This window comes from Mesoplodon bidens (assembly GCF_964165515.1).
Source record: "Mesoplodon bidens genome assembly, chromosome: Y".
NCBI classification, from domain to species: Eukaryota; Metazoa; Chordata; class Mammalia; order Artiodactyla; family Ziphiidae; genus Mesoplodon; species Mesoplodon bidens.
The window spans coordinates 16,742,670-16,860,256 of record NC_138180.1 but is presented as its reverse complement, the minus strand read 5'-3'; the positions used below and the strand labels follow the sequence as shown (position 1 = coordinate 16,860,256).

The following is a 117,587-nucleotide window of genomic DNA, read 5'->3' as shown; positions in this document are numbered from 1 at the left end:
AAATAAATAAATAAATGAAAGTACACTTAATTCAAAAATATATTTTTAAAAGATATTTCACACCAGGGTCAAAAACAAAAACAAACAACAAAACACAGACAACAAAAACAAAAAAAGATAAAGGGAGATCTCTCCCAGCAGCCTCAGGAGCAGCGGACTAATTCTCCACAATCAACTTCATGTACCCTGCATCAGTGGAATACCTGAATAGACAATGGTTCATCCCATATTGACGGGTGGACTTTGTGAGCAAGATATATTATTTATTCCTCTTTTCCTCTTTTTGTGAGTGTGTATGTGTATGCTTCTGTGTGAGATTTTGTTTGTATAGCTTTGCTTTCACAATTTGTCCTATGGTTCGGTCTGTCAATTTTTTTTTTTACTTATAAAATATTTCTTTCCTTAATAATTATTTTCTATTTTTGTTTAATAACTTTTTAAATTTTATCTATCTTTTCTTTTTTCTTGCTTTCTTTCCTTCCTTCCTTCTTTCTTTCCTTCTTTCTACTTTTTCTCCCTTTTATTCTGAGCCATGTGGATGAAAGGCTCTTGGTGCTCCAGCCAGGAGTCAGTGCTGTGCCTCTGAGGTGGGGAAGCCAAATTCAGGACACTGGCCCACAAGAGACCTCCCAGCTGCACATAATATCAAATGGTGAAAATCTCCCAGAGATCTCCGTCTCAATGTCAAGACCCAGCTTCACTCAACAACCAACAAGCTATGGAGTTGGACACCATATGCCAAACAACTAGCAAGACAGGAACACAACACCACCCATTAGCAGAGAGGCTGCCTGAAATCATAATAAGGCCACAGACACCCTAGAACACAACACTAGACCTGGAAGTTTTCACCAGAAAGACAAGATCCAACTGCATCCACCAGAACACAGGCACCAGAGTCCCCTCCACCAGGAAGCCTACACAACCCATTGAATGAACTTTAGCCACTGGAGACAGACACCAAAAACAATGGGAACTACGGACCTGCAGCCTGCAAAAAGGAGACCCCAAACACAGAAAGATGAGCAAAATGAGAAGACAGAAAAACACACAGCAGATGACGGAGCAAGGTAAAAACCCACCAGACCTAATAAATGAAGAGCAAATAGGCAGTCTACCTGAAAAAGAATTCAGAATAATGATAGTGAAGATGATCCAAAATCTGTGAAATAGAATAGAGAAAATGCAAGAAACATTTCACAAGACCTAGAACAAGTAAAGAAGAAACAAGTAATGATGAACAGCACAATAAATGAAACTAAAAATACTGTAGAATGGATCAGTAGCAGAATAACTGAGGCAGAAAAAATGGATAAGTGACCTGGAAGTAAAATAATGGAAATAAAACTGCAGAGCAGAATAAGGAGAAAAGAATGAAAAGAACTGCAGACAGTCTCACAGACCTCTTGGACAATATTAAATGAACCACATTCGAATCATATGTGTCCCAGAAGAAGAAGAGAAAACGAAAGGGACTGAGAAAATATTTGAAGAGATTATAGTTCAAAATATCCGTAATATGGGAAAGGAAAAATTTAATCAAATCCAGGAAGCACAGAGTCCCATGCAGGATAAATCCAAGGAGAAACACGCCAAGACACATATTAATCAAACTATCAAAAATTAAATACAAAGAAAACATATTAAAAGCAGCAGGGGAAAACAAACAAACAAACAAACAACACAAAAGAGATTCCCCATAAGGTTAACAGTGGATCTTTCAGCAGAAACCCTGCAAGCCAGAAGGGAGTGGCAGGACATATTTAAAGTGATGAAGGAGAAAAATCTACAACCCAGATTACACTACCCAACAAGGATCTCATTCACATTTGATGGGGAAATTAAAAACTTTAACGACAAGCAAAAGCTGAGAGACTTCAGCACCACCAAACTAACTTTACAGCAAATGCTAAAGGAACTTTTCTAGGCAAGAAACACAAGAGAAGAAAAAGATCTACAAAAACAAATACAAAATAATTAAGAAGTGGGAAGGGGAACATACATATTGATAATTACTTTAAAGGTAAATGGGTTAAATGCTCCGACCAAAAGACACAGACGAGCTGAATGGATACAAATCCAAGACCCATATATATGCTGTGTACAAGAGACCCACTTCAGACCGAGGGACACATACAGAATGAAAGTGAGGGGATGGAAAATGGTATTCCATGCAAATGGAATTCAAAAGAAAGCTGGGGTAGAAATTCTCATATCAGAAAAAAATAGAATTTAAAATAAAGACTATTACAAGAGACAAAGAAGGACACTACATAATGATCAAGGGATCGATCCAAGAGGAAGATATGACAATTGTAAATATTTATGCACCCAACATAGGGGCACCTCAGTACATAAAACAAATACTAACAGCCATAAAAGGGGAAATCGACAATAACATATTCATAGTAGGGGACTTTAACACCCCACTTTCACCAATGGACAGATCATCCAAAATGAAAATAAATAAGGAAACACAAGCTTTATGTGATACATTAAAAAAGGTGGACCTAATTGATATTTATAGGGCATTCCATCCAAAAACAACAGAATACACATTTTTCTCAAATGCACATGGAACGTTCTCCAAGATAGATCATATCTTGGGTCACAAATCAAGCCTTGGTAAATTTAAGAAAATTGAAACTCTATCAAGTATCTTTTCCGACCACAATGCTATGAGACTAGATAGCAATTTCAGGAAAAGATCTGTAAAAAAATACAAACGCATGGAGGCTAAACACTACACTACTTAATAACGAAGTGATCACTGAAGAAATCAAAGAGGAAATCAAAAAATACCTAGCAACACATGACAATGGAGACATGACGACCAAAAACCTATGGGATGTAGCAAAAGCAGTTCTAAGAGGGAAGTTTATAGCAATACAATCCTACCTTAAGGAACAGGAAACATCTCAAATAAACAACCTAACCTTGCACCTAAAGCAATAAGAGAAAGAAGAACAAAAAACCCCCAAGGTTCGCAGAAGGAAAGAAATCAAAAACATCAGATGAGTAATAAATGAAAAAGAAATGAAGGAAACAACAGCAAATATCAAGAAAACCAAAAGCTGGTTCTTTGGGAAGATAAACAAAATTGATAAACCATTAGCCAGATTCATCAAGAAAAAAAGGGAGAAGACTCAAATCAATAGAATTAGAAATGAAAAAGGAGAAGTAACAAATGACACTGCAGAAATACAAAAGATCATGAGAGATTGCTACAAGCAACTCTATGCCAATAAATTGGACAATCTGGAAGAAATGGAAAACTTCTTAGAAATGCACAACCTGCCAAGACTGAATCAGGAAGAAATAGAAAATATGAACAGACCAATCACAAGCACTGAAATCGAAACTGTGATTAAACGTCTTCCAACAAACAAAGCCCAAGACGAGACGGCTTCACAGGCGAACTCTATCAAACAACTAGTGAAGAGCTAACACCTATTCTTTTCAAAGTCTTCCAAAATATAGCAGAGGGAGGAACACTCCCAAACACATTTTAGGAGGCCAACATCACCGTGATACCAAAACCAGACAAGGATGTCACAAAGAAAGAAAACTACAGGCCAATGTCACTGATGAACATAGATGCAAAAATCCTCCACAAAATACTAGCAAAGAGAATGCAACAGCACATTAAAAGGATTCATTTAACCATTGATAAACAATGACATAGTTAATGACTATGCCTTGCATATTTTAGGTAAATATTAATACAGTGAACAAGGGAGTGCAAATATCTCAGTAAAGTAACTAATTTCATTTCCTTCAAATATGTATATTCAGAAATGGAATTGCTAGGTTATATGGTGGTACTGTTTTTACTATTTTGAGGAACATCCAAATTATTTTCCATAGTGGTTGTACTAAGTTACATTCCCACCAACAGTCTGTAAGTGTTCTCTTTTTTTCTACATGCTTGACTACACTTTTATGTCTTGTCTTTTTCATAATGACCACTATAAAATGTGTGAGTCGATATCTTTTGGTGGTTTTATGTTGCATTTCTCTTACTAGTACAGAACTTGAGCAAATTTTCATGTGTCTGTTGGTCATTCATAGGTCTCCTATGAGAGGAATATATCTGCTAAAGTGTTCAGCCAACTTTTTAATTAGATTATTCAGCTTTTGTTTTAATTGTGTCCTTTTATGTTTGGACATTAGTCCCTTAGCTGTCATGTAGTTGGCAAATCTTTTCTCCCATTCCATAGAATTCCTATGCTTCCTGTTCCATTGCCTCTTTACTCTGTTCAAATATACGCACACACACACACATATATACACGTATACAGAAAAAAAAAAACTATAACCCCCACCTAACCATAACATTGTGGACAGTTCCCAGCTACCGGGATCTATTTACATCTGGCGCTGAAACTCTGCCCCAGAGAGGTGGGTGTAATTCCAACATCGCTAGGACCACAGGATGTGTCTCTAGACCCCTAACTACCTTAGATTGCTAGGTAAGGAATACTCCAATCAAGGCACTTATGTTACTAAGAATGGAACCCACAAAGTCTGGCACCTGTGACCAAGGGGTTTACTGGTGGGATAAGGGGATTATGATGCAAAGGGCGGGGCTCCAATCAGTCCCCATCTGGCATGCAGTCCTCCTGGCTTGCTTCCTGGGGAAGGGAGCATCTGACCGTGCTGCTGTCTGGAGCTCTGATGTCACAGCCTCAAGCCCAGAAACATCCACGTCTGGGTGCTCTGGAGTGCCTTCCTGTCCTGTGTCCCTACGTGACAAAGGTCTGAGCACTGCCTGGGAAAACTCTTCTACGTGGGTACCAGAGGAATGTGACAGGAAAAGCAGTAACAACCCCAAAGTCCATCAGAGTAGAACGGGCTAACTGGGGTGTGTTCCTAAAATGGAATACTACCCTCCACCCAAAAAGAGTGGATAACGGCTAGTCATCTCAGAAATATAAGGATGAGGGGGAGAAAAGTCAGCTCCAGAATACCCATTGTATATAACACATAAACTTCAAAATTAAGTAAATATAATTTGGGGGTGTGCAGTGAAACTTTATACAAACTACAGAATTCAGAATTCGGGTTACAACTAGGTGGAAGGGGGTGGTGGGGCGGAGTGTCTGGAAGAAACATGGAGTGACCTTTCCAGGTGTCAGCAGTGCCGTTACTTACGATGGGGTGTGGGGTACACGAGTGTCTATTTTATTATGTCTTTCCTTTTACATCACTTATATACACTCTGATGTGTATGATTTATTTCACAAAAGTTTTAAGAGCCAGGTCTGTGCCAATCAGTGGTCTGAGAATCACTGTGGACATACACCATTCCCAGGTCACATATTTGTTTTTTAACTTGCTTGGGATGCCAACCTTAATTCACGCAGGAAGATAAAAACTTCCCTTAGTGGCTGCTTTCTAACGTTGTAAAGACTGAAAATTAAATCTGAGATGATGTAGTAAATTAAAACGATAGTGATGTTTTTAGATCAAATTGTATGTGTTAAAGTGTATTTGATGGCTCGTTTTTAACATTGAAGAGAATTTGGCATATTCATCTCAGATTAGTTTTGTTATTTCAATTAGAAACCTACTAAATAACTCAGTTTAGGATTAAATGGAAAATTTAAGAACATTGTATTAAATGATATTTATTTGTTTTATTATTATTATTTTTTGATGTGAGGAAAAGAAACCTCAGGTTTTCTGGTTTCTTTTTTTATATTGTGAATTTTATTTTACTTTTTTATACAGCAGGTTCTTATTAGTTATCCATTTTATACATATTAGTGTACGTATGTAAATGGTATTTTTAAAAGAACTAGAGATTCACCGTGTTTATGAGTTTATTAGATTCACTAGATCAGGTTAAATACTAGAAGAGGTGGCAATTAAAGGGCTTAAAAAGAAAATTAGGGAACAGTTCTCAGAGCTTTCTGAGATGCTCTTCCTGGGTTAGAATCCTCAAATTCGGCTCAAATAAAATTTTCCAATTTTTTCTTTAAAAAAGTTTAATTTAAAAAAATAAAAGATTTAATTTATAAATGCACTTAAAAAAAAACAGTGATGCCCTTATGCCTTTTTATGGCAGTAGACTATAAAGAAAAGATCAGAATTAACTATTTCAGATACTTGCAATGACCAGGGTGGGTATTTGGTAAAGGAAGCAGCAGCAATGTTTTGTAGTTTTCTGGAGGACCAGGAAAAGAGGCCCGTGTGAGCGGGGACTGTGGGAAAATCCTCATAGAAAACCCATCCCTCTGACCAGAGGAACCCAAATAAGATGTCCCTGTGACCTGAATGGTGGCAGTGTGGTTTTTGTTTTGTGTTTTTTTAAATAATTTTTATGGGAGTATAGTTGATTTTAAATGTTGTGTTAGTTTTTGCTGTACAGCAAAACAAATCAGTTATACATCCACATATATCCATTCTTTTTTAGATTCTTTTCCCATAGAGGCCGTTACAGACTAACAAGAAGCGTTCCCTGTGCTATACAGTAGGTCCTTACTAGTTACCTATTTTATACATGTGTGTACATGTCAATCACAATCTCCCAATTTATCCCTCCTCCTCCCCTTCCCACCGGTAACCATGTTTGTTTTCTACATCTATGACTCTATTTCTGTTTTGTAAATAAGTTCATTGGTACCATTTTTTTAGATTCCACATATAAGTGACATCATATGATATTTGTCTCTGACTTACTTCACTCAGTATGACCATCTCTAGGTCCACGCATGTTGCTGCAAATGGCATTATTTTGTTCTTTTTTATGGCCGAGTAATATCCCATTGTATATATGTACCACATCTTCTTTATCCATTCCTCTGGGGATGGACATTTACGTTGCTTGGCTATCGTAAATAGTGCTGCAATAAACATCAGGGTGCACGTATCTTTTCAAATTATGGTTTTCTCTGGATACATTCCCCGACCTCCTTCCCCAGCCCCACTCTGCAGCCCTTGGGAATCTCCTTCTGAACAAAAGCAGAGATGGCCAGATGGTTTTTGGTGGCGGGCCTCGCCCCACTCAGGGCCCGTGGGGGGACCATTACTGAGGAAGGCACACGTGACCCCGATGGGCCCCAAGGCTGCTCCCCCTCCCTCCTGAACCCTTAGGAGCCAGGCCGCAAGGCTGGCCACTCGACGGAAACACCTGAGAGTGAGTTTAAGCTTAAGTTTAAAAAAGGAAAAGGCGACAAGTACTTGCCCCCAGACCCATGAAATCAGGAATTCTACAGTAGGGCCCGGGAGTGGGAATTTTTCTGAAGTTCCCCCAGGTGACTCCAAAGTGCACCTCCCAGGCTGAAAACTACTAACAATTTGATTTGCAGCAATACTCCTTAGACCAAAGGCAACAGTGTCCACCAGCACGGCTGGGCCCAAGCTCTAACGAAGAGAGCACAAAGGCAGCTCCTGTGGTTCCGAGCACCTTCCAACTGCAGACACCATTTATGCCATTTGACTTGGCAAATGCCTTCTGTACAGCAGGACAGGGTGATGATAACTCAGGTCCTTTCAGAGTTATGGAGGGACCCCCTGTGTACAGAACCAGCCTTCACGGTGCTGCAGAACATTGGGAATTCTATTTAAGCTGAAGCTAAATTTTAGTTTCCTCCCTGAATTATTTATTCCTCAAAAAATAAATGGTGAACCCCAGGAGATGGTGGTGACAGTGCGTGTTGCTCAGGAGGGACTTTAAAAATCACTGCTCCAGCTGCTGCAGTAACAAATTCCACAAATAAAATGGCCATCGCAGAGCGCTCACCTCCCATCAGGTCACTTGGCAAGCTGACCTCGCCCCAGAACACGTATGTCACTTTACGCTCGTGGGTGGTTGGTGCCTCCATCCGGAATGAGTGGGAGGCACAGCGAAGCTGATGGTGCCCATGTCCTGGCGGAGCACAGCACATCTGACTGCACCCCCTGAAGCCACTGCTTTTATAAAACGAGTTGTACTTTTGTAACCAGCAGTGGTGACCCCCAACTTGGCCATCTATTCCCTGCGCCCCCATTGGCGCCCCGGGAGCTCCTTTCGTGGGTCACTGTTCATCCATCCCTCCTCTCTCACCCGCTCCCCAATCTTAGCCTGGAGGTGAGCGTGCGTTTCTGGACCAAACGTCAACGTGTAACTGACACCACAACTAGCCACAGTGCACCCTGCAACCTTACGGGTAAGATTCCAAGAACAGCTGAGAAGCAAGGAGAGCTGGGGTTGTGGACTGGATGAGAAACCTGAATAAAACAAATCCCCACCAGATAACTGTGGCATAAAATAAATCTAATGGCAGACTAAATGGAGTATCTGGGAAGTACCTTGAACCTTCATTCAAAAACACATAACTCCTAAACCACGTCAGTTTTCTTGTTTCCACTTTTAATTCTGCCATTTTCCCTTAATGTTCAGGTTTTAACAAAGACAACAGGGCTATTGCTTGCCAAATCCCAGCTAGGAATTCAGAGCATAGAACAAATCAAAACTACAGCAAAAAAATTATCAATCTGTACAACTAACTTTAGAAAATAGTTTAGTACAATTTTGTTGTAAAACTCATTTGCAGGAGGTTAATCACATGTACTTATCAAATTTCCTCCTGATAATACATGAAAACAAAAATTCAATAAACTATGCATAGTAAATCCAAAGCAAATTATATACAAAGAAGCAAAACAAATTTTTAAGTACAATATATGCATGTTCAAAGAACTAAGACTGAAAGAAGGCCACTTTCTTTAACGCCAGGGCAAGGACGAAACTAACAGCTGCATTTTTCACCTGCAGTAAGGTTAACCACCAATCAACAACACTGCTATGACAGCCACATCAGGAAAGGCCACACTGTACATATGAAATGCTTCATGCAAATACATACATCAACAGGAACCACCAATCGATTCCAATGCAATGTCAGGTATGACTGTTTCCTGCTGGGAGAGGCTGTCAGGACACAGGCTTGCTCATTACCAGAGATGATGCACTAATTCTCACGTTGCCAGACCAGGTGGAAGGTGGACCAAAAGTGAACACAACGTGTGAGAACAGGCACCAAACTTAACTGGAAATAACATCGTTTGGGTGGGGCAGCAAAGTACGTACGGTGGGGAGCACTTACTTCACGTGTTGTGTGAGCGGAGTGGGAGAAGTTCCTGACCCCAGCTCTTTCCAGCATGCCTCTTCTCTAAGCTTACAGGTTTTAGATTCTCTACATTGTCACTGCAAGTGTCTGCTAAATGAAGCATTTTACCAAGATAGCAGGAAAGTAAACTTAAAGAAACAATGAGCTTTCTTGCCAAAGGCCAGGCAGGAAGCTTACGAAGCCCCTACCCAGAGTGGGGCTCAGCCCGCCTCTGTCAACAGGGAGCAGGGGCTAACTGTGGGGACAGAGCACGTGCTCCCCGAGTGACAGGAGTGTTCAATCCCATCAGCAGAGGTCTGGAAACCAGAGGGAGGGACAAGGGTAACAAAGAAGTAGCATGCTTAAACCTTTGGCAACCAAATGTTTTTTTTTGAAAGCTCTTAATAACCTGCTTCAGTAGAATTCCTGATGAACACAAAGCCCTTTTTGCTTAAAAAGCAGATGACTGAAAAAGTTTCAAATGGTGCACATTCGTCTTCAGGAATGCATGCTTTCTCCCCCAAATTAACTAGGGCTGCAAAGCATTCACTACAAACCGCTAGTTCAAACAATGGTCAACTGTTACTAACACAGATTCTCAGTCTGTGATACCTCAACATCAGTGTGTGTGCGCTTGGAAAACTGGACTTTGACATTAGGCAGCCCTGCCCTCCATCAAGTCTCTCAAATCACCACCCACCATGGCCACCTCCTTTCACAGAAGCACAACCCCTCTAACCAGATCTTCCACCACAGCGGTGTATTTGCGTCACTTACGATGGTTTCCAAGGATGACAGGCAATCTGTCAACTCTCTCCCTGTTCTCAACTCCCAAGCATTTGCACTCCTCTCCCATCCTTCGCTTTTTAGAGGATGTTTCTCTCCTGCCTAAAATATTGTATCTGGTCTGCCCTAACTGGTTCTCAAGCTGCCTGGTGACCAGTATCCCTTGGGAAGATGTTAAACATCCAGATTTTCATGAGTTGGATTCTCTTGGTGATCCCCAGGCTTCCACAAGCCACCCCAGCACTGCTCCAATACTTGGCAACCACTGGATTTGTAACCCACCAGTTGCAGGAAATTCACAATATGCTGGGGGGATCTGAATGACATTTCAAGAATTATTCTTTCATTTCACATTCTTCTATCTCACGAAGAATGAGAATTTTAGCTAGAGAACTACGTGCTGACTACAATGGGCAGACAAACTCATCACAGAAATGTAACATCCTGTGCCAAGGTGCCTCGTCTAAAAAGGTGCAGGAGTGGAACTTCACCTAACAGAGCTCTGCTTCCCAGGGTCTTGCCCAGGACACTCCAGTTGGTTTAACAGGACTCTGACCCAACGCATTGACTCACTTCTCTCAGGCCACCTGGGCTGTTAAAAACGTCTGTTTGCTACAACAATCTCTGAAAGGAACTGCCCTGCTCCCATCTTTTTTTTTTTTAAATATAAGGTTGGTTCCGTTGAAAATGATTAACATTTTAAGCAGGGGAAAGAAAAGCTGTCTACCAGATTAAATTTTAAGAGGATTCTGTTATTTGCTATACAAATATACATTCCAACTTTTACAGCATCCTCTTAAAATCCTCCAGTCTGACCTTTCCTACAGAAGAACAAGAGATCAACATTTTAAGTCTTCGACTTCAAGGACATTATTACTGATACACAAATGCCTTCTGAAAGCTTTTGCAACTGACAAAATGTACTGAAGATGACCAAGAGGCCCATGTGTTAGGATACATTTTCTGTTTTCCAACAGCACACAAACTCCTTTAAGGAAAAAAAAATAATCTTATCTGGACAGTCCTACTAGCTGGTCATCTGAAATGTGCAGTAATGCTTGTGGCTGACAGTCTCATTTGGCTCCACTACAAAAGCTTCCTCTTCTTCAAGCTACTGTCCTCCTCCTCCAGTCCCCTCTCGTCCCAGCCTGAGTTCCTCTTTGTGTGGTGGCTCAGAGAGCCACGCCTCTCCTGATCCCCCTTGGTGAAGGCCCTGGTCTCCCTCCTGTGGCTGAGTGCCTCCCCTTCCTGGGCACATCTTCTCTCACTCGTGGAAGTATTGGTACTAGCAGCTGGAGGATCACACTGCATATGAGGTCTGTGGTTGTTCACAGCAGCTCCCTTGGCGGGGGCCTGCTGCCTGATACTGGTCACATCCTGGTGACTTCCGGGGGAGCCTGGCTCTCCAGAGGGAGGCGTTGCTCCAGGATACCGGGGGCTCGAGGGCTGCAGCTCACAGAGGCACTTCCCTTTGGCTTCACAGCCCAAGCCCATCCTCCTAAGCAGTCGTGGGTCCCGAAGCCAGTCCTGAAGGGGTGGCCTTTCAGGGTCCTTTGCAGTAACAGTGACAGTGGCTTCTTTGGACTCAGAGGGTGAGGGGTACAGGGAAGAAGCAAGAGACATCTTGGCAAATTCACTGTCTAGCTTGTTGCTGGGCACTCTGCCCTGGGGTCTGGACACCTCTGGGGTGATAGCAGGAGGGTGAGTCAGACTTCTCTGCAGTACGGGCCTGCGTTTCAGAATCTTCATTGCATCGTGTCTATAGTTTTTGTTGCAAGTCTTAATAATGGCACCACGCTTCTGCGCATCCTGAATCAGGTGGTTCCAATGCTGGTTTTCCTTGAAACAAAGAGAAGGAAGAAAATTAAATCCCAAAGAAACACTCATATGCTTGGGAAGCAGAGGTTCCAGCTTTCACTTCTGAACAAATAGTAAGTATACTTTCGTGAACAGATTCTCAAGAATCCATTACTTTTCAGACAAGGCTGAAAGGAAAAATAAGGTCGAATACAAAACTATAAAGCCATGCTGCTAGAACAGAACACTGGGAACCACTTCTAAGAAAGTACTTCCATCATTTTACCACTGATACTCAGGCCACGTGGTGAATTAGCTGTCATGCAAATCTGTACCAACTGCCAGTAGCCTCATGTAGCTCTTTAATCTTCAATTAAATAAAATTAAAAATTCATTTCCTCAGTTGCACCAGCCACATTTCAAGTGCTCAGCAGACACATGTGACTAGGGTTAGTATCCTGGACAACACAGACACAGAAGGGCTCCGTCATCCCACCAAGTTCCCTTTGACACTGCTGACCCTAGAGTCTTGCCTGTCTCCGGCCAAGGCTAACATTCTGGAAGAGGAAGGCTTGGTTTCAGAAAGCTCTAACTCTTGAGTGCATGCTGACTGTTCTAGAAAGAGGACCACAGCTTGCATCAAATTCCCAAAGGCTTCCCAAACTCCCAAGGGCTAAACCATCTTAATCTGCTGAGATAACTATTCCAAAGATGTCGTCTCACTTGTGTCTCTTTTCTAGAAGAGCTTAAATTATGAAAAGCACATCTAAACGGAAAAACAAAACAAAAACCCAACTCACGCATCTCTCCTCTCTTCCTTTTAGAGTTTCCTCAGCAATAAATTGCTTCTTTACAACCATCAGAACTTGGGCCTCTTTAGACAGAAGAAAGAGAGAGTATGAGGGAGGAAAAAAAGACAGAGACTGAAGGAAAGAGAAGGAAAGGATAGCTCCCCTCATGGGGGCTCCTGCACTATTCATGAAGGTGGGTAAGGGTATAGCAGTGAAGCTGCATACATAGTACTGACCTGCTGTGTGACCTTGGTCAAATCACTTGACCTCTCTGAGCCTGTTTCCTCACTGTAAGGTATGAATAGTATTTTATTTAAATGACTCTAAAATGTGCGTTGAAATAAAATAAAATAAATAAAATGCACTTTATTTTCACATTTTACCATTTCTGACTTTAGGGTGCCTCTAGGCCAGACAGCAGTTTCCATGTATGTAATCCTGGAGGAATTCATGGCTGGGCGACTACAACCGCTTGACTTTTAGTCAACAAACCACTTCTACAAAGAATGAGTCCTGGCTCTTGCCTGAAAAATCTTTCCACAGACATCCTCTGATAAGACAAGAAAGTACCAGCACTACAACTTGGAGAATGGAGATCAGAAGTTGGAAAAAACCCCGGGACCACAGTGGGGCCCTCTCATGACATGCCTCTGACTGCACAGGGAATGGTTCGAGCATCAGCAAGGGTACATGGGATGGTGAATGGGGACGACCAGAGTGTTAGTCTGAGAGTGAGATGCTTTCAGGGGTATCTTAGTCTACCTATTTTGCTGTTTTTCCTAGGTATGAACAAGAGTGATATGACACTGGGTTGGCCAAAAAGTTCATTCAGATGCTACAGAAAAGAAACAAATGAACCTTCTGGCCAACCCAATAAAAATCTGTCTAAAGTCTAAAAGAGTTCTTTCAGTCACTATAAGACAAAAATTCTAAGTGAAAATAAAGTGTCACAGTTCAATAGTGGAGCATAAAATAATGACGCACATTATATAACTATTGGCTTCTTGGATTTGATAAACTATGGTGGCAATGCAGACCTCACAGGGCCTTTTAAAGTAAGTCACGTAAATCAAGTGCACGGTACGGTGACCGCATGCATCAGGAAGGTGCATGTAAGCACCAGGCTCAGATCTCCCTGACTCAGGAGAGCTCTTGAGAGTCCTACCCTGTGGCTGGAAAGCAGATGTAAAGCAGATGGCCTTGCTGCTATTTCTGCCAATTCTACTGCACCTAAACTTGCTGTTTAATCCAATCCCTAGATCACAAAAACAGTTCTGAGAAGGGGCTATTAGTCTTGATTTCTCAGAGGAAACCGAGTGCCTTAATCACTGATTCTATCTCCATAAGGGAAACTTGGCTGAAAAACCAAAAAAAAAAAAAAAAGAGGCTAGGGAAGGGGGAAGCCCAAGGACAAATACGCAAGTTGGATTGCGAAGTCCAAATGATAAACTGGAAGTTTTTCTACTCTGTTCTGTCGGTCTCTTTTTGCCACACTGGCTTCCCAGAGTGAAGATAATAACGTCTATACTGCAGCTAGACGTCAGTGGTCTTCAAATCTGCGTGACGGTGACTCTGGGGCTCACAGAGACTTACTCGGGGGGATGTGAGCACGTTTTCTGGGAATCAATTTCCAAACCTCAGCTTCCAAACCCCAGTTCCCTATGTCCTCCTGGGGCTTTTCTGCCCTTCCACTCCATCCTTCACAACCACAAGTCTCACCTGTCCCAAATCTGACCACAGGGCACACAGCTAGGGGAGGTAAACATGCCTGGGTGTCAAATAGAGGGGGTGGTAAACAGAGGGGTGCCCATGAAGGCTCCTGCAATCAGGGCATCTAAGAGACACAACTCTATAAACATTTTACTTTTCGGGTTTGAACATTATCAAAATTCAACTGTGTGAAAAGAGTAATTGTTAATATGTTACTCAACTGACAAGATATCATTTGTTAATACTCAGATCCTTATGGTCACAGGAAAATATATTTTTTTAAAAAAACTCTTCGAGGTAACTATACATTCATAGGAAGTTACCAAAACAGTCCAGAGGTTCCACACACCCTTCACACAGTTTCCCCAAATCGTTATGAAAACCAATTCTTTAAATTTTCAAATTTACATGTAAAGATTTTGTGGCAGAAAAGCCTAATAGTCATATTAACAGAAAGCCTTTTAATTATGAAAATATATAAACTACCCCCACTGAATTTTATCCTAAACAGTATAAATGGCAATTCAATTTTAAAGAGCAGAAAGAATAGCACTGCTCTCTATTCCACTGGATATATTTAAGAGTGGCATAATGGATTTATTTTTAATAGCTTTCTTTTAAAATGTCAAATATTTACAATACATTAGAAACAAAATCTTTATCAACACTTAACGATGAAACACTTTCAATATAAACTTAAAAGCGGAGGATACACAGCTTTTAAACATTCTTTCAAGGGGGTACACAAACAACAAAGGTTGAAGACCACAAATCTAGGTAAGAGCTGAATGAGAAAGACTGTATTTGGGCGCCCTCTGGTGGAACTAACCAAAACAGGGGAAAATCCTACTGAGTTGGCACCTCTCCTGAGATAAAACAATGACTCTGTTAAATACAGAAATTAGAGAAACTGAGTTATTACACCTAATGAGGCAGGCAAATACATGCTTTATCTAGCTGTGGTTCACCAAATTAAGCTGTACTATTACTATTTGTCGACTACACATGTAAACTTGCCCCTCCTTCTACAGGAGTATCTGTACGCATGGATGAGCTCTGATGCCACTCACCCCTCAAGGGAAACAGCAAGCAGTGCTGCTCTAAGTGCCAAGACAGAAATGAAGATCCAAGCACTTTCCTGCAAATTCCCCCTCTCTCTGGCATTAAGCTAGGCTAATAGCCACATTTACTGAGTGTTTACTAAGTGCTAACCAATCTTCTAGCACTTTACATATATGGGTTTACATGTCTTCTTAACAATTCTACAATGTAGATACAATTTTTTTAAAGCTCATCTTGAGAGTACACTACGGATACCTGGGTCTTGGGCTAAGAAAGGGTGAGCGGTTTAGGCATTATAAAAGCTCCCAGGAAGAAGCTGCTGGAGGACAAAACAACCAGTGGGAAGAGGCTCATTATTGTTTGTAGCCTCAAAATCATTTCCACTTTGATGAAAAATAAAAACAAAACCTCAACCCGGTATCAGTCATCATGAGCAAACTCTGGAGTTCCCCGGTCCTCTAGAATGTACCTACCATCAGGGTCCTCAAATGTCCCAGGATGAAGAGGCTGTACTTGGCTCGTGTGATGGTGACATTCAATCTCTGCAAACTTGCCAGAAACCTAAGCAATAGAAGGAAAAAAAAAAGAGTTACTTCTTTCTTCAGAAAGACTCGGCATGTCAGTGTAGGTGAGACACAGGCATTTCAGACAGCTTTTCTTGGGCTCCTGCTTTAAGCTCGTGGTGCAGGATCCGACACAGAAGCAATTCCCATTAAGGACAGCAAACAAACAAGAGGCCCAGTGCTTTCCTTCAAAGTGATGCATCTGTCTGTCGATTTCCTATTTTGACTTGGATGAGATATTGGAAATTTTAATGGTATGATTTTTAAGCCTTCAAAGATCCTAAAAATATGATAGTAGATCAATTATGACACATACCATGGAGAGGAGCATGCCCCTGCAAAATATACTGGATTCAATAATCTGTTTCACTCTTATCAAGTGAAACAACAGATTCACACTGTGACATGGGTTAATACACAAGGTACCAAGAGAAGCAGACCTAACAGTGGATCAACTTCACAACTTAAAAAAGAAACCTTCATGATATTACTCAATTTTTTATATAAGAAAATAGAGCAAATGATGGTATTCTCTAACAGTGATTAAAAAGATCTAACTCTGGATCATAAACAAGCAAAGAATCAATGATGACAGTTACCCACCCAATTGAGCCTTGCATGGCATTTGCTCTGACACATGTAACAATAATACAGTCTTTCTCACGACCCTGGAAGGCATCCACGGTATCTACTTCTGCTGGCCTATTTACGAAGAGAGAAACATATTTGCTGAAAAAAGATAATTATTAAATATACATATTTATACAGTAGTATTTCTTACTTTTGTAGTGCTATCTTTTAAAACTGGAGTAGAATTCACATAACACAGAATTCACCATTTTAAAGCACACCATTTGGTGGTGTTGAGTCCATTCACTACAGTGTGCAGTCATCACCGCTATCTAATTTCATAGCATGTCCATCACCCAGGAGAGAAGCCCTGTGCCTATCAGCCATCAGTCTCTATCTCCCCCTCCCCAGGCCCTGGCAACCACTAATCTACTGTCTGTCTCTATGGACTTTTCTACATGGGAAATTTCATATAAATGGAATCATAAAATATGGGACCTTTTGTGTTGGGCTTCCTTCACCTAGCATAATGTTTTCAAGGTTCATCCGTGTCGTAGACTGGTAACAGTACTTCATTCCTTCCACGACTGACTATTCGCTTGTACAGATACACAATTTACTTCTTACCTATGTACCATTTTGGGACATTTGGGTTGTTTCCACTTTTTGACTATCATGAATAATGCTGCTACGAACATTCATGTACAAGCTTTTGTGTGAACCCTTTCTCAATTCTTTCAGGTATGTACCTAGGAGTGGAATTGCTGGGTCACGTGGTAATTCTATGTTCAACTTTAGGAGGAACTGCCAAACTGTTTTCTGCAGTTTCTCATCAGCAATGTGTAAGTATTCTAATTTCTCCACATCCCTTCCAAAACTTGTTATTGTTTTTTTTTTTTTTTTTGTAATGATAGTCATCTTGGTGGGTGTGAAATGATATCTCCTCACTGTGGTTTTGATCTGCATTTCCCTCATGACAAATGATGTGGAGCAGCTTTTCATGTGCCTGTTGGATTTCTGTTTATCTTCTTTTGAGAAATGCTCTTCACATCCGTTGCCCGCTTAAAAAGTTAGATTATCATTTTATTAAGTTGTATGAGTTCTTTATATATGCTGGATATGACTTGTCAGATAAATATTTTGCAAGTATTTTCTCCCACTCTGTGTGTTGTCTTTTCACTCTTTTGATAGTGTGTCCTTTGAAACACATAAGTTTTTAATTTTTATGAAGGCCAATTTACTTCTCCTTTGGTTACTGGTGCCTGGGTATCATATCTAAGAATCTGTTGCCTAATCTGAGGTCATATAAATTTACCTTTGTTTCCTTGTAAGTTTTATAGTTTTGTCTCTTAGACTCAGAGCACTCATTCATTTTGAGTTAATTACTCTATACAGTGTGAGACAGGGGTCTAAATTCATTCTTTTGCGGGTGGATATCCAGTTATTCCAGCACCATTTGTTGAAAAACTATTATTTCCCCAATGAGTAGGCTTGGCACCCTTGTTGAGTATCAACTGGCCATGAATGTATGGACTGATTTCTGGAATCTCACTTCTATTCTATTGGTCTATATATGTCTACCCTTATGACAGTACCAGTGTTGATAGCTTTGTAGTAAATTTTGAAAGAGGGAAGTGTGAGCCCTCCAACACTGTTCTCTGTCAAGCTATTTAGGGTCTCTTGCACTTCCATGTGAATTTTAGAATAAGCTTGTCCATTTCTGTAAAAGAAGGTAGCTGGAATTTTGACAGAGGTAACAATGAATCTGTAGATCAACCTGGGGAATGGTGCCATCTTAACAATATTAAGTCTTCCGATCCATGGACATGAAATGTCTTTACATTTATCTAGTACTTTAAATTCTTTCAACAACGTTTTGTCCTCCTGTGTATGAGCTCACACTTCTTTGGTTACATTTACTCCGAAGTATTTTGTTCTTTATGATGCTAGTGTAAATGGAATTTTAAGAAATTTTCCTTTTCAGACTTCTCTAGAGTGTAAAGAAATACAACTGATTTTTGTATACTGATCTTGTACCTTACAACTCTGCTGAACTTGTTTATAAGGACCAGTAGTTTGCATAGATTTTTTTAGGTTTTTCTAGATGTAAGAGTATGCCGTTTGTTTTTTGTTGTTGTTGTTGTTAGCTTTTTGCGTGTGTTTTTTTGTTTGTTTGTTTGTTTTTGGATTTTTTGTGGCCACACAGCATGCAGGATCTTAGTTCCCTGACCAGGGATCAAACCCATGCCCCCTGCGGTGGAAGCATGGTGTCTTAACCACTGGACCACCATGCAAGTCCCAGATTATGCCATTTGTAAGGAGACACTTTTACTTCTTCTTTTCCAATATGGATGCCATTTATTTCCTTTTCTTGCTTAATTGCTCTGCATAGAACTTCTAATACAGTGCTGCACAGAAGTAGTGCAAGTAGAGAGAGTAGAGAGTGGCATCCTTCCTCATCATAGGGGGAAAGCTTTCAATCTTAGCATCAAGTATGATGTGTTAGCTGTGGGTTTTTCATAGATGCTCTTTATTAGGTTGAGGAAGTTCCCTTCTCTTCCTAGTTTGTTGAGTATCTTTATCATGAAAGGTTACTGCATTCAGTCACATGTCTTTTCCACATTTATTCAGATGATCACCATCATGTGGGGTTTCCCCCTTTAATACGGTATATCACACTGACTGATTTTCATATGTTGAACCAACCTTGCATTCCTGAGATAAATTCCACTTGGCTGTGGTAAATAATCCTTTTAATATGCTGCTGAGTTCAGCTGCCATTATTTTGTTGAGAACTTCTGCATCCATATTCATAAAGGATATTGGTCCATAGTTTTCTTTTCTGGTGATGTCTCCATGGCTTTGGTATCAGGGTAATAATGGCCCCATAAAATGAGTTAGAAAGTGTTCCCTTCTATTTTTTGGAAGCATTTGCATAGGACAGGTGCTAATTCTTAATGTTGGACAGAATTCACCTGTGAAGCCTGATCCTCTGTTTTTCTCTGTTGGAAAGTGATTACTAACTCACTCTTTTTACATTTAATAGGTCTATCCAAAGTTTCTGGCTTTTCCTAGAGTCAATTTTGGTACTTTGTGTGCTTCTAGGTGCAGAAACTTTTGAGTTAATGGATTTCTAATATTTAATTTTTTTATTTTACTGTTGAGGTATAAAGGAGACAAAAACATGATCTTCACCCTATACATGAAGGCACTAAAAGGGTTAAATAATTTATTGTAAGGGAAAATGTGAATACATGATTCTCAGTAGAGTTAGAATTCAGATAACAAGTCATCCAACTAAAGGTAAAGGCCTGAAGAATTTCTCAGTCACTTCCATTGTCAAGTGTAACGGTGATGACATTTGAACTGGCAGGAGGCACTCCATCTGCAGGGGCGACACGTGTAACCACACTCCCTCCCAGCACAAGTCTATGGAGCCAGGGTCCTAGTCTCCTTGTTCTATACTACCAGGGTCTAAGACCACTCCCTAGAGTTAAGTTTCCTTTGCTTCTTTCCTTCTATCCCCTCTTTCTTCTTTTTAATTCAACAGAAAAACTCAAAATCTCTGTAAAAATAGAGATGCCTCACCCTTTTCTATCAAACTCTTTGTCCAAATCCTTCTGAATCATCGTCTTCTGAGCCTTGTAATGGGTTATTATGCCAATGTTTCGGAAAGTAACATCCCTTCTTCTGTCTTTCATAAGTTTAATTATTTCCATTACCAGTTTTATTTCTTGAACATTTACATATGAGCTAAATAAGATGAAAACAAAAAAATACAACACATCAAAACTAATAGCAGCCCAATTGCTAAGTTAAGTTCCACTTTGTTTTCCACTACAGTAAAGGGTACATAGGTAGGTTTCATCTTTATTCAGTCAGCAGTGATTCAAAGAGGCTGTTATAATGACCATTAATATTGTACATATGAATAAATATAAAAATAACTGCCCAGTGAAACACAAAGTTGTAGGAGAGAAAAGTGGTTCGAGTTACGTGATGTTAAGGCACCAGTTTCTCCACTTATTAAAACAGGGATAGCCACAGTGAGAACGAAAGTATTCATAATAATAATGAAGATATGACTAATGAATAGCTAACATTAAGGATTGACTATCTTCCCCACACTGAGAAAAGTGCTTCAGATGTACTACCTTCCTGCATTCCCCACCACAGGTCATGCAGATCATGCACCACATGACCGAGAGGATGGCAGCCACACGGACTAAATGTGACCCGGCTCCCAGAGATGAACAAACACGGGGCCCTACAGCAGGATCACGTCCTCTGTCCTTGCTGGCCTCATCCTGCACTCCCAACTCATCTCCTGAACTACAATGCGTTCCCTCATCACCATACCAAATGCAACATGTGTGCACACTGGGGGATGCCCTGCACGCGCAACTTTATTCCCGAGGCTACCTTATCTGTCTCACTTTAAAGCCTTAAATATTCACTATTCTAATTTCAAGACTTACTATACGGACAAGCCAGTCAGCTAGCTTTCTTTTCCATACCTGAAAGCTTTATTTGGTCACCTCTCAGGCCAACTCTCTTCCCGTGACCATCCATCTCCATAATACTTATGCGGTAAACTCTCAATCCCCTGCTCCATTCCAACAGACCCCACTACAACTTCCACAGTCCCTCTGGAATAGCAACCCCCCAGCCAACTGCTCCGTATTTCTGACTTCTTCACTGAGGGGCCCCTCCTTCCACCAATATTAACTAATATCTTATTCTCATGGAGGACACCACTTGCTTTGCAGCTCTCTCTTGACACAGAGGTGGAATTTCTATTTCTTCATACGTCATGATGCAGGGGTGGCATTTCTATCTGTGCTAACAAATGCAGCCTCCGGGCTCCTCCTCCTTTATTCTCTCACAAGAAGCCCCGGCTCCTCTGAGGTGCTTGCTAATTAGCAACCACTGCTCCTTTTGTGCTGTCATTCACAAACCACCTGATTCACAATCCAACATGCTGGAAGTATTGTCCACCCTCTGCCTCACACCTTGATTCAACTGTATCTGTACTTATCCGTCACAATACTTAACCCAACTGGAACCATTAATCACCACGGTGATGGCCTGGTTAATGTCTGTCTCGCCTGTTGGACCACAGCAGCCTTGCACTGGGGCCACGTCTGTTTTACTCACAGCTGGGATCTCAGCATGGATCTACTGAAGTGCTGACCGCATTTTAGGTAACATAACCCCCATTACCCAGTTAAGAAAAAAAAAATCAAGACTGAAATATATAAAGACATCAGTAATTTATGATTGAAAAGGTGAAGTTATCAACCCAGCTAAAAGAAAATGATTGTGCACTGGCACTAGGCAGAGAGATTTATATGGAAAGTATTTTGAATTTAAATATGAACAGAAACAATACAAAAATTCTGGGACCATCAGTGGGGACTGAAGAAAAAGGAGAACTTACTCATTATCCCGCTTTTCTGAACCATCTTCAACATCAAACACGAGGTAGGGTTGAAATGGCCAGTCAGATGAACACCGAATGGTCTCTGTCATTCTACAAAAGAGCAGCCACCATTTAGAATGCAAGTCAAATTACAAGAGAAAATGTTTTAGAATTATTATTACTATTTGTTCTTTCTGTGGAAGAGAGCAAGGGAAAGTTAAGAGGACAAGAAGGACCTTCTTTTTAAGTAAAATTAAATACTTGTAAATAACATATTTTAGTGAGAGGTAGCAGGTGAATTTCATTTCTATTCTAGTACTAGGGAGAATGACCCATGTAAATTAAAATATAACAATCATGATTGGAAAGTTACTCATAATACAGTAAGTGAAAAATGCATGCTACAGTATACTATGTAGAGCATGGTGTGCTTTTTTCCTCCAAAAAAAGGAGAAAAAGTAAAAAAAAAAAGATGTGCATAGTACAAGGACTGGAAGTAGATATAACAAAATGTTACCAGTGATTACTTCTGGGTAGTATCAATAGGGGTTGGGTTTATCCCTTTCTTTTCATTTATCTGCATTTGCTACAATCAATAGGACTTTTGTAATTAAAATTATTAAACCTTTGTGTTTTTAATAACAAGACCTAAAAGCACAACAAAAGAGCTATTCTTCCTAAGCAGCCAAACCTACAAATAAAACAGGTGAACATGCAATGAACAGAGCTCACCTATTTGTTTTCAAGTTCCTGTTATAAATGTAATTAGAAGGGAAGAGACATATGTCTGGGTGCATCCTGTACTGAATGGTGAGCTGTAAGACAGGCAGCCTGCCAATCACGTTGTGCTCCACGTTCTCTTCCAGAAGGTTGTAGAAGCGGGCCATCATCGACTGGTCATAGCCATACTCCTGGGCCTTCTGAAAGGAGGAAAACAAAACAATAATCTGCAAGAATTCATGTGTACTTTTCCCACTATTAAAAAAAAAAACAAAACAATCACTGAGCTCTCAAATGTACAAGGTATTACCAACAACCAAAGATTCAGAGAGAGAAGATATTTCCGACTCCAGCCCTAGAAAAGCCATGTAGCTTGACTACAAAAGTTAAGGTATTTTCCCCTTATTTAGAAAACCCACATACTGCTTATGAACGAGATGTGATCTTGTGAATGACCACAACTGTCGCTATTTTATAGGTGCTAACAGGGGTCACCTGAAAGAATCAATGATAAAAGCAGCAAAGAACTGTAACCCAGATTTTAACAATTATTTCTGGGCTATGCTATCACAACTAGAAATAATGAATGCCATTGTAAATAAGCCTCTGAAAGACCACTTTCTTCATCCATCCATCATATACCAAGCAGCTAAAATTTGGGGTGCTGACAGTCTACAGTGAAGATCAAATGTCACAGAGCTTACATTCTAGTGGAGGACACAGGCAACTAAGTTGATTTCATAAATCCAAGAAAGGGTTACAAAACCTGTGATCTGAAACACAGTGACTTAATTGACAAACGAAGAAAACTGTCTTAATGTTATCACGGTCGTGCCTTGGGATATACTTTTCAATGGTAGCATCATATCAAGATTCAAAAAGTATTACGTCTTAAATAATCTAGAAGCAAAAAATGTGCTCTGGAAAACCCACTAGGATGATGCAATCTTTATGAGTGACGTTGACAATATGAGCGTTGAAGATGTATGTGCAAAGTTTTAATAAACCTGTTTCACAAACTATCAGAGTGGAGAAAACAGGCGTTACTTCTTATTTATATTAGTTATATATGTGATTATTTACATATGTGATATTAAATAGGTTTGTATAATTAAAGAGAATATTTTTAGTAGACATTTGGCAATTTCATCTATACCCCCCAAAGTTTATCTATTCAAGTTAGCTAAAAAACCTCATTTATTTCACTCTGTGAAAAAAGAAAGAGGTTTATATGAGGTAACACATCTACTTCCAGAAAAAAAAACTGAGTCCATCCTACAAAATGATGGAGATTTTTATGTTTTGACATGAACATATATCCCTGATCTATTTACTGACTGGAAAAAAAGGTAATTTGGTACAGACTGATTCTTCCACCTTTAAACAAGGTCAAAACCTACATACAGGGCTTCCCTGGTGGCACAGTGGTTGAGAGTCTGCCTGCCAATGCAGGACCCAAGGGTTCGAGCCCTGGTCTGGGAAGATCCCACATGCCACGGAGCAGCTGGCCCCATGAGCCACAATTACTGAGCCTGCGCGTCTGGAGCCTGTGCTCCGCAACAAGAGAGGCCGCGATAGTGAAAGGCCCGCGCACCGTGATGTGGAGTGGCCCACACTTGCCACAACTAGAGAAAGCCCTCACACAGAAACGAAGATCCAACACAGCCATAAATTAAAAAAAAAAAACCTACATACATATACACAAATTTATACATTCCCTATAGCCATCTGACATTCTGAATCTAGTAACTTATTTACTGTCTGTTACCCACTAGAATGTCAGCTTCATGAGGGCGAGGATTTTTTTTCTCTTTGTGGTATGCGGGCCTCTCACTGTTGTGGCCTCTCCCGCTGCGGAGCACAGGCTCCGCACACGCAGCCTCAGCAGTCATGGCTCAGCCGCTCCGTGGCTTGTGGGATCTTCCCGGACTGGGACACGAACCCGTGTCCCCTGCATCGGCAGGCGGACTCTCAACCACTGTGCCACCAGGGAAGCCAGAGGTCAGGGATTTTTGTCAATTTTCGTCACTGTCATGACGCCAGAACTTAAAAACAGTGCTTGAATTAGCCTGGCACTCAATGAACACAGACTGAAAAAAAGTCAACACACACATGCCCACAAACTGTTCAAATACTCACTAAACTGTTCATAGTACTTATCCCTAGGGTTAGAAAGGCATGCTGAGAAAATTAACTTTGTAATTATTTTCTGAATCTTCTCAATAAGCCTCTATTATTTTTGCAACAATAAGAAAAGCCCAAATGGATTTTTCTCATTTCTGCTGTTTTTAATCAATCACCAAAGGAGACAGTGAAGTTGAGGCCTATCGACAACCCTTTTCACTAACCACGTGCTAAGGCCCTTCAGGAAGTTAAATCAGTAGGTTTCTGAAATACTGCAACTATTCAAGGAATGCAGGGCAGAGCTGGCTCCTCCTAGGTCTCCACAAGCAGAACCCCCCACAGCAGCTCTGTCCTATGGACAAGGTTTTCACTCAGGGACATGGGCGCTCCTAGGCTACTCCCTTGAACAGTCACGCACGAGTGTTCAGACGTCAAAGAACTGCACTATCATTTTGATGATTCCAAAGTCAAAAACAATACTAACCAAAAAAACCTGCTTTCTTTCCATAACGTAACAGAAATGCTGTGAAAATGGTCTGTTCTCTGGGACAGTTTATGCAGCCACTACTCTATATTTGTACAAATAATCTATGTATCAGTAAAATGCTCAAATTTCATTAAACTTCAAAACCGTCATCTAGACCTATGAAGATTACCCAAAACATCTGAATCCTGATTCTGCTGTGCATTTCTAGGAGCCATCTTTAGTGAGATTTAAGAAACGAAGTGAAGGGAACCACAACTTTGGTGCTCATCTTCCCACAAGCACAGCCCACAACCTCTTTCCTTTCACCACCTTCCCTTTCAGAGGATGTGAGGGACACCGGCATTTTCCTGTGCTATAGGATACAGAATCCTAAAATTGAAAACGTTACTGTAAGAATAATTTCTCTTTATACTGTTTTCCTCAAATTTGCACATATTGAAAGATAAATCAGGAGGTTGGATTCTATTCCCTGCTTTTAAAGTTTTTCTTTTATTATTGTTTTGGTGTTTATGTTACTAAAATAAATCAGATACAGCCCTTAGAACAGCTGCACACTGCCTTTCCCAAAGGAACAGCCCACTGCACATGGGACATCCTCCTCCTAAACTTCTGGTCTGTGACACTCACACTGCTCCTGTCACACACACATAAGCACATTATGAACAAAGGAACATTTCCGGAGACTTTCACTATGAAGGCTCTCAACAGTGGTTCTCTTTTCTCAGCCATTCCCTATTTATCCTTGCAAATAAGAGATGATGATCCAAGAAAGACCGCCCCGCCGCCCCCAAAAAAAAAAAAAAAAACCCAAACAAGCCCCTACCACTTTAAAGCAACACGAATGTGAAAAAACATACCATAGAAATGACTGTGGGAGGGAGCTGCTTAGGATCTCCTACAAGGATGAGCTTGTTGCAACGATGTATGAGTGGAGTAAGAGTTTCAACTTCACAAGACTGTCCGGCCTTGGTAAGAGAGTACAGAATGGAGACATAATCAGAATTATCTCTATTATTTATTTATCCATATACAGTCTATCCAATTCACAAGTGTCCTAACCATTCAGAAACATACACTTTCTCCTTCTGCACCAAAGATCAAAAATAAGAACTTCCTTTGGTTAGAAAACAAAACAACAAAAACATTCTAAATGCCGAAGCGGGGGAAAAAGACCCACACACGTTTTGAAGTCAGCCACCACTCAGGTGCCACTACCACCTGGGAAGCAGCCCATAAGCAAGAAGGGCCATGTCATGTCCCCAGTTTGTCTTCTTTGTCCCTGCTGGGCACATGCCTGGGGGGACTGTGTGTCTGTGTGCCCCACCCCCTCTCTCTTCCTTGCTCCTCAGTAGGCCGCTTCAGTTGCAAGACTCAAGCTTCTTTTCAATTCAATGGCATTTCCTTCAATTATTTCATCACTTCCACCTTTTCTATTCCTTCGTTTTGGTGAATACTGGATCTTGGATCTCCTGGATGGGTTCTCTGTACCTCATTTTCCATCTCTTTTGTCTTCTGGCTCTACATTCTGGCAAACAGTAGGTACCCAATAAATGTTTGCTCAATGAATGAAGTAGAAATAAAGATGTTAGCTGAAAATACGGTGGCTCAGAGCTGTCCAGAGTTATATTAAAAATGCTTCAAAAGGTCACCAGAGGGCTTCCCTGGTGGCGCAGTGGTTGAGAGTCCGCCTGCCGATGCAGGGGACACGGGCTCGTGCCCCGGTCCGGGAAGATCCCACATGCCGCGGAGCAGCTGGGCCCATGAGCCATGGCCGCTGAGCCTGTGCGTCCAGAGACTGTGCACCACAACGGGAGAGGCCACAACAGTGAGAGGGCCACGTACCGCAAAAAAAAAAAAAAAAAAAGGTAACCAGAGATATCCCAAGCAGGAGCTAGAATAATCCTTGGGAGGGATTTTATGAAGAACAATCAGGAATCTCTAAGACTACAGTCCCGATACTGAAAAAGCAATTTTCATCGTGGTGGGTCATTAGCAGCGTATTTCAACATAAGAGAATACATATGTAATGGCAGGTCAAAATCAGATGCAAAGACCACTTTGTCAACATCTCGGCAGCCACTCTTCATCTAAGACTTACTCCTTACTCCTAGCAAAGCTGTATGGCCGACTGCTTACTGACCTCATCAACAATGACACAACTAAAGGGGACACCCCCTTGCCCACGGAAAGCAGCCTCGAGCAGCAAACCACCACTCGTGCTCAGTGTGCAGCAGATGATGTGGGACTCTAAGATGATGATGTTCTGTGTCTTTTGTGGGCATCCTTGAACCTAAGAGAATAAAAGTTCATCAACATTCAGTTGTATATAAATTCTTAACTACACTTATTATGTGGCAGAATAATGTCTAGTAAATGTTAGGTAGGAACCTCAAGCCTAGAAAAGAGAAGAAACATTCAAGATAATCAGAAGCCACCAGAAAGAACACTTTGCAGTGGAGTCTAATCTCAGAACATGAGTTAATAATAAGCACATTAAGAAAAATTTATTCAGGTTTAATTTGGTCGAAGTGGATTACAATTCTTACAGCCTGACGTATGAGGGAAGGTATCAGAATAAGCAAAGATTAAGTAATTCTACTGAGTTGTGAAGCAATTATCTGAGTAAAACCAGGATCAGAACTAAGCCTGAACATACACTTTGCTGTTAGTTTTTAAGTATGTAATATTGTTCTTTTATAAGGGATAGTACCAACAAAAACGCCTGTGAAACTGACAAGCATTCTAGTTCCACAGTGGAATCCAACAACCTTGGTCCAGACTATAATGGAATAAACTGTGATGGAGACTAACAGTATGAATGACACCTCACAATGCATATCATTCAGTGTTCAAATTAATAAACTAGTACTCTCATCATAGATTCAGGTAGCCTATCTCCCCTCCTGAAAAAGCTGTCGTGAATCATCCCTGAACATGTGATAGATTCAACCATGGAGGCCAAGGCATGTATGTGAAGAGAGGGTGGCAACTGTGGCCTTCTGGTGCTCACATGTTAACTGTCACATACCTCTCCTCTCAGCTATCTAATGAGTAAAACTGCCAAGGACAATTAATTTAATGGCCCACAGAACAATGTGATCAGCGGCAAAAACCATAATACAGGTAAACATGGACTTCATCCTTAAATGTGGGAAGATTAATTTTGGGCTCAGCTTAAAGTTTTAATAAAAAGCTTTCCACATAACTTTTGATTTAAATAAACAAACTGCTAGTGGAAATACACATTAAGTTCAATTATATTTATTTAGCCACACAGAGAAGGTCAATAATACATTCAAGAGGAAAACCACAGCTCAAAAATACAAATACCATTACCGGTTGAGTATTACCCTCTCTTTCCCTGACCGCCAATTCATTTCATTAAGGGCTGCATGCTGGTGATGGGGTACACACCTGGCTCATTCTAGCTTTGACCAATATAAATGTTAGTTGATATTTTTATATCCAAAGAAAACTGGGAAAAGTTATACATGTTATAGAAGGATTTTTTGTGATCAGAAACAAGTAAAAGGAGTGTATGCTTTCAGCCAAAAACTGAGAAAAAAGGTGCTTATATTTCTTGGGCCACATCCCAGCCACTGTCACTCTACCTGAATTCAGATGTGTATTTTTTTTTTCCTGTATCTTCAAATAGTTACTTATTTATTTATTTATTTGGCTACGCTGGGTCTTAGTTGTGGCATGTGGGATCTTCCCGGCAGCGTGTGGGATCTTTTAGTTGCAGCATGAGGGATCTTTTAGTTGTAGCATGCGGGCTCTTAGTTGCAGCACATGGGATCTAGTTCCCTGACCAGGAATCACACCCACACCCCCTGCAATGGAAGCAGAGTCCTAACCACTGGACAGCCAGGGAATTCCCCCAAATTTTTAAATGTAATTGAGAAAAGACCACAGGTTGTCTGAACTATTTCATAATTTTAAAAAAGAAAAAGTAATACCAGTAAAGTGCTACACGTGAACTACTTACCTCTTTAATTTTAGAAGAAAGCTCCTGCCTTTCTTGTGAAACTTTGGCCATTTTTTCATCTAATTCTTGCCTCTGGAAAAAATCAGAATGCCATCATTAAAATTAAATTAAGCATTTTAAAATGCTTTCCAATGGACTGCCTCACATTTCAAAAGGGTGAGCCAGTACTTTACCAATGAAAAACTGATTCACCCAGTGTGTTTTCTCTATACCAGTCTTTCTGTATTGCTGTGTGTCAGAGTTTAGCTAAGCTACTCCATGGTACTGATGCCCTGGCATCCATTTTGTTTGGCCAAGCAGCCTGCAGAGACCCCAAACTAACACTAGGCCCCTTCACACACATGCACGCCCTAGATGGCAGCCCGTGGAGTCACCGGCCCACCAGCCAACATAAGCTCTTGTGATCAACAGTCTCCTCTGCCATCCAGTGCCTTCCCCTTATATGCCCTTTAGATAAGAGACCCTCTAAGCTACTTACCAAAACCCTGCTCTTTCAGTTAAAATTGGCCAATCCAGCCCTAGCCTGGGAACCCCAAAGTACTCCACGCATGGACTCTGATCATGACATGTGCGCCAGGGCCTGCCTCTCTCTGTCTGCACTCTCCCTTGACCTGCCTGTCATGCCCCACGAGACATGCCTTATACCTCCCTCAAGACCTGTGAAAATAAACTTCTCTATTTCGCTTTCTCTTGTGGTCTGTTTTTAAACATCAGCTCATTGTCCAGCAACCCGACAACCAGCACCCCATGCTTCAATCAGTAGGTGCTAATTTGATAAATTCTTTTATTTTTTGTGGCCACCCTGTGCAGCATGAGGGATGCTCATGAGGAACTAGGGTTCCCTGAGCAGGGATCGAACCTGAGCTCCCTTCAGTGTAAGTGCAGATTCTTAACCACTGGACCACCAGGGAAGTCCAATAAATTCTTAATAGTGTGTATGATTCAGTTCTGTTCAGAGTACTGCAGGTACGCTTTCTGCTTAAGCAGGCCAACCCTTGGGGCATCACTTACGTGTTATCTACTCTGCCTTCATGCTATTAACAGTGGCGTTCAGTGGCTAAAACAGACTGCACGTGGCCTGCAAAGTCTGAAATATTTACTATCTTGTTCTTTTAAAAAAAGTTTAACCCCTAATGTAAGGCATACCATCTCTGTGTACATTTTTGTACACAAATTATGCTATTCCACAATGAAAGAATGGCATCAAATACTCACCAACTAGTTTATCTATGAGCTTTTAAAAAACACTGATCAAGACATGTTTAGATACCTGTAGTTCCCTTCCACCTCGGCATAAAGCACGCTGGCGAGAAAGTTCAGCTAGTTGATGATCTAGAAATTCCTTTCTTCTGTGAATCTCATGAATATGAGAAGGTAAGTCTTTTTCTTTAAAAAAAAGATAAAAAGCTGTTGATTCTAACAAATACACACATATGCATACAAATGAGAAGAAAAACTAGCTTTCAAAACTAGACTACTTCTAGGGTCTCCAAATTACCTTTAATGCCCATGCCATTTTCTACCATACAAAAAGAAACAGAAATCAATTTATATATACCTTTATTCAGTACTTACTCATTCTGTGGTTAACTTGGCTCTCCAAACTGAATTTTAGGACCTCAGTATTAATACACTTTTCTGGACCTAGACGTACTAAATTTATATCTCCACAGTTTCCTGTTGATAGAAGTCACACTTAGAGGTTAATAAGAATGCTGTCAATTTCTGTACATAATAATTATTTCTAAGCAAATATATTAACAATCAGAGAAAGGAGCTAACATGAACTATTAATCAACCAAATACCTGGAACTGCGCTAGAGGTTCCACACACATTCTTTTAGATTTGCTTCATAAGAATCCTATAAGGCAAGAATTTATTTCCACCTAATAAAAGCTACTGAGGTTGCACAAGCAGTACACTGCAGAGTTGAGATTCTATTACACTAATGCTTCTCAAACTATGTTCTATACATCACTCCATGGTAAAATGTATTTGGGAAATGGCGAGTGAAAATAAAACAAATTTCTTGACCATAGGATATTTCGAAGATGAAGACTTTTCTCTATTAATGCAGGTCTGAATTCCCCAAACAGAATCTTACAGGACCATCAAATGCTTTTCTGCAGAATACTGAGAACCACGGTTTTGAAACACTGTTCCACATCACAATGCCACTCCAGGATCTAAGGGACACAAGATGCTGGAAATTCTGGAATATGGTAATTCCAAAAACTGTCAGCATCATTTAACTGGTTTATTAACCACATTTTAATTTTAGGTTAGCACATTTCAGATATTATTTAATCTAAAAGTCTCCCACTGCTTCACTGAACTACTAAACTATAGCAATCATGCAGCGTTTATTAGCACTTATCCCAATCTGACACATCACATACTTGTTTGCTATCTCCTTCCACTGAATCCAAGTCCCATAAGAACCAGGTTTTGTTTTGGTCACAGCCTAGAACCGCAGCTGGCACGTAAGTACAATAAACATACACTGAATGAATAAATGAACTCATTATACAGCTGTTCACACATATTTTTGTTCCTAGTTCAGCTCATTCTTCTAAAATTTGAAGCCATCTTCTCTGACCAACATTTACTTGAAGGTGTCAAAATTGCTAACTTGTGTTTCTACCAGAAAGGTGGATGAGATTTATAGCCACTATAAGCATCTAAAAATGCTCCAGAAATTAAAACAGACATCCTTTAAATTGCAGGGTGAGCTCAGAAGGATGTAAGAGAAATTCCTAGGGGCCAAAAACAAAGAGAAAGGTGAAAAACAGAGGTGAAAGCCCCTGAGCTGCTGTGGCTTCCCTGGAGGGAACAGGGTGAGGGCTGGTCACTCTCTAGATGCTTAGGTGTTTGTTTTTTCATTTACATACAATCAAATGCAGAGATTTAAAAATCCTTAGTTCTACAGAGTTTGACAAATATCTACATCAGCAAAACTACCATTCCAATCAACATATAGAAATTGTATAATGGGGGCTTGGATTTTAACGTCCACTAGAAAGCAAGAGGGCATGGAAGAGGTGGAGGGATGAAAACGACATGAATCTATCTTGGCCTGGGCTTAGCTGGGAAAAAAAACTCTCTTCTAGGACTTTCCAACTATAGGCCCATGCCACATGTGGACTTAGAGCCTAAACACATAATACAGAGAATGACAAAGGTGACCCAACCAAAATACAGTTGAGATTTTAAAAATGAGAATACAGTGAACAATGTTATACCAATATATTTGAAAACCTAAGGTGAAGTGGAGATTTTTCTTGAATAATATGAATTAGCAAAACTCACTCAAATGTAGAAAACTTGAATAAACCAACAATTAAAGACATTCAGCACACAGAAACTTACCCATCTGTCAAAAAACAGACAAAAAACAAACAAACAAGAAGCCCCCCAAAAAACAACACTAAAAACAAATTAACCTTCAAGTAACAGGTAATTCCCTGTCATATATGAAACATCCCAAATAAATGTCTGTATAAATTCTTTTTTTTTTTTTTTTTTTTTTTGTGGTTCACGGGCCTCTTACTGCTCTGGCCTCTCCCATTGTGGAGCACAGGCTCCAGACGCACAGGCTCAGCCGCCATGGCTTATGGGCCCAGCCTCTCTGTGGCACGTGGGATCCTCCCGGACCAGGGCACGAACACATGTCCTCTGCATCGGCAGGCAGACTCTCAACCACTACGGCACCAGGGAAGCCCTGTATAACTTCATTTTTAAAGTCTGTATAACTTCAATACTAAAACCAAAGATATGACAAAGAAAAATTATAGGCTGCCGTCAGTTAAAAAAATCAATAGCAATCCAGCAATGTGGTAAAAAAATAATAGTACACAACCAAGCAGACCTTATTCTAGGAATCAAAGGTATTTTCAAATTAGTAAAGCATTGTAGGGAATTCCCTGGCAGTCCAGTGGTTAGGACTCGGCACTTTCACTGCCATGGGCCTGGTTTCAAACCCTGGTCGGGGAACTCAGATCCCTTAAGCCTCGGGGTATGGAAAGAAAGAAGAAAAGAAAGAAAAGAAAAGGGGCTTCCCTGGTTGCGCAGTGGTTGAGAGTCTGCCTGCCGATGCAGGGGACAGAGGTTTGTGCCCCAGTCCGGGAAGATCCCATATGCCGTGGAGCGGCTAGGCCCGGGAGCCATGGCCACTGAGCCTGCGCGTCCAGACCCTGTGCTCCGCAACGGGAGAGGCCACAACAGTGAGAGGCCAGCGTACCACACACAAAAAAAAAAAAAGGAAAGGAAAAGAAAGAAAAGAAAGAATGAAAGAAAGAAAGAAAAGAAAAGCAGAATTCCCTGGTTAGGACTCTGTGCTTGCACTGCCATATGGTGAGGGGGAGGGGTATATGAAGGAAAAAATACTGCATGCAGTAAAATTCAACACCCATTCATTAAAAAACTCTAATTAGGTGGGGACTTTTTTAACCTGATAAAAGCGTATATACCAAACCCCAGGAACAAACATCACACTTAATGGTGAGATGTCCAAGGTATTTCTGTAAAGGACACCCAGGACCACTGGACATAGTGAAAAGAAGCAAAAATGAAAGTACTGAATAAGAAGAAAAAAGCCGTCTTTACTGACAAGAGATGTCATTTTCTCTCTAACAAAAATATTAAAAATCCAACCTAGACACTACACTTGTGCCACCTTCGTCCCAGCCTTCTCGTGTTGTCAGCCCACACCTGAAAAAGGGCTTATTACCCTCCCTCAGGGAAAGGAAAGTGAAAACCACACGGGAACTGTTCTCGGTTGTATAATTTGATACAACTACTTTGGAGCAGAACCGGGCACTATCTAGAATCAGCACAAATCCTTCAACCCAGCATTCTCATTTCTAGGTATATATACACTAGACCAGTGTTTTTATAAACTCTTTTGACCGTGATCTATAGTATGAGGTACACTTCACATTGAAAGCCAGTACACTCATACCTCAACAATAAAACAGGTTTCACAAAACAATACTTTACCCCTCACTACCTACACTCTAATCTTTTCTGTTCTCTTCTGTTCTATCTTATCTTGTGTAAGTATGCTGGTTCTGATCTCCCTAAACTGATTTCACAATCCACTAACTGGTCACAAGCCACAGTGTGAAAGCACTGCCCTAGCAGCCTGTATGAATACTCAGGAGACGTGAGTAAGAACACAGTACTCCAGTGTACTCCCTTCAGCTGCTGTACAGTACAACACAATACAACTCAGTCACGGCAGTAAACGTTTTCATCCTGCACTGGAGAAACAGGCACAAGTACAGGAATTAAGTTTGAAATAACAAAAAAAAAAAAAGGGAAAGAACTTACATTTCTATCAATGGATAACGAATGAACTGTGCACTCATAGATGAGACACCCTATAGCAGTTAACATGAATGACCGTATCCATATACAGCGATACATAAAGTCATAGTTCTCACAAACATAATGGTGAGTAGAAAAGTTGCCGTTCACAATGCATTTTCAGTTTTAAAGGCAAATGACCTCTAGATGTAGCTAATACATGTGCAATAAAAGGGGAAATATGTGTGATCCCTGCGAAGACAGACGACACATCCTGGCTGCTCCTGCAGCTGGTGTGGCCACGGGACTGAGTTCTGGCCAAAAGGAAATAAGCAGAGGTGCTACTGGCAGCGTCTCAGAACTTTCCTTAAAGCACAGCTAGTATATCTGTCCCTTTTTCCTTGCACTTGCTAGATGGGACTACTGGTGCTGGAGCAGCTGTTTCTGACCATGAGGTGCACTAAGGAGTGGGGGGGTCCCACGTAGTGCAGCAACAAGGTAGAAAGACCCTAGGTCTCTGAAGACTCGGAAGTAGAGTCATCACGCCAGTATCATCCCTCAGCTGCCCATCTCTGGGCTTCTGAGTAAGCAGGAAATAAACTTCTATCATAGTTAAGCCACTGTAGTTGGAGTGTCTATTATTTGAAGCCTAATTGAATCTTAACTGATTTAGGTCACTGCCAGGTAACATCAAGGAAAATAAAATTTGCTTAGGGAAGACGAGATACATGTGCTTAGAAGAGCAGCCCGACCCAGAGCCATAACCACGCCACTCAGGATGGCTGGTGTGAGAGGAGGTGTTAAGGTTAAGGGCACAGAAATGACTTTACACATTCGCTCAAGCATTCCGAATCCTCGGTGGCAATGCTCTTCAATCTGTCAACTGTACTGAAAAGACTTGTCCCTGTGGTATACTTTACATCTCAACTCCTCAGCTTCTCCGCCTATAAAATGTAGATAGGTTATTTATTGCATGGCTCAGAGGATTACTCTGAGTACTGACACATAGTGAGCACTCGGTAACCATAAGTGATGACTGCTCTAGCTTTTGTGTCACTAAACATCTACTAAGTCCCAACTGAGTGCCAGGCACTGTTCCAGGCACGGGGGTTACTACAATGAACACATTTTTAAAAGCCCTTGCCTTGGTGGACCTCGTTATATTCTAGCTAGACTGAACCATCCACGGTTCTCTGGCTTCTGGTCCTTTTTATGTACAGTAAGTTCCACCAGAGTCCTCTCCCCACTTCACTTCCTCATTGCTCTTCCAAGTTTCATCTTAGATATCATTTCCTCTAAAAGTCTTCCCTAACCCCTACACAACTGAATCAAGGGCTGCTCTAAGGTGTTTCAAACGGCACAGGGCCTGACACAGAATAAATGCTCCAAAATATTCAGTAAACAAAGCAGTAAGTACACATGGGCCACAGCCTCAAGTAGAAAAAATGACCAGAACTGGCTTGCTCTTTGTCATTCAAAGTTACCACACTAAACACTGAAAACAAAAACAAATGAAAAGCCCACATAAGTATCATACCTAAAGGATTCTTCTTGTCTTTACACTTCTCGTTGAATTCAAGCATAATTTTTTTCGTAAGTTCATCAACAGCTGTATTGGAAGGTGCACACACAAGGACACGGTTTTGTTTGATTTTGGCATTGGAGTTCTCATCTGAATGCCCCCTCTTCTGGTTCGACAATTTGCAACAAATAAACAAACAAACAAAAAAAAACAAACAATACTGATAAGCTCTATTGTGCAGTGTTATAGTTCTTCTCTACTGTCACATATATTTGAAAGTTCCCCTAATAAATAGTTAAAAGTAAATAAAAGCACCTACATCTTACACTGATGTTAAAAAATTACTCTGGCCGGGAATTCCCTGGCCAACGAGTGGTTAGGACGCAGTGCTCTTACTGCCAAGGGCCCAGGTTTGATCCCTGGTCGGGGAACTAAGATCCCACATGCCGCATGGTGTGCCCGAAAAAAAAAAAAAATTACTCTGGCATAAAATCTAACTTCTCTGAGCCTTACCTTACTATCCACTTATTTTATTCAATGTTCAATCCAAAATGTAACCCAGGAATACATTCAAGATTGTCTCCTGGGATTAGCCGTGACCTATAATAAAGCCCGAAGACCACTATTCTAGCCCATAGAATTAGTTTCACACAAGATAACATTTTCTGTTCCTTTTATTTCTTATAACCTTCTCTACCTCTGCTACCGCTTTATCTGATATAGTTCCACACAGTATCAAAAAGATACACAGAAGTGAAGGGAAAAACACACTTTAGTACTTATTTACACGTTAAAGTAAAACAACATACTCAATTAAGGGCACAGATGCCCTCGTGCACACTCTACCTCTGTCAGTAGGCGGTACAGGAGGCCCACAATGGTTTTTGATTTTCCTGTCCCGGGTGGTCCATGAATCAGACAGATCTTGGCAACTGCTGGGGAGTGTTTCACCATGGCATATGCAGTTTCTATCGCTTTCTTTTGGTCTTCATTGAAATCTTTTAGGTAGGCAATCTATACAAAAGACACTAGTGAGAACGAGCGGTTCTTCCTGGGATGGCACAGGAGAGCGAGAGAGTGGAAGACATCTGTTTGAACTGCTGCTGACCTTTGTCAGACAGAAGCTTTGGTGATGATCAGGCAAAACCCCAAAATGACCCTTAATCTAAGAACCACTTTCACTACTGGAAAGAGCTACTGATGAGTCTACAGGCCTCAGTCCACCTACAACCACAACAACTATATTTTTATTTGTGATTCTTATAAAGATGATCACAATAAACTGTTTTGTACTTTTCTTCTCTTTATTCCGTGGTTCTTCCCATTTTAGTCAATCCTCTCTTTAGACAGTAAAAACATTCCAAGACTTCCTTTCCTAACACAAGTGATACAGTCAAAACAACAGGGATTTGGGGTCAGATCTGAGTCTACACCTCAGTTTCACTCAAACGCTAGGTCTCTAAACTCCTAACCTCTCTGGGCTTCAGGCTTTGACAATCATTAAATCTGGGATTCCTTAGAGGGTGGGAACTGACTGAGAAAATGCATATGAAAGTCCTAACACAAGACAGGGGTTCAAATAACATTCCTTTCCTTCCGCCTGTCTCTGTGTTAATTTCCTGGAACTTACACCCAACTCTTACAACAATGAGAAATATGTGTTCACACAAAAATCACAACTTCGTCGTCACACTGACAACAGTACCAGTCAATGCTCCACTGATCATTCAAATGCAAAAGTCATTCCATTAAACCTCCTCTTACTCCTGTATTTAATTACCTAACAAACAGTTAAGTAGGATGTTCACCTCACATTTTAATGCTGCTCTGCAAGCATGTTTTCAATTCCTTTTTGGACTCTACCTTTTTTCCTGAGGTAAGCTGACTAACTTAACACAAAGAACTACTTTGCAATATTAAAGAAAACTAAGCACTAAAAACGTCACTGGGCACACATGGTGACTATGTCTTTGTTGTAGACAACAGGGAATGTGTGACAGATAAAAATAACATGCTTTAACATCTTGACATGAAATGTTCTGACTTTCCCTGTTATCAAATGACTGTCACTCACAATTCTCTCAGATGCTGTAGTTAGTAAATCTTTTGTACAGAAGTCCATGGGGTTTGGATTCAGAACGGCTCTGGCCAGTTGGTTCCGACCACTCAGCAAAGACATGGCTTTCAACTTCCTCTGTGTAGTCACCAGAGAGCTGATTACAAGACATTTCACGAATTCATTTAAATTGACTGGTAAATTATGTTGAGTCTGGATGGAAAGGGAACACTCAGATTTCCCATTACGCACTATTATCAAGAAGGAGAAAAAGCAATTTCAGTTACCAGTGAATAACAGTGTCCAGTTAAAAAGGTTATTCAGAACAAGGTGTTTTGTAACTTTTTTTTTTGTGGTATGCAGCCCTCTCTCAATGTTGTGGCCTCTCCCGTTGCAGAGCACAGGCTCCGGACACGCAGGCTCAGCGGCCATGGCTCACGGGCCTAGCCGCTCTGTGGCACGTGGGGTCTTCTCAGACCGGGGCACGAACCCACGTCCCCTGCATCGGCAGGCGGACTCTCAACTGCTGCGCCACCAGGGAAGCCCTGTAACATGTTTTTTATACATCATTTAAATAATTTTCTCAGTAAGTATCTACTGACTGCCTCCTAAGAACCAGGCAACATTCCTGTCCTCTGGAGGCTTATTTTTTAGAAGAAGGGGGCAGATAAGCAAATAAACATGTCAGGTGATGGTAAGTGCTAGGAAGAAAGCCGAGAAGGGGGATGAGGAAGTGATGAGGGTTGTGAGGGAGTGTTGTTGTAGACAGGAGAGTCAGGGGAGGTTTTCCTGATATGATATTTGAGCAGAGCCATGGCATTAAGTGAGTGAGCCATGCCCGTAACCGGGGAAAGTGGGTTACAGGCAGAGAATCAGCAACTGCAAAGACAATGGGGCAGCAAGGTGCCTGGATTATTTTCACAACAGGGAGAAGGCCAGAATGGCTAGAAGGAAAAGCAGGGAGAAGCGAGCTAGAAGACCAAGATGGTAAATGCAGCTACACTTCAGAGGGCTCTGCAGTTAACCACTCTGAACATGACTCTGAGTCAGGTCAAGAGCACGGGACAGCTCCGCGCAGGTAAGTGACACACGCTAAGTCACACATTAAAAGAATCACTTATCGCGAATGAAGAATAAACTGCAATGGAAAAAGCACAAGAAGACAACTTAAGAGGCTAAAATCTAGGTAAAAGTGAATGGTCACGTGGGCCAGGAGGCAGCAGGAGAGGTGGCACTTGGATGTAGGATATATGGCCAAGGAAGATCCGACAGGACTTCCTGATGCATTAGATGGAGCGTGCGAGGGAAAGCAGGACTCGAGGATGACTCTGAGGTTTTGGGCTGAGCAACTGGAAGAATGGGATGGAGGTCCCACATGCTGAGTGGGGAAAAACCAGAGCAACAGCAGATGTCAGGCAGTAAATCAAGTGCTTCCTTTTGGAGTAGGTTTGAAATGTCTAATAATCTCCAAATGGAGATGTCAGGTAGTTGGATGCATGAGGAGTTCCGGGAAGGAGACAGAAACCATTGCTAAATCTTAGAAACAGAACTTTGGCAAATGTAACCACTTGTAAGAGTTGAAAGCACAGATGAAGCTAGATATCCCTGGTGCTCAACGCATCTTGCACAAAGAACTGAGCTCTGACCACACAATAGTGGACATGGCACACCAGTTATGATGCGGCACGATGTTAAACTCTAAGAGCTTTGTTGCTATTTTTAAGGTATGATACAAAAAGGGGAAGGAATAATGATCACATATTCTCTTCCCGTAACAGAGACTAAGAGAGCAGCAATGTCAAAAAGGCAGCTTGGCATATATCAAGCATGTGGACTTCGTAGTCAAACAAAATTAGGTTTCAATTCTGGACCAAGTGTTTAATAGTAAGGATGCCTTTGGATATGTTACTTAACATCCCTGAACTCTGATTTCCCAATGAGCAGGGAACAAACCATTCTGCTTTGCAGGGCTCTGGGAAAAGATGATAAATGTGTACAGGAAGGACAGGGCACACTGGCTGGCACACAGTCAGTAGTCCTTAAATTCAAGCTAACATTATTTTTGTTATGCTACCTTAGGGAGAGAAGTCCCTACACCACAATGGATGGGAGTGATGAAACAGTAAACCCCTCCAGTTGCCTTACAATTAGTTCTGTGTTTGGTCTGCTCATCAATAATTAGCCCCCAAACCAAGGCTGGAATGTGATTTAACAAACAGATGGTTTGCAAACTGTCTGTTTTATAACAAACACACTGACAGATGAAGGAATTTACTAGAAGGAGAAGACATTACAAAAGAAAGCTTTAAAATCCTAAGTCTAAAGCAATACGTGCTGGGCCTTTTCCAGCTGAGTCTAGAAAAACTAAAAGAGGACTCTGAATGGTAAGTAATCAACCTAGCAAATACAGTCTGGTAAACATAGAGCAAACATACATCTGGTAAATGGACAGCAAATAGAGGGCTGGTAAATGTATAGCAAATACATGGCTAGTAAAGCCTAATTTAGAGGGAGATGAAAAGATGAGCTGCTGACAGATTTCTCTTCCATGTCTCATTAGGTACTTACTGACTGAAGTGCGGCGGAACGTATGAACATAGCCACAGTAATGTTCACGGGGAACTTGCAGGCGATGTCTCTCTATATCCTTCTTCTCTCCATTTACTCTTTCAGGAACCAAAAACACCAAATCATTTTCCTTTGGATGAAGCTGTTTAGCTAGTTCACATTCCTCAAGATAAACTATAACACAAGAAGAAGCCAGCATTTATTCTAACAGAATTATTTTACATGAGATTAAAGGATATTAAACGCTTGTACTAAGTTCAAGCAAGTATACAGCACTAGCGGACTTTGTACATACTTCAAAATGATAGTCTAAGCTAGTCAGCATTGACAAATATTGATCACATAGCATTATAAAAGTCTTCTTAAAAGCTGCTACAAAGCCAAAATAGATGAAGTCATAATATTCAAAAGTAGCTAATACATTTCTTTTCCTTGAAGTTTACCTTAGTTTTTAATCAAGGAATTTTCACTTTTGTGCCCTGCTTTCAAAATCCCGAGAGAAAATCTGGAAACAGATCCATGTACACGTAAGAATTTTGAGCCTACTAGTGGCATTTCAAACAAGGGGGAAAGGACAGTAGTAAAATAAATGGGGCTGGGAAAACAGAGCAAGCTCTAAAATTAAAAAAAGTTCAGTACCAACTGCCAAATCCAGCAGCAACATACTGAACCAAAGCACGAAGTACTAGGATTAAGTAGACTGAACTACTAAGTCAAAAAAGAATTTTAAAAATGCATCATGTAAGAAATGTCTATTTGAAGGCATCAGAGAGCAAATACAACAATGAAGAATCACTCTGTTGAGATCCAGAAGAAGGTGGAGATCCGTAAGGGTCAGCCCAGTATTTTCCCTAGAAACATCTGAACTCTTCAGGGAGTGGCAGCCAGGAATTTGAGCAGTACCTGGGATAGCCTTGTACAAAAAAAAAGAGACAAAAACTGGAGTCCAGGGCCTGCATAGATAAAGTAGGCATCCTGGTAGCCCTCAAGCTTCAGGTAGGGACCATGAAGGACTACACCCAACAATGAAGGCAGCTTCAATTCACCCGAGTACTTCAGGAAAGCTCAATCCTTTAAGCCGGATTAAGATGATCCCACATTGCTAGTACTCCCAGAATCCTGGCAGAAGCAAAGAAAAATCCTCTCTGGAAGAGGACATCCTATCATCCTAGGCCCCTGATTATTTTTTAAATAGCTTTCCAAAGACAATGACCAACATATTAGAAATAAGCAAAGCACCAGGAGAGAATACATGAACTACTAGAATCAACAAACAAACAAAAAAGGGCTGCACAAGGCACTACACAGAGTACAGTCCTTGAATTGGTTCTAGGACTCCCGCAGGCACCAAAATCCTCAGATGCTCATGTCCCTTATGTAAAACGGCATAGTATTTGCATATAACCCACGCACATCCTCCAGTACACTTTAAATCATCTCTAGATTACTTATAATACCTAATCCAATGCAAACGCTATGGACATAGTTGTAAATCCAACATAAGTGGTATGTAAATAGGTGCTGGTGCATAGCAAACATGTTTTTCTGGAATTTTTTTTCCCTGAATATTTTCAATCCACGCTTGAATCCGATGACGCAAATCCCGCAAATACAGAGGACCAACTGTATGTATAACACAGTTTAAAATATAGAGTTAAAATACGTAACAATAATAATATACAAAGTGGAACAGATAAACAGGGTTAAAGTTTTTTAAGATTTTGCCTTATCTATGGAGACACTTAAAGTATCAATGAAATCTGTAAACTTTGAATCATGTACGCTCTAAGTTTTCACCTAAACTACTAAATGGCAAAAGAGGTACAAGTTGACGTATAATTTCCAAACTAAAAGAAAAGAAAAAATGAATGGTTCAAAGGTCTCACATATATGTAAAGAGTACACTCTAGTTCTATCAGTTTTTTCTTTATATATGTTATTAGGTATTCAAAATGGTCCTATCTTCTGTTCACTGAACTTGCTATCATTGTGAAATACTCGCTTTTAATCTCAAATAATGCTCTTCTGCCGTAAAGTCTATTTAGTCTGGTATTAACAGAGCAAAACAAGTTTCTTTTAGTTGGGTTTGCATGAGTAGCTTTCTCCAATCTTCCTCTTCTAACCTTTCTGTATCCTTATGTTTACATGTATTACTTGTAAACAGCATATAACATGCCAATACTGATCTTGAAATAACTTTTTCTACCCAAAGATACTACGGCTACTTAGAAAATTGAAAGCTCACATACAGGATAAAACATATAGATGGTATCGGTTATATCAGGTAGCAAGAAAGCTCTCAAAGACTAGCCTGTCTAAAGGGCTCAGGAGCCAACTTGAAGAAACCAATTACAAAGACTTGAAACAAGTGTATTTAAGTCCATGTGTTCATAACGAGAAAACATTTTTTTAAAGTTCACTGGTCAACCCAGCACTTGCAGAGAATTAAGTCATTAGTTTGAAAACTGGTCAGGAGTCAAGTATCAATACTTATTCTACCCTTCTTTATAAAGTATACTACTGAGTAATCAAATAAAATGGAGCACTTTTTCTTTACAGAACTACAATAGCAAATAAATGAAGAAATGATCAAATAAAAATATCACCATTTTGTATCCTTTAGTAAAATAATTAATCTAGGCATTAAGGATCAACGGTTATAAGTATTACAACAAGAGAAATTAGAGATCAAGCACCTCCTGATAAAGGAACACACCAACCTCAGCTATGAACTAGTTTTGCCAAAAATATTAGGTCAAATGAAACTGATCAAGCCTCTAGATCCAACTATCAATTTACAAAAAGTACAAAGGACTGAAAAACATACTAAACACCACCAGGGGGATGCTATCAGCAAGACACAGACACAGACCCTGTAATTCTACAGGGTCAACAACACAATTTCTTCAAAAAATAAATTACAAAGCGGGAGGGATCCATGAAGGAGACAATTGTAATTGAAGAAGACATATTAACAATGTCAGTGAGTGGACCTAACTTGGATCTTAATTCAAGCAGGCTGAAATAAATTGTTCTTTATGAGGAAACGGAAAACTTGAACACTGCCTAGCTATCTAATATTAAGAAATCATGGTTCATACTTTAGCAACAAAATAATGAATTATCAGCAAAAATACTATGAATTTTTAGGTCCATCTCTATTAGAGATAGTCACTTAAATAATTATGACACCAAAAGAAAAAAAATCTAACCAATGATGATCTGCAAAACCTCTCCCTAGAAAACTGTAAAACATTACTGAAAGTAAACCTAAATAACTGACAGTATGTATCGTATTCAAATCAGTATTAGAAAGATGTCAATTCTTAACAAATGTCCACATCTTTTTTTTCTCTAAAACTTACATGGTAATGCAAAGGGACAAGAATAGCCAACGTACTCTTAAGGCCAAACAAGGTAAGCAGACTTGCTCATTAATGTTTATAATAAAGCTTAATTAAGTAAAATTAAGCAATGTGATATGGGCAGAAAGGTAGGCAAATGATCCAACAAAGAAGAAAGGAGTCCAGAAAAAGGCGAGTGCATTAAATGGACATTAGATTTGTAACAAATATGACACTGCAGACCATGGAGAAAGGATAATCTTTTCAATAAACACTACTGGGGTAATTACATCTCCATTAGGGAAAAAAAAATGAAACATGGCCCCTACATCTTACTCGTGTACAAAATCCATTCCAGGTCGGCAAAACAGCGAAGCCTCTAGAAAAGGGATTGGCAAACTTTCTGTAAAGAGCCAGATTTTTCTTTGCAGGCTACACATGGTGTCTGTTGCATATTCATCATCATCTTTTCTTCAAAAGCTTAAAAAAATGTAAGAACCTTACTCTTGGGCAGTATAAAAACAGGATACAGGGTAGATCTGCAAGCTGTGGTTTGCTGACACCTGTTCTAGATGTTAAGATAATATATTTATGACCTGCAGCAGGGAAAGGTCTCTTAAACCTTTGGCACAGACCATTAACCATAAAAAATACACAGATGCATTTGTTATGTTAAAAAATAAAGTCTAAACAAGAATAAAATAAGAATTTTAAAGACATCACTAAGAGAGACATAATGCAAGCCAAAGTGGGAGGATGGTTTATATCCAGATTGCATAAAGAACTTGCTACAAATCAGTAAGGAAAAGACAACTAACAGAAAATGAACAAGAGTCTTTAATAGGTGCTTCCCTAGAGAGGTTACTTGAGCATCTACTAAATATATGAGAAGGTGCTCAATCTCACTGATAGCCAGGATATTACAAAATAAAACCACAAATGGCCATCAATACACACACACTACAATGGCTAAAATGAACAGCACAATCAACACAAATGTGTTGGCAGAGACATGGAGCAACGTGACTTCCATACGCTGGTGGGGTGTGTCATTCTGCATGACTAGCTTGGCATTATCTACTCATGTTAAGCTCATGCATAATACCCTGAGACTCTGAGACCCACTTCAGGAGACAGACTCCACAAAAATGCCCTCGCATAACACGAAGAGACACATGAATGACCATAGTAGCATTATTCATAAAATGCTGTGTGTAGAAGAAGGCCTGAGGCTGCTCTCATTACAAAGGCCTGCTTACAAGGTTGGCCCCCTTGGAATCTGGGAACTTGGTTTTCCAGACAGCTCTCATCATTTGCTGATGACAATGGCTCACTGTACCTTACCTGTTTGCCAATTTTTTTCTCTACAGCTTATGTCAAACACCCACTTTACTTGTGAAAGTCATGAATGTGGGCTAGGCAGAGGGTGTTTTAGGCACTGGGTCTCTAAGCTTCCCTGGTAGATAATGTGTCACATGGGTTGTCGCAGCCCACTACTGGGAAAATTAAGTGTGTCCTGTGTGACTTCGCTGGGAAATGACTCTTGGAAACTTGCTCCTGGTTTCCTTTTTCCCTTTGCTGATTTTGCTTTGTATCCTTTTGCCATAGTAAGTCACAGCCATGAGCATGAATATAATTCCTGTGAGTCCTCCTAGCGAATCACTGAACTTGGGCATGGACTTGGAGAGCCCTGACACACAGGCCTAAACTGCTGAAAAAATGTCCATTAACGGGAGTTCTCTGGCGATCCAGTGGTTAGGACTCGGCGCTTTCACTGCTGTGGCCCGGGTTCAATCCCTGGTCGGGGAACTAAGATCCCACAAGCTGCATGGCACTGACAAAAAAAACTTCTTTAAAATAATAATCATAAAAATGTCCATCAACAGTAAAATTGTGACACAGTCACATATTGAAATACCACCACAGCAATGAAAAAAATACCAAAGATGCACACAAAATTGATGAATTACGAAGACATGTTACGTGAAAGAAGTCAGACACAAGAGTAAATGCTATGTGATTCTATCATACCATCAAGATAAATGGATGATAAAGCAGTGATTTAAATATTAGAAAGAAATATAAAACTACTACAAGAAAATATGGAAGTATTTATCTGATTTCTAAAACCAACTGAACAGTAAAGAAATAAATACGGTATTTTTGAACATGTGAAGATAAAAATTGTCTGCCTCAAAAAGTGCATGTGAAACTGAACAGCAAATAATGAAATTGAAAAAAAATTAACAATGCATACAAGTAAGAAAATAACCTCCCTAAGAGATAAAAAAAGGACAAAAGGCATGAACAGACAATTATCCGCCCCCCCCCCAAGAATATAAAAGACCAATAAAGATTTGAGGACAAAAACTACAACTTCAAATGAGATACATGTTCCATATAAAACTGAGGGATAAGTTTAAACTAGCAAATGAGAAGAGATACATTCTTACATTCTTATGTCAGAAGTGAAAATGGTATTCTTTTTGGTAGACAGAGGCAATATGAACCGAAAGTCTTAAAATGCACACACTGTTTGATCTAGCAAAGGGATTTATTCAGTGTAACAGTAAAAAATCATAAGTAATGTACATGTCTAACTAGAAATTACTGGTTAAAGAGAACGATGGAATACACTTACAATGGAATAACTACAAACACTGAACATGCTCTTATTATTTACCTCTGAAAAGACATTTATAATAGACTAAATGAAAATAAGTCAAATGTAAGCTTCACGAAGGTGGAATTTTATGTTTTCATCACAGCTACATACCTAGCATCTAGAATCATACACTATCAGGTAGTATAAAGTCAGTAAATATTTGCTGAATAAATACATGAAAAAAGTCACTTAGGTAAAATAACCCTACCCACCCACCCTTCACTCAGATGAATAGGAAGTCTAGCAGTAAGATATACAATACTATGTTCATAAGATGATCTCTGAATGATGGGAACTGTGAGTGATGTTTATTTTACTATTGGCTAATATTATCTGAATAATCTACAGTGAACATATAATACCTTCCCCCCCAAATATATGTACACGCTTTTTTTCTTAAGTGAATCTATGGAGTGGGATGGACTGCAAGGGGGAAGGAGACAGACGGAGAATTTATACTTTTTATTTTAAAGGGTTCTAAATGCTTGGTTTCTTTATAACTAAGACATAACTGTGACACCTGCTCCAGACAACTCATGAAGTGAGAGCAGAGACGGCAGAGAGATTTACTCAGAATCTGTACGCACGATCATGTCAACACCCCCTCCGCCCCCGCCAATCAAACTCCCTCACTCACCTTCTCTCTCCCTTGCCCAGCATCTAGGGACACTTTGGCCTGTGGTATTCTGCTAGCACAATGGTTAAAACCATGAATTTTATAACTGTCCCAGTAATTATCCTCATTAAGTAAAGACTTTAAACATACTCTTTGTAAGAGCTTACAAATTCACCTCAGGAAACCTATATCCCAGAAAATGCAAGCACTTATTATGTTCCCTCAAATAGCAATCTCCAATTATTATATGATAGAGCCCAAGTTACATAAGAAAGAACTCACCCACAAACTCCCAGTATTTTTTATAATCAGCAGGAAATTTTCGTAAATGCAACTGATGGAATTTCTCTTTGTTTGGAGAGCTGTTCCATTCCTGTGCCACCTACGCAAAGCAAAAAAAGCAACTTAAGAAAGCAAAAACATCTGAAAAGCCAATGTTAAACGGCAAAATTTTCCAAAGTAAGCAACCATAAAATCCAGAACCTAGAACTCCTGTGTGACACAAACATTAAAAATTAATTTGGGACTTCTGGTTTCCAGCTTGGCATGTAAGGAACTTAGAAGTCGCCACTCCATCCTAACAAGTAAAAAGAGACAAAAAGGTGGATACAGAAAATCACAACTTGCCAGCGCAGAAAACTCTTAAGTAGAAACCTCCATGCCAGGAGGAAATCCTGAACTGGATGCGACAAACTGTTGGAGGCTCAGCATGACCTCTCTTAAAAACTCTAGGGGGACCCAGTCATAAAAGGGACTCCACACTTTGGTGAGTCTTACCTCTAGGAGCTCGAACAGGCCCTCACAGTGAACACTGGAGAAAATTCCCTGTGTGCTTCCAGCGGGGGTGGGGGGTTGGTGGGGACTGGGGTAAAGGAACCATTGTGTAATACACCAGAGCATTCCTGACCTTCTTAACAAGGCCTGATCTATGAGATGCTATTTTACCGGAGTCAAAGTTGCTGGGATTTTATCAGAGCTTAAACTACTTGAGGGAAGAAAACCAGCTCCAGCCCATTCTAACCATCCTGTCGCACCCAAGGAGGTGGGGGGAAACTAAGAAGCATGTGGTGTAAAGTTCTTAGTCCAGAGGCAAAGGCTCACTAAAAGAGTGACACCTTATCATAGGACTATGGAATGGTCTTCCTTCCCCCATACCTCATTTCTATATCACTAAAGGCCTATTTACTGCTGTTCCTTTTATTTAGTAGATTACGTCTGCCTTGCAACAAAAAATTACAAGGCATACTCAAAGGCAAAAAACACAGTTTGCACAGAATAAAGAAGCACTAAAACCTGTCAGATATGGCAGGAATACTGGAATTATCAGACCAGGATTTTTTTTTTTAAACTATAGTTAATATACTAAGAGTTTAATGAAAAAAGGAGGCCATGAAATAATAGATGGGTAATGTAATGAATGAGATGTAAAGTAGAAAGAATCAAAAGGTAATGCCAGAGATCAAAAACACTGTAACAGAAATGAAGGATGCCTCTGATGGCCTCATTACTACACTGGACATTGCTGAGGAAACAATCTCTGAGCTTGAGGCTACAGCAATAGAAGCTACCAAAGCTGAAAAGCAAGGAGAAAAAAATGGGTAAAAAAAAACACACCCCAGAATATCCAAGACTGTGAGATAATGACAAAAGATGCAGCATACACATAATGGAGATACGAGAAGAAGAGAGAGCGAAAAAGAAGCAGTATTTGAGGTATAATGACCCAGAGTTTTCCAAAATTAACATCAGACACCAAACCACAGATCCAGGAAGCTCCAAGACCAAGCAGAATAAATGCCAGAAACTACACCTAGGCATATCATATTCAACCTTCAGGAATATGAAATATCAAAGATAAAGGAAAAAAAAATCATGAAAGAAGCCTGTGGGAATAAACACCTTATTTATAGAGGAGGAAGGATAAGAATTACATCTAACTTCTCCTCAGAAACCATGCAAGCAAGGAGAGAGTAGTGAAATATTTAGACTGTTGAAAGAAAAAATCCTACCAATCTAGAATTCGGAATGCTGAAAAATTATCCTTTAAAAGTGAAGGAGAAGGGCTTCTCTGGTGGCACAGTGGTTAAGAATCTGCCTGCCAACACAGGGGACACAGGTTCGATCCCTGGTCCAGGAAGATCTCACATGCCACAGAGCAACTAAGCCCGTGAGCCACAACTACTGAGCCCGCATGCCACAACCACTGAAGCCCACATGCCTAGAGCCCGTGCTCCATAACAAGAGAAGCCACTGCAATGAGAAGCCCGCACACCGCAAAGAGTAGCCCCTGCTCGCTGCAACTAGAGGAAGCCTGTGCACAGCAATGAAGACCCAATGCAGCCAAAAATAAATAAACTAAATTTATTTAAAAAAGAAAAAAATAACTCAACAGTAAGAAAACAGACAACCTGATGAAAAAGATGTGCAAAAGGCCTGGACAGACACCTCACAAAAGTAGATATACAGACCGTAAATTAGTATATGAAAAAATGCTCCATATCTTATGTCATCAAAGGAATGCAAATTAAAACAACAAGATACTATTACACACGTATTAGAATGGCCAAAATCTGGAGCACTGACAGGACCAAATGCTGACGGGGATGTGGAACAGTAGGAACTCTCATTTATTGCTCGTGGGAATGTAATGGCACCATCACCTTTTTCTTTTTTTTCTTTTTTTTTGCTGAGCCACGTGGCTTGTGGGATTTAGTTCCCTGACCGGGGATCGAACCTGTGCCCCCTGCAAGTGGAAGTGCAGAGTCCTAACCACTGGACCACCAGGAAATTCCCAAGATGGTACCACCACTTTGGAAGACTGTTCGGTGGTTTCCTATGAAACTAAACATATTCTTACTGTAGGATCCAGCAATAGTGCCCTCACTATTTATCCAAATGAACTGAAAACTTATATTTACGTTAAAAACCTGCACATGGATATTTATAGCAGCTTTATTCATAACTGCCTAAACTTGGAAGCAACCAAGATGCCCTTCAGTGGGTGAACGGATAAACCAACTATGGTACAACCAGACAATGGAATATTATTTAGTGCTAAAAAGAAATGAGCTATGAAGCCATGAAAAGACACAGAAGGACCTGAAATGCACATTACTAAGTGAAAGAAGACAATCTGGAAAGGCTACATACTGTGTGATTCCAACTATTTGACATGCTGGAGAAAGCAAACTATGGAGACAGTAAAAGGATGAGTGATTGCCAGGGTTGAGACTGTGGAGGGGTGAACAGGCAGAGCAGAGAGGATTTTTAGGGCAGTGAAAGTACGCTGATATTAAAGGACTGATACATGTCATTATACGTTTGTCCAAACCCTTAGAATATACAAATCAAGCGTGAACCCTAATGAAAACTATGGACTCTGGGTGGTAATGACGTGTCAATGTAGGTTCATCAGTTGTACAAATGTACTACATTGGTAGGGGATGTTGATAATGGGGGATGCTATGCAGAGGTTCTCTAGCTCGCTGCAACTAGAGAAAGCCTGTGTGCATCAACCAAGACCCAACCCAGCCAAAAATGAATCACATAAATTTCTATATATATTTAAAAAAGATAAGTACTGAGTACTATCTCCAAAATTTACGCCCAATGAATTCACTTCTCTTTATTTCCATAGCTACCACCTAGATCAAGCTACCATCATCTTTCTCCTGGGCTATTATAATAGCCCCCGACAGGTCTACTGCATCTATGCTTACCTTTCTACAGTTATTCTCTAATGAGCAACTAAGAATGTTTTCTTTAAAACAAAAAAGTAAACTATTACATATTGCTACTCCCCCAGCCTAAACACCAACCAGCTAAAAATCCTCCAACATCTTCTCACTGTACTGAGAATGAAACCCCAACCTGCACTTACAGGGTTGTATACCATCCAGCTCTTGACTGATTTCTGCAATCTTACTTCATTTCCCTTTACCTCTAAGTTACCTCACTCCAGTCACATCAGCCTAATCTCTTTGCTCACATATGCTCAGTTAGGCCTACTTCAAAGCATTATAGTCTTGACCCTCCCCCCTCCTCTGCACAAAACCCTCCTCTCCTGGCTCTCAGCCCGATCTCAAAAGCAGCCTCCCAATGTCGCTCATCATATCAACCTGTTTTGTTTCCTTCACAGAACAAATTATAACAGGAAATTAGCTAAAAATGGTGCACTCTCCCTATAAGGGGTGTGGGCACTAAGAATCACAGCTGGTACTCCAGAAGGGCCCCCTTTCTGCCTGCTCCTTGTCTACACAACCTAAAAAGCAGCTGCCAATTACACTCTGCATACACGTGCATGCACACACAGGTAACCGAAGGGGACTGCAGACAGAGCCAGCAAACCAAAACTTTAAGAAAATAGAGTATTTGCCAAAACTGACCAAAACAATTGGTCCCTGTCAAAATAGTGCACATTTATCTAATATTTTTGTGTGTTAAACGTAAGGATTAAAAACTAATATATCCTCTATCAGTCACATCAGTGCACAAAAGACTCATATTTCTTTTTTCCCCCCACACACTGTATTTTATTTTTACAAGAGATAAATAAACTGACACCAAGCATTGCAAATGGATGACCACAACAAAAGCAACAATGATTGCAATTACCAAACACGAAACAGACTCATACTATGTCATAATATTGACATTCAGTCCAGGAATCCTCCACTGTAACAGCTCCTTTACTTTGCTGTGAAAATTGACTTGTATACTTTTTGCCTCTGAGTCCTGTGGGATTTTTTTTTTATTCAAGAGACTCATATTTCTAAAAGTTGAATTTGCTCGTTTGCCCTTTGGGGCAAGGGATAATTCTACGCAATGTCATTGCATTCCACCTGCAATAAGACATAAGAACTGGATAACCAAACACTGCGTTTCATGTCCTAAATAGGATACCAACCACATTTCTGTCAAAGGACTCTAAACACACTTCAGCATTCCATTAACAAACAATATTATGAAGTCAAATTACATCCAAATGAGGATAAGAAGCCTTGGCCCAAGACTGTGGTTGATGCCACAGTCTCTGGCTTATAAGAAAGAATAAACATTAAAAGTAATCAAGGTATCTGAGAATTCTCTGGCAGTTCAGTTGTTAGTGCTTTCACTGCTGAGGGCCCAGGTTCAATCCCTGGTCAGGCAACTAAGATCCCACAAGCCACACGTTACAGTGGGAAAAAAAAAAAGGAATCAAGGTATATTAATAATACCATTAATAAATGTTGGCCTATATAAACTAGAAATGCTAAAACAATGCTGTTTCACTACATGGTTAAAGAAAAAGAACAAGATTGCAAAAATAAGAAAAAAAGAACAAGATAAAACTTCATGGTAAAGATGACAGATTGAACACAGGCATTTCCTTTCATTCCCCTGAAACCCCACTAAAACACCCAAGGGATTTTTCACAACAGGATTAATTCATTAGGATGAAGAGAACAGAAGACGAGGCAAGAGTATCAAAATCTGGGAAGCTGGTAAGCAGATGGATGAATGGTTAACTAACTCAGCAAGTCCAAGAAGCTGAACTCTAAGAAGGAAGTGTCTGACATACACCTCTAGGAGGAGGAGGGCTGAAGGGAGACTGCCCATCCCTGTTCCTAGCAAAAAGCTAGAGTGGTTTCACTTCTATAAAGTGTGACCGTCTCTGCCTGTGGGGCAGCAGATAGAGAGGGGATACTGTACTTAAAAAAAAAAAAAAAAGGTGGGGGGGGGCGTCCCTGGTGGTACAGTGGTTAGGCATCTGCCTGCCAATGCAGGGGCCACGGGTTCTATCCCTGGTCTGGGAAGATCCCACGTGCCGTGGAGCAACTAAGCCCATGCACTACAACTACTGAGCCTGCGCTCTGGAGTCTTTGAGCCACAACTACTGAAGCCCTCGCCACAACTAGGGAAAAGCCCACGTGCAGCAACGAAGACCCAACACAGCCAAAAATAAATAAAATAATTTTAAAAATAAAATAAAATAATTTTTAAACAGGGAATTAAGCAAATATTTAGATACTGAATGCCTGGACCTTTCCCTCTGCCCCCACCCTCACCCCACAGTCAGCTCCCCATCAAGCCTATGCTTTCCAGGCAATCGATCTGAAGATTCTTCTTGGGGAAATCTGACCTCACTAAGAGGGGAAAAGAAAAGACTAAAAACAGTGACATGAGGGTGGCGATGAGGCTTCCCAATAAAATGCCAAATGGTCAACAAGCCTATCCCTTTCACTCAGAGCTTCTAATCGGTTTTAAAATCTTACATGTAACAAAATATAGATTATAACTATACCTAAGCATGTAATCTTAATATAAAGAATGAAACTAATTTGGATTTCACCATGTGATGGTGTCCTTCAGATCACATTTGACTTCCACAGTGCAAATAATAAAGGACCATTTTAGTAAAAGTATCTCTTTTCCTAAGCATCTCTTTTGACCTGTCATTATTTAAATGCATCCTCTTTTCTTATAGCATTAAAAAGTTGAGATATAGTTCACAATATAAAATTCACCACTTTAAAGTGTGCACACTACAGTGTGTTTTTAGTACATTCACTATTTTGTGTAACCATCACCATTATCTAATTCCAGAACATTCCCACCATCCCCAAACAAGCCTTATACCTATTAGCAGTCAGTCCTAATTCCCACACCCCTCCCTCACCCATCCCCTGGCGACTACTAATCCACTTTCTGTCTCTATGGATGTGCCTATTCTGGAAAATTCATATAAATGGAATTACACAATGTGTGGCCTTCTGTACCTGGCTTCTTTCACTTAGCATAATATTTTCCAGGCTCATCAAAGAACAGGTAAAAGTACATAGAACGGGTCATTCCTTTTAATAGTAGACTAATATTCCACTGTAGGCATATACCATGTTTTGTTTACCCATTCATCTCCTGATGGACATCTCGGCTGTTTACAACTTTTGGCTATTATGAACAATGCTCCCATCTGCTTGTTAGTATCCTGTTCTTAAATGTGAGTAAACCAACAAAAATCATTAGACATGTGAAGAAAGGAGTTAACATGAAAGGTCTGTAGACACTAAAATGAATAGGAAAAAAGCAACTGGGAAAACAGGGACAATGAAAAGAGAAGAAAACTTTCAACTAACTTTAAACTTATCATTAATTAACTTCAGGTAGTAAAAAATACTGTGCACATGAAGAAAGCACACAATCCTATAAAAAGGAATAATGAGAGGACAAGAGTACTGTGAAACTAAAAATATGCTCAAAATTTTTTTCAATAGACTTGGACGCTGAGAAAGTCTCCAAGGAAGGAGAATGACGATGACAACAACAAAGACAGAGATGGCAAAATAGAAAGAAATTTTAAGACATGCAAAGTTTCAAAATTTATCTCCTACACATTCTTTTCTCAGGAAGCTTGAAGGATGTGCCTTACTAAAATGAGAGGGTGACAAAAACAGACAACCCTGGGTACAGGAGACAAAGATCCAACACAGGAAAGAAGGAAATGCAAGCCCTAGGATGAGGATGGTGAGCATTTCAGGTTAACCATCCTAAACCAAGAAGATGAAATTTATCAACTATCTGATGTGCCTGATCATACTGAGAGGCCTAAACATCCAAGAGACAGCCTGAAGCTAAATTAGTAATACGTACATAGAAAATTAAGTAAACAATAAATCTAGAGAAAGCAAAGAGTCGGAAACGAAAAGTAGTTACAACTACCACATGACTTAGTCGCGGACACTTTTGTTTTTAATTCAAAGACCTTATTCTCTTTTGTTTAAATTAATTTATTTTTGCTGTGTTGGGTCTTCGTTTCTGTGCGAGGGCTTTCTCTAGTTGCGGCAAGCGGGGGCTACTCTTCATCGCAGTGCGTGGGCCTCTCACTATCACAGCCTCTCTAGTTGGGGAGCACAGGCTCCAGACACGCAGGCTCAGTACTTGTGGCTCACGGGCATAGCTGCTCCACTGCACGTGGGATCCTCCCAGACCAGGGCTCGAACCTGTGACCCCTGCATTAGCAGGCAGATTCTCAACCACTGCGCCACCAGGGAAGCCCAGTGGACACCTTTTATATCGTCAAAATAATAACAAATACTGACCTAAAAATTACAAGACTACTCCATAGTGAGGATGGGAAAACAGGAGAGGTGTGTGTGAACACAGGGCTGGGAAGAGAGGGTACTTCCTGTAGTGGGTAATTACAGAAAATGTCTAGTACTGAAAAATTAACAAGTCAAAATAGTGGCATGTTATTTAGAAATATGGAAGTAAATAACAAAAGGATCCCTCAAGGATCAAAAATAATTACTTGGGGAGGTGAGAGTGGCTGATTTTTTTTTTTTTAATAATGGCCCTTCCACAAGTATTTGACTATCTTAAACTTTGTGTATATACAAATGGAACTTGTGCTCATTCTGTTTTGAAAAGGTTCTGGCTACAGAAATGTCCTGAAGGAAGAAATCTTAAAGATAAACATATAAATACTTCTGAACTAAGGGAAAAATAAAATCACAAATGTGTCCTAAATTTAAGGGCTATGAATGGCCTCTAAGCAATTTAGTGTTTTCTGGAAAGGATAAACGTTCAAGAAAAAAATAAGCTCCAAGATGAAGAAAATCTCTGTATATTCCCCAGCTTATTTAACTGTATACACTGTTCACTGAACTAACGATTTTGTAAGGTAAGAAAATCATTCTTGTAATACTATTTCACATTGTTCTTAAGGAGAGAGACTGAAGAGCCTTTATCAGTTAGTTGTTTCTAATGGTTCTGAAACACTAGTAAAATAATTCTTACGACAATGGCTGAAATTTAGGGCATAAATTGACACCAACTTGCCTCTTTGTGCAGTACATCTCCTTTGCCTTTAACAATTCTAAGCTGGATCTTTGCAGTCTCTCTGCCTGCGATATACTTCCTATGGCCAACTCCTTCTGCTCACTCTGGTCTCGGTGTGAATACCATCGCTCACAGAGGCCGTCTCACCTTTCAGTCTCAAGTGCCTGCTCCCTTTTGTTCTAGATCATTCTAGAGCACTCTAGAGCCTTTTGTCCCGATCTGAAATGATCATTCCCAGAAGGCAGAGGCCTTGTCTGTCGTGTTCACCACTTTACCCCCGCCAGGTCTGTGATAATACTGGGCAAGTATCAGGCACCCGAGGATCTGCTGACTGAATACGTGGGTATTTACCTCAGTGCTCTTGGTTTTGAAGAGTCTTGTTGCACACTCACCTTTTGGGTTTTTGTTTTTTAACCAATTTGAAAAAAAGGAAAAATCGACCTGCTGTGAGAACACCAAAAACATCCTTCAAAGTGCAGGTGGATGTTTACACTAAAGAATTACTGTTTTTCTGAGGTTCAAATTTAACTGGGAATCCTATATTTTTCTTGGCAATCCCAGTCAGGCAGTAAGAAAGAGAGAAGAACCAGAATGGGATGTGTTGGGGTAGGGGGGCAGCTAAAGGCTGCTATGAGGCCTAAGAAGTTGGGAAGACAGATGAGAAATTTGGGATTTACTGCTTTGTGCTGACCAGTGTAACTTGCCCTTTGCTACCTCCTCAAGAAAACTTCAGTAAAGGTTTACACTACTTTTCAAAAAAATAAACGCAGATGAGAGACTATGTCCTCTGAGAAGTCTTCCCTTATTTTACACCGAAAAACGTTTCCTCCTCCTGTGCCACCTCTGGACTTGGTAAACTAGCACTCTGAATTGTGTCTGTAAGCTCCAGAAGGGCAGAGTTTAAGGGTTTCCTCTGTATCACCGGCATCTAGAACAGTGTGGGGCACAATGTCTGTTCAACATGAAATCTACAAGCTACATCTAAATCAAAATGCGATCAGTTATTTTAGCCGTACTCAGCATGGTAAAGAAACGTAATTTCAAAGTCTGAAGGTATACGATTAGAACATATACTTACAGTTTCAAAAGTATTCAGGATCATCAAAGGGAAAAACACATTAAAATAATCTCTACCATCTTGAAATCTCACAGGCACAGGTCTTGTGATGGACTGACAAAGAGTTGAAGGGGGTCCGCACTGATCAAAGTCCACAAACATTGCGTATTTCCATTTTAAGACCTCTTTAACGAAGGTGTCAGAGATGGACTGTGCTGACAAGAAAACGTTTACCGGAGAGGAAGGTGAAAAAGATCTGTTTTCACAAAATGGAACTTTGTAGCCTTGCCTGTTGGAATTATTTGGAGTATGAGACTGGAGAACGTTGCACAAACCCTTCATTTCAGCCACTGGCTTCTGAGACACCACAGAGACTGGCTGTGGTACTTTCAAAGCAGATTGTACCCCACTTGACTTATTTTGCAGAGTTGGTAAGAGCGCTGACGTATTTACCAAAGACTTGTAAAGACCAGCAATTCGTGAAGTACTACTGGAGGTAAATATCTTAGCAGTGGGAGGTCTCGAAGGTTTAGATGAAGAGAGAGGCAAGCCAGGTCTACGAAATGTATCTTCATCTGCTGCTTTAGCTTCAGAGTGTTTGGAACAGTATTCACCCTGGTTTTCCAGTGTTTCCACACAATCTTTGTATTTACATTTTGTGCTACTCCAAGATTCCAACTGAGGCCGACTCACAGAATCTTCTTCTACCTGGACTGTATCTTTTCCATGAACTACTTCAATGAGTTCATCATTCTCTTTCTCCATTTGTGAACATAAATCCATATCTTCTGGATCACATTGTGTTAAAAATATATTATCCTCCTCTATGTCACTGTTGGATTCAGGTTCTCCCTCCTTCAAAGCTGCCTCTGCTGCTTTTTTAATGACCTCTTCAGGTACATAAGCTGGACCATAACCCCAATCATCTGTGATATCCTCTACATGAGTCAAGCACGAATTCTCTTCATTCTCTTGAACTGAATTCTTGTTGTCTGGTCTCTGATCTTGCCGAACTGAAAACACTTCACATGGACTTTCAAACTCAAAAAAATGAGAATCCGATTCCTCAAACCGCAAAAGGGACCTTGTATTTTCTTCCTTTATTACATTCTGTTCCACATTTGTGTTAGCTATTGAAGTATGATGCTCTGGACATCCTTTCTCAATGCATGTCTTACCCTGTTTAATGTGTTTCTTAAAACCCACAATTCTTTCATCATCATCATCATCTTCATCAGATTCTGAAATAATAATGACGTGTCCAGAGCAGGTTTCCCTGACACTATTTTGGTTGGCTGTCAAACATCTTCTATCATCTTTAACTTTTCTTTGTAGCTGGGATAAACTTCTTTGGGTTGAACCTGATGGGAACTTAGTAACACTGGCTTGAGCTATTAAAGATAGTATGTGGAGGTCGCTGTCTATCTGAGAATCTGTTAAAGGGTCAGACTTAGGACTGATGCTAAGGACCTGTTCTCTTAAATCAGAAGAAAACTCAACAGTACTCTTGCTAATTCCCATATCTCTTGATTCAAGTCCAGTCACAGGATCTTTAAAGGGAGGTGTTTTCTCCACAAAAATATTGGTCATTTCTGTGAATGAGACCAAATCTTTATTACCAACATGACATTCTAGTATTTGACAACTGATATCAGGGGTGGAGAAAATGCCCAACTCTTCTTCCTGTACTTGTTTCTTTTTCAGCAGTAAACTGTTTTCAGGTTTTTGTTGTCCATTTTTATCATCCAGAACACCATTAGGGCCTAAAGAGAGATTGTGTATGAAGCCATCTCCTTTCTGAGCTCCTGTATCTTTCTTTGAACAGAAACTTTCAATGCTAGATACAGTCAGGTTTTCCTCTAAAGTGGTACTTTTCCTGTCTTGCTTTTTCATTACATGCAATAACTTAGCACAGATTTCATCTTTATGTGCCTTAGTTTTTGCTTTTGAGGTTTTGCCAAGAGCATCATCCTTTAAAGATAAATCCTCATCTGATGTGGACACTTTTTCCAGAGAGTCATTGCTAGAATCAGTCAACAAACCTGTTGATGTGATTATTCCTCTGTCAAATACCTTTTCTGGACCATTTCTTGAAGTACAATTCTGTGGGGTATATGAGGAATTCTCTTTTACAGACATATGCTTCCCTGTACTTATTTTAACTTGGCCTCGAGCTCTTTCATTCACAAGCCTTTTACTACTCGGCTTCAAGCACAACTCAGCTGAGAGATGGTCTTTGAGTTTCAAATCTTTTAGATAAGTTTGCTCATTATCCTCTTCTATGGCATTATGTGCCTTGCTGAAAATACTCTCTTTCACTTCACATGCATCAGCTTTCATCGGTTCTTTAGAGAATGTTGGGCTGGAGTTTTCCAGACAGTGCCTTTGTTTTTTAGACTTCTTCCCTGTTTGTTCACTTTCTTCTTTATTGTAAGATGCAGGAGGTGTTTTACATGGAGGAGTCAGATCCACAGAAGTGCTACACTGAGGCACTTTGAATTTTATGTTTCTAATAATTTGCTTTAAACAAGTTTGTAACTCATGGGTTTCCTGACTAGTCAACTGCCAACCTAAAGATATATTTCCTCGTAGGTATAAGTTGAGCTTATCCCAGAATCGCTTACAAAGAGTCTGCTGCCCAAGCTGATAGCCTTCTTTAAGGAGACTTCTGATCAGCTGCACACAAGCAAGTTGTACAGAGTTAGATGGCACTGAATGCAGTGACAGAGATATCATTGTTGTGCCTTTGGAGCAGTTTCCAGATGACTTCTCAGAACTCCGAGCAAACGCGGTGGTGGGAAGCTTGGCACATTTTACGATGGCTTCCACCCACTGCTGGGAACTAACCCACAGCAAATGCAAACACTTTTTATTTCTATGCAGTTCAATCACTGACACCAAAATCAGAAGGAAAAACTCAGTGACTGTGTCACACACGGCGTCCGTCTGGTTGAGGACGTCTTTGACTTCAGAATGCAGATGATGAATAACCTCCACTATATAAGCCACACCCAGATCCTTAAGATCCATGAGGGACTGCACAAAGGGGATGAACCACAGAAACGTGCTGTTATGAACACGCATGTCTTGACCGATATCTGACTGAAGCACATTAGCTAATGTTTCCATTTCTTCATACATGTTAGGACAATAATCTGGGCAAATGGCTGATCTCCACCCTGAATCCTAAAATGAAAGAGATACTGACATTCAGATAAACAAGCACCATTCATGACAGGTTTAACACAAAAGTTGCCAACAAGAAAATACACTGCTCAACTTTCCTGTGTTGATGTACATATATGGACCCCCAAGAAATTGAAAACAGTCCAATTTTGAGGTGAAGCTTTCATGAAAAGGTTAAATTTACAAAACCTCCATGTACTCTGGACCTCTTTCCTTCAGTTGGTTTCGATTTCTAGTCACGTGATTTATCTCCCTCATGCCATAAATGTTCTACCCTTCCAAAATGTACTTAAAAATTAATCTCTCAAACTGTGCATGCTCTCATTACAGACCATTTTTCCTCATGAGCTACTGTTCAATCAGAAACTGTTTTATGCAACAGTTGATTCAGAATAGCTACATATCATAAAATCAGCAATGCAACTAACCACGTAAAACACTGACTATACAATATAAAGGCAATACAATATCATCTGAATTCTCAAAATGTTTTATACCTTTTTGGTCTTTTCAGGGTTATAATTGTATACCATCTGGCTGCAAGTCACCATATCATCTAAATATGACTCCGGTTCTGACTTGGTCCTTAAATATTAAGAACAAATAGAAATTACTGAAATGAAGGGTAAAAAGAAGAGAAAAATCCTACTGTTAAAGTCAATTATAGTAGACTTCCTCATACAGATTGTTGGAAATCCTGACACAGGAACTGAACGAACCTCACAGAGCTGTTCCGTATGTTCTGGATCTCTTTCCTGTAGCTCACATTGTTGATAATGGTTTGAAATGCCTCAATAGGATCAATCAGTTGACCCCAGACCTTAGATCCAAGACGATCCAGAATCACCATGAAACAGTGTAACGCTGGCCAGAAAGGATCCACACTATCATCTGAAACACAATGGAGTAATTTGCCAAATTACAACACAATTAGAGAAAGGGACTAAAATATATTGAGAATTAAGCATTCTTTACCTGGGTAGCAACAAAACTGAAAGCAAAGCAGGAAGTAATTTAAAGTAAAGTGTTGTCAACTACAGGTTTTAGAAACCTGGCAAACTTTTAAATAATGTCTGCATTTTTTTTTTTAAAGCAATACACCTCTGTTAAGAAATCTTGTTGTGTGGAACAAACTGAGATAGTCCAGATAAACTCAACTTTCTCACCCTATTTGCCAACCTGAAAGAATCGTTCCTCCTCTGCTTCTTCCAGACCTTTATACACCCATCCTTCAATAAATAACAGAGGTAAAGTAGAAAAAAAAAAAGGGAGAGAAAGAAAAACTTGGTATTTTCAGATCTAAACAAAGTCCATGATATGAGAAATCCTGAATTGTGTGTGTCATTCAGTTGGAATAAAGGACTGAACCCCTCATCCACTGGATAAGCAGAGATACATACTCTTTATCCATCCATTCTCAACAAGGCTTTGTTGTTATCTCCATTCCATCCAACTGGCAGGAATTCCCATTACTCACACACTCTTATGCCCGGTCCTTCCCCTCTTCTCTACATGCAGGGGCAAAACACTGCCCTGCTCAAAGACCTTCACTTGCTCCTTAATGTCTTCTAAGGAAATTAGAAGCCCTCAGTCAAGCATCTGTAAGATCTTACTCTTTCTTTCCAGATTTATTTTTGACACTCACATAAAGATACACCACCTACAGAAAAAAACAGATAGCTGGCTTTTTCCAAGTGAGAACCAGAATGGCTTCACTGTTAGCACCACCTGTCATCTTCCGCAGTATTCTTAGGAGGCAAGTGCTCTAACTCACCCAATTACTGTCAACCTTAGAACTTTCTGCTTTATTTCCCTCAGGGCTCTTAGAGTCTACTTTTTTTTTTTTATCATAGTCGTTCGTGTAGAACTGCTCATATACTTTTTTATCCTCTACTGAAGCTGTCTTATGTCTAGGAAGCTCTCAAATAAGGAAGAAAGTCATTAGTTAGGTGAAGACAATTATGGAATGTTTCTTAAAGAGGGGACTTCCCTGGTGGTGAAGTGGTAAAGAATCCGCCTGCCACAACATAGGCAGAACACTCTATGACATAAAAGACCCTTTTTGACCCACCACCTAGAGACATGGAAATAAAAACAAACAAATGAGACCTAATGAAACTTCAAAGCTTTTGCACAGCAATGGAAAATATAAACAAGATGAAAAGACAACCCTCAGAATGGGAGAAAATATTTGCAAATGAAGCAACAGACAAATGATTAATCTCCAAAATTTACAAGCAGCTCATGCACCTCAATATCAAAAAAATAAACAACCCCATCCAAAAATGGGCAGAAGCCCTAAACAGACATTTCTCCAAAGAAGATATACAGTTTGCCAACAAACACATGAAAGGATGCTCAACACCACTAATCATTAGAGCAGTGCAAATCAAAACTACAATGAGGTGTCACCTCACACCAGTCAGAATGGCCATCACCAAAAAATCTACAAACAACAAATGCTGGCGATGGTGTGGAGAAAAGGGAGCCCTCTTGCACTATTGGTAGGAATGTAAATTGATACAGCCACTATGGAGAGCAGTATGGAGGTTCCTTAAGAAACGAAAAATAGAACTACCATACGACCCAGAAATTCCACTCCTGGGCATATACCCTGAGAAAACCATAATCCAAAAACAGTCATGTACCACAATGTTCACTGCAGCTTTATTTACAAGAGCCAGGACATGGAAGCAACCCAAGTGTCCATCGACAGATGAATAAAGATGTGGCTATACATACAATGGAATATTACTCAGCCATAAAAAAGAAACGAAATCGAGTTATTTGTAGTGAGGTAGGTGGACCTAGAGTCTGTGGTACAGAGTGAAGTAAGTCAGAAAGAGAAAAACAAATACTGTACGCTAACACTTACATATGGAATTTAAAAAAAAAGTTCTGAAGAACCCAGGGGTAGGACAGGAATAAAGATGCAGACATAGAGAATGGACGTGAGGACACGGGGAGAGGGAAGGGTAAGCTGGGACGAAGTGAGAGAGTGGCATGGACTACCACATGTAAAATAGCTAGTGGGAAGAAGCCACAGAGCACAGGGAGATCCGCTTGGTGCTCTGTGACCACCTAGATGGGTGGGATGGGGGTGTGGAAGGGAGACGCAAGAGGGAGGGGACATGGGGATATATGTATATGTGTAGCTGATTCACTTTGTTATACAGCAGAAACTAGCAAACCATTGTAAAGAAATTATACTCCAATAAAGATGTTAAAGAAGGAATCTGTAGACTCCACTCGCTGCAACTAGAGAAAGCCCATGCACAGCAACAAAGACACAACACAGCCAAAAATTAATTAATTATTTTTTTCAAAAGTAAGTTAACTTCCTTGGGCTTCAGTTTCTTCTTTTATGAAAGTAACGTGCTGAGTTAAACTCTAAAGGTCCTTTCCAATTAAAAATTCTGACTCTGTGACCAAAACCATAAAACGGTCATTCTTTCTTTCCTCCACATCATACACCCAAGTTCTTACCGTGACACTAGTATTTTCAAAGTGCACCATCATCACAATAGTCAGCAAATAAAGTTTATTACCATCTGATTGCCTCTCCATGGCGTGAAGTATTGATTGCATAAAATCATTCTGTTTGTTTGAGCCCAACAACAGTGAATCCATGGTTTGCTCCTCAAGAATGGTCAGCAACATGCAGATACCTGTAAGATCACGTATAGTTTTCTTGAATTGATTAAATAAAACTGTTCTAATGTCTTCTCCAGTTTAGTTGGCAAAAAGAATAACAAGACAGTAAGATGAAACCAAACAGTATCCAGTGCCTCAGACATTGAAGTCTGAGATATTCATATACAACTCCTCCTCCTAAGAACAGAACTTTAGACTGAATAAAAAGGGAAAATGGCACGAACCTGGTTAGAAAACCATTTCCAAAATGACTACCACACAATTTGCATCTCATAATATCAAAGACCCCTTAAATTTTAAGATCACTATATTTCAAGTACCAGTCACTGCCAAATATACACATGACTGTAAGACTCTGAATCAATGAAGTAGGACAGAACTACTTTAAGTCAATATACAACTTGATGAAAACCAAAGTTAGTATCGCTTTCTCCCAGGAAATATTTTACAGATGGGAAAAGAGGTATTAAACCTCTGTTTCAAGAGATCAAAACCCTATTAAGTTCAGCTGCTGTGCTAATACGGTAACATCTAATACTGCCTTAAATAAAAGATCTATTTGCCATACTTGAAAATGTACCTCTTACACAGATGATTTCTAGGATAAGAAATGTTTAAAGACAAGATGTTGTAATAGTCAATTTAATGACAGAACAAGAATTGTGAACTATGAAATCCTTTATTTAGCAATTTTGATCAGATTACCAGAAGAGATCCCTTCCCTTGCAGGATAATCGTAAGAAATATTGGAAAATACTAATTATATGTGTGTAGGAACAATACTCACCTAACCAATAGTTTTTGTAGTTGGCAGTATCATACATGTGTGAAGGCAGAAGAATCAGTTTACCCTTCTCAAGGACAGAAGAAGTATCAATGTCTGGACTTTCGAAAAGCCCCAACTCAATAACTTTAAAAAGGCAAGTCAAAACCTCCTGTAAGTCATAATAATCATCTCTGTTCACTTTCCCCAAGTTTCTTGCTGTCAGGATAGCCCAACGTGAAACCTAAAAGTGTAACACATTCATTACTTCATTTAACACACAATTGTCTACAGAAAGAATACAGTTAAAATAAGATTCTCTACAGATTACAGAGGACACAAGATACATCAAATACTTTAAAAAAATCATTGCACCGTATATCTTAAACTTATACAGTGCTGTATGTCAATTATACCTCAATAAAACTGGAAGAAAAAAACTATCATATAGAATAAAGTACTTTAGGAAAAATACATGATTTTCAGACATTTAAAGGAAATAAACCAAAAGGTCCATGATGACAGAAAAAAAAAAAGACGGAAGATACTAATTACAATTGAACTTTGAACAACACACAAGGGTTAGGGGCACCTACCCTCTGCGTAGTTGAATACACTAATATAATTCGAATATAACATAGTTGGCAGCCCTCCATATCCTGGTTCTGCATCATGGATTCAACTAACCTCGAACTGTGTAGTACTATACTACATGCTATTAAAAAGGATCTGTGTATAAGAGGACCCATGCAGTTCAAACCCCTGTTGCTCAAGGGTCAACTGGAATGCGACATGTGAACCTTACTTGATCCTGATTTGATCTAACCCTGATAAAGCATTTTTGAGAGAGTAACTTCCACTCAAATACTGACTAGAAATATATTATTATTATTATTATAAGTGTGTCGATGTAATTGTTCTTTTTAAAGAGCACTTACCTTTTTGATACACGAACTAAAGTATTTTATGGATGAAATGCTCTGATGTCTAAGATTTGCGGTAACTAAACAGGAGTAGAATATTGACCACATATTGATAACAGATGAAGCACAGTGATGGATATATGGGGGTTCACTACACCAATCTATTTTTGTATGTTTGTAATGTTCCATAATAGAAAGTTAAAAAAGGAAAAATGAAAAGAGAAACCTCAGAAGAAATCAAAGGTCACTTCTACATGGCGATATAGCATAGGGAAGTGATTTTAAATTTATTCTGCACTACAAACTGAATTTAGTGATCACAACCAACCTTAAAAACTAAATAAATTTTTTTTAAAAAAATCAGTGGGCTTCCTTCATAGTAACAGTAAGTACTGTTTTGTGAAATGTTTAGGTCACGTATGTCTATATGTGTGTGAACTCGATGAAGAATATTTTTACTTAGGTTATGGGCAGAAAAGTTTGCAAAACATAGAACTAGTGGACAAAAGAATGGGCTCTATGCCAACATAATTAAGTAATGGATTTTAAGCTATCGAAAAAAAATACAAAGGAATCAATGAGTCTATAACTTATGATAAACAGATGAATAAATGAAGAGCAGGGAAAATGGCTCTTGATTATAGTATAATCAATGTCAAGTGCTGACTGGTAAAACGTGTAAAGTGCTGGGGTTGAAACTATTTTGCAATCTTAGAAAAACTGGCTCAGGGAAGAACCATCAGGTAATGCTAAATTTAGGAGAACATTTTGGTGAGGAGTAAGGTATTTATGTGATCTTAGAGTACTTAAGAAATAGACATTGTACAGTGAAGAAACTGGACAACACCTCAACTAGATGATCAAAATTAACATCACCATGAGAGGCCGGATGATATGGCATGCCGTATATCTGACAGCCTGAGAAGGACATAACATCCTTCACTTATGTAGTTTTCCAGTTGGAACGTATAACCGAAGCCTAACCATGCGCAAGCATCAGACAAACCCAAAATGAAAAGCATTCTATTTTTTGTAAATGGGAGGGAGGCAGAAATGACTATTCTTCAGAAATGTAATTGTCATAAAAGACAAAGATAGGCTGCGGAAATGTTACAGATTAAGGGAGACTAATGTAACACAACTACATGTAAATCCTGATCCTGGTCTGGATACTGGAGTACAGGGGGAAAATGCTACAAAGTACACTGGATCACACGACACAACTGGAAAACAGACCTTACTGTGTCAATGTTAAAGTCACTGAAGTTTATAATATTGTGAGAATATACTTATTCTTAGGAAATATACACTGAAGTATTTAGGGGCAAAAGGCTATGATACATGCAACCTACTCTCAAATGGTCAGAAAACAAACAGCTTTGTAGTTAACTGAAAGCAAATGATAGAACAAATGGAGTGAAACATTAGTAATTGGTGAATACAGCTAAAGAATATACAGGTGTTTTCTACTTTTTTTATTTTTGAGAATTTTCTGAAAATTTTAAAGTATTTTCAAATAAAAACTTTAAAAAAAGCATTAGGGCTCTGGATCAGGCTGCCTATATACAAATCCCAGTCACCATACTAGCCTGTGTAACTGTGGTTAAGTCTCCTGACTCAGTTTCCTCACCTACAAAAACACATATATAATGAAGAATACAGTCATTCCTGGCCCTGCAGACCCAGTCACCCAGTCTGCAAGTTCTTGGCCCAGGTCCTGGTTGCTCAGCTGGACCTGCTTCCTCTACTGCTTTGCAGCTTTAAGAAAGCCAGTCCCGGAGAGCAGCTGGCTGTACTTTCTGTCAGTCTTCTTTCACAGGCAGGAAAGCCCCACCCTTATTTTAAGCACAGGCCTCGACTCTGGTTCTACCCTTGCCTGGAGTAGACTTGTAATTCTTATTATCATGCACAAACTCAGTCCCCTGCTACCTACAGCCACCCAGGCCGACATACAGGTTTCCACCATGTATCACTTTGTATTTCTGTTCCATTACTGGTCCAAAGAAACATTTACCCTTTAAAAAGTGGGACTATACCTTTTAGAATTCCACTTTTTGAATTCTTTTCTATCATTGTTTGGGTTTGGCACAAAGGAGACAGAAATTCACCACCATTCTGACTGGAAACCCCATTACCGTGTTCTTTCTTCGCCACTTAAAAATAAAGCCTCTTTACTATCCTTCTATTGGCAGAGCAACCCTTCGTGGCTATTGTCTTAACGTTGTAACTCAGTTCTAGAGGCCAATGTGCACAGGTCCTACTGCACACGCTGCCTCGCCACATGATGTTAAGTCCTCAAACTCGAGCAATCAGCTCAAAGTCAGGTTCCAAGCCTCTGGTGTTGCTCTCTGCTTCTGTCTACCTACTGTTCTGATTCTCATGTTCCTCTTCCTGTTTGGCACCTAAGAACTGAATCTCCTTGTTCTCCCCTCTACCCCATCACCTGTTAAAAATCTCATCTATTAGCAAAATAATTATTTCAAGTGTTTTAACTGGTATTTCCATGTGCTTGGAGCGGGGCAGGCAAGCAAGAAAAGCAAGAGAGAACTCTCCTTCTTCGTTAGTTCAGGTCAACACACTGAAAGTTCAGATTATTCCCTCATTTGTCTTTTAAACTGAAGCATCACCTGTCAGAACTGTTTCCCTACTCTTTTAACCCTCTTCTTTGAGCCCCCCAGCACCCCCTCCTGAACTACAGTAATGTTACAACAACAAGAGAATAACTTTGGCAAATATTTTAAACAAAGTACACATCAAAAACCTCTATTATAGTTATCTGTAATATAGGTGCAAAAATAAAATATCCCCTCTTCCACTGCCTAACACTCACACTCACCATTTCATTGGGATGGACCAAAAACAAATAGATCCCTGGATGTTTGTCAAAAACCTGAAAGGAGCAGTTAGCTTGTTCCATCCGGCAAAGTGCTTCAACGCATAATTCATCTAAATAGAAAAAATAAGGCAGTAAACATAAGACATAAATCTTATCAACGTATCAAGATTCCCTAAATTTGGCTCCTTCAGTTGCTCTGTAAGTAAATGAAAAGTTGCTCCTTTTTTTTTTAAACTGAGGCATAAAATTGCTGTAAATGTAGGAATGATATTTAGCTGCTGAAAGACCGGTAGGTTGATCATAGTGTGTGCCTATGAATTGCTCTGACTTTCCTAGTACAAACATCTTTTTTCACACTGGGCATAATTATCTCCAGAGAGCACCTTCTTAGAAGTATGGCTATAGGTCCAATTCCATTAGCATTTTACATTTTGATCCATGAGGACTTTATCTTGTACCCCAGGGATAAAATCAGCTTTGCCCCACAAATGGCTATTTTGTCCTACTCTCAGTTACTGAGTAATCCATTTTCTCCAGTGGTTTGAAATGCTATCATCAGCAAAGAGTAAATTCCCCAAATATATTCGGTTTACTTCTGGAGTCTCTACACTGCTCCATGAGTCTATCTGTACCAGCACTATCTTAATCCCTGTTGCTTCATGGAAATTTCTTCATCACTCTTTCAAAAGTATACTGAATAGACTCATACGTTTACCATATCAGATGAATCAACTTTATTTTGTCAAGCTTCAAAGAATATTGTAGTGACAGTGGTTAGCTTTGGGAAGGAGGGACAATGACTGGAAAAGTAAGAGGAGAGCTTCTGGTGTGTTGATGATGATTTGTTTCTGACCTGGGTGCCAGCTACACAAGTATGCTTAGTTTATGAAAAATCAAGCTTATATAGTTTTCTGGATATGGTACTCTTTAATAAATGTTTGAAAAATGACTTGTTCGAATTTAAAAATCTAGTTATTTTGAATTTATTTAGAAAGAACTGATTTATCTAATAAATCTTTAGATATACTTTTCAATTTACTGAAAATACAGAGGATAGAGAAACAAGTCAAATAACATGACAAGGAAGAAATCAGAAAAGTCCAGGAAGCACATTATTCTTTAGGGCAACCATCTGGTCTCAGCAAGTCAAAGTTATGACAAAAAAAAAATCTATCTATCTATCTATCCATCTATCTATTTATCTAACTATATCTATACCTGTGCACACATACGTAAAAGTAAACTATTCTGGATTAAAAGAGATGTAAGAAATATGGAACCAAATGGAACCAAATGCACAGTCCCTGATTGGACTCTAATTTAAATAAATCATCCAAAAAACACATTTTGCAACTACTGGGAAAATCTGAATGTGGACTAGATACAGTAGTGGGTGCCTTAAAGGTACTGTTATTTCGTTAGATTTGACAGATCAGGAAAATGTCTTCAAGAGATTCATATTAAGAAATGCAAATATAAATGGCCAAAATCTAGGCAGACATAATATGCTATGCCATTGTGATTACTGAAAACTACTACAGACCAGTGGTTCTCAACCTGGCGATTTTGTCCCCCACTGGCCCTGACCCCCAACTCCCAAGGGACGTTTGGCAATATCTGGAGACAATTTTGCTTGTCACAACTAGGGTAATGGGGAGAGCAAGTCACTACCAGCATCTAGTGGAGAGAGGGCAGGGATGCTGCTAAACATCCTACAATAAACAGCATGTCCCTCACACACCAAGATTTATCCAGTCCAAAATGTCAACAGTTCCAAGTATGAAAAACCCTGCTACAGACAAATTCCAAGAATGAAAATTAATTGAATGGATAGAAGAATAAATATGTGATGAAGCAAATACAGCAAGATATCAGCAGCTGTACAATCTATGTGGTGTGTATATGGTATTCACTGTGTAATTCACTTTTCTAGGTTTGGAAATGCTCAAAATAAAACATTTGGAAAAAAAAGTATCCTAAGTATATGTTTAAGAAACAGATTTTCAATATAGATAAACCCAAATTCTTACAATTCTTAAAATATAAAAATGATACAACTGTGAAACACCCAAGATACTCACTAACACGCTCATGTAAAAGCAAATAAGGATATTTCAGTATTTCAAGAAGAGCAACTCGAAGCTTATTTTTAAAGTCTTGGCCAGTAAGGTCAAACAGCTGTGCCTCTCCATTGTTGTCTACTATATATAACTCGTCATCGTCTCCAATTTCTCCCTTCATGGCCTTTTCAAAGTGATTTATGAGACGTGAGGTTTCTAATTCCCATAAAACCTACAGGAAAAGAAAAACGGGCAGTGTGCTTTATATCTTATTAGCAACAAAATATACTGGATGTGACGATCCTTCTAGAAAGCCTTTTCCTAAGCATAAAAATTCAGAAGTTTAAAGAAGTACCAGGGCTTCCCTGGTGGCACAGCGGTTGAGAGTCCGCTTGCCGATGCAGGGGACACGGGTTCGTGCCCCGGTCCGGGAAGATGCCACATGCCGCAAAGCTGCTGGGCCCGTGAGACGTGGCTGCTGAGCCTGCGCGTCCGGAGCCTGTGCTCAGCAACGGGAGAGGCCACAACAGTGAGAGGCCTGCGTACCAAAAAAAAAAAAAAAAATTATATTAGATTTAAAGAAAACAGTCACTGAACATAAAAGTGGCTTTTATGATACATGAACATGAGTACATAGAGCATGAGATGTTTACAACATTGCTCTTGCAGAGTTTTGTTATCAACAGCACTGTCAACTATACTCTATTGAAAAGGAAATGAGAAGTTGGAGCTTCTTTACACAAGCTGGGCCTTCTCTGACTTCCCTCCTATGTTCCAGCCATAGGTAATTACCTTGAAACATCAGCTTTAGCATAAAGGCATTGGTTAGCTTCATCGCTAGGCAACTTTGTAAACGTAAAGTTTTCCTCAAAATGTTCATAACTTATCATCCCCTCCTCTCTTCTATATTATTATACGTAACTCTATGGTCTGTATTCCATTTCTCACCAGATAAATATAATAAACCAATATTCAAAGCCACATATTTAAAATTATATGTTTCACTTTGGTTCCTGTGAATGAAAAAAATGTTTGTCTTTATTGATTTATAGCACTTAACATTAAAAAATGAAGAGAGGGGAAAAAGAGAACTATTAGCCAATAAAAGAATAACCCAAGCCATTCAGATACCTGGTTGTTAAGAAAGTCAAACACAACGACATTAAAACATGAACCCAAAAATACCCCATACGTCACTTCATTTCATGAAACTGTTTCACATCAAAATGTCTAAAAGTGGAGGATTATAAAATTCTGCTTTAGATTTCAATTCAATTCCATCAATCAATAAGCATTTATTCAGCACCTACTATCTACCAGGCTATGAGTTACATACTACACGTATATTAGCATTCACAGTTTAAATCACGTTTTCAGTTCCCTGAATGCTTCCAACAGAGTTTAAATTTATTCTCTTCCTAGTTATCAAGCTCTGAAAAATACTGCCCAATTAATGTAAAGTACCTTATGTAAGAATGGCAATTCATCCCTTGCTTTGTGGTATTCCGCCACACATTCTAAGCAGTAGCAGAGGTCTTCATCAGCTGTTTGAAATTCACTGGAGTGGGTCTTGGATGCATAGCGTTGCAGGAAGTCAATGGTGGAAATACCACCTGGTGTACACCAACAACATGTGCTCATTCTGTACCTGTATCCAGAAAAGAAGACATGGAAAGACTAAAGAAAAAAAAAAAAACACACAACACTTCAGGCCTATTCTGGTGGAGAATGGGTACATTTCCTACTAATGATCATGTCTTCAACTTACAATGTGCCTCGACCACATCCAGAACATTCTGCTGGCCAGCTTATCAATCACTGGCTAAACTCAATCTGAGCTTACTCGTAAAAACTTTACCTGTGACACATGAAAAATAATGAAATGAAAGCAGTTAGTAATAAACATCATAAGGCAACATACAGCTGTGTTATAAAGCCGGCTCAAAACTATACAGTACTGATGGGAAATTATATACAGAGACATAGAATTATCAATGTTTTCAAAGTACAGATTTTGGAGTGTTCTAATCATGTACTGGAGTCAAGTGAAAAGCTCAGGAAACCTTTCACATTCCCTGAGGCCCTGCTCCCGAAATCCCTGGAAACCTTAGAAATCCCCAAATATTAGTCCATACCAATAACAAAAACTCATATAGAGAAGAATTTTCTCTTGGTTTGGAAGTATATATACACATGAATTTGCACATGTGTGTATGAACTGCTGCCCATAACTCACTGCTCGTCAAGGCAGTATAAACTGTAATGGCTGCAAATATAATAGCTACAAAACTATTCCTACTAAGTTTGAAACTTACAGTTTTCTACTGTCTCCAATTTGGGGTTTTATACTACCATCAGAGCCTCCACCATCCAAACTCAAGTAAAAAGGGTTAAATGAAATTAATTTCAGAGATTGGTTCAAGATGGCGGAGTACAGGATGTGCACTCACTCCCTCTTGCGAGAGCACCGGAACCACAACTAACTGCTGAACAATCATCAACCGGAAGACACTAGAACTCACCAAAAAAGATACCCCACATCCAAAGACAAAGGAGAAGCTGCAATGACGAGGGGTGCAATCACAATAAAATCAAATACCATAATTGCTGGGCTGGTGACTCACAAACTGGAGAACACTTATACCACAAAGTCCACCCACTAGAGTGAAGGTTCTGAGCCCAATGTCAGGCTTCCCAACCTGGGGGTCCGGCAACGGGAGGAAGAATTCCTGAAGAATCAGACTTTGAAGGCTAGCAGGATTTGATTGCAGGAATTTGACAGGACTAGGGGAAACAGAGACTCCACTCTTGCAGGGCACACACAAAGTAGTGTGAGCACTGGGACCCAGGGGAAGGAGCAGTGACCCCATAGGAGACTGAACCAGACCTGCCTGCTAGTGTTGGAGGGTCTCCTGCAGAGGCAGGAGGGGCGGTGGCTGTGGCTCACCGTGGGGACAAGGACGCTGGTGGCAGAAGTTCTGGGAAGTACTCCTCGGTGCGAGCCCTTCCAGAGTCCGCCATTAGCCCCACCAAAGAGCCAGGTAGGCTCCAGTGCTAGGTCGCCTAAGGCCAAACAACCAGCAGGGAGGGAACACAACCCCACCCATCAGCAGATAAGCAGATTAAAGTTTGACTGAGCTCTGCCCACAAGAGCAACACCCAGCTCTACCCACCACCTGTCCCTCCCATGAGGAAGCCTGCACAAGCCTCTTAGGTAGCCTCAGCCACCAGAGGGCAGACAGCAGAAGCAAGGAGAACTACAATTCTGCAGCCTGGGGAAGGAAAACCCTATTCACAGAAAGACAGACAAAATGAAAAGGCAGAGAGTGCTTTGTACCAGATGAAGGAACAAAATAAAACCCCAGAAAAACAACTAAATGAAGTGCAGATAGGCAACCTTCCAGAAAAAGAATTCAGGAAAATGACAGTGAAGATGACCCAGGACCTTGGAAAAAGAATGGAGGCAAAGATCGAGAAGATGCAAGAAAGGTTTAACAAAGCCCTACAAGAATTAAAGAAAAAACACCTAGAAGAATTAAAGAACAAACAGAGATGAACAATACAATAACTGAAATGAAAAATACACTAGAAGGAATCAACAGCAGAGTAACTGAGTCAGAAGAACGGATAGGTGATCTGGAAGACAGAACGGTAGAATTCACCTGCTGTGGAACAGAATAAAGAAAAAAAGAATGAAAAGAAATGATGACAGCCTAAGAGACCTCTGGGACAACATTAAATGCAACACCATTCACATTATAGGGGTCCCAGAAGGAGAAGAGAGAGAGAAAGGACCCAAGGAAATATTTGAAGAGATGATGGACGAAAACTTCCCTAACATAGGAAAGGAAATAGCCACCCAAGTCCAGGAAGCGCAGAGAATCCCAGGCAGGATAAACCCAAGGACAAACACGCCAAGACACACAGTACTCAAATTGACAAAAAATTAAAGACAAAGAAACATTACTGAAAACAACAAGGGAAAAACGACACGTAACATACAAGGGAAGTCCCATAAGGTTAACAGCTGATTTCTCAGCAGAAACTCTACAAGCCAGAAGGGAGTGGCACGGTATATTTAAAGTGATGAAAGGGAAGAACCTACAACCAAGATTACTCTACCTGGCAAGGAGCTCATTCACATTCAACGGAGAAATCAAAAGCTTTACATACAAGCAAAAGCAAAGAGAATTCAGCACCACCAAACCAGCTCTACAACAAATGCTAAAGAAACTTCTCTAAGTGGGAAACACAAAAGAAAACGACCTACAAAAACAAACCCATACCCATTAAGAAAATGGTAATAGGAACATACATATCAATAATTACCTTGAACATGAATGGATTAAATGCTCCAACCAAAAGACACAGGCTCGCTGAATGCATACGAAAACAAGACCCATATATATGCTGCCTACAAGAGACCCACTTCAGACCTAGGAACAGTTACAGACTGAAAGTGAGGGGATGGAAAAAGATATTCCAGGCAAACGGAAATCAAAAGAAAGCTGGAGCACCAATACTCATATCAGATAAAATAGACTTTAAAATAAAGAATGTTACAAGAGACAAGGAAGGATGCTACACAATGATCAAGGGATCAACCCAAGAAGAAGATATAACAATTATAAATATATATGCACCCAAAATAGGAGCACCTCAATATGTAAGGCAACTGCTAACAGCTATAAAAGCGGAAATCAACAGTAACACAATAATAGTGGGGGACTTTTTTTAATGTTAATTTATTTATTTTTGGCTGTGTTGGGTCTTCGTTGCTGCGTGCTGGCTTTCTCCAGCTGCAGCAAGCAGAGGCCACTCTTTGTTGTGGCGTGTGGGCTTCTCATTGCGGTGGCCTCTCTCGTGGAGTACGGGCTCTAGGTGCGTGGGCCTCAGTAGTTGTGGCATGCGGTCTCAGTAGTTGTGGCTCTCAGGCTCTAGAGCACAGGCTCAGTAGTTGTGGCCTGCAGGCTCTGTAGCGCAGGCTCAGTAGTTGTGGCGCACAGGCCCAGTTGCTCCACAGCATGTGGGATCTTCCAGGACCAGGGCTCGAACCCGTGTCCCCTGCACTGGCAGGCAGACTCTCAACCACTGAGCCACCAGGGAAGCCCGGAACAGAAACAAAGTGCACAAAACACAAAAGGATGAGGGCATGTCAAAGGGACATAATAGACACCAACCTGAAGAGCTCCCAGCGGCCAAAGCTGAAACAATCTGAGTAACAAAATAATGTAATATTGGATTATAACCCACAGTATAAATATACATGAATCCATACTGATACAAATGAATGAATAAACAAATGTGGGGGAAGGAACAAACTTTCCTTATGGAAGAATTGCAAATAATATATACAGATACTCCCCATTCCAGGAAGTGGAGCTTAAGCCCACCCTATCTTGAGCGAGGGCTGGACTTGGTGAAACACTTCCAAATAAGAAAGGATGCAAAGTGAAAATCACACTTATGGTGGAGACACCTGGCAAACACAACCTCAAACCAAGTGATCAAGGTTAACATCACCAGTGGTTAAGTCGTGTTGGTAACCCCTGACACAATGTGATGAGGCAGGAACTTCAACTCTGCAGTATGCTTCCCCAAACCCACAACCCCAGTCTATTCATGCGAGAAACATCAGACAAACTCAATGTATTAGCCAAACAGCTATTAGCCAGTCTTTGACAAAAATGGAGAAAACCACACCCAAGGGAAATCAAACCAAGTGTTCTATCATATGGAAACATTTTATTGGGAATTGGGCCAGGAAATTACCCAACAAAACCGGTCTTGAAAACTTGACCTTCATTATCTAATGAATGTATATCAGCCTGATGGGAAAAAAGTTACAAACCCAACTGTAAACCCAATGAAGTTCATTGCCTAACTGGATGATCCTAATCCATGCATTCTCATCAGGAGTGACATCATCCTCAAGGAGATGAAAACTGGTTAGTGGAACACATCCTACTCTTTTTACATATAAAGCACAGGTATATGGACATTACGTAAAGAAGTATATAATATATATTGGTGGGATTAAAATTCATGGCAAATTCATAGGAAAGAAATGTCTTAAACGTTTCCTTTCAGAGAGGGAGAAGGGACAATAAAAGGTTAAGAAACATGACCCAAGTCATTGAATACTTGGGTACAGAAACTTGACAATGTTACATTTTTGAATGCATTACCACCCAAAAATTCAGACTGCATAATAAGCTCTGCTAATGGGACACTGATCACATCTTGACAGTATTTATAGTTTCTGTACAATCAAAAACATGGATTTGTCTTGTGAACTGATTTTTAAAATTTATTAAATATTAACTGTATACTTTCTTCAGGCTTCTGAAAAGAATGCAGGGCAGCTTTCAACATTAAAGTATAAAGAAAAAGACATTTTAGAAGGCAATTTAGAAAGGGAGAGAAATCAAAACTTATGTACAAGAAATTTAATTTCAATAAGGCCTAATTTAGGAGCTTCCTGAAAAGTAGAGCAGAAAAATAGCATGAGTTACACAGTCCTTGTGTGAAAAATTTAAAAAGTAATATGCTAGTTCAGCTGGAGAGTCCTGCCCTTTCCTAACACTAATTCTAATTCAATTACATTTTTTAAGGGTGCTGCAAACTAGGAAATATGAAGTAACAGAATAGACACTATGTTTCTGCAGAATATAAATTTCACTCAAAGAACTTCTCATACTTGAAAAACCAGTAATATAATACCAGGAAGTTAAAAGTCTGCAGAAGCTGTGTTTTTCCAGTGATGTAATCTAATTCAACAAGTTTCACCCTTCTAGACAATGCAAGGACAGAAAATGAAACTCAGGGAAGATTTCTCAAACATCAGTTGTTTCAAGCTTGACTTGAGCAGGAAACAAGACTGCAGTCAACTGCAACTTTGAAAAAATCAAGGTACTGAAGTACAAATAAAATGTTGTATACATTTTTTTTTTTTCTTTTTGCGGTACACGGGCCTCTCACTGCTGTGGCCTCTCTCGTCGCAGAGCACAGGCTCCGGACGCGCAGGCTCAGCGGCCATGGCTCACGGGCCTAGCCGCTCCGTGCAGCATGTGGGATCTTCCAGGACTGGGGCACGAACCAGTGTCCCCTGCGTCGGCAGGTGGACTCTCAACCACTGCGCCTCCGGGGAAGCCCAAAATGTTGTATACTTTAAAATAATTATTAACAGAGAAGTTAGTTAGCAAAATAAACTTTCTAGTAAAAAAAAAAATTATGGAGGCTGCTTTTTATTTCACTCACTCAGAGAGCTGGCTTACTTCCACATTCCAGAAAGCAAACTAAATGTTCTCAAAGTAGATAGGAGGTACTGCCATATAACAGATAAGTGCCATGGAATTTAGAAAACAGAGAGAACAGTGCTACAGCAAATCAACAATAGAAACATGTTTCCATAGTTCCTCTCAAAGGCCATAAGTGGGTGTGGTTATGTTCCTAAAACTAAAATCATCATTGGCCTGATAGCTAAGCCCAAAAAAATCTCAACAGGGTATACTGAAATTTTTCTTTTAAGGGAAAACTGCTGGTAGATGACTATGAATCTTGCAAATTTTTGTACAATTCAGTTCTTCTGGAGGACAGTTTTGTTAAGTTCATCAGTGTTTTTACTGCTTGGAATCATTACTGAACCACAAATGGGGGAGTCCAGGGAATCCTCAAGCTGCATGACAGAAGTAAGAGCGGCTCCTGTGCATCAGAGAGACAGTATTTTTGCCAATAACATAGGATGCTTCACCAGAGGTATAACTGTAATTTTCTATTGACTTATCCAGGGGATATCATTTATCAATAATAGCTGGACAGAAACTTCAAATAACAATCACTTTCTTCTATCCTTCCTAGCTAAACTTTTTGAAAATTTATTTATTTTAAACTTCTTCACAATTGCTTTTATTTATTTTTTTCCTCGGCCACGCTGAGCGACTCGAGGGATCTTAGTTTAGATCCCTGACAAGGGATTGAACCCGGGCCACGGCTGTGAAAGCGCCGAGTCCTAACCACTGGACCACCAGGGAACTCCCCTTGAAAAAATAATTTAGATTCACTTCTTTAGCTCCTTTGCACTCTGGCTTCTACCTTATGTTTCACTGTATGTTTTCACAAAAGTCCCTAATAATCTCTTTAATACCAAATCCAGCAGGTTCTTTAATGGACTCCTCTAAAGCATATGAAACTGCTAAGCATGTATTCCTTAGCTACGACAACACAGCATTCTTCTCTCACTTCCTCTACCCAGCCCCCATAATCATCTGTTCCTTTTCCCCCTGCTTCATATCAACATTTCCAAAGGTTTGTCCTCAGGACTCTAACCCTTCATTCAATATCCTCTTTGTGGGTGACAATTCAACCTATTTCTTCAACTACTATTTATAATGAAGCTTCCCCAAAGACTGAGAACGTAGGTAAAACTCAATGCCATGTTTGTGTTTCAGCTACTCAATAAATGATAGCCTAGCCTAGAATTCCACAAAGATATACAGCTGCCCTTCAGTTTCTGCAGGGGATTGGTTCCAGGAGTACCCCCCATGCACACCAAAATCTGCAGATGCTCAAGTCCCTTCCATAAAATAGTGGAGTACAGGGAACACAGTTGGCCCTCTATATCCACACATGGGAAACCCAAAGATATGGAAGGCTGACCGTACTCAATATCCAACTGTACAGTGAATCTATACTCACTTGACAGTTGCCTCAAAGTAAACAGGACCAGAACAGAACAAAGTCCTTCCCGTCAATGTGTTATCTGTCCTGTATTCTCTGTATCCACGGTATTACCATGACTTCACTTTTCAAACCAGTAACCTGTGAATTCTCCTATGCTATCCTCCCTTAGCCCCCATCTCTACAAGTTCTATACAGTCTACCACCTTGATTACCTCTGTACTTTACTCTCAGTGAGACTGCCATTTCCTTAGTTCAATACATTTTCATTATTTGTCTGGATTACAGAAGAAACCTAAATGATCTGCCTCTTGTTTGATCCACCATCAATTCTTCCTCCAAAGTGCTGCCAAAGGCCAAAGCCAAAACCAGACTCTAAAAGCACAAATGACTCCTCTACCTTTGGCCGATAAAATTAAAATTTCTGACCTCACCACACAAGGCTCTCCATGACCTGGCTTCAGCATCATCTCTTGACATTCCCCCTCACTTGCACTTCCTAAAATGCTTCCTGGTGTTTGGCATTACCTGCCTTTATGGAAGCTCTTCCATCTGCCTTGGACACCTACTCTTCATACCTTTGCCTGCTTCTTAACCCTGGATGTGCCTCAGACTCACCAAAGGAACTTGGCAAAAAAAATTAGCAAAGGCACATGGTGAGATACCACTGAGAAAATTCAGATGCGTTCTAAAAAAGACTCCACCAGTACGTCTGATAAAAAGCCAGATTTGGGGGACATCCCTGGTGGTCCAGGGGGTAAGACTCTGCACTCCCAATGCAGTGGGCCGGGGTTCGAGCCCTGGACTGGGAACTAGATCCCACATGCATGCCGCCACTGAGAGTTCGCAAGCCACAACTAAGACCCAGCACAGCCAAAATAAATAAATAAGTAAATATTTCGGGGGCGGGGGTGGGAGGAGCCAGATTTGAGAACTACCTCTGAGCATCATCATGCCTGGAGGCTTGTCTGACTCATTCCCTACCTTCCAATCTGTCTTTGATGACTTTTTTCTCCATCCCCTCAGGACTTTGTACATGGTCTCTATCACTGCATTTACCATGTTAGGCTGAGCTGTTTACTTATCTGTCTCCCACCTACAAGCTCCATCCTCAGCAATTCTGCGTGTGTTAGGGGGCAAGGATCCGTTCTGTATTTTTTTTTCTTTTGTCTTACTTCTCAGTGCTTGGCACATAATAAGTGCCTGAAAAAAAAAGTCTTAAGTGTCTATTTAACAAATAACTGCCGACACTTCCCTGGTGGCACACTGGTTAAGACTCCGCGCTGCCAATGCAGGGGGCCCAGGTTCGATCCCTGGGTCTGGGAACTAGATCCAACATGCATGCCACAACTAAGAGTTCGCATGCCACAACTAAGGAGCCCGCCTGCTGCAACTAAGACCCAATGCAACCAAATAAATAATAAAACATGTAAACATTTAAAATTAAAAAAAATAATAATAATTACCTGGGGTAATGGCCTACAGCGAAGCCATCCTTTCAGTCGAGATTCCTGGGTTTATTTGAGAATGGGTGAGGATCTGCATTCATATATAACCAGACTCTGGCCCCCAACATTTCTGAAAAAGCAAAACAAAACAAAACTGAGGAAGTGGTTTTTAGACTCGCTCTCTCACCTGGGCTTCACATCAATCCTTATAAAGAACCACCAAATATTACCATTTGATGACAGGGCTCAAGCTCCCAGAGGTTAGACAACATGCCTGTGGATCTAACAAGGAATGAAGAAACAGTGCAACTGCCATTCTGACTCCACAGGGGGAGTGGCTCCACGGGGGACCTCGTCCCCACGCTGGGGACAGCGAGGCACTTTGTCATTAAGTCCCGCAATTAGCAGGTGAGTTCAGCCCTACGATCGTCAGTAGCTAACATCTCTGCCGCTTTGACTGACCAGCCAAGGGCTCTTCTTCCTTCGAGCCTCGGGCCCGATTCCTTCTGGGCCACACAGGTCTTGCCACATCGTCGCTCCTGGAAGGTGGGGAGGACGGCAAAGGGCCCTCTGGCTGGCTGTCAGCGCTCCATCGCCTTCAGGTGGGGCAGGGAGGGCTCAGGTGGCCACTCGGGAGGGGCACACTCTCCAAAGGCACGAACCCCAGCAGGAGAAAGCAGGGGGCGCCGAGCGGACAGAGACTTTCTGTAGTGAGACACCCCACTCACTCCCACAGAAACTACGCAGCGCCCAGACTCAGAAGAGCTCACACGGGACGGCACTGCAGACGACGCGAAGGGAGAGGACCGGAGGGCGCCCCAATGGGCGCCGCAACTGTCCTGAGGGACGCGGCCGAGCTCACGCCGCCCCTACCCCACCCGCCCGGGCCTCACACGCTGCGACGGTTACACCGTGCGCACTCCCACGCTCACCGGGCCAGCAGCCGTGAGTTCAACGCTCTCCTCACCCGTCTCGGCCTCCCCCCGGCCGCTAACCAGCCTCCGCCTCCATGCCTCAACTCAACAGTCGGCCGAGAACGGAAGTGCGGGCCTGCGATCAGTCGCCAACATCCGTAACCGACCACCCAACCGAAGAAGCCCCGAGCGCAGGACCCGCCCTCTGCGTGGCGTCGGCCGTCCGCAGGCCCCGCCCCGGCCGCCGCTTTCTTGTTTTGGTGCCCCGAGGGGCGGGGCGTGGGAAGAGACACGCCCGGGCTCCGCCTGGAGGCCGGGAAGCCCGGCGCGGCGTCACTTCCGGGCTCCCAGGGCCGCCCAATCAGGAGCGTCCGTGAGGGGCGGGGTCTGGGGGAAAGATTGAGGCCGAGGTTCCACCGCGGCCTTGACCCGGATTTCTCCGGGTAGCGGCCGCCCACCGATGCGCCCACCCCGGGCGACCTGGACGCTTACCCTGCTGTCTTTTCCGCCCAGTCCTTTTTCTTCCCTTTTAGACGCCTCAGGAGTTTCAGCAGGGGTGTTACGGGTTGCGAAGGAATTGTTTTTCTCTTTCGATTTCCTTTAAAGACCTAAAATATAATATGTAATCAACACGTACTTTGGGGGAAGTATATACTTTGTATCATAGAAAAGGGATACATTAAGTATTGGAAAGAGGAAAAACAGTACAGAATATAACAGTAAAACCCCCTGGGAAGCCTACCCATTTTTTTTTTTCTTTTAACGCTTACTGCTGACTTCGACGATGAGGCGTCACCACTAGCTTATACTCTAATAGAGGAGACAGAAAAACAAATAATTACTAGTTCTGATCAAGGCTCTAAAGGAAAGCAGAGGCTGAGTTAGGCCCGATCCAGACCGGTCAGCCAGCGACGATCTTACTGAGCAGAAAACCCTAACCAAAGAATGAGAAGGGGTGAGCCAGGGAAGAAGTGGGCAGGGTCCTGCTGAAGAACATTCCAGAAAGAGGGCGTGGCTTATCGGAAAGCCCCGATGCCTGTTATGGAAATTTAACAATCCCAGCGGGAGGCAAAGACTGTTATTCTCGTTTCTAGATTTTTCTCTGTCAGGCAGACTGTTGGCCAAATTCAAATCCAGTGTTCAAATACGAAAGTTACAAAACTGTGCGGAACTATATTGCACTATAAATTGCGTAGGTATCCTTTTTAAAATAATATTAATACTTTTGTAAAATAGGGATCTGGCTGGCTATTAAAAAAAAAAAAAAAAAAACTTTTTCTGAAAGAGAAGATGGAAAAAAAAATCACCGGAATCTCTATTTCCCTGAGATAACCATTTTAATGTGTATCCTTGAAGAATGTATTACATACGTTTTTATTAAAGTAGCCATGAAAGGATATTTATAAAATGCTAAGCTACTCACCACAGTGTAAGAAACGGATTATTACCGTGAATCCTGAACAGAGGGGCTCCTCCATTTTATAGGGTAGCTTGGGCTAGGGACACACAGAAATGTTTTAACTTCTTATAAAATCAGAAAAACAAGTGGAATATTACGTTGAAGAAAATCTTTTAATATTTACCATTTATTTGTCTTTATACCAATACAGTCATAAAATATAAATTTTGGTATTTTTGAGGAGAGTGCCCCTGAAGGCAAAAAGTGCCTAGGGCCACTGAAGCCATAATTTCATCCTGCTTTGGAGCCCGCTGTGGGTCTTTCCTTATGATATTACCACGTTTGTCTTTAATCTGTAAACATATGAAGCTTAGCGTGTTTTTGAGCTTTATCAAATTAGACTGAATGCATTTTTCCGTGAATTGCTTTTTATACTCAGAGATTCATTGACCCAAGGTATGCTCAGGAGTTGTAGAGCAAAAAGTTTACAAAACTTGAGGGGTGTCTTTAATATTTATTTGAAATGAATAGCACAAATTACAAATTTTTTAAATGGACAAACCCCACAAATACTAAAAATTCAGAAAAAAAAATATTTAAGCTGCAAACACAACTCTATAAAAGTTATATATTTGGGCTTCATACACTTTTATCTCAGCAATGAGGTTGAAGATCATTTTCTATACAAGGAACACAAATGTAATTCAGTCTCTTTTCTAGTAAGATTGATGAAATTTTATGGTGTTTATGAACATTTCAAATTAATAATTCGTTTGATAATATGCACATTTTAGGATTGTCAAGTTTAAAAAATTTGGATCAAGCCTTTTTTCACAGATAAGCTGTAAGAATTCAGAACACATAAAGTTTCTGGTGTAATGATTGAACCTAAGTACTTGGAATTGATAACACATTACTACTAGGTTGTCATAGATTTTCTCATTTTTAGATACAGATTGTGAGTTTTATATGTCAGTATTTTATGTCAAATTTTCAGTACTTTTTCCAGTTTGATCATTTGACTCATTACTCATCATTATTTGGATCATCAACAATCCAAGAACATGTTACACATTATTTCTATTTGAAATGGATCTGTTCTTAATGAATTACTGAAATATTTGTTATATTATAATTTCTATTGACTTCATCAACATTAACCTTCATTGTAGCCTCTTAGTCCATTATTCTGTCAACTTTATATAATTTATATACAATTATACACAATAAGTACACATTTTAGGTGTATGGTTGAGAGATTTTAACAACTCCATAATTTCATGTAACCATCTCTAATCATGATATAAAACATTTTCTTCCTGCCAGAAAAGTGCCCTTGGGACACTTGGCAGAAAATCTTCTCCCCATTCACCCAATGGAAACATTGATTTGACTTCTATCAACATATCTATCATCATAGATTAATTTAGACTATTCTAGAACTCTATCAATGGAATTATACACTATGTATTCTTTTGACCATCTGCTTTTGTTCAACAGGAAGTGTATGAAGTCCACAGATGTTACTGTATGTATCAGCAATTCATTTTTATTGCAGAGAAGGGTATCATTCAATGAATACACCACAATTGGGTTTTTTTCTTTTAGTCATCTACTGATGAATATTGGGTGGTTTCAAGTTTTCCACTGTTAATAGATAAAGCTGTTGTGAACACTACTGTACAAGTCTTTTTATGCTCATATGTTTTCATTTAACATGGATAAATATGCAGGAGTGGAATTGCTGGGTTACAGGGTAGGTGTGCCTTTAACATTACAAGAATTTACAAGCCATTTCCAAAGTGATTTTACCATCTTCAATTACCATAAACAAAGTATAAGACTGCCATTTGCTCCACATCCTTGTCAATACTACCCCTATTGTAAGTATTTTAAATTTCAGTCATCCCAATGGGTTAAAATGGTGCCTCATTTGTATTTCCCTAATGAATAATGATGTAGAACATCTTTTCTTTTCTTTTCTTTTGTGGAATGCGGGCCTCTCACTGTTGCGGCCTCTCCTGTTGCGGAGCACAGGCTCCGGAAGCACAGGCTCAGCGGCCATGGCTCACGGGCCCAGCTGGTCCGCAGCATGTGGGATCTTCCAGGACTGGGGCACGAACCCGTGTCCCCTGAATCGGCAGAAGGACTCTCAACCACTGCGCCACGGGGGAAGCCCTAGAACACCTATTCATGTGCAGATTGAGAATTAGTGTATCTTCTTTGTGAACTGACTGAGCTTTCAGGCAGAGCACAGAGGATTTTTAGGGCAGTGAAAGTACTCTGATATTAAAGGACTGATACAGGTCAGTATACATTTGTCCAAATCCATAGAATGTACATATCAAGAGTGAACCCTAATGAAAACTATGGACTCTGGGTGATAATGACGTGTCACCGCAGGTTCCTCAGTCGTAACAAATGTACTACACTGGTAGGGAATGTTGGTAATGGGGGATACTATGCATATGGCGGGGGGCAGCAGCGGGTATATCAGAAATCTCTGTAGCTTCCTCTGAATTTTGCTGTGAACCTAAAACTGCTCTGAGAAACTAAAGTCCTTTTTAACCTTATGGTCAAACAGCTCAGACGTTTGAATGGAAATGGCAGGTAGGTAGATTAATATTTTAGCCTGGAGTTTGGGGGAGAATCTGACCTATAACTACACATTTGGGAGCCATCAGCACATAGATGTTATTTCGAGGCACCGGGAGAATGTGAAGAGTCCAAAAAGTCTCGAGGAACATGAGCATTTAGAAGTTGGGGGCAGTTGGGGGAGTGTAGCAGAAAGTGGTAATTGATTCTACCTGTATAGAATCAAAGATAGCTAATACTGGGCTTCCCTGGTGGCACAGTGGTTGGGGGTCCGCTTGCCAGTGCAGGGGGTGTGGGTCCGTGCCCCCGTCCGGGAGGATCCCGCATGCCGCGGAGCACCTGGGCCCGTGGGCCATGGCCGCTGGGCCTGCGCGTCCGCAGCCTGTGCTCTGCGGCGGGAGGGTCCGCAGCGTTGAGGGGCCCACGTACCACAAAAAAAAAAATAAAAAATAAAAAAGATAGCTAACACCATGGCTTGTTTGTATGGTGATAACAATGCAGAATAGAGATGACAATTGGGAACAATTGTCCACAGGGGTATTTACCCTTTCAGCCATTTAAGGAAGGTTGAGCTAAATCCGAGCTCCAGACATGAGCCCAGATGGGTTGAAGACCATCCTATTTTTTGTGGCTACAGTGATGGCTCAGAGTTGGGCACAAGCTCTAATTTGGGCACTGGGAACGAAACCCAGGACTTAAGCAAGAGCTATTGTTCTCTTCTCTGAATGGCATCCTCTATTTAAGTAATAATAAGGATGCTATAACATGGGGCTCTATGAAGGCACCCCTCAGGACCAAGGGGCCCCTTGTGTGGATTGAAGATGAAGTGGACTCTGGAGAAGGGAGAGCTGAGAATCAGCAAGAAAACACATTTTGGGGACTCCGAGTAGCTGGATCCATCCTCTCCCTCTGGATTTTCAGTCTGAGAGTCCCCGGATTCCTTTGAGCTATCTGAGTCTCATTTTCTGGCACTTGCAAGTCAAGACTTCTAACCTATAAACTCACAATCCCACTCCCCGGAGAGAACCACTGTCAACACTTTGGGTTTAATTCCTCCGTTACTCTGTAATGCAACTCTATTTACACATTTTTTTTTCTTTTTTGGCTGCACCACGCGGCATGTGGGATATTAGTTCCCCCAACAGGGATCGAACCTGTGCCCCCTGAATTGGAAGCAAGGTGTCTTAACCACTGGACCACCAGGAAGTCCCTATTTTTTTTTTACTGTTACAAAATTAAGAAGATAATATGTACACTTCTGAATGAAAAACAGTATATATTTTAGTTGATGATACTGTTTACCTTGTATGTTAAACAAATCTATCACTATCATTATTTTTTTTAATTTATCTATTTATTCATGTCTGTGTTGGGTCTTTGTTGTCATGCGTGGGCTTTCTCTAGCTGCTGCGAGCAGAGGCTGCTCTTTGTTGTGGTGCGTGGGCTTCTCATTGCAGTGGCTTCTCTTGTTGTGGAGCACGGGCTCTAGGAGCGTGGGCTTCGGTAGTTGTGACACACAGGCTCAGTAGTTGTGGCCTGTGGGCTCTAGAGCGCAGGCTCAGTAGTTGCGGTGCATGGGCTTAGTTGCTCTGTGGCATGTGGGATCTTCCCAGACCGGGGATTGAACCCATGTCCCCTGCATTGGCAGGCAGATTCTTAACCACTGCATCACCCGGGAAGTCCCTCATTATCATTCTTTAATTACTGCCTAATATTCCATTCTAGGAATACACCATCATATATAGTAAATTTCCTATGAAAGAACATTCATTTTTCTAGTTTCCATATTATAAATGTGCCATTCTTTTACACTAGTTCTATTATTTCTTTAGGTCCTAGAAGTGAAATTGCTGGACCTCAGAATATGTACATTCTTAAGGCTTTGATGTATTCTACCCGATTGTCCTCCAAAAGGAACATGTAATTTATATTCCCATCAGCCTGAAGATTGGTATGTTTGACAGATAGAAGGAGGTGACTAAAGGCAAGATGCTTATTAAAAAGAAAATATTCATTTGTTCTGGGACTTCCCTGGTGGCGCAGTGGTTAAGAGTCCGCCTGCCAATGCAGGGGACATGGGTTCACCTCCTGGTCCAGGAAGATCCCACATCCTGCGGAGCAGCTAAGCCTGTGCACCACAACTAATGAGCCCATGGGCCACAACTACTGAAGCCCACATACCTATAGCCCGTGCTCCACAACAAGAGAAGCAACCAGAGTGAGAAGCCCGTGCACTGCAATGAAGAGTAGCCCCTGCTCTCCGCAACCAGAGAAAGCCTCTGCAGCAACGGAGACCCAACACAGCCAAAAATAAATTAATTAATTAACTTTTAAAAAGAAAATACTCATTTGTGCCCTGAATATTTATCGAGTGTCTATTATTTGCACAACACCATGATAGGTGCTGTGGATATACTGGTGAATGAGGACTCCTAAACTTGTTTCTCTCTATTCTTCCTTCTCTGATGACGGCAAGCTTGGAAACATGTCTAGCTTTGTGGATGAATTAACCAACATCACACAGCATGATGCTACACTCAGGAGACAAGGGTGCTGCACCTTGGCCCAGAGGGTGGCCTCACTGTATGGGATATTGCTCACCCACACCTTCCTTTCTATGTTCTCCCCTGTACAGATGAGGCTAGAAGCCTGGGCACTTTATTCCCCTTGCCAGCAAGGGAAGTCTAACAGAGGCAGTTTTTCCAGAAGCAATGGAAGAGACTGCTGGATTCTTTGTTTTTTCCAGTTAAACACCAGAAGAATTCTGTGACTGGCTTTGAGAGGGCATCTTGTATGAAAAATACTTATCTTTGAACACTAGAATCACACTCGGGAAGATGAGATACGCACACCATGACAGGCACATGGGAACCGAAACCAGCTTCCAGGAACACAAACGTCCCTGTACCACTTACCTAATACGCACACACACTAAAATATACATCTAAACAACTGAAACACAGAAAAAAATGGCATGCATTATTAAAATTGTTAACATTCTCTGTTTTGCTGAATGCACGTATAGTTGAATCCACACCATGAAAATGTTCATTGGGGAATTCCCTGGCGGTCCAGGGGTTAGGACTCTGCGTTTTCACTGCCGAGGGCCTGGGTTCAATCCCCGGTGGGGAACTAAGATCCCATAAGCTATGTGGCACAGCCATAAAAAAAAAAAAAAAAAAAAGAAAATGTTCCTTGGACATGACTACCCTCTGCTGCCATTAGAGGGACTTGGGATCCTGTTGTTGTATGAAAACCATTAGTTGTAAGTATTTTCAATATGATAATTTTCAATATAATAGCACAGAAAATATTAAATCAACTCATGTACTCGCCTTTCTTTTCACATTCAGACAAACTTGAATATGAAATGTGAATCAATTTTTAATGTTCCACAGTATGTTATTATTTTCATACCCTTCCTTTGGCTGTTGCACCTTCTTCAGTAAAATCAATAGTGGAAATAGCATTATTGACACGTACATAAACACAACCAGACCTAGAAAAATGGACAAGAGAGTATCAGCCGCTTAACATTGTTCATCTCCGTCTTCTCCCTCACTGTCATCGTCACAACAAAAGATGTCTCGAAACAGGAAGACTGGTTTGGGGGTTGCCAGAGTCTGGATCTCAGTCCCGTTTTTCTCCATCTTCTTCTCTAATTTTTCTTTAAGCAACGGTAGACTAGTCTCATGAAGGTAGTCTATAATCTCTAAAGAAAAGAAACTGAATCTTGAGATGATCTGACAAAGCCTCTTCCCAAGGTCAAAGGACGGACGGCACAGATGATGACAATGCATTGTTACTGGCACTACTGTGTGCAAGACCTGGCTCTAACTGCTTTATTCATAGTCACTCATTCAATCCTCTCAAAAATGCTATGAGGTAGGCACTATTGTTCACCCGTGTTTCAAATGAGGCATAAAGACATGAAGCTCATCCAAAGTCATAGAGTCAGGAGGGCGAAGCCAGGATTCAAACCCAGGAAGTGCTGTCCGCTGAAAGCAAGGAGCATTTTGTCACACACTGCAGGGTGCAGTGTTACCCGAACCAGTGGTTCCCAAACAATGATGCTGGGCAGGCCACTGGCGACTCATCTGTGAGCTTGTTAGAGAAAAATCTAGCCTCTGGACCCAGACTAGAGACTAGGATCGACTGGGTCTGGGATGAGACCCAGGTATGTATCTTTTTTCCCAAGTTCCCCAACTGACTCCGATAGTCCAGGTTTGGGAATTACATATGTAAACCACCTACAAATGGCTGCAGAGAAGAAACTGTACCTCCAGTTTTTTGTGGATCAGTGGGTGTGCAGGCATGTGGTGTGAGCATGTGTGCTGTGCAATCCAGAAGCACTCGCAGCTCCTCACCCAGTGCTTGCTAAACGCCCGGCGGCCTGGTGACCACACTTCTCAAGCTCATTATCTCATTTAGTACTTTTGAAAGTCCTGTCAGGTAGGGGTTATAATTTGCCAATTTTTACCATTTTCCATTTGAAGAATCTGAGGTTCCCAAAAGTCACTACCCAAGGTCACACTACCAGCGTGTGTCCCCATATGCTGCGTTTTTAACTATTCAGATATCGAAAATACTGACCTGGAAAAGTCTTCTTCTGCCAAAACGGAACACAGGAAGCTTTCAGCTTATAAAATTTACTTTGGACATAAGATGGAGGAACACCCCTTTAGAAAGGAAAAGGTGTCAAAAAGTTAGTGGCAGTTTAAAAATTAATCATTTCAGTCCTGTGTACTAAGTGCATTGATTGAGGGGTGGTCTACAGACCTAAGCAGCTTTCTTAATCCTCATGTCTACACATGTGAGAAAAATAAGACACGTATGAAAAGCTATTGTTCATCTGGTTAAACACACACACACAAAAGGAAGAAAAACAGAAGTACAACAACACGGATTCTGTCTAAACTAGAATAATCTAAACTACCAGTTGAGAAGACAAGGTGTAACACTAGCTCACAGGGGCTGATGCTAACATTGTCTTCAGCCCCACCCTGAGGGCTCTCCGCAGAGCAACAAATAACGCTCACGACCACTCTGTGTGGGGCCTCCTATGCTTATCCCTCGTTTTGGAGATGGGGAACCCAAGAGAAGATGCCCAAGATCTTACAGTGAATAGGGGGGAAGGGCTGGGACTTCAATTGGGTCCACTCCAAATTCTACTTTTTTCTTTCTTTTTTTTTGATATCAGTGTTTTTTAATGGAAGTATAGTTAATTTATAATGTGTTAGTTTCAAGGGTACAGCAGAAAGATTCAGTTGTACATATATATATATATATATATATATATATATATAATTTTTTCAGATTTTTTTCCATTATAGATTATTACAAGATATTGAGTATAGTTCCCTGTGCTATACAGTAGGTCCTTATTGTTTATGTATTTTACATACTGTAGTGTGTATATGTTAATCCAAGCCTCCTAAGTTATCCCCCTACCTCCCGCCCGCTAACCCTTTGGTAACCATAAGTCTGTTCTCTATGTCTGTGAGTCTATTTGTGTTTTGTAAGTAAGTTCATTTGTATCAGTTTTTTAAAGATTCCACATATAATTGATATCCTATGCTATTTGTCTTTCTCTGTGTGGCTTATTTCACTTAGTATGATCATCTCTAGGTCCATCCGTGTTGCTGCCAATGGCAACATTTCACAAATCCTACACTCTTAACCACTACCTTCAGGCTAACTATATATTTGTCACAATGCAAAAGCAGGGGTCTGGATTTTTTACTTTACAAAGCTAAATAAAGTGGATGCTTACGATATTCTGGTGAGTCAAATCCACTTTTCATTTACAATAAGTAGGACGGAAACAACCACATCTTAAATATTTTTTTAAAGTGAAAATCACTAACTTCACTTCCTGGGCACTCATTTCCTAAGCCACAAAAGCGTGGCATATTTGTTTCAGTAATTAATTAATCTAGTTGTTATATGATTAGTGGGAATAACTGGATCTGCTAGGTATGTGGAAGTACAAGATGGCTGGGCTCTCTCTGCCTCTTCATGGCAGCAGCTGCCCGCCGCGTGTGCATGGCATGACACGCACTGTCTCCTTGCTGTCGTCCTCATCACGGTGCTGTTACAATGCTGCGCAGATGAGGAAACCGTGACGCAGAGGCAAGTGAGGGAATGACCTGCCCAAGGCTGGCTAAATTAGGAGCAGAGTCCCAGGACTTGACGCCCGGTCCACCTGACTGCAAAGCCCAAGATCTAGGGCATCTATGCCTTCCCTCTTCCCACAGCGCCCCACACACAGGTTGTTCTGCAGATCAAAGCTCAGGCTTCAAGAAGTAACAATAACTGACCTGGACATTTTCAAACGAAGTAGGTGTTACATCTCATTACGTGGAGATGCTTTCTTTAAAATCCTGCCTAAACAATTCACAAGGGAGGCTTAACGAACCTGAAGAGATCGAACTTCTAATTTAATTATTTTCACTGTTTTAATTCGTTATTAAAACTTTGAGGATGTACTATTTCCAATGGTATTTGACTGGATGCCATGATGTCTGTTTTACAGCTTTGAGATTTCTAAACCTTAACCAGAACAATCAATATTTAAGTATATAATTCTACTTAAAATCATTAAAAACCCATTTTAATTTAAGAAATGTGATCTGAGGCAATGTCACAAGATACACAAACATTTATTGGAAAAGTCAGATTTTTCAAAAGGGGTTTGATATTACAAAGGGAGGGAGCTGTCGACATGAATACTTCTTAGGATGGGAGTTGGTGGGGTACACAGCAGGACAGCCTTCCTTCAAAGCCCCTAACACCCTCCCCTCTCAGGGACCCACACCCAAGAGCTGGTGCCCCACCCCTGAGACGAGCTAGAAGAGGAAAGGGTTTGGAACCATGGGCATGTGTCTGTGACTCCCAACAGGGCCTGCCACGAAAAGATTCCAATTCTCCAAGTTAAAAAAAAAGGACTGATTGTTCTTTGTCCATAATCCCAAGGTGTAAATAACTAACCAGCAGAACCAGTTTACACCCTTCCTAATGGATCAGTGACAACCTCACGCCAGCAGCCACGTTTCTGAAAGGCAGCCAGGTTGTGGCAGCCCTGTTCCCCTCAGCACCCTTCCCGAACTAAAGGCCAGACAGTCCCTCAACATCCCCACCTCCCAAAGCCCACCAACCCCTGAGCCCTGTGATGCTCAACAGTTTGCATTGCTTAGAGGGACTGTGCTTTGCCAGCCAGCTCTCTGTTGCTTGGCCAGCAGTGAACTCAGGTCTTCAGAGTGATGGCCTCTCCTCCAGTGGCAGGAACTGATTGAAAATGCAAGGACCATAGCAATGAAGACAGACAGTGACAACCGATGAAATCTCACTCCTCAGAGGAGAAATGCAAAGGAACAGCACACCGAAACCACTGAGGCAAATCCGAAGAGGAACAGGAGCTTGATGTGGTCTCAAAATATCTCCCCGTGGCCGTTTCTTTTCACCAAGAGAAAAACTTACTTTTCTACAGTGGGGCAGTGTGGCAGAGGCCGCCAGAGCCAGGGGATCAAAATCAGAACCACATGCCTCATGATGGGATGTGACATGGTGACACAAACACAGCCTCCCCCGTGACTGATTCCCGTGTAAAATACAAAACCCGAATCTAACAGTGAAGAAGCGTCTGACAAACTCCCCAGCTGAGGCAAGTTCTCCACAATGACTAGCCTGTATTTTCCCACAATTTCAACATCGTAGAAGACAAAGACATTAACAGATACACACTACTGTATATAGAATAGATAAACAACAAGGACCTAGTGTACAGCACAGGGGACTATATTCAATATCTTGTAATAACCTATAACGGAGGGACTTCCCTGGTGGTGCAGTGGCTAAGAATCTGCCTGCCACTGCAGGGGACATGGGTTCGAGCCCTGGTCCAGGAAGATCCCACATGCCGCAGAGCAACTAAGCCTGTGCACCACAACTACTGAGCCTGTGCTCTAGAGCCCACGAGCCACAACTACTGAGCCCACGCGCCTAGAACCCATGCTCCTCAACAAGAGAAGCCACCGTAATGAAAAGCCCACGAGCCGCAATGAAGAGTAGCCCCTGCTCGCCCCAACTAGAGAAAGCCCACGCGCAGCAATGAAGACCCATCACAGCCAAAATTAAATAAATAAGATAATAAATATATTTTAAAAAATCTATAACAGAAATCATTTTGCTGTACACCTGAAACATTGTAAATCAACTATACTCCAATAATTAAAAAAAAGAAAAGAAAAGGCAGAACAACTCTGCTGTTTAGAAGACTCTAAGGAGACAGATCCTGGACTGGATCTTAAATCAGGGGGAAAGTGTTATAAAGGACAGGACTGGGACGCTGGGTGAAATTTGCATGGGGGCTGTGTTTTAGACAATAGTAGTGCATCAGTGTCAGGTGCCCTCAGTACGATCACTGTGCTGATGCAGAATAACAGCCTTGCTGAGGACATGGCGTCCACCACTAACACTGAAACGGTTAAGGGAAAGAATTCTATTCCCTTGTAGAAGGGAGCGGGAAAGGGAGGGATGATAAAGTCAATGTGGCAAATGGTAAAAGGCTAATTATGGGCAAAGGGACCATGGGTTCTTCATCCCAGTCATAGCTGGTGTGCTCCATGAAGCTTTTAAGAGACTCTGCACACATTTCATTCACTCTTCTCAGGTGTCTTGGGGTGGAGGTGGTGGTTGGAGCGGAGGGAGGACTGGTCTGATTTACCTGGTCTGGTACGTAGACAGGGTGTTCCCAATACATATATACACAAATACAATTTATAGATGAGTTCCATAAGCAGCAGGAATTTCAGTCCTGTTCTTCAAATCTGAGAGGCATTTATTAGAACTCCTCTCTGATTTTTTCATTAGATTAATATTAAACAAATGGCCTTACCCTATGGTGCTAGCAAGATCTTCCCAGTCTATTTCATTAACATCTTCCACATTTATTTCATTCAACCTATGAGAAAAAATAAAAATTAAGTTTTCAAGCCAAAAATCAACAGGATCCACATCTTCATGGGCTCACAGAATATTAAGAGCTGGAAGGCCTCAGCGTGTTCACCCCTGCTCCAGCTCCCCTGTTACACAGGCCCAGTGTCACTGGCATGCTAACCCAAGGTCAGCCCAAGGTCTTGGGCTGAGCTACAGACCAAAAAATCACCCTTCCTCCTCCTGAGCCCTTTGCATCTCCCACCAAGCCTAGTAAAAAACACAACTTCACAAGGAACTATATTAAATATGCTGTGATAAACCATAATAGAAAAGAATGAAATATGAAAAAGAATATATATATGTATAACTGAGTCACTTTGCTGTATAGCAAAGGTTAAACACAACATTGTAAATCAACTATACTTCAATTAAAAAAAAAAAAAAAACACAGGGACTTCCCTGGTGGCACAGTGGTTAAGACTCCACACTCCCAATGCAGGGCGCACGGGTTCGATCCCTGGTCAGGGAACTAGATCCCACATGTATGCCACAACTAAGAGTCTGCATGCCACAACTAATGAACCTGCCTGCTGCAACTAAGACACGGCACAACCAAATAAATAAATACAATATTAAAAACCAACCAACCAAACAAACAAAAACACAACTTCACCATTCAATGTAGACACACAAGAGTAGTATACATGTGTACTCAGCACTTACTAAGTGACAAACACTGGGTTAAGACCTTGATACCCACTAATCCATTTACCCTCAACACCACCTGATGAAGCTAGGGGATTATGTCCTTTCCACAGGCCAGGAATCAGGGTTGAGAGCTCGGGTCATTGGCTCAAGGTTTCATGACTCATAGGTGGTACCCACATTGGAACCCAGGCCAGCCTGACGTGAGATGCCCTCCTTGGCTCTGCTAGTCTCTGCTGTCTCTGGTAGAGGAGAAAAACCCCAGCCAGGCCAGCGTGGAGAACGAGGAAGCCCACCAATGAAGGAGAAGCAGGCTTCCTGACAGAGCGCAAGAATAATGAAGCTGGACAGGGCGGCCAGAATCCAAAGGTTTCTTCTGCTCTTTGCTGTTCCTCATTGGACATGAGGCCAGGTCCACTAGACTCGCAGTCTTTGTAAAACAGTTCTGTGTCTCCCTGTCGATCAGGGGAGGGAGGACTCTGCACGGACCAGGAACTCAAAGACAAAAGTAAAGACCAAGCAGCAGTGACGCCAACTAATGCATGCTAGAGAGCAGTAGGGCTCGGCCTGAAGTATTTACCTCCATTTTCCAATGGACAGAAGTAAGCAATGTCTATGTGAAAGCCTTAAAGACTCAAAGAGCTATGTTTATTGAGTGCATGCTACGTTTTGCATGCATTATTTCATTTCTTCGGCCAATAACACTAAGAGGCAGGTACTGTTATTATCATCCTCATTTAAGATGAACAAACCAAGAACTAGAAAGGCAGGAAACACATCCAAGGTCATGCACGTAGAAAGTGCTGGAACAGGAATATGAACCGTGGTAATCTTACTGCAGATTCTGCTGTTTAACAATTACTCTTTGGCTAGAGAGGAAAACGGGTAAAATATCGTCACTTTCTATTTCTGTACCTTTCAATGAGGTTGATCTTGGCCTGTAGGGCATTAAGTCCCCGGTATACGTCCCGACCATTTGTCCTCTTCTTGGTTAGAATTTCCGTCCTACATTGAAAGAAAGAAAAACAGTTTATTTTCGGGGTAAAGTTTCCATTAAAATGTCCTTTGTTTTCCTCATTTAAATTGTCCTTATTCAGAACCACTTTATAACTTTTGCAACTCATCACAGCTAAGATTTACCACCATCAAGAATATACCTTTTTAAAAGTTTTTTAAAGTGGGAGAGGGTAAATAAAGAGATAGAAAGTTGATGGTTATTGAAAATGAGTGATGGATACAAGGAGTTCTAAGTTGGTGTGTGTTACACAATTTCCATAATAAACAGTATAATAAAAGGGAGGAAAAAAAAAGAATAAGCCTGCTTGCAGGTGCTAAAGGATGCTGTGTAGACTCAATTTATTTTTGCTTGTTTATCAAACAGAGAGATATTGCTCTTATTACCATTATAGCTGCTGAAACACCAAACTACACAGATTTACTAAAGTGATCAATGACTCCATGATTCCTCTAAGGCCCCAAGTTCAAGGCTGAGGGAAAGGGTTCCCTGAAGTTCCTAATGAGAGAAGCAGCCCAATTAAAAATATTTAAAAAGTGCTTCTCTTGAAGAGTGAAATCTGTCACAATCTGATGGACAGATCATGAGCTGTGACATTTACTTTCTTGAGCAGGGAGGTACATGAGGCACACACAGAGAAACTGAGAGTTTTTACTAATAGCCGCCCATGTTCACTGGTTTGAAATGTACCCGCTGATGCCATTTCAATGTTTCATGAAGTAAACCTATGCTCAGCATTCAAGTTTCCTACTTTTTTCTTCAAATTAAAAAAGAACCCTTGCATGTTATTTAATTATGCTGATTCTGAAGCACGGCTCCCCTTCATCATTTCCTTTTTAAGACACTGACATATCATCTTCCAACCGAGGCTTTATAACCCACTCCTTTTTTAAAAGTAATTAATTAATTAATTAATTAATTTTGGCTGTGTTGGGTCTTCATTGCTGAACGTGGGCTTTCTTTAGTTGTGGCGAGCAGGGGCTACTCTTCATTGCGGTGCATGGGCTTCTCATTGCAGTGGCCTCTCTTGTCGCAGAGCACGGGCTCTAGGCAGGTGGGCTTCAGTAGTTGTGGCACACAGGCTCAGTAGTTATGGCTCACAGGCTCTAGAGTGCAGGCTCAGTAGTTGTGGCACACGGGCTTAGTTGCTCCACGGCATGTGGGATCTTACCAGGCCAGGGATCGAACCCGTGTCCCCTCCATTGGCAGGCGGATTCTTAACCACTGCACCACCAGGGAAGCCCCCACTCCTTTTTTTTTTTTTTTTTTTTTTTCCGGTACGCAGGCCTCTCACTGTTGTGGCCTCTCCCGTTGCAGAGCACAGGTTCTGGATGCACAGGCTCAGCAGCCATGGCTCACAGGCCTAGCCGCTCCGCGGCATGTGGGATCTTCCTGGACCAGGGCACGAACCCATGTCCCCTGCATCGGCAGGCAAACTCTCAACCACTGCACCACCAGAGAAGTCCCCACTCCTTTTTTTAAGCCTAAGATATAGGGGTAGAAAGGGCTCTGGTTCCTCCATATTACACACTTCCCCCCCAAAACATTATCTGTCCTTATTTCCTGAGGGTAGTCTTCTAGTAAGATAAATATTCTACAGCAGAACTGTAAGGTATATAAACAATACTCAGTATAATCTAGCAGTTTGCTTTTAACGTACAACATGCCCACTCTGGATTTCATTCTTCTTTAATGGTCAAGATGACGGAGCCCCCTTTATGCAGGATGATGGAGCCCCGTTTATACAGGAGACCTGGGTCGTGGGCTGTAGAACCACTGCTTCAAGCTGTCATGTTGCAGCTGAAAGTTAGCTCGGAATCCCTCCAGGGCTGGGAAAAGCTACGTTGGGCAAAGAACATGCAGCAGCATCTGGACCGAAACTACTTCTTCATGATGGATGTACCTAAAGATGTTCTAGGATGAAAGAGTATGACTGCCCTGCTTTGGATGAAGACAGAGGAACTGCTGAATTAGAAAGCACAAGTAAAAAGGTGGAGGTATTACTGATCACTACACTTGTGATTTCCCTCCTAAATATCCAGACGTTAATTTTGTATTTCTTTCATGCTATAAATAGGTAACAATCTTGTTTTATGAAGAAAGGGACAGAGTGAAGAAATCAGAAGTCAATATTCAATATTAAAAAGATTCAAGTTCTGTTTACAAAACAGAAACAGACTCACAGATACAGAAAACAAACTTATGGTTACCAAAGGGGAAAGGGGGCAGGAATAAATTTGAAATTGCAGATTAGCAGATACAAACTACTATATATAAAATAGATAAACAACAAGGTCCTACTGTACAGCACAGGAAACTGTATTCACTATCTTGTAATAAGTTACATTGGAAAAGAATCAAAAAAAATAATATATATGCACAACTGAATCACTTAGTACACCAGAAACTAACACAACATTGTAAATCAACTCTACTTCAATTAAATAAATAAATAAATAGAATAAAAAGGTCCAAGTTCTTTATGAAGAAGCCACACAATGAATCAGGGGTGGTTAAATGCTAACTTAAATCAGCTTTCGATATTGAAGTGCTTGGAGCAGCGGATTAGAGAGGATCATTCTTGACCTACTGTGAGGCTTTCCACGTGGTCGTTACAGATATTCTTAGTAACCTCAGCAGTCCACCCCTCTCCGGAAGTTGCTGAGAGAGGGGCAGGGAATGCTTCTTGTTGAAATTTATGTAAGAAGCCTCAAACTTACCACTTACTTTGACACTGCATCCAATTCCTGGTTTCCACTTTTGCCTCCACTTCTACCCAGGATATGCCTTTGTACAGTTTTTCCCAAACAACTGACAGGCGACCTTCAGGATTCTCTTGGAGTTTAGAATCCATCTCGTTTAGCTCCTGGGGAGACATTTCCTTTAGAATCACTTCTTCAACAGCCTTGATTAGTTTCTGGGTGTCCGTCTTGCTCCAAGCACCATGATTTCTTTCTGTTGACATAAAAGGATGGTCTTGAAGTTGCTCATCTATTTGCTTTCAAACACAATATTAACAACAAAATGATGATGAGGGGTATCTGTCATTTGACATCTCTCCAAACCCACAGAAGCTACAACACCAAGAGTGAACCCTAATGTGGACTGTGGACTCTGGGGGGTTAAGATGTGTCAAGGTAGCTTCACGGATTGTAACAAATGGACCACTCTGCTGGGGGGTGTTGAGAATGGGGGTGTGCCGTGCATGTGTAGGGCAGGAGATAAGTAGGAAGTCTTTGTACCTTCCTCTCACTTTACCTGTGAACCCAAAACTGCTCTAGAAAAATAGTCTTTTTTTTCCCTTAATTTATTTATTTTCTTTATTTTTTTGGCTGTGTTGGGTCTTAGTTGCAGCACATGAGATCTTTGTTGAAGCACGTGGGATCTTTTGTTGCAGCGCAGGCTCTTTGTTATGGTGCACGGACTTCTCTCTAGTTGTGGCGTGTGAATTTTCTCCCTCTAGTTGTGGTGCATGGCCCCTGTAGTTTGTGGCATATGGGCTACAGGGTGCGTGAGCTCAGCAGCTGTGGAACACGGGCTTAGCTGCCCCGCGGTATGTGGGATCTTAGTTCCCCGACCAGCGTCCCCTGCATCTGAAGGAGGATTCTTTACCACTGGACCACCAGGGAAGGCCCAAAATAAAGCCTTTATAAACAAAAAGGTAAATCAGACACTTTTCAGAAGACAATGGGCAACATCTCAATTACACAAACATAAAACTATCAGTTATGCACTTCCCTGGTGGTGCAGTGGTTAAGAATCCGCCTGCCAGTTCAGGGGACACAGGTTCGAGCCCTGGTCCAGGAGGTTCCCACATGCCGGGGAGCAACTAAGCCCACGCGCCGCAACTATTAAGTCTGTGCTCTAGAGTCCGCGTGTCAGAACTACTGAGCCCTTATGCCACAACTACTGAAGCCTGCGCACCTAGAGCCCGTGCTCTGCAACAAGAGAAGCCACGGCAATGAGAAGTCCGTACGCCACAACAAAGAGTAACTCCCGCTCGCCACAACTAGAACAAGCTCGCGCGCAGCAATGAAGCCCCAACGCAGCCAAACAAAACAAAACAAAACCAAAAAAACTATCAGTTACATGCAAATCAAAATGAAACTACGAAAGTGGCCAGAGTTTCCTTTTAAGGACCAATCACACTCACACACACATACACACACACACACACATACACAACCAACTGCAAAGAAAAAAAATCCTTTCTTAATGCAATCTTTTTTTTATCTTCGAGAAAGCTGTTCTTCCTGTTTCTAAGAGTAATACCTACTGCAAGAAATTGTGAGGTTCCCAAACATTTAGTGGAAAGAGAATAACCAAACGACTTTCATGTTATATAAATAACTCTCCCCAAGAGTTTCTGGAGTGAAATTAACAGCTACAATGGTGTCACCACAGTACTTGATGAAGGCACCTGTGAATTTCTTTTTTTCTTTCTTTTTTTTACATATTGCACTCATTAAGCTATTTTTTTTAATTAAAAAACATTATTTGGCTGTGTTCGGCCTTAGCTGCAGCACGTAGGACCTTCGTTGTGGCACACAGGTTTCTCTCTAGCTGCAGAGTGTGGGCTTAGTTGCTCTGCAGCATGTGGGATCCTAGTTCCCTGACCAGGGATCAAACTCATGCCCTCTGAAGTGGAAAAGTGGATTCTTAACCACTGCACCACCAGGGAAGTCCCAGCACCTGTAAATTCCTAAAGCCAGTCCTTGGTGCAGGGCATCAAAAGCTTCTATGATTCGCTCTTCTTGTCTACATGCTCACAGTCATGCTAAGGAAGAGGCCGCAAGCTGGAAGGCTACAGATATCTTCGATCTGGCCTACAGAATGTTATTGTTACTATTTCCCCAATAACAATTTGGATGAATATTTAAAAATCAAGAGAATCCCAAGAGGGTTTTCCCTGGTAGGGCAGTGGTTAAGAATCCGCCTGCCAACGCAGGGGACACGGGCTCAATCCCTGGTCTGGGAAGATCCCACATGCCATGGAGCAACTAAGCCCATGCACCACAACTACTGAGCCTGCGCTCTAGAGCCCACGAGCCACAACTACTGAGCCCATGTGCCACATCTACTGAGCTTGCGCTCTAGAGTCTGTGCGCCACAACTACTGAAGCCAGCGCGCCTAGAGCCCATGCTCCACAGCAAGAGAAGCCACCACACTGAGAAGCCCGCACACTGCAACAAAGAGTAGCCCCTGCTCACCGCAACTAGAGAAAGCCCGCTCACAGCAACGAAGACCCAACACAGCCATAAATAAATAAATAAATAAATAAATAAATAAATAAATAAATAAATTTATTTTAAAAAAGAGAGTCCCAAGAAAAAAAAGATCTTGATTTCACACACACGTGCAAATCCAGATGTTTGCTTTACTTCTTGGAAACTGGCAGAATTGGCTGTGCTGAGTCTTCGCGTGGCACCGGTGGCCAGAGTTGGTGGCACAAAAGGCGTGGTCTCCACCACCTCAGAGTTTACCACGTGCGGACATGCAGACGCCTTGCTGGGACCCGCTGCACGGCTCTGCCTGCAGGGCCGGAGCATGTGAGCCTCTGGGCTGAAGCTAACACCCACTAAGGACTGTCTTCTGAAAGCAACTGGGGACTTTTTAAGGTGAAGAATATAACCAAGGAAGCTTTTTATGAAAGAAGAGAACAGACAAGAGACGACTGACACTGGCTTTGGGAAACGTCCCTGACTAACAGGCCCTCCCTTTGATGGTTTCCCTGGTCACCTGGGGGAAAGGACCTTGGTGGCCCAGGTTCTCCTGCCCACCGGCTGAGTGGGTTTCAGTTTACCTGGCAGTTGGAGTCACACTGAAAGCTACTGACATAACGTGTGGCAGAAATCAGTCTGGTGAATAAAGGCTGCATCAATATGCATGAAGAAATAAATGAATCAGTAAGAGAATGGCTGAAAGAGTGATGACTCTCTCAGAAGACAGGCCTGCAGTGATGCCTGGGCCCTGGGCCACTGTGGGCTGATTTGTTCACCAAAGTGGGCTCTAGAGACCACGACTTACAACTGCTGATCTGGGAGAACTTCAGGGCCACAGAGAGGCTACTTCCAGACATCATCTCGCCAATCTTTCTCCAGTCGTTTCCATGGAGGGACTGGTATATCTTTAGCTTCTCGGTATCTCCTTTGCTATACCTTAGAGGAAGGGAAAACAGATCACAGCTAAGCGTTAACCACAAGCTTAAAACCACTATTCTCACTGCAGCACGCTGCGACGCTGGGAGAAGCTGTATAGGGCGGGCTGTCAGGAAACCTGCTCAGCGCAGTCCTACCAAGGTCCTGAGCCCAGATACTTCCTGTCTCGGCATCACAACCATGAGCATCCTGTAAGTCAGTCACCGCAGTCCCTGGCTCACTTACACAGAGGCCAGGACAAATAATCTGATCATGCTATTCCCCAGCCAAATCCATAAAGGCTTCACACAATAAAACCCAAACTTCTGACTGTGCCTGCAAAGCTCGGTGCTCCCTAAGTTCAACCCTATTGGCCTTATCGGCCTTTCTCACCTCGAAGCCTCTGGACCTGTGTTGGGAATGGCCTCCCTCCACCGCTGGAAAGCTCCTGCAAGCTCTTCAGAAGCAGCTTAAATGGTGCATCTTCAGAGAGGGCTTCCCTGACCACCTGGTTGGAGGTGTCCTGCTGTCCTCTCCCACAGGACACTCTGCTGCTCTCTCACTGCCCCCATCACCACTGGCAACTGTACGCTCGTGGCTTCCCTGGTTTATCTGACCCGTCGTCTAGGCCACCACTGGCCAATGGAAATATGAGCCACAGATGTCATTTAGAATTTTCTAGTGGTCAGGTGAAAATTAATTTTATTAATTTTTTTAAAGATAATTTATTGGCTCAGGCAATTGAAAAGTCCAGATACAAGTGGGCCCTAGGGTGAGCTTAATCCAGGAGCTCAGTCAAATCACCAAGGACCACTTTCCACCATTCCACTCTGCCTTCCATGTGTTTGGGGGTTTTATTTAGCGGCAGCATGCGGCATGTGGGATCTTAGTTCCCCAACCAAGGATCAAACCCACACCCCCTGCAGTGGAAGCACGGAGTCTTAACCACTGGACAACCAAGGAAGTCCCTAATTTTATTTAGTTTTAATGAATTAATAACATATCTTGTTTAACTCAATATACTAAAAATGCAGCCATTTCAACATGTAATCCGAACCTAAAAGTATGAATGAGATACTTTACACTCTCTTCTCCACACCAAGCCTTCTAAGTCCATTGTATACTTCACTCTTCAGCGCATCTCAGCTTGGACTAACCATAGTTCAAGTGCTCCATGGCCACATGAGGCTGGTGGTCACATGGATGGACAGCACAGCTCTGGAGGGGAAGTCCTCGGAGGGTGGGGACCCTGTCAGTTTTCTACACTTTGGAACCCGGTAATGCTTGACAGACAACAGATGCTCAATAAAGATGAGACAGGGACTTCCCTGGTGGCGCGGTGGTTAAGAACCTGCCTGCAAATGCAGGGGACATGGGTTCGATCCCTGGTCTGGGAAAATCCCACATGCTGTGGAGCAACTAAGCCTGTGCGCCACAACTACTGAGCCTGAGAGCCACAACTACTGAAGCCCGTGCGCCTAGAGCCCATGCTCCACAACAAGAGAAGCCACCGCCATGACAAGCCCACAAACTGCAACGAAGAGTAGGCCCTGCTCGCCACCACCAGAAAAAGCCCGTGCGCAACAACAAAGACCGAACACAGACAAAAATAAAAGATGTGACAGATGCCTTAGCACAAATCGGTCACAGTTTAAGGAAGTTAAGAGGCAGCAATCCCACATAAAAGCAAATACATTAAAAGAAAAGAACTAAAGTGCACTATAATATATGCAGATTTTGAGATTAAACATCTTAAATGTTTAAGGGGAAAAAAGCCATCATTATGACATTTTATAATTCCTTTTTGGTGGGAAGGAAGAGGGGTCAGAAGTGGTAGTTTATGTTATTACTAATGCAACACAAAAGCAGCCCTAATAAAATACTAACCATTTCTAATGAGGATGATCCACAACTACCGGGGGACAGTAAGATCCTAGCATTCTCAGAAATGGATCTAAAATGCAGAGCATGGTGAACAGAGATGCGAAATCCTTCACCATTAAGAATCAAGCTTTTTAGCAGTTTCCTTTATAAGGCAAGCAGGGTCTTCCTGAGATTTAAAACAAGACTTAAAAGTACCCTTGAAGCAACAAAAAAGAGGACATGAGAGAAAAACAGAGTGTACGAAAATGAGGAAACAGGTGTACTGACCTCCATGGCCCCTTGGAGCCTTACAATTCTTTGATTTTTGACTTTCTATGGTTTTTTCACTTAAGAGTTCCTTAAGTTGGAAACATACTTTAAGGGTAAATGGTCAGCACAACACAAGTAATATGGTACCAGTGAATGAACTTTATTATCAGAATGACAGACCTTCATTATTTGAAAAATGCCATTTCCCACAGTGATGTAACAGGTAGAAAAACAGGTTACCTCACTCATTTACCAAAAGCATCATTTTGGTCCCACTTAAAATGTCACCCTTAGTGAATTTCCTTAAAGTACATGGCGGGGGCTTGGGAAAAAGAGAGGGCAGGTTTCAGTCTGTGTGGAGGCGCCTTTCCTCTACTTCCGGTTTATTTCTTTTGGTAAAAATTTTTAAAAAGAAGCCGAGGTCATATCAATGTTACGTTCTGATAGTACCTATGTCCTGATTCAAGATCACGGCGCTCAGTAGGACCCAACTGGCCGTGACAGATTCACTCCATCTGCCTCCTGGAAGTGAGATCAGTAGTTGAGCCCTAGGTGGCTGTCTGGGCCCTCAAGGGTAGGAGCTGATGCTTTCTCCCTCATCCCTTTGTCCTTAAGCAGAGTGCTTACCCACCACTGACGCTCAGTCTACATTTGATTTATTTGGAATGTTGGAAACAGAACATAATTGGGTATTTTATTTAGGAAAAAAGGGAGGACAGAAAGGCTACCGCCACATGAAGCTCTGCATTGATGTTACCGAATCACACTTAAATGACCTCACACAAATGCTCACCCCCACCTTCAAATATTTACTGAAAACCCAAAGCACTGGGCTCAGTGCTGAAGGGCACACATCACACTGAGAAGGAACGTCTGGGTTCGCAAGGAGCTTACAACTTAGGAGACTGCCGAGAAAACTGCACAGGTGACGCTAAGAGGCAGCGCGTGGAGAATGCTACAATTGACAGCATAAAGTAAAAGCCAGGGATTTAGAAAGGGGAAGATGACAGAAGATTTATTCAAGAGGTGGAAACTGAAAGGGACTTTGGAGACATACACCTGACGGCACATCTGGTTTCACACACGAAACTCTTCACGATTTTGTTGTGTACGTTTTGATTTACAGTATCAGCAAAGACTAGAGAAATGCTCTGCTCAAGTTTTTTCTTACCTGCCTTTGTAATTGTTGACATCAAACATCTTCTTTGCTCGACAGTATATGAGTTTCCAGGGCCAGGCAATGCCCTTACCTAAAGTCGGAAGAGAGGTGGTCAGAGGGACAACCGGAGCGTGGCATGAAACACAGTCGCAATTATAAAAGAAACCCAGAAGGGCCCCTTTTTACAGCACACGCTATCCTAGACCCCAGGTGGAGGGTGCGGTTTCCTATGTCCTGCAGAAAGCCGTCTTGGGGAGCAGATATACAAAATCCCCAGTTTCCGTGGCCATCTCTGGAAACTAGATGCTTAGTATGTAGGGGCTCTAGCTTCTGTTCTGCTAAATTCACGGAAAAGACCCTTATTAGGCAAAGAGCTTTTACCGTAATCTGGAGGTGGAGGACACACTCCAGCAGCTCCCCATAAGATAAACAAAAAAACTTTGCAATTGAATAAGCTTCTTCCTGCTTTGCCACTCTAAAGATGAAAGGATCCCCCAGCAGGGGCTCACTGTTCTGTTTTCCTTTGTGCATTTCACCTAAGAAATTATCCTCTTTAAATTCAAGAGAGATTTTTTTTCCAGTCCAAACCTACATTGCTTCGTGACCTTCTAACTTCCCCAGGATACCTCCAAGAGGAGGGTTCCAGCTCAAAGCGCAAAAATGGCTCTACTTAAAAAAACGTCTGAGACTCTGGTGTATACCAGAGTACTTTGTGCAGTGTATGCAAAAAATACACAATAGAGGTCAAGAAGAGAAACCAAAACCGTAATTGTTACCAAGTAGGAAAGCTGGAAGCTGATCATCTAATTTGTTAGAAAATCTGTAAAAGCACTATCCTTGGGAGACGTGAACACATTCCAAATCCCTGAACGTATAGGCTGGCAATAAAAATACTATTAACGTAGCAGCGGCTAACATGCACTGCATGTACTGGACGGGCCAGGCATTGTGTTCAATACTCACCATGGTTATCTGTGCAAGGCTGGAAGGCTGCAGATGGTCAAAGAGGCCACAGTTCTAAACTTACCAACGTGCAATCTAAACGAGTACTTTCTTTTTAAGTCGGTGATTAGAGATTTCTCCTCTGGGTATCTGTCTGTGTACAGCAGCTTGTCTGCATTCTCGATTCCTGTCAGAGACAGAAATTCTCGCACATTTTTCTCTAACTGCTTATTTTCCTTCACGGAAATCTTGCCAAATTTAATAGCGACACCTAGGATTTGGGGAAGGAGAAAAAGGTACACAACTGTCAACAATGAATGAAAGCGAACCACCGTTTTGTCTTTAGCAATCACAACAGCACCCGTCAGCTCCTCCCCACCTATCGGGGAGCAGCCCCTGCTTGTGCCCTTGACATTGGCTCTCCTGCAGAGTTCGGCCAAAGCCACACTGTCCTCCCAAAGTCTTCCCTGGCCATCCTACTCCAATGTGACCTTTCTTGTGTCATCAATTCCTTTTTACACAGTTATTTAAGAAATAAATTAACAGTAATAGATATTCATTAAAAATTCAAACAGTGTTGAAATAAAAGTTTAAAAGAAGCGCCCCCCCCCCCACTTCACTATCCTCTGCCCCTCCTCCCCCCAAGGCAGTGCTGGGAACTGGGTGGCACAAACATGAACATGTATATTCTCTACGAATATATGTTGGGGGGAGGTGGGGACAATGTCACTGCAATTTACGTTCTATTCCTCGTCATAACTCAAAGCACTCAAGTCTCCTTATTATTGACTGCATTACACAGTACATTTTCCTAATCTTAAACTTATTTTAAAAATCTTTTATCACTTGCAGTACACAACCTTACATTTGTAGTTCATTCTGAAACCCAATAAGCTTTCTGGGAGGTTCTTGTAACACAGTGAAATCAAGAAGGAGACCAAGCTGGGTGTTGCCTGAAGCCATGCCCACTACAACCAGCTCACCCTCAAATTAATATCCTTGAAATTACACCTCATCAAAGCTGATGATGTTGATATGCGTGTTTTAATTTGATTTCACTTGTGCCCCCCTCCCAGTGTCTCAACCACTTAACCTCCTCCCCCTCTTCTTCCGGGCTTGATCTTCTAGTCTGTGGATCACCTGGATCCATTAGTCCCGTTTTTCCTCGCCTCCCCTACCAGAAGTTGGGCACAGAGGAGGAAAACTAGTGCACTTCAGTTTGGTAATTTTACAGTGCAGATAATGATTCTGGAAGGAGATAAAGCTGAAAGTAGCTAAGGGATGCTCTTTGTGAATCTATAAATATGAACCACTCACAAAAGAAAGTCAGGGCTAGTTACGCATATAGAAAAGTTCAACAAATATTCAAGTCCCACAAGCTTACCCTGGGCTTTAAATTCTTTAAAGCGTCCCAAGTCATCCCGATATATTCACTTAATTGTAGTGGCAGCCCTCTCCTTGATATCAGGGAGGAACTCCTGGAGCTGCCTCACAGTGGAATCCAAATCCACGTCTGAATTATCTGAATCTCTCGAATCTTCAGATAAATATTTCGTTTCAGGATCTTTAGCCGACTCCAAATTGCTTTCTTCTTCATTTGTGGGTTCTAATCTAAGGAGAAAAACTGGATTGATTAACACTGACAGGTCACGTGCCCTAATGGCTTTCAGATTCTTTCCTTACAGTGACTCTCCCTTTGACTACGACAGCATTAAAGCTGGAAGGGATCTTGGAGTTGATTCCGTCTGTGATGTCTGAACTCTTTAATGTAGCTTTACTAACTTGGATACACCTCAGAGGCTGCCTGGAAGGTAAACATGTCGCCTTAAGCCCTATTTCCACCAGGCATTGCTTATGTTACTATTTCTCAACTCTATTGTTTCAGATATTGACTTCCTCATAAGCTCAGCCCTCTTCTACACCCATGGATACTCAAGACACCTCCCCCCCACCAATGAGTCGTTTTATAATAATGGTTACTAATTAGTTAAGTCAATATTCAGGGTTTACATCGTTACAATTGCTTCCTTGCAGTTAACAATGGCCACATATTTTCCCCTTGGCAGTATAAAGAAAACATAGTCTTCTATGTATCTATCACTAATTCATTCCCACAGACTTTCTGCCAGATGTGCAAAGGTGTTCTCAGCCAAGGGCATCAGCTAACCACCCAGACAGGAAACTGAAACAAAACAAAAACAAAAACAAAACTGTACGCATTTGTCTGAGCAAAGGGTCAACAGCTTTCACAGGTCCACAGCCCCATACAAGTTAAGAACCACAGGCCGAGAACATTCCTGCATCATTATCAGTGATCTAAAAATGTCCCCAAAGAGAGGGCACAGAGGATGATGTGAGTTGGGCCCTCTGCCATTTAACTTCTATGTGAAACTATTTTAAGCCAGGACAATCTAGCAAATGTAAGAACGTCACAGAGTAGAAAAGGGGAGAAAACCTGTCCCAACTCCCAGGAACTGAAATAAAGTGCTTCAAAAAAATTCCTGCATCTACTCATCGGCCAGTATACTTAAATGATAATTATATAAAGAACGATATCTAAGTTTCTTTTATTAGGGAGAACCCTAAGTCAAGTTTTTTTCCTGTTCTGTGGCATTCTAAGTTCTCTGATCCTTTCTCCTCTCTCTGTACATATAGACAAGGTAATTGTGGGGTCTTAAAATTCTTTTTAAACTTATACATAGAATTTCAGGGCTGGAATAATTCTTAGTGAAAACAGACTGTAACTGCCTTATTTTGTACATGAAGAACGCAAAGTACCTGCCAAGTTACTCAGTTAAATGTGCACGACATCCTATACATTCGATGGTCTATCTCTTTATGATTTCTGCCACTTCCTATGGCCGTGCTGAACAAAGAGGTAACGGGCAGACTTCACACCCAAGACGCACACCATCAGAAGGCTCTACACCCACACGTTACCTCTGCACCTCTTCCGAACAGGCCTGGGGTTTCTCCTCTTGTGGCCTGGGTTTCACACTTTCTTCAATCAAGGTACCAGTACCTTCCACTGAATCAAAGCGCGTGTCCTCAGAGCTCGTCCTGAGCACTGAACACTCACCAGCAGGTGCCACGGCAGTATCAACAGAAGATCTTCTCTTCCTTTTCTTAGACTTTTTCTTAAGGCCACTGGACTCCTGATTGCCCCCTGCAGTCCCGACCTCACCAATCACTTGAGATCCCTCTGAGTATATGTTCTCAGCGCTCTCAGGCGCAGGCAAGGCCTCGAATTCCTGGTCACTTGGACGCTTCCTCTTTCTTGTCTTAGACTTGCTTTGATCTGCAGACACTGGTAGTTGTGCGATTTCACCTTCTTGGCCCATGGGAGGCTGGGGTTCCTGCTCTTGGGATTCTGATCTGGGCAGGGTGATGCTTGCACCCAGACTCTCCTGGACAGCATCACAGGACCTGACTTTCCTCCGATGTTTTTTTATGCTTTTTCCCCCGAACTTTATCATGCAGTTCTGACTCATTTTCACGTGACTTAGTAACTAAATGTGCTTCAGGCCCTTTTGTTGACTTTTGCCGCTTGCTTACATCAATGTAAATGACATCGACATGCTTTCTAAAATTCTTGGGTGTGTTCACAATGTTTTCTTTTTTTTTTTAATTCTGTCTCAATTATCCTTTATTTGTAGTTTACCTTGAATTACTCTGGTAACCTATTGAAGTTTTTTTTTTTCCTCCAATTCGCGCTGTCTCGGCGCACGTACGTGTCACCAGCTCTTTTTTTTTTTTTTTTTTTTAATTTATGGCTGTGTTGGGTTGGGTCTTCGTTTCTGTGAGAGGGCTTTCTCCAGTTGTGGCAAGTGGGGGCCACTCCTCATCGCGGTGCGCGGGCCTCTCACTATCGCGGCCTCTCCCGTTGCGGAGCACAGGCTCCAGACGCGCAGGCTCAGCAATTGCGGCTCACGGGGCCAGCCGCTCCGCGGCATGTGGGATCCTCCCAGACCAGGGCTCGAACCCATGTGTCTGGCATTGGCAGGCGGACGCTCAACCACTGCGCCACCAGGGAAGCCCCCACAATGTTTTCTTTATCCACCAGGATGTACACAATACCTGTTTCCTTATAGACTCCCAAAGCACATTTTCCTCTCTTTTTATTCTTTTTCGGTATAGAAGTGGTCTTTTCAGGCTCATCACACATTTCTGATTGTTTCAAAGCAGAAGAAACAAGATGCTGGGCATCCTTTCTCTTTTTTTTTTTACCCTTAGTTATGTCAGCCGGTTTCTTTGCCAGGGAGGAGTCTCTGAATCTTTCATGGGGATGCCTCCCATGTCTCTCCTTATGTACAGAATGCTTGATCTTTTTCTAGACGAAAACTGGAGTGTGGGTTTCCAATCTGCTTGATCCTCCTTCCATTTTACTCCTATAGGGAAACAGAACCACATGGTTTCTTTTTGCAGAGCATTTTAAACATTAGCCTCAGGAGGAAAAAAAAAATCACACAAAAACGAAACTGCAGGACAAATGGCAAGCCTGGAGTCATGATTATAAGTTTTCCATTATTCTAAATGTGTAGCAAGCTCACTGTAATTCACTTGTCTGGTTCCATTGCCTTTATGATATGGAAAAAATATAGTTAATTGAGAACAGTGCTCTGCCATGATCGGGCCCTTGTTCCCCCATGGCCTCATCTTCTACCTCTCCTCTCAAACTCTGTTGCTCCAGCTACACGGGACTATTTTTTTTTTTTCGGTTCCCCAAACATGCTCCAATCCTTTCCCTGGCTTGAGGTCTTATAAATCACGACTCCCTCACTCTGGGCCGCTCTCCGCTGTCTCCTACCCCTCCCTGCCTCCTTTCATCCTTCAGAGCTTGGCTTGAGCATCGCTTCTTCCAGAAAGCTTTAAAAGAATATAAACATTATGATACCATGCATCCTGAGTTAAGACAATATAAATGTTATGATGACGTGTATATTGAGTTAAGAGAATACATACATGATGATGCCATGTATGTTACATTCAAAACACAAAATCGTTTCATGTATCTTTTCTGAATGGATACATATGTAGTAAAACTATGAATAGAGCACGGGGAATATAACTGGTAAATTCAGGGATTAGGGACAAGTAGAGAGCCAGTTACTCTTATATCTTCAATCTTTTATTTCTTAACTGGAGTAACGAGTACAGGGGTATTTGTTATATTTTTGTCTACTCTTATTTGTCTACTCTTTTAAAGTGAACTGAAATAGTTCACTTTCTAAAAAGCAAGGGGCAGAACAAGAATACAGACTCCTTTCACTGAAAAATAAGCATTAAGGACTTCCCTGGTGGCGCAGTGGTTAAGAATCCACCTGCCAGTGCAGGGGACACGGTTTCGAGCCCTAGTCCAGGAAGATGCCACGTGCCACAGAGCAACTAAGCCCTTGCACTACAACTACTGAGCCTCTGCTTTAGAGCCCATGCTCCACAACAAAGAGTAACCCCCCGCTCGCTGCAACTAGAGAAAGCCTGCGGGCAGCAACGTCGACCCCACACAGCCATAAATGGATCAATAAATTTATTTTTAAAAAATACAAGCGTAAAAACAAGCAACTGAAGGATGTAAACATACTGTTTCAAGTATTTACCAAAAAGAGAGAGAGAGAGAGAAAAGAAAGAAACCTTTCCTGACCCTTTGAGCTTGGTCCATTCCCCAAATGCTATACTTTCATAGCAAACTATTTTTCTTTTGTAGCATTTAGCCCAGCTGTGGTTCAGAGCGGGAACATCAAGTATCCACTGACCTCAAACTAGTAGATCGCATCTTTGAGAAAGAGGCTGAATGGGCCTTGTTAGTGTCCAACAAAATGTCCAAGTTCTGCAATAAGTTGGAATGAAGTTTAATAAGGCTCCAATGTCAATTCTTATACAGAGCACGTGCATCCTGGAGTTTAAGTACAGGAATAGAAATGTACTTCACAAAAGACATGGTTAAAAATATAATTTTACAAACACATCTTACAACTCTCCTTGCTCCGTATTGCTTCTGGGTTTCAATTTTTAAGATTTTATTTCTCTGCGACTAAAAGTAATACTAAAGGTAATACGTTTACATGGTTCAAACATCAAAATAATCTGCCCTTATTTTCCCTCCTTTCTCACAGAGAAGGCAGCATCTGTATATTCTGATCTGCATTTTGCTATTTTCACTTAACAACAGATCCTGGAGACCTCTCTGTGTCAGTGGTCTTTCAAGTCTGAATGCTTAAGCACCTTTTCTACCAGAAGGTACCTACTTTCTCCTCGGTAGTCAAGAAACTATAAGAATTGTCTAGCTGGAAGGATGGGGAATAACAAACATATGGACTGATACCTATAAGCCAAAACTACCAGCCTCAGGATCTCACCTCCAACGGAGGCAACAGGAGCTTTGGTTAAGGCCTTCCTACCTGGTGTCACCCAGAGATGCACAGAAACCCCTTCTTAACCCACTTCTTTGCAGCTTCCATCTCCAAGACACGCCCCCTGAGACTGCTCCAGTTAGAGTGCCTATGACCTTAGAGCCACTAAATTCAAGAGATACTTTCCTGGCCCATCTTTCAGGATCTCTCTCTCTCTCTCTCTCTCTCTCTCTCTCTCTCTCTCTCTCTCTCTTTGGCTGCACCACGTGGCTTGGCGGAATCTTAGTTCCCTGACCAGGGATCGAACCCGTGCCCCCTGCAGTGGAAGCACAGAGTCCTAACCAATGGACCACCAGGGAATTCCCTCAGGATCTCTCAATAACAATGAACAGAGCAGATAATTCCTTTTAGTATTTTTACCTTCCATTAGTTTCTTTCTTTCTTTTTGTAAATACCTTCTATGCTTCTCCTTCTGGTCTCTTGAACTCAGCACCACGTTTTAAATATATAGTCACGTCCCACTAAAACCTTCTTATGGCTTCTCCATTATTCTTTGTAAGTTTATTTATTTTATTTTATTTATTTTTGGCTGTGCTGGGGCTTCGTTGCTGTCTGTGGGCTTTCTCTAGTTGCCGCGAGCGGGGGCTACTCTTCATTGTGGTGTGCAGGCTTCTCATTGCCATGGCTTCTCCTGTGGCAGAGCACGGGCTCTAGGAGCGCAGGCTTCAGTAGTTGTGGCGCACAGGCTTAGCTGTTCTGAGGCATGTGGGATCTTCCCGGGCCAGGGCTCGGACCCGTGTCCCCTACACCGGCAGGTGGATTCTTAACCATTGCACCACCAGGGAAGTCCCTCCATTATTCTTAAAATAAAGTTCCAAATCCTTACAGACCTACCATGCCCTTCATGAGCTAGTCTAGTCCATGCCTACCCCTCCACCGCTCATTTCTCCCTGGGTTTCAGACATCCTGTCTTCTTTCCGTTCCCAGAATACACCGTGATCCTTCTCGTTATCAGGGACTTTACAAAAGCATCTCATTTCCCCAGGAATGCCTTTCCTCCGTTACCTTTCTGCGCTATAACTGGTCTAAGTTTGAAACTCACTTTCTCTCATCACTTCTGGGTCCCGCCTTCTCGTTACAATGTTTCTCAACAATCCAGCTGCTTGCCTACTGCACTTCGCTCCGTTGGGACAGAACCGGCCTCCTAAGGGCTGGGATCTTCTCGTCCGTCTGGCTCCCAAATGATTCCCCGGCATTCGATATGTATGGATATACATTTACTCACACTTATTCGGAACATACCACTTCCCGCCTTTCAGGGACGTGCCCAAGCCTGGTCCCGATCCCCTCCCCACTTTGGGGTGCCCTGGAGACCCTGCTCTGCCCCGAGGTGGGCGTTCCGGGGCTGAGAGGGAGGAACGAACGAGAGGTTCCCGAGTGGAGGGGCCTGGAGCGGCTGCGGAGAAAACAGGCGCCACCCTCATCCCTGGGGACCTGGGCCAAAGGCGGGCCTCCGGGGAGGTGAAGACAGCAGCCACACACCTCTCGGCTCAGACACGCCAACTGGGAAAAAAGCCGGAGCAACTATAAGGCGCTTTCACTTACCTTCCGAACGCGTGGCCACCTGCCTTCCAATCCGGAAGTGCTGGTGTGGCGAAGGCGGAAGTGGGTGTGTCACTTCCGGCCCGCCCCCTTCGGCATCGCCCTGCCGTAGCAGCTCGCTGGCTGTGGGGCTGTGACTCGCGTCGTTTTCTGCCCAATTTGCTCCCGGGCTTGTTGCGAGTGGGGTGGGACAGGGTAGAGCGGGATCCTAAAACTAAGAAAGTGGGACAGAGCCCTTCCGCCGACTTGCTTATTCGTGCATGCATGCCATTTATTCAACAGTTTTTTTTGCTGAGGTCCGTCTGCAGTCTAGGAGTGAACAAGATGCTGAGGGCTAACCTGAGGAAGACAGAAAACAAACTAATCAACCAAGATAATTTCAGATTATCCTCTAAGGAAAATAGATCAGAGTAATGTGATAGGGAGCGACTAGGGACAGTGAGAGCTAGGTTAGATAGTAAGGAAGGCCCTTGGACGAGTGACCGTTGAGTTCTAAATGAAAAGGGTGAACAAAAATCGATGGAAGAGTGTTCCAGGCTGGGAGCAAATCCAGGGGCCCTGAACTTGGTTGCTGCAGGAACTGAAAGAAGGCCAGGGTAGCGGGAGCACCGTGAGTGACGGGGACAGAGGTAAGGGGTGAAGTCAGGGGATGGCAGGGGGTCAGCGGTGTGGAGTCTAATGCATATTGAACTTAGGTGGAGGTTAGAGGTAGAAGAAACCTTGAAGATCTATTCCGATTCTCCCATTTCCACTGAGTCCTGAAGAAACTTAGCTTATGATTAAAAGTAAAGCTTTAAGCAGGCCATCAAGTCGAGGCCAGTATACATGCCACCCAAACTTTTAGTCTTACTGCATAGTGAAGACAATCACACCAGCAAAGAGATTTCTCATGGAATCCTATAACAACCCCCTGTTTTAGGAAATCTTTATTAGGTAATATCAGCCTTACTTTGTGGATGAGAAAACTAGGGCTTCATGTAACTTGTCACAGGGGAACTTATGTGGCCCCAGCTAGGATTCAAACCTGTGATCTTCCTACTACTGCAGTATCCTGCGCCTTGCTGCACCACCTGACTTCCTCTGTGTGAGCTGCCAAGCAGCTTTGATTAAAAAGTGCACAACACGCACTTATGTGAAAGTCTGAAAGTGAAGCAGACTAGAGAAACCATAAAGCGTACATCATACACCTGTCACCACCCAAGGGCCTCTTCAGGCCTTGGATGGACAGTCGGAAGTCTGTCTGATTTGCTCTGGAAAGGCAGTGCTGCTGTTGTCCACTGTTGCTGTGCAAGGCCGTGCAGTGAAGGTTTGTTGTCTGTGCAACTTCTCTGTGGTGAACCCTTTACCCAGAGCCTTGTGGATATTTGCACATTTAATGAAGATGATAATGATGGGTGAATGACGGCACTAAAGGCTGGAACTAGAAGGCAGACTAGGGATCATCCAGGCTAGTGGTTCCCAAAACACTGCACCAATCACTCGGGAAGCTCTTAAAAAGTGCAGATTTCCCACTTTGCATACAGACTGCATACCAGGCACCATTATTGTGACATTGAAATCCATAGACATAATAGCATTGTAGTTCTGTGTGAGACTGTCCTTGTTCTTGGCAGGTACATGTATTTAGGGTCAGATATGATGCTGTCTGCAGATCTTTTCAAAATGGTTTAGCAGTGTGTGTGTGTGCATGTTCACACACACACACACAGAAAGTAAACGTGGCAAATACTAAGGACCAGTCAATCTAGGTGAAGTCTATATGGGTTTTCCTTGTACTCTTCTTTCAAAGTTTCCATAGCTTTGAACTTAAAAAAAAAAATCCAAAGGGGAAGAAGGATTAAAATACAGATTCTCAGATCCCATTTCCAGATATTCTGATTCAGTGAATCTGTATTTTTCAACTTCCCTTTTTTCTGTTGCACAAAGTTGGGTACCATTGATTTCATTCAACTCTAGACTTTCCCCCCCTACACATTTCACAGAAGAAAATACCGAGGACCCAAAAGGTGACTAATTTGAGATCACACAGTGGTTTAGCAGTAACATCAGGCTTGGCATGCGGATTTCTATTTCATTCTGAAACACGTAACGCTCTGCCCCGGTGTGTGTGTGTGTGTGTGTGTGTGTGTGTGTGTGTGTGTGTGTGTGTGTCGCTGGGAGAAGTGGGAAGGGGCGGCGAGAGGGGTCGTGGTGAGTGGGGGGGTGTATGTGTCTTTGACTTGGAAGTCAAGTGTAGCTGGCCTTCTAGAACTCCGTCGCTTTTAACACAGCCCAGTGGTGATTCTTGGGTTTTTCTCAGGTCTACTTAAGAAAACTCAAAACACGTCCACTGAGGTGGCCGCCAAAAAGTTTCCTGAAAGTAAATCGACCAGCCCTGTTCCAGTGCCATTGGTCTCCTGTCACCATGGAAACGGACGGTTCCATTCTTCCTCAAGGGGTGGTCGTGATTTTCTCTCCTTTTCGAATCCACAGCGCAGAGCCCAGAAGGCGCTCTCAGGAGCCAGAGGGGCTTTTGTAGGTCTTAGTGCTCCTTGCAACGAGGGGGCGGCGCGAGGTGGGCGTGCCTCGCTCCGGAGGGAGCCCGGCGTCTGGTGTCCACCCCGGCGTCCGGGTGGTATGTCCCGGGACTGGCGGAGGGCCCCTCCGAGTTCCGCACCAGCCCCCTACCTGGGAAGGCCGCTCGATCCAGCCGGCTGGTCGACTCGCCACGATCCCCAGGATGCCAGAGGCCAGGACCTCCTGCCACGACCTCACGCGACGGAAGAAGAAGCAGCCGGTGCGCCACACCGTCAGCCAGATCTGCCTGCCCCCGCGGCGGCCCCTGACCGTGGCCGACATCCAACCGGCCATGGAGAATGAGAGGCTGGGGGTCGTGCGGGATTCCATGTTTCAGAACCCGCTCGCTCATCGTCAAGGTGAGCCGCCCCCACGCCCTTCACCCTCTTGCACTCGTCCCCTCACTGGGCACCCACGCGGCCGGGGGTTTCCACCCATCCTGCCCCAGCCCCACCGCCCCGCTCCAAGCCTGGCACTGGGAGCTCCAGCTGTGGTCCAGACAGACCTGGACCCCCAGGCGGTCAT

At 41.6% G+C, this 117,587-nt stretch overlaps 1 protein-coding gene and 1 pseudogene across 2 annotated transcripts; both read right to left on the bottom strand.

The window, feature by feature from the left end:
* Window positions 1-10,903: 10,903 nt before the first annotated feature.
* LOC308609749 (putative helicase senataxin) lies at window positions 10,904-72,444 on the bottom strand. The gene is made up of 24 exons (XM_081223460.1): window positions 71,955-72,444; window positions 70,512-70,722; window positions 68,431-68,540; window positions 64,696-64,915; window positions 63,803-63,922; window positions 60,974-61,145; window positions 60,752-60,839; window positions 57,090-60,254; window positions 47,477-47,576; window positions 40,570-40,743; window positions 38,020-38,252; window positions 36,792-36,959; window positions 35,961-36,111; window positions 30,691-30,792; window positions 30,386-30,501; window positions 29,116-29,187; window positions 27,268-27,417; window positions 25,985-26,092; window positions 22,529-22,716; window positions 21,815-21,907; window positions 19,963-20,127; window positions 16,408-16,506; window positions 15,715-15,802; window positions 10,904-11,720 (listed from the first exon to the last, which is right to left on the bottom strand). The coding sequence occupies exons 1-24, from the start codon at window positions 72,129-72,131 to the stop codon at window positions 10,968-10,970; spliced, it is 7,023 nt and encodes a 2,340-aa protein (XP_081079586.1). The 5' UTR covers window positions 72,132-72,444; the 3' UTR covers window positions 10,904-10,967.
* Window positions 72,445-89,715: 17,271 nt separating this feature from the next.
* Window positions 89,716-117,344, bottom strand: LOC308609659 (transcription termination factor 1-like; annotated as a pseudogene). Its single transcript has 11 exons — window positions 117,174-117,344; window positions 114,510-114,714; window positions 109,495-110,168; window positions 107,939-108,165; window positions 106,640-106,825; window positions 105,625-105,703; window positions 102,211-102,341; window positions 98,903-99,137; window positions 96,083-96,172; window positions 94,422-94,487; window positions 89,716-90,204 (listed from the first exon to the last, which is right to left on the bottom strand). The product of its transcript is annotated as a transcription termination factor 1-like (transcript).
* Between the last annotated feature and the right edge of the window lie 243 nt (window positions 117,345-117,587).

Bases quoted from the DNA above. Each gene is read 5' to 3' on its own strand.
- LOC308609749 (XM_081223460.1), bottom strand. From the start codon at position 72,131: ATGAGCACATGTTGTTGGTGTACACCAGGTGGTATTTCCACCATTGAC. The intron at 61,146-63,802 runs GTAATAAACTTT...ATTGTGTTTCAG, and splicing joins CATGGAGAGGCAATCAGATG to ATGATAGTGTGGATCCTTTC. The intron at 29,188-30,385 runs GTATCTAAACAT...GATTTTTTCCAG, and splicing joins GAGGTGGAAGGGAACTACAG to AGGCAAGAATTAGATGAAAA.